This window comes from Muscardinus avellanarius (assembly GCF_963383645.1).
Source record: "Muscardinus avellanarius genome assembly, chromosome: 8".
Lineage (NCBI taxonomy): Eukaryota > Metazoa > Chordata > Mammalia > Rodentia > Gliridae > Muscardinus > Muscardinus avellanarius.
The window spans coordinates 6,605,784-6,747,716 of record NC_137794.1 but is presented as its reverse complement, the minus strand read 5'-3'; the positions used below and the strand labels follow the sequence as shown (position 1 = coordinate 6,747,716).

General features: G+C 42.2%; 2 protein-coding genes across 2 annotated transcripts; both read right to left on the bottom strand.

Moving 5' to 3' along the window:
- Nucleotides 1-11,372: 11,372 nt before the first annotated feature.
- LOC308266519 (putative adhesion G protein-coupled receptor F2P) lies at nt 11,373-33,233 on the bottom strand (the record flags this gene model as incomplete). Its single annotated transcript, XM_080700768.1, has 8 exons — nt 33,159-33,233; nt 30,507-30,549; nt 29,653-29,804; nt 26,927-27,160; nt 24,299-25,660; nt 19,293-19,334; nt 15,911-15,970; nt 11,373-11,420 (listed from the first exon to the last, which is right to left on the bottom strand). Exons 1-8 carry the CDS (start codon nt 33,228-33,230, stop codon nt 11,373-11,375), a joined length of 2,013 nt encoding a protein of 670 aa, XP_080556894.1. The 5' UTR covers nt 33,231-33,233.
- A 35,892-nt stretch (nt 33,234-69,125) lies between these two features.
- On the bottom strand, nt 69,126-139,601 carry CD2AP (CD2 associated protein; the record flags this gene model as incomplete). The annotated part of the gene is made up of 18 exons (XM_080700053.1): nt 69,126-69,167; nt 74,293-74,356; nt 77,728-77,909; nt 79,657-79,758; nt 80,400-80,512; nt 87,687-87,832; nt 88,756-88,918; nt 91,945-92,007; nt 93,833-93,869; nt 95,808-95,912; nt 98,855-98,949; nt 99,328-99,406; nt 101,663-101,850; nt 104,735-104,855; nt 108,607-108,707; nt 115,984-116,137; nt 132,082-132,242; nt 139,505-139,601. 18 exons carry the CDS (start codon nt 139,599-139,601, stop codon nt 69,126-69,128), a joined length of 2,013 nt encoding a protein of 670 aa, XP_080556179.1.
- Nucleotides 139,602-141,933: the final 2,332 nt, after the last annotated feature.

The following is a 141,933-nucleotide window of genomic DNA, read 5'->3' as shown; positions in this document are numbered from 1 at the left end:
GGTACACGCTTGTAATCTCAGCGTTTAGGGGGCTCAGACAGGATCGCAGTTCGCGGATAGCCTCAGCTACTACTTAGTGAGGCCCTTTGCAACTCGGTGAGACCCTGTTTCAAGAGAAAAATATTAAAAAATAATAGAGCTGGGGGTATAGCTCTGAGGTAGAATGCCCCTGGCTTCCATCCCCAGTACCGAAAAAAAAGTTAAAAAATATAAAAAGCAAGCTTGAGAACAACCCAGGGAGAGAAGGACAAATTCAGAAATGGAAAATAAAATTCAGTAGAGGAAACAAGAGGCCAAAGTGCTCCTGCCTGAAGTTATCTGTGGGAATGAGGTCGTGTTTCAGCGTCTGCAAATCAGCTCCCTCTAGGTCCTAGACCCTGTCACCCGGTACAGGCAGCTGCACATCTTGTTCCCAAAATATCTGCAAGATATTTATTTCATCAGTACAGGCAACTGAGCCACCTAGAAGCTTCTCAGGACATGTAAAAGTAATCAAAACGTGGCACAGATTCCTCCTCCCTACGCCCACAACCCGCCTCTCTGTGCCTCCTTATGAAAGAAAGTGTGAATTACCTGCCTCCTTCCACCTTTGCTTCTGACATGATAATAAACTGCAGTACGAGGCTGCTGAGTGAGCCCGGCTGCTGCTCTAATCTAGAGATTATAAAAAGAGAGCGAAAGAAAATAACATGCACTGGCCTTCGAGTCTTAGAGGAAAATGCAGCTGGTTGCAATAGTTCCAGAGGGAATGTCCCTAAGGAACTACCTTCCTGACCAATTTACGGTAATCGACAACTCCGACCCTACGGCCTAAGCTCTAATCAGCACCGGTCAACAGAGCACGCGTATCTTTTTTCTCAGCCGCAGAGCTTGAGAGGAATCAGGCCCCCTCCCGGGAAATGGACAGAAAAGGTCAGATTGTCACTAATCAGAAATCAAACACCTGCCATGCCTCTGTTCTAAGCACCCATTGGAATGTCAGGTGCAGAATAAATGCTCAGCAGTCGTTGAACAAGTAACTGAATGAGTGGATGGTTCCTGCGAGAGCAGATGGGTGCATGAAGGTCCCTGCCTGGCATTTAAGGATTTTGTTTTGAAATCATGAGGAAAGTTTTTCTATCTTCGAGGGACAAGTGGCCACGCCTACCGAGGGACAATTGTACACCCCTCGTTATCCATGAAGGGTTCATGTCCACATCCTCTGTAGGTACCAAAGCCAACCCAGACTCAGTCCTTTACATAAAATGGGTGAAGTATTCGCATATAACCTTTGCACAACCACCCCTACATTTCAGATCATCTCTAGATTACTTATAATAGCTAATGCCATAGAAACACTCTGTTAATAGTTTTTCTACTGTACGGTTTAGGAAGCAATGACAAGGAGAAGTCTGTATGTGCCCAGTACAGATACACTGTCATTTTTTCTGAATGTTTCTGATCTAAGACTGATTGAATCCATGGACGTGGAACCCACAGATACAGAAGGCTGAAACTTTGAAACTCGAAATAATTTCTGGAGCCTGGAGATTCAGGCAGAGATGCTCCTTAATACCGGAGCTACTGTGTACTTCCTCTTTGGTGTACTACCTGGGTCTCCCATGTAAAACAGGAATATGAAGCCCCTTCTAGATCAAATAATAAAGCCCTGAGCCAGGCCTGGTGGCGCATGCCTAAAATCCCAGTAATGGGGAGGCTGAGACAGGAAGATCACAGGTTGGAGGCCAGCCTCAGAAACGTAGTGAGATTCTGTTTTGAAATAAAAAATTAAAAGAGCTGGCAGAGTAGAGTGGAGGTAGAATGTCCCTTGGGTCAATCCCCAGTACCAAAAAAATTAAATTAAATTAAAAAGCCAGACATGCTAAGGCAAAGGGGAGGAAGGAGGGAAGGAAGGAAGGAAAGAAGGAAGGAAAGAAGGGAGGGAGGGAAGAGGAGAGGAGAGAGGGAGAGAAGGAGGGAGGGGAACAAAGAGACGGAGGTGGGAAGAATTCCATACTAGGGCCATCAGTATCCATGTCTGCTGTGGGCATAAGAGGTGATGGGTCCACACACGTGTCTCTTCCCAAGCCATCTGCACAAGTCAGAACTCATAAAACACCGTTCCCCTGGACAGACCCAGAAGATCAGAAAACCATCTCCGATTTCTCCCATCTTTCTTGTACTTAGAGCTAGTTTCTAAATGAGCTGGAATTCAGAACTACCTTACATTTATTCTGCCTGGGTCCGGGGCTGATTTCTGAAATGCGCCCGGAGAAGTGGAGGTGACTCACACAGGCTGAGGGACTCCCCACAAGCCTGAACACGCCAGCAGGCTGTTCAGGGCTGGCAGCAGGACTCCCAAAGAAAACAAGAAAGGCTCAGCTCAGGAGCTGTAAAGGCCGTCAGCTAGAAGGAGCAGGGCGGTGCAAGCTCTCAGACTTCCTATGCAAATACCCTACCGTGAGTGGATTGGAAATATCTGGAAAGCAGTGAGCCCGTTCTCAAAGCGTCCCTCCGCTGACCTGCACCCCAGGTGAGAAGGACATCCGTGCTCACTGGTTTGTTAACCTCTCAGAAGGCAGCTCCACCTCCTACTCCTGCGTCCAGTCCCACTGTCTGATGGGAATGACCAGTTCAGAAAGGTTAACTGGAGGGCGAGGAATTTAATAGTTAGGTGACCCACATTTTGGCTGGGCGTGCACACGTGTGTGTGGAGGGGTGTGTGAGTGTGTGTTTGTGTGGTGGTGGTGGTGGTGGTGTTCCCGTAAGCCCAGTGCAGTAATCATACATTTCCCTTACTATAGTACTGTAATCAGCACTCTGGTTATAGCATCAGACAGCTAAGTGTGTTGTTTACGTGTTTAAGACCCAGTATTTCCTGAACTCAGTAATCAAATCCATTCCTTAACTTTTTAATGGTTCTCCCTTACCTGAGATGAAGTGCTTCCCTTTAAGAGAAAGTCATAAAGATCTATTAAAATCAGGAGCTCCTTTTCCTTGGTTATTTTAAATGGCTTCCAGCCAAGCTCTGTAGCTCGGTATCTTTTCAGAGATTTGAAGCTGGATCCAAATTCTAATAGTTCTCAGCCGGGCGCGGTGGCGCATGCTTGTAATCCCCGCGCTTGGGAGGCGGAGACAGGAGGATCGCACAGGTTCGAAGCCAGCCACTTTGGCTTAGGAGACCCTGTTTCCAAATAAAAAAAATATATATATATATATATGTATATAAAATAGGTCTGGTAGCATAGCCCGGAGGTAGAAGGGTTTCCAGGAACCCCAGTACCACCCAAAAAAAAAAAAAAATTCTAATAAGTCTCAATAATCACAAAATGGATACTTTGATAATTTTAAAGAAATTGATAAACCGCACAATTGCTCTCCTCCCAGAAAAAAAAGCTCCTAAAATGATGGGGGGCAGGCTCTCGGGATGCAACTTCAGGAGGCCCCACCACTATCCTCAGAGGCTAAGAAACCCAAAACTTCAAACAGTAAGTTATGGACACCCAAAATGAGGTGAGATGACTTTGAAAAAGGTGTCAACAGAAGTGGAAGAAATTTAAAGACAGCTTTGTCAGACTCATGAAAAAAAGAAACTACTAACAGAATTTTCTTTTTCTTTTTTGGTGGCACTGGGGGTGAAACCCAGAGGCTTTCTACCTCCGGGCTATACTCCCAGACCTATTTTACATTTTATTTTGAAACAGGGTCTCACTAAGTTGCTGAGGCTGGCTTTGAACCTGTGCGATCCTCCTGTCTCAGTCTGCCAAGTGCGGGGATTACAAGCGTGCGCCACCACGCCCGGCTGGAATTTTTTTTTTTTTTTTTAAGAAAACATTTAGTTTTGCATTCAGTCTAAAGAAAGGGGGTTGAAGCCAGGTGTGGTGGTGCACACTTGTAATCCCGGTACTTGGAGAGCTGAGACAGGAAGATCGCAAGTTCTCTGCCACTCTCCACTACCTAATGAGACCCTGCAACTTAGTGAGCCCATTTCAAAATAAAGAATAAACAATGGGGTTGTGGATGCAGATTCAATCCTACAGTACCACAAAAGAAGAGGAAGGAGGAGGAGGAAGAGGAGGAGGAGGAGGAGGAGGAGGAGGAGGAAGAGGAGGGAGGGGGAGGAGGAGGGGGAGGAGGAGGAGAAGGAGGAGGAGGGAGGGGAGGAGGAGGAGAAGAAGGAGGAGGAGGGGGAGGAGAAGGAGAAGGAGGAGAAGGAGAAGGAGGAGGAGGAGGAGAAGAAGAAGAAGAAGAAGAAGAAGAAGAAGAAGAAGAAGAAGAGGAGGAGGAGGAGGAGGAGGAGGAGGAGGAGGAGGAGGAGGAGGAGGAGGAGGAGGAAGAGGAAGAGGAAGAAGAAGAGGGGTTGAAACTTAACAATATAATAAATATAATACACGGCAGTGAATTTGCCTGTCTGACAGGGTTCTGCATTCCCACTCCTAGGAGTGGTCAATTAGGGACTGACAGACACGGACTCCTTGAAAGAAAACAAATATATGCGAGACTTAGGAAGCATGCCAGCTTTGAGCTAGCCGGTTTCTAAATAGTGTTAGGGAGGGATCCTGCAGGACCAAGCATTCCAGAAAGCAACATCGTAAATCACACATTTTCCTACCCTGAACCATGGTGCAAGAACAATCCTTTCTTCCGTGGGAAAGAGCTGCCGGTGAGGGCTGTGTACTCACGGCATCCAGGAAGCAGATCTAGCAGCTCAGAGGTGGAGCGTCACCCAGTAGGCACAGAGTTCCCCAGCATCCTGCCCAGCATCATGGGCGCCCGGGTCGGCTCCCCCGCATCCCCCTCTGGTGACCGTGACCCATCTTCACCATCTTTGAAAGAGAGGTCCAGGAGGCCCCAGAGATCCAAGCCGCCTGTTGTGAGAAGCCAACCTGACGACTGTCAAGCTGCCCACAGCTTGGCGGCTTGTGTAAGTCTGTGATTCACTCCTGGATGGTCCGTCAAGCACGCCTAAGAGAAATTACAGGTTCCTCTTGTCTGAAGCAGACCCATTTAAGTGAGTCACTTGTTTGTGTTTCGCCTTTATCTCAGAGGCTCGCGGCGGCGTTGCATCTACCGCACCGGGGCGCTGAGACCGAGGGTGATATAACGCAAGGTGGTACCACAGTCGCCGAGGATTTTAAAAGGCGGCTGCTGTGTTTGGATTTTACTGACTCTGAACTTGCAGGAAACTGGCTGCGAAACTCATCAGTCAACTGCCATCCAACTTGGCACCAGAGAAATTCCTGCTTTATTTTTTTAATGACTGGGCCACGGCATCCTTCTTGAGCTCTGCGCGGCTAAGGGTAATTCAGACCCAGAAAGGCCTAGTCTGCACTGGTTTCCCATTCAGTGATGCGAGGGCAGCCACTTTGAAGTGTTCTGCTCACCACCAGACGGTCTTACACATTCTAGTTCTGGTGTCTTGTATTCACAAGCCAGTCTTTTCTCCAGAGATCTATTGCCAGCCTCCACTGAAATATTACCAGGGAAGAGAGTCGACAATAAGGGGAGATGAGTGAGAGGCGGTGTTGTTACACATCTTACAGCAAAGAAAGTCGAGGAGACAATGATTATGGAAATGGGTCAGTTTTTATTTAGGCCACTGGTTAAGTACTAGGTCATTTGAGATTTGGAAAAGCCGGTATCAAGTGGTTGTGTAATTAAAAGACTTTATTGACATATTTCCAGAACATATTCTATATACAAGCACCCAGTTCTGCACTATAAGCATGCAAAAATAACCGAATAAGTAAAAAAGAAAAATGAGTAACACTGTTCCTAAAGGTTTACAGTCTTGTCTAGGAAAAAAAATATATATATGTGTGTGTGTGTGTGTGTGTGTGTGTGTGTGTGTGTGTGTATGCACACAAAAAGTCTGAAAGTAAACAGTGTAACACAATATATACAGACTATAAATAATATATGAAATTAGGTGGGGAAAGTTCTATTTTTTTGGTAGGACCAATCAGGGAAGACTTCTCAGAGAAGGTAGAGAGTGAAACTAGGCTTGGCCACTGTGTGTAGGGTGGAGTCCCAGGTTGTATACTCTCTTTCCCAGACAGGGAACCAGGTATCATGCCCAGGGTAACATTGAGTAAGAGGCGCGTTCAATGAAAAACTCAGCAGATTTTTCTGGCTGATACCTCTAATGTTGAACAAACCAAAACAAATGTTTGACTCTCTCATTTAGAAGTCAACAAACTAGTTCCCAGGAAGGGGTCTACATCCCAACTCATGCAGAGGGCCACGGCTATGCGTTTGCTTGTGGTGTGTGTGTGTGTGTGTGTGTGTGTGTGTGTGCGCGCGCGTCCACAGGGAATCCAATAAAAAAACAACTGACTCTTTAATGAGTGATTATTACTAACCAAGTACTATGCAAAACACTTTATCCACACTTATTCATTTAATCTCTCCAGTAATCCTATGAGGTAGGCGCTATTATCCTCAATTTATAGAAGAGAAAAAAGCTGTGTGAGGAATTTGAATGACTTTTCCAAAGATGGTCCTGCATGTCGGGCTCTACCCACGAGCCTGTCTTCCACAGTTAGCACCGATTACTCCCTGAGTCACCTGAAAAAGGAGCAGGACTCTGTCTATCAAGGGTGGTCGGGAGACAGCCTAACCCGTGCAGTCCCTTGACATCTTTCAAGGTGATACCAAGTGGGTTTAGGGCCACAGGAGACAGGGTCCAGCTCCTTCCAGGGATTCCCAAACAATTCCGGGGTTTCTGTGTTAGCATCCCTGGGCCTTCCTTGGTTGAATATACGCACTAGCTGGATGCTTCCCACCACCCTATCTCAGAGAGTGGACACAGCGAGCCGAGAGTGACTTTAGTTCAAGACGCGACTGTTGGGTGCGCCATTCAAACAAAAGTCCAATCCCTTCCTCGCTCCCTGCATTCTCATCTGTAAAATGAGACGGTCAGACTAAGTCTTTTCTACGGTACGCCAGATTTATCTCCTAACTCTTTAGGTTCATGAGAATACGTCTTCGCTTTCATAGACTGACTCTAGGTGAGTGAGCTTTCTTTAGGCCTAAATCTATGCAATGTAGAAAACTGGGACTGTGTCTAACCCATGTCTCTCTTGACTGGAAAATGGCAAATTAAAGCCCCGTTCAGTCTTCATTTGAGAAGGATACTACTGCTGTCTCCACATAAGCAGTGCCACTTGAAAGATGACTTCCGGTTGGCAAGTTTGTTCTACCTTCTAATTGATCTATTATGCCTTTACCTTCCCAGACTTCTCCACTTAAAGGAAGATGGCTTGAAGTAGAGACGAAAAGAAAGAGAATACCTACTCATCCACAAAGTGGGCCTCTTTCCCACGGTGATGTTAACATCAACAATGCTGGCTTCTGTGGGACATGGCGGTATCACGGTACTTGGGAGGCTGAGATGGGAGGATTGCAAGTTTGAGACCAGCCTCTGCAACTTAGAAAGACCCTGTTTCAAAATTTAAAAAAAATAAAGAAAGAGGGCTGGGGGTGCAGCTCAGTGGTAGAGGGCCCCTGGGTTCCATCCCTAATACTGTAGTAATCATAAAAATAATAATAATAATTCTGGCTTCTTGGTAGGACCACTGGGTCTGTCCCTTGCCCTTTGTTCTGCTCCCATAGTTTTCCACGGCAGCAGCTGTCTGTGTGCTTGGGGCTTCTGTCCACAGTGTTCTCTACAGGTGACACCTGGTTTGAATGCTGAATTTGTTTATATACAAGATTAAGAAAATGAGTAGCTCTGTCCTCGAAACATGATATTTCCCCTTTCTCACCCCAGGCAGCAAAGCATATAGTACTGATAACAGAACGCATGAACGGAAAGCTCCTAGTGGCTACAGGGTCTTGGAAAGAGAGTCAAGAACTACAAGCAGGCAGACTTGGGTGTCTACCTCTGGCTCAATCCTTGATTCGCTGGGACACAACTCCAGGCTTCTGTCTCCTTAAGTTGAAATATACCACTTTTTGTTTTTCCTGGTTCAAAAATTCTGATTTTTCCACTTGGCTCAGGGACAAAGAAGTTGTATCTAAGCCCAAGCCAGGCTGACCACCCAATCAATTTAACTTTGAAAGAGTAGTATAGGCCGGCAGTTGCATTTCTTTTATAAACAGAACCGACGATGACCTACTTAGAGTCGCCCGACTGCTCAGCAAGCCACGGAATCCAGCGGGGTGGCATCCCAGGCCACTCGTGCCAAGAGAAGCCGGAGCTCTTCTAGCAGAAAGATGGAGCCTCTGAGAAGCCTGCGGTCCTGCCGGGGCCCACTCTGTCCCTCTGTACCCTTGCAGGAGCTCAGTGTGGCACAGGTGCTTATATATTTACAGCTGATGGGCAAGAAATGTTTAGCAGCACAGAAGAGCTTAGACAGCAGACAGCGGGCCACTGTCTTCCCGCACGCCTCTCCCGCTCCATGGGCTCACAGCCTGAGGTTTCCTTCACACCCCCGCTGGCAGGAGGACGGGAATAAGCGTATCTCTTCTTTGGGCTCTGCCAATCTTGGAATGAATGACCTCGTCACAAACAGAAAAGCAGCGTTTTAATATTCAAGTAGCAAAATACACAGGGTTCACAACACCTACATTTAAGCTCACTTTTTTTAAAGGTTTGTTTGTTTGTTTGTTCGTGATACTGAGGATTGAACCCAGGAGTATTCTACCTGTGAACTACACCCCCAGCCCCCTTCCTTTATTATAATTTTGAAACAGGTTCTCACTACGTTGAGAAGGGTCTCAATAAGTTGTTGAGGCTGGCTGCAAACCTGTGATCCCTTTATATCAGCCTCCCAAGTACTAGGATTACAGGCCTGCACCACCATGCCTTCCAACAGCTCACTCTTTTTCTTTTTCTTTCTTTCTTTCTCTCTTTCTTTCTTTCTTTCTTTTTTTTTTTTAACTGGGGGTGGAACCCAGGGGCATTCTACCTCTGAGATACACCCTCAGCCCTATTTTTTATTATTTATTTTGAAACAAGGTCTCCCTGAGTTGCAAAGGTCCTCACTAAGTAGCCGAGGCTGTCCTCACACTGCAATCCTCCTGTCTCAGCCTCCCAAATGCTGGGATAACAAGCGTGCGCCACCACGCTCAGCTTCACTCTTTCTTGAATGTTAAGCCTCTTTGGGCAGAGCCTCCTGGGCAGATGGAGAGTCCCTTCACTTTAAAACACTCCAGGATCCAGGGATCAGGCTCGTTCTATTTACTGCTCAAAAACGAGTTACAAACAGCCTCGCTCTCGGCTGGACCCCTTCCTCATAAGGGTAACTCTGACCCGTTTCTCTGTACAAGACCCGGGGCCGCCACGGACAGCCAAGATGGCTGCTGGACCCTGGCACCTGGGGCTCTCTCTGCCTCTGTCTCTGCTTCCGGCTCTGTTTCTGTCGCATCACTCTGTGAGTCTCCAGCCACGTGTACGTCATCCCTTCTGCCTCGCTCTGCCTGGCTCTGAGGCCCCTGTGCCCCACTCAGAATCCCCTGTTCTCTGTAAGTCTTCCGGTGAGTGTGGGCATCAGTCTCCATCTGTCTCCACCTCTTCTCAAGACGTCTTGTGGGATTGGAAGCCGTGTGCCTGCGCGTGTCCATGAGTCTAGGTCACTCTCTTCCCACCCCCGAGCCACCCCTCCCTCTGACTCTGTGTCTTTGACTTTTTTTGCCCCCATGGCTCCTGTCTCAAACTCTGCTTCTCTTTTTCTCTGTCCGTCTCTCAGACTTCTCCAAAATGTCCACATTACTACCCCAGATCTCTCATAAATAGTGTTTATCCTAATTTCTTGATCTTAAAAATAGAGAAAAGAGCCGGGCGTCATGGCGCACGCTTGTAATCCCAGCATTTGGGAGGCTGAAACCGGAGGATCGCGGTTCGGGGACAGCCTCAGTTACTTAGTGAGGCCCTCTGCAACTCAGTGAGACCCTGTTTCAAAATAAAGAATAAAAAATAGGGCAGGAGGTGTAGCTCAGAGGTTGAATGCCCCTGGGTTCCATCCCCAGACCCAAAAGAGAGAGAGAGAGAGAGAGAGAGAGAGAGAGAGAGAGAGGAAGAAGAAGAAGAAGAAGAAGAAGAAGAAGAAGAAGAAGAAGAAGAAGAAGCAGCAGCAGCAGCAGCCAGGTATGGTGGTGCATGCTTGTAATCTCAGTCCTTGGGAGGCTGAGACTGGAGGACTGGAGGATTCGGGTTTGCCGCCGGCCAGCCTCAGCTACTTAGTGAGACCCTGTTTCAAATAAAGAATAAAAAATCGAGCTAGGGACATAGCTTGGAGGTAGCATGCCCTTGGGTTCAATCCCTAGCACCACAAACACACCAAAAAAAAAAAAAAATAGAGAAAAGAGGGGAAATTTGGGGATGGTGCTAACATAATATAAGATATTCCTGGGAATGGAAAAGTGAAGAAGAGACGGAGGAGAGGTAGGAGTTAAGAAGAACAGACACCTCTGCTCAGTCCTCTTAGAAACACCTGAGCTATTTTACAAGCCTTCTCAGACATGCCTGATGGTTTATCAGGGACCAAAAAATTTCAGTAGCCCAGAATTAGAAATATGAACACATTCCTAATGTACTGATGTTTAGTGGTGCACTCTCATGGTCCCAGTACTTGAGGAGGCTGAGACAGGAGAATTGCAAGTTTGAGTACAGTCTCTGCAACTTATCAAGGCCCTCAGCAACTTAGCAAGACCCTGTTTCAAAGTTTTAAAAAAGGCAGGTGTGGTGGCTTATGCTTGTAATCTCAGTAGTTGGGAGGCTGAGACAGGAGGATCACAGGTCCAAGGACAGCCTCAGCACGTAGTGAGACTCTCATCAACCTAGCAAGACCCTGTTTCAAAATAACAATAAAATAGGGCTGGGAGTGTAGCTTGAAGGTAGAATGCCCCTGTGTTCCACCTCCAGTATCACAAAAGAAATAGTAAATTAATTACTTAATTTTTTAAAAAATTCAAAAAAGGTTGTGTGTACACCAGAAGTATATTGCCCCTGGGTTAAAAAAAATTATGAGCACATCTCTAACCACAGTAACCTGAGAATAAATTGTATAAGAAAAGCTTTTCAATCAAGAAAAATATTTCTATCCAGGCGTGGTGGCACACGCTTGTAATCCCTGTGCTTGGGAGGCAGAGACAGGAGGATCCCGCAGGTTCGAAGCCAGCCACACTGGCTTCAGAGACCCTGTTTCCAAATAAAAATATAAAAATAGGTCTGGGAGTGAAGCCTGGAGATAGAAGGGTTTCCAGGAACCCCAGTATCACCAAAAAAGAAAAAAGAAAGAAAGAAAAGAAAAATATTTCTAGTTATAATTAATCCAGTTATCATTTTAATTTAGTTTAAATTTTTTAAAGAAATGTCACGCAGATGACGCTCACTTGGAGACCCTCCTGCTTGGCACTCACCTCTCCAGTTAGGGTGGCAGCTGGGTCCATTAGCTTGGCCCTTTGGTGGGATGAGAAGAGAATTCAGAAGAAAGGTTCTGTTGAAGACAAAGTACAATTGCGCTCGCCATTAGGAATCTGACGGCAATGATCGCGACAGCTCGCATGGGGAATTGTGACCCACCGCAATTTATTGTATCCTTCAACTTCCTCCCTCTCTTCTCTATCAGAACTGCTCACGATGCAGGTGCCGGCTGGGAGGAGAGGTCTCCCCCATACGTTGCAAACTGAATCCTGACTATATTGGCAGTGTCAGACAAGGGCTCAGAGAGTGGGCCTGGAGCCTTCTCCCACAAGAGACCCTGGGAAACACAGAAAGTAATGGGGCAGGAGAGACAGACCGACAGACAAAGATGGCTCCCAGACCCAAACAGCTCCTTCTCAACTGGTCAGCTAAAGTCCTCAACATTAAAGCCATCCCCTTCTGAGTCACGAGTACCCAAAAGGTACCTTTGGGGCATATTTGAGGTGTGCGTTGCCTAAGAGGTAATATATTAATGCACCGGTACATTTATTAGCACCTTAAAACAGAGTGTTCACACAGAGGAGCACGTGTGTTGTTCTGGACCTGGGGAGCCAGGACTGACTATCCAGGGAAGCACAGTGAAGAGTGGGTTAAATCTGGACCACAGACGATCACTGCCTAAGGATTCTACAGAGCGGGAGAGAGGACAGATGATGCCAACTTCCATCCCCAGAGCAGAGGAGCTAAAGCCAAAGGAGAGAGGGTTTTGAGAGTTAAGGATGAACGCACCCAGTACTGAAGCCCGGCTGTACATTACAATCACTGTGAAGCTGAAAAGAAATGCCTAGGCCTATCCCCAAGAGGGTCTGAGTGAACGTCTCTTGAATGCGACCTGGACCATGGTTTGTTTTGTTTTGTTTTGTTTTGTTTTGTTTTGTGGTGCTGAGGATTGAACCCAGGGGCATTCTACCTCTGAGCTCTACCCTCTCACCCAAATTTTTTGTTGTTTTTTGTTTTGAAGTAAGGGCTCTTTAGGTTGCTGGGAGTTTCGCTACCTTTGACAAGAGTCCTTGAACCTGCAATGCTCCCGTTTCCGCCTCCCAAGTGCTGGGATTGCAGGCGTGCTCCACATCCCCCAGCTGACCATGGTATTTTTTAAAAAGTGCTCCCCAAGTGTTTCTCATGTGTAGCCAGCACTGAAAACCACAAACACAATGGACAACTGATAATAAATACTGAGCATCATTCTGACTTATTCAACTAGAAACAAAGATAAGTGGGCAAAATGACGTAGCGTCTGTAGCACTGAAGGGCAGAATTTGCCTATGGTGGCCTGAATGGGTCAATCCTGAAAAGATACCCGAAAAGGAAACGTGGCCAGGTGCGGTGGCACATGCCTGGAATCCCAGTCCTGGGGAGGCTGAGACAAGAGGATTGCGCATTCAAGGCTAATGTAACTGAGCAAGATCCTGTTTCAAAATAAAATATTAAAAATAGAGTTGGAGATAGAGGTTCAAGGTAGAATGCCCCTACATTCATCCCCATTGCCTCAAAAAATATATATGAACAGTGATACACCAGAAGGGATGGTGACACTGTTCTAAGAGCATCATGGCCAAGAACACCAGCAGCAGGAGAGTGTTTAAATCAGGTGCAGTGTTTGGAAGCAGTATTTTCAATGCGAGGAATCTTCCACACGGCTCTAGTGAAGGCATCTTATTGTGACTGGACATTAGATTCACTTAGGGAGTTTGCCAAGCTCCCCAAACCCACGCCAGTGCAGACCCATCAATTTAGGGGTGGGACTCAAGAGACACCACTGTTGGATGCTTCTCGGGTGAATCTCGTGTATATCTGAGGATGAGAACTACTGCTTCAGGTCACCTCTAAGGTCTGGTCTTAGTAAATCTGCTAAGGTCTGGTCTTAGTAATTCTAGCGTTTTTTTTTAAGCTGGATAAAACATAACTAGGGGAGTCAGAAATCTCTCAGATAAGGAGACCAAGGATTAACAACAGGATCAACACTTAGGTAAGAGGTTATTTAAGTCAAGTATGCTGGTAGGAGGCCATATTTATAATGCTGGGATTCTCGCAGGTGGCTTTAGATGAAGGTATTTCATCTGTTCATGTACAGCCACATCACCTGGGGAAATACCAAACTCCAAACCCAAGGCACAGTGCAGACCCATTGAAATAGGATCCCCAGAGGTGCGAGCCAGGTGACACCAATCATTGCTAGAGTCTAGTCTCAGTAAATCTGGCCGCTATTGTTGTTCAAGATAGAAGAGAAGCTGGGTGTGGTGGGCACGCTTGTAATCCCTGCATTCAGGAGGCTGAGACAGGAGGATCGCGGTTTACGGACAGCCTCAGCTACTTAGTGAGGCCCTCTGCAACTCAGTGAGACCCTGTTTGAAAATAAAGGATAAAAATAGGGCTGGGAGTGTAGCTCAGAGGTAGAATCCCCCTGGGTTCCATCCCCAGTATTGCAAAAAAAAAAAAAAAAATAGAAGGGATATAGAGAAGTGGGAAATCTCCCAGGTATGAAGACCAAAGATTAATAACAGGATCAACAGTTAGGTAGGGGTAAGGGAATAGAAAAGAAAAAAAGAAAGAAAAGAAGAGAGGGAATAGCAAAGTCAAAAGAATGGAAAGACAAGAAGAGGGAGGGGCGATCCTGCTCCCCAGGGTCTCAGGTGTCCAGTCCTGGAGGGATCCACACACACACAGGCAGACCCGCAGCACCAGCCACAAGTGACAGGCAGAGTGTATGCTCTCAAATACTAGCCTGGAAAACTCTTCTATCTATCTATCTATCTATCTATCTATCTATCTATCTATCTATATCTATCATCTATCTATCATCTATCTATCTATCTATCTATCTATCTATCTATCTATCTATCTATCTATCTATCTATCTATATTTTGGTACTGGGCCAAAACTCAGGCAAATTCTACCTCCAGTCTATACACCTAGCCCTATACACCTCAATTCCCTACTGGGAATTGAACCCAAGGGCATTCTACTTCCAAGATACAACCCCCCCCCCGCCCTACTTTTTTATTCTTTATTTTAAAACAGGGTCTCACTAAATTGTGAGGGCCTTGCTAGGTTGCTGAGGCTGGCCGTGAACCTGCGATCCTCCTGCCTCAGCCTCCCTAGTACTGGGATGATAGGTGGGCGGCACCACCGCGCCTGGCTTCGCCTCTTCTCTGGATGCCAGGTATGTTTCTTAAATTAACCCTGAGTCCCGTTTGCTGCCATTTAAAAATTGCCAGTTTTAGCCGGGCGTGGTAGCGCACGCTTGTAATCCCCGCGCTTGGGAGGCGGAGAAAGGAGGATCGCACTGGTTCCGAGCCAGCCTCGCTGGCTTAAGAGACCCTGTTTCAAAAAAAAAAAAAAAATAGGTCTGAGTGTAGCCCGGAGGTAGAAGGGCTTCCAGGAACCCCAGTACCACCAAAAAAAAAAAAAAAAAAAAGTATCTTTCCAAAGGGGTTGAATTCAGAGAAATACAGCAACATATGCATACCTATGTTCATAGCAGCACAATTTGTAATAGCCAAAATATGGAACCAACCCAGATCACCATCAACAGATGAATGGATAGCAAAACTGTGGGAAATACACACAATGGAATTCTATTCAGCCATAAAGAAGAACAAAATTATATCATTTGCAAGAAGATGGAAAGCCCTGGAGAGCATCATGTTAAGTGAGATCAGCCAAGCACAGAAGGAGAAGATACACATGTTTCCTCTAATATGCCCAAACTAGAAAACACAAAGGATACCAGTAGGACCCCAGATAGTAGAGGGGAAATACTAGCTAAGTTTTAATGGAAAGATAGGAGAGGAGAAAGGCCGATCTGGATTAATGAGGGTCTACACCTGAACATGTGTAAAATTATGAATAAGACATGGTTAACCTGGACAACCATTGGTGGGGGGGGGGGAAGGGGGCGGGGGAAAGAGGGCACCAAATATAGTATAAATGTATACTACTTATGTTCAATAAAAAATTGTTTAAAAAATTGCCAGTTTTTCCCTCATTCCGAACAACCTGGCATGACAATAAATGATTTCTAAGCTCTAAAAGGTATGTTAATGGGCACGTCACTGTTCAGCCCGCTACGTAATAATGAAACTTCTCTTCCACGGCCCTGAACTGGCCCCAGCCTTCTGAACCCCAGTGACCACGGCAACAGGTCCTTCTTGATCAGGGAGTTCTCTGTCCGGTCGGAATGGTCTCCCTGCAGTGTTCTTACTTTGGCTCTGTCGCCGCTGTCTGGGGTGGTAGAGAACGAGAGGGCTTGGGGACCTCAGGCCTCTCAGCGGTCATTTTTGCTTATCACCTGCTCCCCTAAACCTCCAGTATTTGCCCTCTGGTCACCGGCCTCCACCTGCATTTAAGCTACTTTTATTTCTTTGTATGTGGTCCTCAGGCTCCCGGAAGAAAGAGCTCAAATGGGCACTCGCTTGAGAAAAAATGCACCCCGAGGATTAACATGCTCGCGATCACTGCCGCTAAATCGTGTGACATGAAGGGGCCTGCGAGCGCTTTACCTCTGATATTCTGGAGATCCACTTCACAGAGTTCACGCGATCCTTTAAGGCTTCTCTTATCTGGATATTGAACAAAAAAAAGGGGGGTTAAGAACTCCAGGGTTATAAGACGCTCACACGTCTATGAGTACCGTGTGAACATCTGGGGACACGTGCTCACTGTTTTTCACTGGTCCTAAAAGTGTAGACTACGACTAGATACCACATTTTGTCAATTAGCCCTCTAGGGTCCTGTGACACTCTTGAGTACTTGCCCTTTACCTTTACACACATCTCTCTCTCTCTCTCTCTCTCTCCCTCCCTCTCTCTCTCTCTCTCTCTCTCTCTCTCTCTCTCTCTCTCTCTCTCCCTCTCTCTCTCTCTGTCTCTCTTGTGATACTGGGGATGAAACCCAGGGGCCTTCTGCCTCTGAGCTCCACCTCCAGACAGACTTCATATTTTGTTTGGGAACAGGGTCTAAGATGCTGAGAGCCTCACTAAGCCGCTGAGACTAGCTTTTAACTTGTGATCCTCCTGTCTCAGCCTCCCAAGTACTGGGATTACAAGTACGTGCCACCACACTGACTACCCTTCACATTTCAGTTTTAAATGGAAGAGGTTTTGACCTCCATGGCAGGTTCCATCTGGTTCTTCCCACATCTTGAGACACCTAACTAGCACTGCTACTCTAAGTAGTCCTGCCCCTGCTGCTTTGGCTACAAATGCTAATCATGGCATTAAGATGACCAAAACAACCCAGATGGTGGCGCACCCTTGTCATCCCAGCATCCATTCGAAAGACTGAGACCGGAGGGTCACAGTTCACAGACAGCCTCAGCTACTTAGCGAGGCCATTCACAACTCAGTGAGAGCCTGTTTCAAAACATAAAAAGACTAGCCGGGCGTGGTGGCGCACGCTTGTAATCCCCGCGCTTGGGAGGCGGAGACAGGAGGATCGCGCAGGTTCGAAGCCAGCCGCGCTGGCTTAAGAGACCCTGTTTCCAAATAAAAATCTAAAATAGGTCTGCGAGTGTAGCCCGGAGGTAGAAGGGCTTCCAGAAACCCCAGTACCACCAATAAATAAATAAATAAATAAATAAATAAATAAATAAATAAACAAACAAACAAACTAAAAATTAGGGCTGGGGGTGTGTAGTTCAGAGGTACAGTGCCCTTGGGTTCTATCCCCAGTACTGCAAAAAAAAAAAAAAAAAGATGACCAAAACACAGCCCTGGGGTATGAACTTTGATGTCTGATGCCTCGCAAGTTTTCCATGTGTTTTCACCTGTAAAATTAATTTTTTTTTCTTTACCATAAGCTAGTGAAGAAGGTAGGGAAGGCATCGTTGTCTCTGCACTCTGTGTGAGGAATCTGGGACTCATGAGTGTTAAGGAACTCACAACAGCACACAGCCAACACAGATGGTCCTGAATTGGTGATGGGTTGCACCCCAATAAGACTGTTATAAGTTGGTACCATCACAAGTCGAAGTTGCATTTAATTCACCCAGCCTACTGAACATCGTCACCTAGCAACACGGTGAAGCATGGGTTGTTCGCCATGGTGATCGCATGGCCAAATGGGATGGCCAACCATGGCTCACTGCCACTGCCCAGCCTGGTGAGAGAGCATCCTCCTGCATGGCGCTAGCCCAAGAAAAGAGCAAAATACAAAACAAAGTTTCTGTTGAATGCATATCACTTTTCATCACCATAAAGTGGAAAGTCGGTAAGTCAGAACTTTGTCATGATGGGGACCATCAATGCATAGGAATATTAACACTAATACTCTCCACCTCTGAGCAGTTTTTACTAGGTTGATGTGGAGTTTCTTTTTCACAAACCTTTGATATCAACTCAACAGTGGAATAGCCTCCATAGTTTAAGAAAACACACAACTCTTCAATGAAGATTTGTTCCATATCTGTTTTTGTTGCTTTATCTAAACTGCTATTGTCCTATTTTTTTTAATGGCTTCATTGAGCTGGGCAGGGTAGTGCACAATTGTAATCCCAGTACTTGGGAGGCTAAGACAGGAGGATCACAGGTTCCTGGCCAAACTCTGAAATTTAGTGAGATCCTGTTTCAAAATAAAGAATTTTGAAAGATAGGGCTGGGAGCTATAGCTCAGAGGTAGAATGCCCGAGGTTCAATCCCTGGGACCACACACACACACACACACACACACACACACACACACATACACACACACTCATACACACACATAATTTAATTGACAGAGGGTGTTTGCATCTATATCTAAAAAGGTTATTTGCTAGCCGGGCATGGTGGCACATGCTTGTAATCCCAGCATTTGGGAGGCTGAGACTGGAGGATCGCAGTTCACAGACAGCCTCAGCTACTTAGTGAGACCTTCTGCAACTCAGTGAGACCTAGTTTCAAAATAAAGAATAAAAAATAGGGCAGGGGGTATAGCTTGGAGGTCGAATGCCCCTGGGTTCCATCCCCAGACCCGCAAAAAAAAAAAAGGTTTATTTGCTTTGCTTTGTTTACTCTAAGAGATAGTGTAGCACAAATAATTGAGCTGACTCTTAATAAATGGTCTTTACAAGTAAACATTTCAGGGTTGAGGAGAAAAACAAGAAGAACAAGGGCAATCTCAGAAGCCTGAGGAAACACTTGATGTTTTGTTCATTTGTTTAATTTTCACCATTTACAACCTATCAATATCTGTCAGTACTTGAAGAATTCCCTTCCTTAAGCTCACTGCTGTTCAAGGTAGAAGTCAGAAACTGACTCCTTCAACCAATCTCACAGCTAAGATGCACCTCAAGATCTGGGCTCAGCCAATCAGGACCAAGGATGCGGAACAGCAGGGGCCAGTGGGCCCAGCAGGCAAGCTTGGAGTTGATCCCCCATGTAGTGGTAGCAGGAATTCTAGCCTAAGCATCGCTGCCTACAGTTGGCCTGTTGAGCTGGGGCATCTGCACCCAGTCAGACTGCTCCACAGTTCCTCTGCTGTGTGTGGATTGAAAGCCATTACTGAAATACAGCCTCTAAGCCAAGGAGAGCTCCTTCCAAAGATGGTACTGTGAGAAGCAGCAAATCCCTTTTCTGCCTCAATGAAGCATAGTGGGTTTCTGTACAGATCTTGAGCAAGCTACTGAATTGCTCTGAGTCTGTTTCCTCATCTGTAAAATTGAAATGGTAACACCCAAGATGGCTTTAAGGATAAGAGTTCAGGAGCATAAAATTCTTAACCCCAAAAGAGCTTGAAAGGTGGGAGATATTCCTTTCATCAAAACAAATAATGATGTTCTGTTCAAGTGTCTGAATAAATAATTGAGGTGAAAGATTCTAGATAAGTGGTCTTTACAAGTGAGCGTATCAGGACCAAGTGCTGGTAACACAGAAAAACACAAGAAGAATTTATATATGGTACCTTAGGATCCAGGATTGTTCCAAACACCAGGATGAAAAAACCCTGTAAAGATGGAGAAGGGAAGAAGAGCCATTTATAAAATAATGGTGATGGTAACAACAACAAACATCAGTATTCATCTTGCAGTTGCTATTTTGATCAAAGAAAATATTTTTATTCAGTGTTTTCAATTCCTATTTTAAGATTACAACTCCTAGGTCCACTAATTTGACAAGTATGAACTGAATGTCTTCCATGGACCACCTACAGTTCCAGACACTTGGGATTCCTCAGTGACCCGAACAAGTTCCCTGCTTCATACAGGAATACTTTAGAGACTTCTTGTAAGGTGAGCAAAATAAAAGTGTTTTGCCTTTAACAGGAGCTGTTCCCCTCATCAGAATATAATGACTCAAGAAAGTGCCAGAGGATTTCTTTGCTGCACAGAAGCTTTTTGATCTAATTTCTAGGTCTTCTATCTTGAGCTGACTCTTGTGTAAAGTGAGAGGTTGGGTTTAATTCCATTCTTCTATGAATGGATAACCAAGAAGGAAGGAGACTTGATCATGAAAAGAGTTAAAATAGTGTTATATACATATATGAAATTATTAATACTAATATCAATAGCATGTACAGGGAAGAGGAAGAAGCGTGTGAGACCAGGAGAGAAATACTCCAAATGGTATGTGCATGTATGCTTCCATTACTCTAAACCTCATCATGATATACAACTATAATGCACCAATAAAAATATATTTTTAAAAAAGAGTCAGAGGAGAGGTTAGGTAAGAGACAGCCCGCTTGCATCCTGAACAAGAACTCATGAAAGAAAACTTTGACAACAAAGAACAAAAGTAGTTACGCTCAGCTTCCCGTGACATCCTCAAACTCCTGCTCCCATCCACAGTGAAAAACATTATAAAACTTACAAAGAAAAAAATCAAGTATATGCACTCTCAGAAAAATGAATAGTCCATAAGATAGATTGAGTTTCGATAAGCTCTTCTGTCTTGTACCATCCATACAAAGCAAGAGCCCGTAGCCCCTCACTGAAGCAAGGTAGCAGTGTTGGGAGCCTGGAGTGAGGCCTTGGAGATTACATATGGCTCTCTCCTCCCTTTGCTCGCTCTCTCTGCTCCTGGCCTCTACAGCGTGAGCAGAGCCTAGCACTCCCCCTCCCTTTGCTTCCACTGTCATGCCTGAGCTCTGCAGACCTGGCCTGATATGAGCTGAACCTCTAAGTCTCCAAAAACTGTGAGCAAACAAATTTCCTTTCCTCTAAGTTGTGTGGTCAGTCATTTTGTGTTATGCCAGTGAGGATGTCGACTGAGAAAGACCCCATAAAACCAAAAGTAGACCTTTTTTTTTGCAGCTATAGTCCATTTGAGTTTCTTACTTCTTTTTCCACATACATTGGCATAAGGCCACCCTGCAGGAAGGAAGGACAGGGAGTAGTCCCATTTGACAAATAAGGAAAAAGAAACTCAGAGTTTCAACCTTCTAAATGTGATAGTGACATTCATTAGACAAAATTTTTCTTGAAAAGTTCAATTATTATGGTCACGGATTAAAAGTGGAAGTAAGATATTGACTTACTTAGACATCCTTGTTAAGTTACTCCAGTTTTGTCAGTGAATATGATCACACCCATACCTGTTAAGGCTCATGGGTTTAACACAGCTGGCACCAAAAGTATGCTGCAGCCAGTTGTTCATCAGTGAGAACACCCACCCTACAGTTACCACATCTGGTTAAAGTTCATCTGCTCTTTAGAGGAATATTTCTCTATTGAATATTTATAGCTCTATAGATGCAGGGTGAATAATAAAGTTAAATAAAGAGAAAACCTTCTCTCCTATGATTTTAAATTCCTTTGGGTTGGCCTATTTATACTGGCGTTCATAACATTTAGCATAATGATTTGCACAAATTAAATACTCAATAAATGTGGCATATCTGAATTTGAGTGTGTGTTTGATAACTTTATTATCCACCCTGCATCTGTACAGCCATAAATATTCAATAGAGAAATATTCCATTAACATGGCTTTTCATTTGTTTATGCCACTTTCAGGAAAATAACGTAAAATATCATTCATAAGATTTGGATAGAAAATTAGTCATAAGGATTACGATCTGATGGAGAAGAGATGAGAGCATATACATACAAAGAATTCATTAGTAACATCTTCTTTGCATTTCTTTTAATAGAACACATTGGGTTCTCCCAGGTTTTGGTATATGTGCTTTTCTTTCTCTCCTACCAAAACAGGTATAAGTGGTCCCCAAACCTCACCCAGACCAGAATTGCCCTCAGTAACTAAATACAGGAGAGGATGCCAACCAGATGTTACAGTAGACAGCCAGGACAGCTGCTGACTGCATCATAGTAACTTCATAGAGAAAGGATGGTTGAGCATTGAACAGTAGAGATAGTGCCATGGGGCTAGGACCAGGCAATCTTTAGAAGGGCCTTTGTACATCTTTTGGGCCTCCCGGACATTTCAGAACCTCTCTTTCCCTGCCCCATCAACCTTGGCTAACCCTCCTCTCTTCTCACCCTGCTGCTCTGCTTCTCTGGCTGCTTCCTGTCCAGGTGACCGCCTCCACCGCCGTGCAGCCGAGACTGTCCATCCTCTGCTCCCTTGCTGGGTAGCCACGGGACTCCCTGACCCACTGATACATTGCTAAGTAGCAACACCCGACTCCTGGTCTGTAGCATCGGCCCACCTCTACCTGCAATGATCAAAGCCAGCAATGCTGGATTTCATTCTTCTAACGTGGAGTTAGAAGACATGGACAGCAGCGCACCGCTATTCAGTGTTCCCACCATACAAGTGCAGTAGACCTCAGAGCAGAGTAAAGGTAGACAGGCAATTAGGAAGTGATTTGTTTTGAAGATGTACAATCTTTGTTCTTAGTTTATTTCACTGTGACTATAGCATTTAATTTTTACTGATGACTGTGTTTACGAGGAGCTCACAAACTTCCGGAAAATATAGCAGTCATCTCCCATGAACCAGTACAAGCCAGCTCCGGCCCAGCACTGCCCTCTGCCTGCCAGAGGGCCTGCCCCTCACCCACACCCACTCATAGCTCCCCAGTGCCTCTGCAGCACGGGCTTCTCAGTGAGCCCAACCTGCTCCTTCCCAGGAGGCCGGGCACTGACTGAACGGCTCACACAGGGCTGGGTGCATGTGTGCCCCTTGGATAGAATGGCCCTGGGTTCAATCCCCAGTAACACACACACACACACACACACACCCTGGGTAGAATAATATCCCTGGGTTCAATCCCCAGTAACACACACACACACACACACACACACACACACACACACACACACACACGTGTATATATAGCCCCTGGATAGCATGCCCCTGGGTTCAATCCCCAGTACCACACAAAAAAAAATTAGTTTCCAGCAGAGATGCAGAAAGCAAGGCACCCATTTTCTCCCCAAGGCATCAAAGTCTTTATTGTAAAATGAAAAAAAAATTTATTTAATGTTTGAGAGGGAAAAATGGGTAGATATGTGGCTTAAAATCTCTTGTTAATTAGGTAAAAGTTGTTTGAGAAAGTCCTATGGGCTACTGTACACATTCAGAAAGGAAGAAATATTTTAGAAGTGTTTAGAAAAAATAAAAGCTTTCTTTTCAATTAGTTGCTCTGACATACTTAATATTCAGTATAAAAACTTTGGCTCTTTGATACACCATAACAGAAGAAAATATAGGAAAACAGAATTTTAATAAAGAAAAAATATTAAATATGAAATAATATGAAGGTAATAAAGAAACATACTTATATTTAGTAATCTGGTAAAATTGTGCATTTTTAAATGAGAAAGCTGAATAATAATTTACTATGCTATGTAAAATATATATGTAAAAATATATTTGTAGAAATTTGGAAAGGATACACATGAAATTGTAAACATTGTTGAATTTATGTGAGAGAAGGGAGAAGGGGATCTATATTTAATTCCACTTTGTGCCATGTGCTTTATTAGAATAAGGTGGTTTCCAATGGCAACTAAAAATTCTAAGTGGCAGAAAATATAGCAAATGTGAATATTTAATTACTCCAGTCATAAACCTAAGTTTTGGGGGAGCTGCAACTTGGCTTATTAGGGAGATGTCTATGTTTGATCATTTTAGTACCTGAAGCTTCTATTCAGCATTCTATTTCATTTTCCAAACACCTCTGTAAAGTAGAAATTATAACCATTTTTGGTATGAAGAAAATATGGTTAAAAACCTAAGAAAAGAGCCGGGCGTGGTGGCGCACGCTTGTAATCCCTGTGCTTGGGAGGCAGAGACAGGAGGATCGTGCAGGTTCGAAGCCAGCCGTGCTGGCTTGAGACCCTGTTTCCAAATAAAAAATATAAAATAGGTCTGGGAGTGTAGCCTGGAGGTAGAAGGGCTTCCAGGAACCCCAGTACCACACAAAAAAAAAAAAAGTTAAGAAAATATTCCAAGATCATGTTACCCATTATTAGTTAATGAGAAATTCTGAGTTCAAACCTAGGCCTCTCTGGAGCCAGAGGTTTATTTGTTTATTCAATATGCTATTCCATTATCTTTTTTTATGTGGGGAGAAATATTGAGGAATTGAACCTAGAGGCATTCTACCTCTGAGCTACACTTCCAGCCTTTTTTTTTTTTTTTTTTTTTTTTAGGTACTGGGGATGGAATTCCGGGGCATTCTACCTCAGAGCTATACCCACAGCCCTATTTTTTTTTAATTCTTTATTTTTTTAAAACAGGATCTCACTGAATTGCAAAGGGCCTCACTATGAAGCTGAGGCTGCCCGCGAACTGTGATCCTCCTGCCTCAGTCTCCCCAAATGCTGGGATTAAAAGCACGTGCCGCCATGCCCTGCTTTTATTTTTTATTCTGAAACAGAATCTCACTGAGTTGCAGAGGGGCTGGCTAAATGGCTGAGGCTGGTCATTGTCTTTTACATGATCTGATACCACAAACTCCTGATCGCCCTGGGCTGTCTGTGGACCATCTGGGCTTACCTGGAATGCGTTTAGCAGGGAGAAGATAATGTGGATGACCAGGGAGCCGCCACTGACGACCGTGGCTATTCCAAACCCCCAGGTCAGTCCCAGCAGTGGAGTGAGGATGGCGACATTCTTGCTGATTCTCACAATGGCTCTCACCTCGTGGAACATGGAACTGCTGATGGCGGCTCTCTGGGTCTTAATAATCACCAGCATCACTGTGATCAGATTTATTACCACGATGGCCAGAGCCGGGACCACAAAGGCCAGGAGGGCCTTGGTCATGTTCCAGTTGAGCCAGCAGGCACCCGGCCGCAGGTAACCTCTGTCGGGCTCAGTGGCCGCAACTGTAATAACAGCAATGACCAAAGGGCACCCATAGCCCACTGAGAAGAGACAGGCCACCAGGACTGACTTGGCCAGGGTATGGAAGACAATCAGGATCCCATAGAGGATGAGGAGCGCCTTGGCGAGCATCCAGAAAAACACAGAGAGGTAAAAGAAATGAACGAAAAAGGTTGCGGCCACACACCCACCGTGGCGTGTCGGCGGGCCGCTGAGGAAGGAAGCCACGATGAACCACACATCAGCCATCAGTAAGGTGGCCGCGATGTTCGCAATGCACAGGTGCCGTAAGTAGGAGATCTCTGTCTTCGTCACTTGACTCCAGACCAGGGCCTCAATGGACAAACAAAGGATCAGGCTGAAAATCGAAATGCCCAGGCCAATGTATGTGATGTAAACCAGAACCGGGCTCTTCAAGGTGTAGGGTGACATAAGAATTGAGAACGAGGTAAACAGCTTGCTTGGCCGACATTTGCAAACAGCTTGCTGGGTATTTTCTTGAATCTTTTCACAGGCCTGCTGGTCCCATCTGCTCTCCAGGGGATGCCAGCCAACACACTGGGTCTGCCTCTCCTCTGACTTACTGATCTTTTCGAAAATCAGTGAGATTCGTTCAAGTTCCTTGGGCAAGATGACGGACAGAACAAGCCCATTCACGGTGACATTCTCCAAAAGACTGGCTTCCAAGATGGCCCCAAGGGTTGGAAATGCAATGCTGATGAGCCGAGAAGGAGCTGACATCTTCTGAAGTTCATCTGGACTGATCAACACCCTCCCTGTGACTTCTTTGCTGGTGTCATTAACTCTCATTGAAAATGTGAAATTCTTCCCAGCGTTGTCTCCAGATAGGATGGTAGCCATGGTGTGAATAAAGGTGTCTGCTATGTCAATGGGATGTGTGTTTACAAAAAGCTTCCTCGCAAAGGAATTGACCGAGTGCAGCAGGACACAGCTGCTGTTTCTGTCGGGAATGAAGGTCCAGTTTGAAATGCTTTCGCTGTTAAGAATGTGGTTGGCCATGGTGCTGTAACTCTGCCAAGAAAGAGGTAGCATTAGTACTGAGCCACTCTCTGGAATGGCCAATACACTCCAGATTCACTTTTACAAAGTGTGGTTCTCCAGCCAGCAGCGTGGGGATCCCCTGACAACCTCTTAGAGATCTAGACTCTCGAGACTCACCCCAGACTTAATAAGTCAGAATTGACACCTTAGTGAGCTCCCCAGGAGTGCTGCACGCACAGTGACGTGTGAGATAGAGGATGAGGAGATGGGAGGAGAGTCTCCCCCCGTGCCCTCCCTGCATTCTTGCAGTGCCTTTGCCTTTTTGTGAGACAGGCAGCTGGGCAGCTTTTGGATGCTCATTTCCTTCTTCGGTTCCACTTCACACCTGACCCAAACCATCCTTGTTTACCCCTCCAGCATACCTACCCATCACATACAGAACCTTCTAAAATCCCAGCCGGATTGCAGGAAGCTCTACAGGAGGATGCTAAGTGGAAAACTGACCCTAGAGGCTGAATCTACTGTTTACCATCCTCTGCTTCAAACATCAAAAACAAAAGAAATGGACCTAGTTCCATTTCTACAAAGGGTAGGTATGGCCTGCTTTGATTTGTTTTGTTTGGAGGGGAAAGGTTGGCATTTAATTCTTCTCCATCTTAACCAACTTGCTCTAAGTCATAAAGAAAAGTAAGAGAAAGCGCTGTATCTCTCTCTCTATCTCTATCTCTATCTCTATCTCTATCTCTATCTCTATCTCTCTCCAGGACCTAGAACAATTCTTAGAGGTTTTCAGTAGCCACAATACATGCTGGGAAAACACACTCCAGTTTCTACTTCAGTACCAAGTTGGTAGTCTCTACAATATTTGTTTTATTTGTAGCATTCTCTACAATATTTGATTTAATGTGTCTGGATTTTTTCCTTTCATTTATTTTTTTCTTCATTAAAGATTGAATACTAGCGCCGGGCGTGGTGGTTCACGCTTGTAATCCCCGCACTTGAGAGGCGGAGACAGGAGGATCGCACAGGTTCGAAGACAGACTTGCTGGCTTAAGAAACCCTGTTTCCAAATAAAAATATGAAAAATAGGTGTCTAGGAGCATAGCCCAGAGATAGAAGGGTTTCCAGAAACCCCAGTACCACCAAAAAAAAAAAATTGAATACTGCTATAGACATTGAAAATATTGAGGAAAAAGACAAAGTTCCCATTCCCCAAGAAGCCCACAGAATTCTCCAACTCATCTGAACTCCTTTCCCATGGAGACAATGCCCTCCCAAATATTCAAGGCCACTCACCTGCATCTTTGCCTCATCAACACCTGTCAACAGAGCTGTTGATATGTTGTGTAAGAGCTGCACAATGACCGCGATGTTTCCTGGTATCCGGGGAGACTGCTGAATGTTTCTAATTACACAAGACAGATCTTTTGGACACTTTTGCATCAACATATCCGCTATGGTCTCAGACTTTCTATCAAATGCATGTATTTTTATATCTTCTCCAAATGTTTGAATAGTATACGGATTCTCCTAAGACATGGGCACAACAAAGGAATTTTTTATTATGTCATGTTTCTGTTAAATGTAAGAGCACTTTTACTAAAACTTAGGACGGCCTATGATATACAATTGCCTATTAGATAATAATTTTCCATTTCCAAACTCACATCTGCACTTGGAATAACTCGACTAACCCGAGTATACAAACCAAAAAATAAAAGTTTAACTGCCTATCTCTGAGCTGCTATCCCACCCCCAATGGCAAACCCTCTCCTTAACATTCCCCTTTAGACACCTTGTGTGTCTACAGAGAGAGCGAGAAAGAGAGAGAGAGAGAGAGGAGAGAGAAAGAGAAGAGAGAGAGAGAGAGACTGAATGTGTATCTTGTTTGTGGGTAAAGGGTTTGTAGGAATTTCTAGTGTAGTTTAAATTTATTTTTATTATTCTCAAGAGGCAAATCACGAGACACAGAAAACAGATATACTGAAAACAGAGATTCTGAAATAGACCTGGATGCAAGAACCAGGACACCAAGCTAGAAAAATGACTATAAACAGTGACAGATGATATCTCCCATAGACTCAGAGTATCAGCCCCACGTTTTAGAGTAGAAGTAGTAAATTATGAGCCCTGGGCGGCTGCCTGTTTTCTGTAAATAACATTTTACTGGATCTTCTTAGCTGGCTTATTTACTTCAATACTGTCTATAGCTGCTTTCGCCCTACATGAGAGAGTTGAGTAGTCGTAACAGAAACCATGGCCTGAAAGATTTACTGTGGAGCCCTTTTCAAAAAAAAGCTTGCTGATCCTTGTTTAAAAGGACCCCTTTCTGGTCTTCCTTCAAGTTGCCATTTCCATGAAAACTAGTCCATGAGCCTTGAAGAGATGTCTACACAGAGGCACCACTCGTGTTTCTAAACACAGGAGAAGCCCCATATTTAGGAATTGCATGGGCTGGGATGGATGATGCCGCTCGCCCCTGAGTCGGCCACCTGAGGAGGTGGCAGACGGACCCCTATTTTCAGAGTTATTGAGGCACAGCTCTAGCTAAGCACTGTCCTGGAGATATTGGCTGCAACCTGGGAAGGGAGGCAGGCAGAATGTATTTTATTTAGCAGTTTGTAAGCTTGAGTTAAAACACATAAATACTAAGGCGTAAAGTATGTGGGTCTCATGTCTATCTATCTTTGCTCAAGATCCTCAGATGTCAGAACTGGGCAGCTTCTTGGAGACTGTTCAGGGACTTCAGATATAATGCCCGCTCAATGCTCTCTAGAGACATGCACGAAGACAGAAGGTGGGGCTGTTCCTAAGACAAAAGAAATGCCGAAGAAAAGGGACCTTATGAAAAGTAGGATAGAAACCAGTACAGTAGTGAAAGGGACGGGGGGAGAGTGGAAATGAGAGGTAAGGAGAGGGAAAGAGGCTACGTAATGTTCTGTGTGTATGTGAATGTATCTCTGGGAATCTATCGTGTACAACTACAGTGCACCAATTTATAAAAGGACAAGGCTAAAACTAAGAAAGAAGGTGGAGCACAGCACACGCCTGTAATGTCAGTCCTTGGGAGGCTGAAACAAGAGGGTCGTAAGTTCAGAGTCAGCCCTCTCAGCCTACTGAGAACCCATTTCATAACAAAGAAGAAAAAGGACTGGGGGTGCTGCTCGCTGGCAGAATACTCCTTAGGTTCAATTTGCAGTATAATAAATAAATAGATATATAAAGATAAAAAAGAAATGCCAAAGCAGAGACTCTTGAAGGAATCAGGAGCTGAACTTCAGAAAAATAAAGTTCCTACCAAAAAGAAAGAGGAGAGAAGAAGAAGAAGAAGAAGAAGAAGAAGAAGAAGAAGAAGAAGAAGAAGAAGAAGAAGAAGAAGAGGAAGAGGAGGAGGAGGAGGAGAAAGAGGAGGAGGAGGAGGAAGAGGAGGAGGAGGAGGAGGAGGAGGAGGAGGAGGAGGAGGAGGAATAGCACTTGATCTCATTTTGTTTATTAGAATTTCATTAGTAAAAGAAGCCTGGCATCGTGGTACATTTCTGTAATTTCAGTATTTAGGAGACTGAGACAGGGTTGATGGTAGGTTCAAATCCAGCCTCAGCAACTTAGCAAGGCTCTCAGCAACCTAGTGAGATCCTGTTTCAAAACAAAACAAAATGAAAAAAAAAGACTAGAGTTGTAGCTCGAAGGTAAAATGCCCTGTGTACCACAAATCAATAATAATAATAATAATAATAATAATAATAATAATAATAATAAATTAGAAAACTATGTAATCTCTATCCTAAATGATCAAATTCCTTCATGTCATGTAAGGGTAGAAGAGACTAAAGTACAAACTTTCAGATGCTCAGAGTTAAGAGAGTAAGTAGAGAGGTGTTTATGTGGTCACAAAGGAGCAACCTGCTGCCGCCCTCCGTCTGCCCTCCCTCATATTTAAGGCAACCTGCATTGCTAATTTTAGGCTCCCCTTTTCCTCATAGAACCCACATGAGAGTCCACATTAGGAGAGACGAGGATGGTACCTCAAAGATGTTGAAGGCATTAAGAGTCCGGCAGGTGTCGGTGACTTTGTGCCATTTCTGTTTCCTGCATGCAAACCCCATGCTTCCTTCTGTGCCAGGAGGGCACGGATGACTGCAGCGGGCATTTTCTACACAGACACCATTGCACACACCTGGCAAAACAGAAGGTGTCCAGATCGAATGGAAAGGTCTCAGCTCTGGGCTGCAAGGGGCCAGTGACCGAGGCACCCCTGCAGCAAAGGCAAAGAAATCCTGGCCTTTCCTTTGCAAAGTGGCAGGAGATGGAAATAGATCAGTGGTCATCATAAATTTCAGCAACAAAATCCTATTGCTCCTGAATCTTATCCTGAACTCCGATCTATAAAATAGATAAAAAATGGAACTGGCTCAAGTTAAAGTGAGAAGGGGAGCCTGTGGGTCTATGCAGTGGATCTCTTTGTATCCACAGCAAGCCCAAGCCCTGAGGACCCAGAGGACCCAGGCCTTAGGACCCAGGAGCTCTCAGATAAGCTTCTTTGGATTTTACCCCCCTCCCCCATGTTCCCAAAGAAGCCCTCCAGCTCTGGAACTTTACATGTGAGTTCTCACAGATCTCTCTAGCCACTGCCTTGGTTTGAGTTAGCTCCATGCAAAAGATCTAAGGTAAAAACGTGTCAGGCCAGGATAGAGCAGAGGATGCTGGAAAGAAAGAGAACAGAGCTAGGGCCAAAGGCACAATTTAATATAAAGGAAAAAACCAGAGTCCAGATGTGAGCTGTCAAGGCGTCCCAACTGCAAGCCACGAGACAGAGACAGAGATCGCTCCTGTTACAACATTGGAATCCAACCTTCGGTGGGCTTAGGAGCTGATGTACCATGTGGCCTGGCAGACACTTTCACCTTGTTCTTGCTGGCAGCCTGGAAAAAGAAACCCAAATTCCTGTCAAAATGAGTTGCTGATATGCCAACCCAGTGGTTCTCTTTAGTCACAGATGAACAACCACGCCTGGCCCAGCCGTCATGATGGCGCGGCCACAGACGCTGAGCCAGGAGGTATGGCTCAGGACCTTTTTCTCCCACGGCGACTAGCGGGAGCCCTCCTCTTTCTCCAGCAAGAACAGCCTGCATCTGTCAGGAAATGTTACAAGCAGAGGTGGCTTTGCTGGGAAGTTCATGGACGCTTCCTTTGCTCCTGTGGACCCCTTTGCATCCTGGGAACAGGCACACATACCACATCCTTGATAGCACCAAGGGGGATGGCGTTTTTATAGTCAAGAGAAGAAAACCTTATTCCAGAAGAAGAGTCACAGTTCTCCTGCTTCACCAGGATGCTAAAATAGTATTCCTTAGAGTTCTGGAAGACTTTATAGATCCCCCAGTCAAATCCCCTTATTTTACAGAGAAGAAAATTGGGGCTCTGGTAGAGGAGGTGACATGTAAAGAGTTCCTCTCACAGCTAGAGCAGAACTTGGATCTTCTAATTCCTACAATACTGCTCTTTCCAAAAACCCAACCCATATCCGTGTGCAGCAGGCAAGAGACACGTGGCCAGAAGCATAGGTTTCTCGAGATGCTCAAAGCCCATCAGGTGGTGGTGGTTGTTGTTGTTGTTGTTGTTGTTGTTGTTTGGTATTGGAGATAGAACCCAAGTATTCTATCTCTGAGCTATACCCCCAGCCCTTTTGATTTTAATTTTGAAATACAGTCTCACTAGTTTGCGAAGGGTCTCACTAAGTTGCTGAGGCTGGCCTTGAATCTGCGATCGTCCTCTCTCTCTCAGCCTCCCACGGACGAGGATGACCAACATGTACCACTGCACCTGGCTCCAAAACCCGCCTGTGATAGGGCACGGTCTTCAGCACACCGTGCTCAGTGCATTCGGAAGTCAACAGCTCTAGACAATACGTAGTCCATTAAACAAACCCCAGGGCGGTCACGTTACATTACTCAGGCACATGGGCAGAAGGTCGTGGCGCGCTGTTTACAAGTTCTGAAGAATCTCCCCTAAGTGAAGGACTGGAATCACTTGCCCCCGCTAATTTTCCAAAGCGGGTCCCATGTGACTCTTCTCTGATCACTCTGTGTCCTTGCAAACCCGCAACCTGTTCAACCTGCCGAGCTGCCCGGGTGTGTGGCGGGAGACGAGAGAGCGCAGCCGGCTGCATGATGAAAGGCCCTCGGGAAGGCGATTCCCCCAGATCAAGAAAGACAAAGCCGGCCTCCCCTGCTCCACATTCTGTCTCATAAAAAATCGTAAATTGAAAAATGGAATTAAGGGGGAAATAGTGCAGAGAGACGCGACGTTGGAATACCTCCAGCAAAAAGTCTTCCAAAAAGCTTCTGACTTCTCCCCAAACCAGGTACTAGTTCAGTGTTGGGGGAAGGGGAGTTGTGGAGAAGGTTCCCAATCAAAGGGAAACTAATCAGAAAGTACCACAAATATTACTTGGAAAGATCTTCCAAAATCTCCCCACGCCCCTAAGGAGGCCCTTGATGAAAAGAAACGCGTTGAAATGGAAACAGGGGAAGTTGAGAGTCTGGAGACAGGTGTTCTCGCCCTGGCCCTTCAGCTGGGCAGGTGCGTACCCCGGCTGAATCACATTCTGCAACACTGGCCTCGTTTCCATCCTTAAAACACAGGGGTGCAGCGTCCCCAGCCAGTCTCAGAGCTGCTCTCCAGATCTTGTGATCCAGTACTCTTCCCAAGATGCTCAAAATGCTACCCACCCCTCAGCTCTATTTTAGCTTTTATTTTAAAACAGGATCTCACTAAGTTACCGCAGAGTGACCTCAAACCTTCGATCCTCCTGCCTCAGCCTCCCAAGTATTGGGATTACCCACATTTTATTTTAATTTATTATTTTACTGGAACTTTAGACATGTACCACCAGGCTGGGCTCCCATACATTATTTTAAATAAATAACTAATAGGTAAGTTAAAAATAGTATGAGGGGAAAGTATTCCACAAAACCTAAAACGGTCCGTTCCTGCAAACTCTACACAATTAGACTTTGCTTAAGCCTTGACTGTCTGGGCAGCTCTTGGCTCCTTCTAACCGCTCCTCCTACTCTGTATTTCTCGAGGGAGAGACGCCATTGCCACTTTGACTGGGATGATGGGTTACTGTGCCAAAACTGTATGGGGGTCCTGCCCACTCAATGCCGTTCGTAACTCCCAGTCACCCGGCAACTCTCACCACCCCGACATCTACAAGTCTCCCTTCCCCAGGAACTAGCACCGCCCTGGTTATGAGCAACAGTGGGCTTCACTGAGGACCATCGTTTCAGCCTCAATGCTGAAACAAGGAAAAATTTTTAAGGTCAATTTAAGCCTCACTTTAGAGCAAATTTTGGTAGGAAAAGTATGTGTAGCTAGCGACTAAACTGGATATTTGTTAACTGGAGTTGCAACTTCCTCTGGCTGGACCTCCTCTTCACCACCACCTCCTTCCACTGGGGTAACTGGATTGTCTCATCCGCTCTCCCCACCGGATCCTCCCCTGCCCCTTCCCCTCCCCTCTCCTTACCTGGCAGAGTGTCCTGCAAGACTCTGTGGGCAAGAGCAGCAGCAGACAGCACAGGAGCAGCACGCGAGTCATCGTCTTCCACGCAGATGACTTTCTCGCTAACAAATAAACAAAAAGGCCAAACGTCCCCAGTCTGCAGTGCCCACAGGTCGTGCCTCTGCGGACCATCGGCGGCCTAGGACCCGGCTCTGCCTCCAGCGCTGTCTACACAGCACTCTCTGCTCCAGGGCTGGAGTCCCTGTGGTCTCCCATCCTCTCTGCCAGGAGCCCGCAGGTGTGCGCACCAGCCCACACTGGGAGGCACAGGCGATGGTGAGCCATCCCTCACCCTACCTCACCATCCCTCACCCTACGCTGCTGGTTTGCATATCGCACCTAACAAGGGAATCCCTCCAAACAAAGCTCCTGCTCCCAGGACTTCACCTCTCCTCCCAGGGTATCAGAAACACCGGTCTGTGTTCAGGCAGCAGGAATGGCGGGAATGCACTTCGCTCTCTGGGTGAGGCAGGGCTGAGAAATGTGTAGGTGGCTGCTGCCGGAGGTGAGCTGGGTTCCTGTGGGTCAGCTCAGAGATCTGTCTTTTGAAAGACTGGACACGCCAGGCTTGTCCTCTTATACCTCCCGCCCAACTCTGGAACTGTATTTTCATAAGTAGGTAGCGATTTCTTCAAAACCGGTCTGCTGTTGTTAAGCCTACTAGGAAGGATGTTAAAACTTCACTCAGTGAAGGAAAAGGAAAGAGAGAAGAGAGGGAGAAGGGAGAGAAGAGAGGGAGGAGGGAGAGAAAAGAGGGAGGAGGGAGAGAAGAGAGGGAGGAAGGAGGGAAGGTCGGGGGAAGACCTGACTATTGCTATCAGGGTTTGTGCTCTACGTATTCATTAAGTTAATAATGTCGATATAAAATTCTAAAACTTTTCATCCTGAGCAAGGTCATCTTGGAAAGATATTTGATATCTTCTCCTCTAGATGAAAGGATCAAGAAGACCTGGTTGTCATCACAAAGTCTACAAGCTGTCAAAATAGTTGATAAAGCCGGGCGTGGTGGCGCACGCTTGTAATCCCCGTGCTTGGGAGGCAGAGACAGGAGGATCGCGCAGGTTCAAAGCCAGCCTCTCTGGCTTAAGTGACCCTGTTTCCAAATAAAAACATAATAATAGGTCTGGGAGTGTAGCCTGGAGGTATAAGGGTTCCATCCCTGGTACCACCAAGAAAAAAAAAATAGTTGATATTTGTTACTTGACCATTTCTTAACCAAAAGGAAACCTTTAGCTCAATGATGCGTAATTCTATAGCAAACATTTTATTGTCGTTATTTTATTTAATTATTTATTTAATTTATTTGTGGTACTAGGGATGGAACCCAGGGGCATTGTACCTCCAAGCTACACCTCCAGCCCTATTTTTTATTCTTTATTTTGAAAGAGGGTCTCACTGAGTTGCAAAGGCCCTCACTAAGCAGGCAAGGCTGGCCAAGAACCACGATTCTCTGATGTCAGCCTCCCAAATGCTGGGGTTACAAGCATGCACCACCACGCCCGGCCTTTATGTCATTATTTTAAAGACTAGGCAGAACTGATTTTTTTCAGTCATGTTTCCAGCTCTGAAAAATTAGTCTTGTTGAAGTTCCACTGCAATCCAATGATTGTTTAAAACATTTCGTGTTGCTTGTTTCGGCCTGGTTAATATCGCTTCTGCAAATCTATGGTTCTTGATCAAAGTATTGTTTCTCACGTTTAAACATATTTAGTAGCAACACAGATGGACACACAATTTCAAGTAAAACAGCTGCCGTTTTTCCATTCTTTATTCCAACCTAAGTCCCCCAAAGAGTTGTAAATCTCAACCCAAAAACCATCAAAGCGACCTATCACAAGTGCAATTACCACTGAGGGTAAAATCATCGGCACTAAAAGAAATGAGAGCCATTGATGAATTTGTGGATATAATTCTCATAAAAGCTGAGAATAAGTCTGTGCTATTTCTAATTTACTTTTAATGTTTCTCATCAGAAAGAATGTTTTATTCTCTTTACTAAAATCCATTTTGCAAATATTTTTAAAAATTATATGAAACAGTGAACTTCATAGAGACACTACCACATGGTCCAGAAACTCAAGGAGATTGTTTTTTAAAAGAAGTCAAATGAGCTACTGAATTCTACAAATCAAGATGAAAATCATCTTGGTTGCTTAAAATTTAGTGTTGTCGTATTGAAAATTTTTCATTATACTATTGTTTTACTTTACATTTTAAATATAGTAAAGTTTAATTTTATCAAAATATCCTTTGATTATGATTAAAGTCACATTTATTGTGTGTGTGTGTGGGGGGGGGGGTTACTGGTGATGAACCCAAAAGCATTCTACCTTCAAGCTACACTCCCAGCCCCATTTTATTTCTTACTTGGAGACAGAGTCTTGCTGGGTTAACAAGAGCCTCACTACTTGCTGAGGCTGTCCTTGAACCTGTGACCCTCCTGTCTCAGCCTCCCAAGTACTGTGATTACAGGAACGGGCCACCATGCCTGGCCAAAATCACATCTCCATGTACAAAACAAGCCATTGTGTTTACATGGGAATGACCTTCACTGGGCTGTGCGGTGTGACCTTTGTGAGAGCCCTGCTGCTACTCAAGGGCTCAAAACTTCTTAACATCATCCTACTATCAAGTCGACCTACTGAGAGAACTAGCCCAAACTTTGAATATTCTTTTCCCTGTTTGCGGCAACCATGCGACATAAGTTTTTAATTCCTTTTTACCTTATTTTTAAGTGTGTGTGTGTGTGTGTGTGTGTGTGTGTGTGTGTAGAAGGAGATGGAAATGAAGCCACTGCTGGTCCTGATGGCACAGACTGGTAATCCCAATACTTGGGAGGCTGAAACAGGGGAAATGCAGGTTCAAGGCCAATGTCAGCAATTTAGTGAGACATGCTTTCACATTTTTAAAAAACACCACGAGGGCCGGAGATGGAGCTCAGAGGCAGGCTACCCCTGGGTTCAATCCTGAGTACCAAAGAAGAAACAGAACAAGACACACAGGTATAGATAATTTCATAATCATCCCATCTAGACTACATGTTCCTGTTATCTACTGCTGGATTCCCAAGCCTTAAGAAAGTACTTAAGCTAATTTTCATGTTTATTTGACAACCAAAAATGGAGCCTCCTCCCCATTCTCAAGCAATGTACTAGCATCGAGAAATTAAACACCAATGGCTTCTTCCCCTTGGCCTCCTCCAGGAAGCCTCGGTGTAATGGGGTGTCTGATGCCTAAGGGGCTGGGACCCTGGATGGGCCTCGCTCCTTAGAGAGCACCGGAGGTGGTCAGAGCTGGTATAATCAACACGACAGAAAGTATTTCAAATTTCCGGATTCCACAAACGACTCTCATCTCGTTGGCAATCTAATTATAAAAGATATCTTCCTATCTACATCAAAATCCTCCATCCCGAAGCCATCCAGTTGACCAGCAGCAGGCACAGCTCACGGGTGTAAAAAGGCGCAGAAAGAAAATGTGCGAGCCACATGCTGTGATGTGTTTTGGTGCACAGCTCCTTCAGAAACAAGCATTTGGTAATTGGAAAATACATATGTGCACACGCACGCACGCACACACACACACACACACACACACACACACACACGCACGCAAGAGATGAGCAGCTTTATAGGGTGATCTTTGGGGGAGATTTATAACCTGAGCTCTTCCACCTTGATTAATGAAAAAGTAAGCATCGGAAAAGCATGTGCAAATCGTAGAGCTCAAACGAGTAAACAAAACTCCAGACAGAATTTTATTGTCCAACCAGGGATATTCCTATCACCAGCTTTGTCAGCGGACAGTCTGTGGCTAGTACTTGCATAATTAGGTTTTGTAATGAATCGCTGAGGTTTCTAATGAGATTCCAAAAACGACTCTCAAAGTTCCCAGGCAGACTGTGGGCACAGGCTTCGTGATCTCAGGGTGGACGATTCTAGCGCGTGGGTCATTAAGCCACCAAGGTCAGTCACCCTTAGTCAGTCCGTGGCCACGGCATCCCTCCTGCCTGAATGCAGCCATTACGGAGGGGCAGAGAAGAACAGCTGTCTATTTACTCTGCATCAGGGACCATCCACACTAGCTCTTTCAAGGCCTTCAAATAACTCTGTGCTACTGAGATGACTTCTATAATTTTCCAATGTGAAGAAATTACAAGCTGCCTGATCTCCAATTACTAGCCAGCATATGGAGGCTTAAAGCCGGGTCACGTATTTATTTATTTATTTTTTAGAATGTCATGTGGTTTTTCTAAAATAAGAAAGAGCTGAGCTTTGTGTAGATTTAATTCTTTCAGAGCATTCCACAGATAACTTTCATCCTGATAGTATAATGATTGTATAAGGAAGATAGAGGAGGTAAGATTTCTCTCTCTTCTATCAGAGGGGAACTTGTGGCTCAGATATTAAGTGGCTTTCCTGAGGTCACATCCTAAGTTATTGGAAGGTTCTTTTGGGACACCTGATCCAGGACTGAGATTGTTCCTTGGTCTATACAGGGAAATGGTGCCAGGACTTTCCTTGGGTACCAAATTTAGGGATTCTCAAATGTCTGATAAAACATGGCATAGTATTTGTATATAACCCATGTCACATTCTCTCTTATACCTTAAATCATTTCTAGATTACTTATAATAATTATTTATTTTGGTGGTATTGGGGTTCCTTCTACCTCCGGGCTACACTCCCAGACCTATTTTTTTTTTTTTTTTTTTTTTTGAAACAGGGTCTCTTAAACCAGCGGGGCTGGCTCCGAACCAGCGCGCTCCTCCTGTCTCCGCCTCCCAAGCGCGGGGATTACAAGCGTGCACCACCACGCCCGGCTACTTATAATAATACGGTATAAATACTATGTGAATAGCTGTTACTTACGGAACAATTATAAAAAAAATGTCTATACATGCAACATATATATATTGATCCTTAGTTGAATGTACAGATATGGAACTCATGAACACGGATGGCTGACTGTATGTTATTCCGATTGTGTCTCCTTTCTGTCCTCATTGGAAATGGAAAGTGTTGATTATCGTCCCCAGCAAAACCTTGAATGCCGGTACTTTTATCATCTCAGGTAACTACCGGCAGGGATTTCCTAGAGGCTGCATCTCCAAAGGCAGAAAGTAGAAGCCTAGACTCAGGTCAATCGGGCAAATGCGTGGAGGCAAAAGGATGGCTCTTCACGCCCAAACCACGCCCACCTGCTCATATGCTTGGACCAGCCTTCGGTTTTCTCCATAAGCCCGGTTCGCTGAGCTTTAAGTCGTTTTTATTGATTCCTCTGAGCCTGGGCCAGTTTTTCTACACCAGTTCTGAGTCAGATATTTTCCTCTTTATGTATGCGGTGCTGAAAGGCGAGGGAGGACTCCCTCCTGAAATGCAAACATGCAAGACAGAGCATGTGCAGACGCCCCAGTGCCTGCCGGGCGCGCCCCGAAAATCATGCAGCCCGTGAGTCACCGCAAAACCCAAGAGAACTGCATCTGACAGTCAGATGCTGCCCAGATAGAGACGACAAAAATAAACAAGATGTGGAAGGGAGCTCTAAACGACTCGTGAATGCAAACTTAGAGCAACACTTGCGGTGCTTCTGGACTCTCGGAGAAATGACTTGAGCAGAAAACAGCCTTATGTTTGAGTGTGCTGGTGCCCATATATCTACAAGTGTGTAAACAGGTGATATGCCAAAGGACAATAAAGCAGATATAAATTATATCAAGTCTCTACAAAGGAATATTATGTAAGCATTAGAAACAAATGTATTAAGAGCTTTAAAAAGGCATTAAGATGGCATAGCAGAAGCCAGGCGTGGTGGCCGCGCTTGTAATCCCAGCATTCGGGAGGCTGAGACCGGAGGATCGCGGTTTACGGCCAGCCTCAGCTACTTAGTGAGGCCCCTGGCAACTCGGTGAGACCCTGTTTCAAAATAAAGAATAAAAAATAGGACTGAGGGTGTTGCTCAGATGTAGGATGCCCCTGGGTTCCATCCTCAGTACTGAAAAAAAGAAGATGAGATAGCAGTATAAGTGTGTGTGTGTGTGTGTGTGTGTGTGTGTGTGTGTGTGTGTGTGTGTTTTACTGGGTATGGAACCCAGAAACATTCTACCTCCGACTACACCCCCAGCCTGATTTTATTCTTTCATTTTGAAACAAGGCCTCACTAAGTTGCTAAGGCTGGCCACCAACCTTCGGTCCTCCTTCCTCAGCCTCCCAAGTACTGGCACTGGAAGCATGCGCCACCACACTTGACTTATAAATTTTTGATATTACTAGGAAAACAGTCAAGGAGCTTCTCGACGCCTATTCAGAGGGAAACACTGCTAGGCTTTTGCATACATCTAGAAATGAATCCGAATATATCTAGCCCCTAACAAAATACCGAAAGCCAGCAATTTCTTTCTAATTGCAATCCAATCAGTAAAGTGGCCAGCCTTAACGGTGCAATTTGAAAAAAGGAAAAAAACTAAAAACTCTGAAATGACGTAGGATGCAACTGGCAGAGCGCAGCTCCTAAAGTTCCTTCTTTTTCTCCCCCTGCTCCCTTAGCCAATCCACGGAGCAGAAAGAATCTTCAGAAATGTCGCCACTGCCCAGAAGTCGAGAGGGGAGCAAAATGTGGCAGTCTTTTTATTTATCCTCATCTGAATCTGCTGTAACAGAACGCCACAGACCAGGCACTTTACAAAGAAAAGAAGCTTCTCTGAGTCCGGGTTCTGGGATGGGGAGTCAGTAATCCCGGCGCTGCTTCTGGAGAGGCCGTGGGCCGCGACATGATAAAGCGGGGCCAGGGCCATGTGCACGTATGCCGACTTCACTGTGAATTCCAGCATGCTGTGAGACTGTAAGGCACCGGTAAATATATAAAAATAATAACAGGTGGAAGAATGTGCGAACCCAAGAGAGACAGAACAATCAGACTGAACTCTCCTTTTATCTGGAGCCCATTTCCACTAGAACCAACGCTCCCCCTGCGTTAATGGCCTTAATCCTGAAGGCAGAGCCCTCCTCACCTAAGCACCTCCTAAAATCCTCCCCTTGACACTGTTTCAAGGGCCATCAGACAAGCTCACCACACTCTGGAGGAGGGAGGTACCACACCATGCCATCATCCACACTGAAGATCTTAGAACTGGATGTTGGGGAGAGAGAGAGAGAAAAGGCTGCCTCCCTCTGGTGGAAGCAGAGATGGCGAGGCTTCACCCAGAAGAAGAAACAATCCCGAGCCTGATGACATCTGCCATTGGGGTGGACAAGCCACAGAAATGGAGGAAATTCTGGCACCACGCCTCTAACAGAATCTCAGTATCAGAGAGCCCAGCCCAGGCGAGCGGGTTGCTCTCCATATCTTTCTGCCCTTCATCAGTTGTTCTCTGTCCTTCTCCATCCTACTCTTTGCCCCCAAGAAACAGACCTCTGTAGACTGTTGCCTTTGACACCAGGGTTCTTCCAATGGGAGTCTCTGGCAGAGAGTGGGAAGACAGGGCATCCGTGGTCCTCATCCCCCCATAGACAGAATCCTCCAAATGAATACTTTTCTCTGGCTATAATCCCTATTAGGAATTTTCTCTTTCTTTTCCTTTTTTTCTCTTCTTTTTTTAATTGTACTGAGGATTGACCCAGGAGTGTTCTTTCACCCCCCAGCCCTTTTCTTATATTTATTATTTTTAAAACAGGGTCTTAGCCGGGTGTGGTGGCGCACGCTTCTAATCCCCGCGCTTGGGAGGCTGAGACAGGAGGATCGCACAGGTTCGAAGCCAGCCTCAGCTACTTAGTGAGGCCCTCGGCAACTTAGTGAGAGACCCTGTTTCCAAATGAAATACAAAATAGGTCTGGGAGTATAGCCTGGAGGTAGAAAGCCTCTGGGTTCCACCCCCAGTACCACCAATAAATAAATAAATAAATAAATAAATAAATAAATAAATAAATAAATAAATAAATAAATAAAACAGGGTCTTGCTAAGTTGCTAAAGTTGGCCTTAAACCTGCAGTCCTCCTGTCTCAGCCTCTCAAATGCTGGGATTCCTGGTGTGCGCCGCCACTCTCCGGCTGGGCATTCTCTCCTGCATGGCTCACCTGTCTCCAATAATTTCACCCCTTTGCCTTTTCAAAGCACGAAGCATGGCTTCCCACTCCTCTTGGCTGCCTGCCGCCTCCCTTCTTGGGTCTATTATTTCTACTTTATAAAGAATCTCTTCCTTAAATTCTCTCCAAATTATTCTCTTTTGTGACACTACATTAAGAACTTTATTTTATTATTTTATTATTTCATTATATGTGTGTGCTTTTATTGGTGCATTATAGTCTTACATCTCAATGTAAATCATGTTGACCATGACATACACACACGCCCTGGGTGCCCCTCCATTTCCCTCCCTCCAATACACAGTGTCCAGACTGACGTTCGTGTATATGCACATGTAAACACATAGTCTATGGTAGTATTTCTATTAACGAACCGAAGTTTTCCTGCACGCCGACCCTTCTATCTCCTCCCTGGCTCCCCTGAGGTTTCTCCCCATCATCTGGAGTCTCTCTTGTATCCCAATTACTTCCTTCCTGCACAAAAGCAAACATAAGACCCTTCGCTCTCTTCGCAGGTAACTGGGTTAGCTGGAAGCTTGACTTATCCATGAGGGTCCAGGTGCCTCGAAGCTCCGCTGCCCGCCGACTCCCTAGAAAGCAGAGATGTGAGCAGAGCCCGAACCATCCAGAACGCAAATCATATCCTGGTAAAAGTGGATTCGTGTCAGAAATGGAGAGGGGAGACTCAGAAAGTCACCTGCAGCCTATGATCAGAGGAATCTAATCGTGAGCGAGATAAGAGGAGCTGCCTCCCAGCAATCCCAACATACTGTAAGCACCGCAAAGAAAAACACAAGGGAGCAGTTTATAAAAGGCAGCCAAAACACACACACACACACACACACACACACACACACACACACACACGCCGAAGGAAATTCTTCAGGATCATTTTAAGGTGCAGAACAAGGTACCATGAACATTTTTTTAATTGCACATGAGTTCAAAGAGGACTTGAGAACTTGATGCAAAGGGACACTAATGTAAAGTGTGGACAGAAAGGAAAGATTTGAGATAATTCAAGAGATATCCTGATAAAAGGAGACACAAATAAAAGGTAACAGAGATAGTAAACAGGCAAAGACTACCCAAAGCAAAAAATAAATTTAAAAAACGGTAGTCCCTGGAATACACAGAAAGCAAAGCTACCTTCTCTGGGGGGAAAACATTGCATTCAAGTGTAAGAGTATTTGACCACCAAGCGACACCACTGACCCTTTATTTGGGGTGGGGGTCACTGGAGGTGGGACCCAGTCACCCTCTACAACTGAGCTGCACCCTCAGCTTCTTTGTTATTGTTATTATTGTTAAAACAGGGTCTCACTAAGTTGCAGAGGCCAAACTTGAACTTGTAATCCTCCTGTCTCAGCCTCCCAATTACGGGGATTACAGGCATGCACCACCACACCCTGCTTTTTTTTTCTTTTTCTTTTTCTTTTTAGTAGAGTCTAGCTAAGTTGCTGAGACTGGCTGCAGACCTGCAATCCTGCTGCCTCAGCCCAAGTGGACTGGGATTACAGGTGTGCACCACCTTGCCTGGCTTCAGTAGACTTTGTTTTACCTATTGAGCTGCTGTCAGAGCTGTTGGGTGCGGGGTGGCATAACGCTTCAGGCGTCTAAAAAAGCACCCCGGTACCTTCTTGTGCACATGAATGAAAGCTGAGAAGTAAACAAGCCCAATGTAAAAATACACCATCTACAAAATACAAAATACACCAACCCCAAAACATACCCTTACGCATAGTTATAAGGGCACGGTCATAAGAATATACACAGCGTATAGAAGTTTATAAAAGTATCAGGTTTGAATATTTACATTCTATAAATCCGCATAACCAGGCTCATGGGTATTAATTCTATTTACTCTTTCAACAAATGAGAATAGTGAATGCCCCTGGGTTCAATCCCAAGCATCAAGAGATAGATAGATAGATAGATAGTGTTAGATCCGAGAGACGCCCTTACCCCGACAACAGAGAACTCACCAGAAGGTGTAAATCACAGGCAGGGTTTATTGCTGGCATGCCAGGGTCAAATCTCCTTAACCAGCACACGGGTCAGTCCTCAGAGAAGAGACCTCGACCACATTTCAAGCTCTACATTTATAGTCGCAGAAGGGGTATTCACGTGGGGTTCACATCTATTCAAGAAAGCTTGGGACAGGATGTCAGGATGTTATCTCCCTTGTGCCTGGTGCGAGCCCAGCCTGGAGGCTTCACTGTAGATAAGGGAGTGACACAGGCAGGCTTTCAGTTGACTTCAAGGAGAAATAATTCTCTACTTTTAAACTTAAAAGAAACAACTCTTTTAACATTTCCTAATAACAAAACAGGTATGGAATAAGCAAGCAGTTCTACAGAAGCAGGAGCTTGTAGTTTCCTCTAACTTAATTGTATCTCTTAATATCCCAACATCTTAATTTTATAAGGAGAGGGATACAGGTTTTAGATGAATTAACTAGTAACAACAGCTGTGTGTGAGTGAAGCCAAAGGACTAGTCTCAAAAACAACTTTTTGTTTTACACTTAATAGCAAAGAACTCCACTGCTCATCACTTCTCAAGCTGTTTATCATGCCAGTAAGTTTCCTGAGAGATGTCTATGCGGGGAAGGACCTTCAGCGAGAGGACCTTGAAGGCCACTTGGCAAGACTCAGAGCTCACTGATTAGAGGAAGCGGTGGCCTCCCAGCCTGGCATTCCAAGCTGCTTCTCAGGAGCCAGAGTTGCTTTGTTAACCCTTTAAGCAGAAGCCTGCATCTCAGTACTCTCACAATGTATGATTACAATTCACCAATTAAAAGGGGAAGGGGCTGGTTCTCACAGACAGCACTCTTGCAATAGATAGATAGATAGATAGATAGATAGATAGATAAATAGATGGATGATAGGTAGGTAGGTAGGTAGATAGAGGATATTAAAATAAAAACCGTGTGTGTGTGTGTGTGTGTGTGTGTGTGTGTGTGTGTTACTGGTAATTGAACCCAGTACATTCTATCTACCTCCAATCTACACCCCAGCCCTTTTTTATTTTATTTTTGAAACAGTCTACGTTCCTGCACACGGATCTCCAGCCTGTGATCCTCCTTTCTCAACCTCCCACACACTGGGACTACAAGAGAGCGCCATTGTGCCCAGTTCAAAGCGAAAAGCTTTAAGTAGCATGTCTCCTCTTATCACATGGAAAGAGAAAGAATAAAAATGTGGACCTAGCCGGGCGTGGTGGCGCACGCTTGTAATCTCAGCTTTCGGGAGGCTGAGACCGGAGGATCGCAGTTCCCGGACAGCCTCAGCTACTTAGTGAGGCCCTCTGCAACTCAGTGAGACCCGGTGTCAAAATAAAGAATAAAAAATAGGACTAGGGGTATAGCTTGGAGGTAGAATGCCCCAGACCCGCAAAAAAAAAAAAAAAAAAAAAGTGTGGACCTCTCAGCTGGATGGATTAACAGGTGTACTAAAGCACATACACTCACCCAGCCTGTGACTCTTCTCATACAGATCTCGAGTTGGAGTTTCGGGTTCTTTATGCACCTCTGCTCCATCTTACTTCATGGTCGCTTCTTTCTTTCTCTTTTTCTCTCCTTCTACATAGATACAGAAATAGAGATAGAGGCAGGCATGCACACATCACTCATTTAGCCCTTTCCAGGTTCCCTCCCCGTTCCCTCCTTCTCATGTTCGGCCTGGGTTAAAGTAAATCTTTTAAAACCAGGCAGAGTGGTGCACACTCCTAGTCCCAGTACTTGGGAGGCTGAGACAGAAGGATCACAGGTTCATGGCTGACCTAAGCTACTTAGTGAGGCCTTCCACAACTTAGTGACAACTGTTTCAAAATAAAGAATAAAAAGTAGGACTGGGGTGTAGCTTGGAGACAGAATGCCCCTGGGTTCAATCTCCAGTACCACCAAAAAAAAAAGTAAGTTTATTTTTATTAACTCAGAATTTCCTTCTTCTTTTCCTCCTCCTTTTTCCCCTGGAATGATGTTCTGGAAAAACTATCAAAAGATGAGCTTCCATCACACCAGCTTCTGGCCTGACAGAGCCATGCTGGTCTTGGGATCAGCGGCCAGCCCTGTTCTGTCCACGCCGAAACATCAGGACCCTTCTCCACTCTGGTGGCCAGGTGCACACAGGTCTCACTGACACTCTCTTCTCAGTGGCCAAAGACTCTGTGGATCAGGTGAGTCTCTGCCACCTCTCAGGGACTAAGGAAAGATCTCCTCCCTCATCTTCTGTTCTCCTCCTGGTTCTTCCTGCTCTGCTTTTTCAGGAATCACAAAGCTTTTTAATCTCCCAGAATCCTCGATACAGGAAGCCCAGCTCTCTTTTCAGAACCAGCTCAAAGCATGTCACCAGTTTGTTATTTTGCATCAAGATTCTGCATCTCATATTTTCCTTCACTCAGCTAATCACAGAGGCCTGCTGGTGGCCACCATGCTCAGCCTGCGAGCCCTGGCTCTGGTCATGAATGGAGACCTGTATCTAGACCATCACTTGCAACTAGCAGTCTGAGTCTGTACATCTGCCTGGCTGCCTGGCTGTCTCATTGCTGTGAGAGATTGAATCAACTAAGAGGTATCTTCTTTAAACTTTTTTTTTTCAAGTTCTGAGCGTCCTATGTCAATGGATTTTTTGAAGTGTTTTTACGTCAGATTATCAAAAAAGAAATGGCGAGGTACCCAGAACACAGTTCCCACCCAGGTGTTTTGTATACACACTTGGCTCAGAAGGAAATGGTGGGTGAATATTGGAAAATAAAAAGAGGGGGATTTGGGGCAAGGGGGAAGAGTTTCCCTATAATGTGGGAAAAGGGACAGGAAGGAACTTTTGTTCCCGTGGGCTATATGGACTCCCTGGTCATCCGCTCATCTACCACCCAAGGCCCCTCGAGGCCAGAGCATCCCTTGGGTGCCTGAGCAGGCAGGAAGCACTGAACTCTGAACTCCAAGGCTTTAGGGCTCAACAGAGAAGGTCCCTGTGCACAGTGTGCACAGACTGATGGCCCCACCGTCTCCCAGCTGCGGTGACAATTTGAGACTTTCAAGATTCTTACTTAGCAAAGGGACAGTTCCTCCAGAACCAAGGCGCAGATGGAATTTCCTGAAAAATCCCTGAGGGAAGAAGGGAAAGTGGGAAGGACTCCGAAGTGTCTGAGAAAATCATCAGAAAAGGAGATCTTTTAAATGTAAACCTGCTGCAGCTGGAAGTTATGCCAAACAGAATATTTTCTTGCATTGGTTAGTGGACATTATTTGATGCACAGCTACTTGCAATGACTGATACAAATAGAGTTTTGTTTTTTGTTATCAAATATATTTAATTCATATTTTGTTCTACAAAACTTTCAAACTAACAAATGCTAATTCCCATCATGCCATTCTTTTAGGACAAAAATATAATGTGAAAAAATAGCTACAATGATAAGAAATGGCTCTGGCTCATCAATAGCCATTTTGCCTTTATGTTGCAGGAAGACACTTGATGATGATGATTATTATTATAATTATTATTATTATTATATTGTTTCCATCAGTATTAACATTGCTATGACCCCAAATACCTGACCACACAATTTAGAGGAAGGAAGATTTATTTTTATTGGTGCGTTGTAATTATACACTGATAGAGTTCAGAGCAATATAGACGTACGTGCACACATCACTGGGTGAGCTTCCCCCTAGCTCCACCCCACGCCCTCCCCTTCCCTGTGCACTGTATTGAGAATGGCATTGATAATATTGTCTATGTCCATTGTGTCCACTGAAATGTTTCTTTTATCATATGTTCCTCCCTCCACCCACCTCACTCCCATTCACTCTACTAGGGGTTCTCCAGGGAAGATTTGTTTGCTCGCAGTTCTAGAGGTTTCAAGGGTTCAGTCCATGTCAGGCCAGGTTATGTCAGCCGAGCTCAGGAAGGAGAGAGGGGGGGGGCTCTGCTCTCACATCATGGAGGCCAGAAGCAAGAGAGAGCAAGCAAGGGGATGCCAGGACACAAGCACAGCCCCAGAGCCACAGCCCCAGAGCCACAGCCCCAGTGAGCCACGTCCTCCAGACACGCCCACCTGCCCAGGTTACCACCCAATAAACCCATTACAGTGGCTTCATCCACTGATGAGCTTACAGCCTTGGTGATTTAATTATATCAACTCTGAACATCAACACATGAGCTCTTCCAGGGGACATTCTAGATCTGAGACCTAACAATTATTATCATTATTGTTACTCATTGCTTGCCCAGGGCCCCTCACCTCATCAATGCTTGTCTGGAAGTGGTCCACCCTCTGTTCACCGTGTGTGCCGCCATCTGAACCCTGTGCCCGGCCAAAACCGATGACATCAGGCAATGATGACCTCACCCAGCTAGGTCGGCCAGTCCTCACCCAGGGATTTATTTATTGTTTTTATTTTATTTTATTGTGGTACTGAGAATGGAACCCAGGGGCATTCTACCTCTAAGCTACACTCCCAACCCTATTCTTTTTATACTTGATTTTGAAACAGGGTCTTACTTGGTTGCAAAGGGCCTCACTAAATAGCTGAGGCTGTCCGTGAACCACCATCCTCCTGTCTCAGCCTCCCAAATGCTGGGATGACAAGCGTGCTCCATAACTCAGGGATTTTAAACTGCACAAGAAGAATGGGATGGGGCTTCCTCTCTTCACCGAGAGAAGTTGAAAAAGCCAATAGCTCATGGCCAATAATTCCCAGCTGTGACTGGACATGAGGATTCTCAGAGGAGCTTTGTCTGGGTCTTGCTCCAGGCCCATTGCATCAGAATTTCTGAGAGTAAGGCTTAGGCGCCAAAACTTTTTATTTTGAAAGCTTTCACTATTAAAACATTGAAAAGACCAAAGTACAGTGAACACCCATATACCTCCTCACCTAGACTGTACCAATTGCTAACATTTTCAGAGAAGGCTGGACTTTGAAAACGCCCCAGGTGGTAGTAATATACAAAACTGAGAAAAGCGATGGGGATGTTCTTAATATTAATAACAAGCCAACTGCAGAGAAAAGGACAGAGAGAAATGAAATAGATGCACAAGGAGAAAGGAAGGAAGGAAGGAAGGAAGGAAGGAAGGAAGGAAGGAAGGAAAGAAAGAAGGAAGGAATACTGGCAGGGAAGGGGGGTCAGGAGCCTGCCTTTCAGGCCTTGGACTCTATGATCACCTTTTGGGTTTAAGCTATTGTGACTTAGGAGTTTGTTCATTTCAGTCAAAAAATTCTGAATAATATGCAGACACAGCAAGGTTCTATAACCTCATCTTAAGTAAAAATAAAATTATGAGTTTGACTGTCGACTTATGGTTTTGTTTTGTTGATACTAAGAATTGAACCCAGGAGCATTCTAACCTCTGAACTATTATGCCCACAGCCCTTTTTAAATTTTGTTGTGAAATAGGGTCTTTCTGGGTTGCTAAGGGTCTCACTAAATTGCTGAGGCTGGCTTCGAACCTGTGATCCTCCTAAGTCAGCCTCCCGAGTACTGAGATTACAGGTGTGCACCACCACACCCAGCTTATTTATGATTATTTAATGAATATTATGTTAAGAGAATTATAAAAATGATAACAAACCCAGAGAGCCATGACTTCCCAAGATAATGGAACTAGTAGACGGTCTTCGACACTGTAGACTCTCAGGATTGGCCCCTGTGTGCTAAGATAGACTATTTTCCACAGGCAGGAAAAAAAACCTGACTCATAAGAGACAGTACCAAGTGGGGAGCGGAAGGTGGCAGTGGCCACACAGTGTCAGTATGTGTGTATGGGGAGATATTTTATCATTGATATAGTTTAGAATTGCCAGAACACATTGATGATAAAAAACAGATTGCTCTTTAACCGGTTCTGTTATTCTTTTTAGACATATTTAGAAATACTGCTCTCCATAGGCACAGCACCACTACTGCCTGGACCCAAGGAAATTGCTTTCACCCACACTCTTATACCCTCCCCACATATCCAACTTTACAAGAAGACCAACCAGTCACCAGACTTTGATCTCGTTATGTTTGAATCCCGGTTTTTGTTTACAAATTTTCATTCATCCTGCCAAAACATATGATGCTCTAACCATATGTGCAAATATTGTTGGAAAGGGACTTGCACCCACTTGATCTTAGGATACAATTCGTACGTAAGACATGAATTGCAAGGCTGTAGTCTCCTACGGCTAAACACTCACTGAAAAGCAGACTCAAACTCCGAGCTACCAGTGAGTCAACTTTTCCAAACAATAGAAATACGACTGAATTTTCAAAGAGGGAAAAAAATAACACAAAATAAATTCAAGACTTTCCACTTTCTCAGGAAACAGGGGAAAAAACAGATTTTGTCAAAATTCAACGGATGAAGAAAGTTCGGCAGCAAATTCAAAATTCACGCTCAACAAATACTAAGCAAGCAGCCGTTAGGAAAAGAAAACAAGGGTCAATTACAATGTATTTTGAGGAACAGTATGAAAAGGATTGAAATGAAGGTGTTTGGGACCCCTCGCCTACACTGCAAAGACAGGCACAGCCTTCTAAACAAGAGAAATTGCCTCAAAGTTCACATGCTCCGAGGAAAGGGCTTCCAAGGACCAAGAGATCTCAGGGCAGAGATGATAAAATTGCAGGGTTTTTTTTTTTCCTTCAGTCTTGAGGATGGAACCAACCCAGGGGCATTCTACCTCCAAGATAAACCTCCAGCCCTATTTTTTTTTAATCTTTATTTTGAAACAGGGTCTCACTGAGTTGCAGCGGGCCTAAGTAGCTGAGGCTGTCTGCAAACTGCGATCCTCTTGTCTCAGCCTCCCACATGCTGGGATTGCAAGCGTGCGCCACCACACCCCGGCTAATGTAGGATTTTTTGAAGAGGTGCAAAAATAGTCCTCAGTTTCGAGGAGGTTTGAGATTGGTGAAATCTTACTAATGAATCAAAATTGTGGGTAAAACACTACGAGGTCCGATGAGGAAAAATGATAAGAACGACTCATTAACCTCTCTTTTGTCCTTACCTATTTGAAGATTATTAAGAAGAAGCAGTCACTTGGAGATTCCCCTTTCCTGAGGTCTGAAACTGGGATGGGATCAGAGGAGCACAAAAGAGTGAATGCAAACAAGAATAGTTCTACACCAAACTAGCGCTCTTAATGGCTTATATAAAGATTCCTCCTTAATGCTTATCCTACGGGCTATTAATTAAGCCCTGAATTATCAAAGACTTACAAATATGCAATCTTAATTGGCTGCTCGTTTCTGAAATTTCTGTCCAAAGAAGTCACTGGAAGGAGAAGAAAGACACTGAACTACTGACTGCAGCTGGCCTCCGGCAAAGTCACAAGGCACGGGTGAAGTCGCCACACTCCTTGGCAGCTGGAGAAACGAGCAATGGTGGCCTTCTCTTGTCATATCTCTCTTCAGATCAGCAGGCCGGGCTCCCCTGCATCTGATAGTCAATTTAGCTCCAAGTGGCAGCTCTCTAGGTGAGAAAGCTGGGCTGGGCCCTGCCTTCCCTGACGGGACAGTCCTGCCTGGGAGGGGCACCATGCTAGAGAGCAGATGACTCACGCGCTGGGTGACACACAGAGACTCTCACAAAAGGCAAAGGCTTCCATCTTCGGCAAGGGATGTGGGGCTGTGATGCTTGGCCCTACCTGTTCCATCTTTTATGCGTCTGCCTGAGCCCAACAATGATGCCTGTGCTTAGGGCCTTGTATCTGGCTGGCTGGCTTTCTAGTTATCTATTTCTTCCTGGTTGTCTCTATGTCCAGGCACATGCAGCGTTTCTAACCTCCTTATGGTTGCATTGAGGCCATACAAATAGTTTTAGAGTAGTGACAAGCAATTCAAAATAGTAGCTCCGTCATCAGCCTGGTCCCTGGGTGGCTGTGATAAGCAGAGGCCTCTAGTCACCCTCTATGGGCATTAGAAAAAGCTACTTTTTATTGTTTATGGACACAGATATTTGGGGACTCTTTTTTACCTCAGCATACCCTAGCCTATACTGACTGATAGAAGGACAAAGGTTCCTACAAAGTGGCATAGCTTTTTAAAACTTCAAAAGACACAAAAACCTCTTCCATTTTTGTTTTTAATATTCATGGACTTTTTAGCTTCCTCAATCTGGTGTTTTGAAAACTACATTTATGTTTATCTAGACTGTGGCTTTTTTTTTTTTCCCAGTACTGTAGATGGAACCCAGGGGCATTCTACCTCTGAGCTACACATGCAACCCTTTTTTATTATTATTCTTTATTTGGAAACAGGGTCTCACTGATTTGCAAATGGCCTCACTAAGTAGCTGAGGCTGGCCACAAACCACAATCCTCCTGTTTCAGCCTCCCAAATGCTGGGATTATAAGCATGCACCACCACACCTATATATGTATATTATATATATTTACAAAATGACCCGTAACCTCCTAGAGCAGGCTAGTAGAAAAAAAAGACACATAAATATGAAAAAAATATGCCGCTGTCTTGTCTGCTGAGGACTGAAACAGCCATTCCAAACAGGGAGGGGCAGTCAGCAGCTGGTCAGGAGCCCCTACCTGGGCAGAACCAGCCTGAATGGACACATCCGGTTTGTACTGGTGAGCAATTTGGACAGCCGGAAAGACTGAAACCTGTCCATCACTTTTTGGTTCCGCACACTTTTACTAAGCATTTACTAAAGCCAAGAATGCAAAAGACAGAAGTGTTCTTGGAGATGGCCCAAAGCCAGCCCCAACATTGCACAGATGAGAAAACCAGCTCAGCTATTGTCGCTAGGGTTGGGACCCTTGATTTTCAAAGCAGGTACTGGCCTTAACCTGGTAACAGGGCTCCAAATCCAGCTCCAGCCCCATGACCGGCCATGTCTGACTCACACACCCTACGCAGGAAGTGCCCCGCCAAGACTTCTCTTACTACTTTGAGACCCCAAACCTTTGAGCATGCTGTGGCCTATGCCACCGACACCCTTCCCACCTCTGTCCCTACCCTGGCTTCAACCCAACTCTCTCTCTCCAGGGAGCCTGGTCCCAATCCCGGGGTGGAGCGGCCGCCCCTTCTTTTGCATACACGTACCTTATCGCTGATTTCGCCATGCTGGAATCCGACTTCTCCCCTTTGAGATCATCTGCCAGGACTGCCACCTGCTCTGGCCTGCTGGCCTCGCCCGGCCACACTGGCTGGTTTGCTTCCTTCCTTCCACTGGCCTTTATTGCAGCCCCAGGCGCTCCGCCCAGCTCTGCCGCCCACAGCCTCACACCTGGCTGACTCAGTCCTCCCTCCAGTGTCTCCGGCCAGCCTGGCTTTCAGTGTCCCGCCACCCGGCCCAGGTTCTGCCTTGCACCACCGCGGACCTGGCACGCAAGGCTGGCACCACCTGATTGTTTAGGTTTCGGCTCAGCTGTCATCTCTCCAGAGAAGCTGTATTCGATGTGGCTGTCATTCTTCAGGGACCTGAAACCCTACTGCTTTCTTTCCTGCCAATACCCAGGTTTGACGATTTATGATCTCCAGTACCCTCCACGGTACTGGAGATTGAACCCGGGGTGCTCTACCAGTGAGCCACAACCCCAGATCTTTCTATTTGTCATTTTGAGACAGGGTCTCACTAAGTTGTTCAGGTCACCCTGGAACTCATGATCCTCCTGCCTCAGCCTCTTGAGTAGCTGGGATTACAGGCATGGGCCACTGTGGCCAGTTGATTCTTTTGTTGTTTGTTTTTTCTTCTTTTGTGGTCCTGGAAATTAAACCCAAGGGTGAGCCAGGCATGATGGCCCGCGCTTGTAATCCCAGTACTTGGGAGGCTGAGACAGGAGGATTGAAGGTTTGTGGCCAGCCTCAGCTATTTCATGAGGCCTTCTGCAACTTAGTGAGACCCTACTTCAAAATAAGAATAAGAAATAGGAGCCGGGCGTGGTGGCACATGCTTGTAATCCCAGCATTTTGGAGGCTGAGACAGGAGGATCACAGTTTGCAGACAGCTTCAGCTACTTAGTGAGGAGGCCCTTTGTAACTCAGTGAGACCCTGTTTCAAAATAAAGAATAAAAAACAGGGCTGGGAGTGTAGCATAGAGGTAGAATGCCCTAGGTTCCAACTCCAATACTGCAAAGAAGAAGAAGGAGAAGGAGGAGGAGAAGGAGAAGGAGAAGGAGAAGGAGAAGGAGAAGGAGAAGGAGAAGGAGAAGGAGGAGAAGGAGAAGGAGGATAAAGATGAAGATGAGGAGGAGGAAGAGAAGGAGGAAGAGGAGGAGAAGGAGAAGGAGGAGGAGGAAGAAGAAGAAGAAGAAGAAGAAGAAGAAGAAGAAGAAGAAGAAGAAGGAGGAGGAGGAGGAGGAGGAGGAGGAGGAGGAGGAGGAGGGAGGAGGAGGGGGGAGGAGGAGGAGGAAGAAGGAGGAGGAAGAAGGAGGAGGAGGAGGAGGAGGAAGAAGGAGGAGGAGGAGGAGAAGGGGGAGGAGAATGAAGATAAGGAGAAGGAGAACAAGAAGAAGAAGAGGAGGAGGAAATAGAGCTGGGGATGTAGCTCAGAAGTAGAATGCCCCCGGTTTAAATCCCTAGTACCACAAAAACAAACAAACAAATAAAGAAACCCAGGTGTGCCGTATCTCTTAGCTTCACCCCCCAGCCCTATTTGATTTTTTATTTTTAAAACAAAGTTTCACTAAGTTTCCACATGCTGCTGGCCTTGAACCTGTGATTCTTCTGTCTCTGCCTCCCAAGTAGTGGGATTCCAGACGCATGGCACTTCACCCAGTTCCAGTCAACTCTGGATTACTTCTACTCAATTATGGCAATCTAGCTCCTTTCTGCTGGTCACTGAACTAGATAAAGGCAAGTGGCCATTTCTGTGCAGTCCACTGATAAAAAGAGGAGGTTCGGGGTAGGATCTTTTTCCAAAAGAAAAAAATGAGAACATTACACCAGAGGGGAGAAAAATGCGGTTCCCATTCCTCTACGCTTCCTTCCCTCTTTAGAAACTGGGCAATAAACCGCACGTGGTGGTGCACACTTGTAATCCCAGTACTTGGGAGGCTGAGACAGGAGGATCTGGGTTCGCTGACAGTCTCAGCTACTTAGTGAGGCCTTCCGCAACTTAGTGAGACCCTGTTTCAAAATAAAAAATGAAAGAAAGAAAGAAAGAAAGAAAGAAAGAAAGAAAGAAAGAAAGAAAGGAAGGAAGAAAGAAGGGAAAGAAAGAGATTGTAATTCTGTAGCTAAGCCAGCCCCAACCCCTCACCAACACACACGCACGCACGCACGCACGCACGCACGCACGCACGCACGCACGCATGGAGCCTCCTTTGGCCATTTTGTCTCATGGGTCTCCGCGATCCCTGCCTGCCAGTCCCAGAATCCTAAATTACTCCACTCTGATTCCTGCAACTCATTTATCCACTTCTTTTTTTTTTTTTTTTTTTTTTTTCAGGTTCGGGGATGAAACCCAGGAGCATTCAACCTCCAAGCTACACCCCCTGTCCTATTTTTTATCTTTTATTCTAAAACAGGGTCTCACTAACTTGCAGAGGGCCTCACTAAGTAGCTGAGACTGTCTGCAAACTGCAATCCTCTGCTCTCAGCCTCCGGAATGCTGGGATTACAAACATGCGCCACCACGCCCGGCTTATCCACATATTTATTTATATAAGGACTGCCTTTTACCCCAGGCTCCCAGGAACACAAGAGTTGAACACACAGTAAACATTTGGGATGAATTGAAGGCCATAATTAACTAGACCAGCCATCCCTGAATGAGCATGGCCTTGAATTCCATCAGTCTTCTGTTCCTCTTCTGTCTTTCAAATAGGGGAGGAGACTGATTGGAGAAATAAGATTTCTGGGAGCTTCTTGGATGTACCAAGGGTAGGAGGAATGAAAGTATTGCCTGATTCAGGATTCTTTTTTTTTTCCCCTTTTCTCAGTACTGAGTATGGAACCCAGGGCCATTCTACCTCTGAGCTATACCCCCAGCCCTATATTTTTTTATTCTCTATTTTGAAACTGGATCTCACTGAGTTGCAGAGGGCCTCACTAAGTAGCCAAGGCTGGACGCAAACTGTGATCCTCCTGTCTCAGCCTCCCAAATTCTGGGATTACAACTGTGCACCACCACGCCCGGCTTTTCAGGATTCTTAAAACAAACAAACAAAAAAAAATAGAAATCTTGACATTTAGCCCTATATTCAAAATTGTAAGGCAATATGTTGTGACATAGTCAATTCATTTGCTATGATAGAGCTTTTATTTCATACGCAAGAGCAGCATTTCACTCCTAATATATCAACGTCCCCAAAGACCAGACAAAGTGAAGTCTACTAGACCTACAGGAAGGGGGAAGTCCACCAGGACATCCTTAGAAAGTTCTAGAAAGGGAAGTCAAGAGGGAAGCTATGGAGTTTTCAGGCCTTGAAAACTGGGGAACCAGCTGGGATTGAGCAGAGTCTATGCTATAATGGCGTGGACAGGTGGACACAACACAGTGCAGGTCTGCCACAATCTCCATGAGCAAGACGATACTGTAGGTAATAAACTATGTTATTTGGTTCAAAGTTTTATCTTCCAGAAGCAAATATTTTTGGGAGAGCAGGTACCTATGCTATTTTATTTATGTATTTATTTATGCATTCATTTATTTTTTGTGGTACTGGGGTTCCTGGAAGCCCTTCTACCTCCGGGCTATACTCCCAGACCTACTTTTTATATTTTTATTTGGAAACAGGGTCTCTTAAGCCAGCGCGGCTGATTTCAAACCTGCGCGATCCTCCTGTCTCCACCTCCCAAGCGCGGGGATTACAAGTGTGCGCCACAACGCCCGGCTTACCTACGCTAGTTTTGCCTGCTTTGAGTATTATTTCCCACTGGGACAGGAAAGGTTGACCAGCCTCAGTATCATTGAACACAAAGACAGGAAAGTATATGAGTTTAAATTTGCAGGCATCAGACAAACATTTTGCTGAAGTTGTTCTAAAACTCGCCTTCACAATTTTATATTGATATCCCCTCTCCTCTGCCCAGGACCAGCCTTCCTCCACCCCATGGTTTAGCTAGTCAATAACCTCAGGTCCCAGCTTAGCCACTGAATAGGATTTCAAAGCTTAAATCGGATCCGTTGGGGATCTCATTATTTTTTTTTTTCTTCGACTGTTATTTTCTACCACGAAATCAGCCACCTGGCTAACTTTCAGAGCCTGGTTGCCGGGTTGGACTGTGATGGTGAATTGCAGACTCCTCGGGGTGAAGATTTTCTTTTCCAGTGTCTGCAGCAGTCCTCCTCAAGCCTCCCCCTCGCTTTCTTTGAGAGGACTGGTCTTTTCAGCTGATCTGTGTTTTTCATATTTACTGGCAACTCCAATTTCATTTGGCTTCCAGCTCCCTTGCCAACACCTTTATGTTGCTTTGACGGGGTCGATCTACTTCTTACTCTAATTTTTCATGCTGGGGATGGAACCCAGGGACATTCTACCCTTGAGCAACACCACCCCCCCACTCACACACACATCCTATTTATTTATTTATGTATTTATTTATTTTTACAGGTCTGGGGATGGAACCCAGGAGCATTTGACCTCTTGAGCTACACCCCCTGCCCTATTTTTTATTCTTTATTTTGAAACAGGGTCTCACTGAGTTGCAAAGGGCCTCACTAAGTAGCTGAGGCTGTCTGCGAACCGTGATCCTCCGGTCTCAGCCTCCCGAATGCTGGGATGACAAGCGTGCGCCACCACGCCCGACTATCCTTTTTATTCTTAATTTGGAGACAGGCGCTCACTAAGTTGCCGAGGCTGGCTTTGAACCTGCGCTCTTCCTGTCTCGGCCTCCCCAGTACTGGGATTGCCGGTGCACACCACCACACCCTGCTTGTGCTGTGCTTCTTGAGGCCCCGCGCATTGTGGGCAAAGGCTTCTGGTCCACTCGCATCCTCTCCTTCCAGGAGGTGGGACATCGGCAGACACCGTGGACCTATTAAATGTGGAAATCCTCCCCTAGGGTTAAACAACAGCTGCACCCCAAAGGGGAACTGACGACAACTATTTTTATCACCCACATTGATGGCCAAAACCAAAAAGGGTCACACCAGAAAGGAACTCATTGTTCGCATAGAACTTTGAGGTTAGAATTGCTCTTAAAATCAAGACTCCTAATCTTTCAATTGAAGAAGCAGACCCAAAGATGTGAAGGAAACCACACAAGTTCCCTAAGACGGTGACACTTGTGGAGGTGAGAGCCCGGGTCTCAGGTCCTCTCTCCCAACTCAAGAGTGAAAAAAATCCAGTAGAAAATAAAAATACCGAAAGGCGACCCTTCTCCTTTGTGTTGTCTGTGGAGCCTTTTTTTTTTTAACAACAACAAAAAAAAGTTTTATAAGAAAGAAGGGAGCCGGGCATGGTGGCGCATGCTTGTAATACCATCATCTGGGAGGCTGAGACAGGAGGCTTACAGTTCATGGCCAGCCTCAGCTACTTAGTGAGGCGCTCTGCAACCCAGTGAGACCCTGTTTCAAAATAAAGAATAAGAAATAGGGCTGGGGGTATAGCTCGGAGGTAGAATGACCCTGGGTTCCATCCCCAGTATTGGGAAAAAAAAAAAAGAAGAAGAAGAAGGGGCCAGGAAGAGTGGCTTACACCTGTCATCCCAGTTCCCGTGAGGCTGAGACAAGAGGATTGCAGTTTTGGGGCCAGCCTCAGCAACTTTAGCAAGCCTCTGTTTCAAAAGTAAATAAACAAATAAATAAGTAAGTAAATGGGCTGGGAGTGTAGCTCAAGGGTAGATTGTTCCTGGGTTCCATCTCTAGTTCAAAAAAGAAAAAGAGGTTTTCCTATTAAAATTACATAGTGGCACTGAGATCCTTACAAGGTCCTATGAAGATACTGATTAATGGGCCTTAGAGGTACATAAAACTATTAAACTGAACACAAAAGTGTGCCTATAGATTGGATCTTTCTAGAGCAAAACACACAGCTATGGTATATTCTCAAGTATGAAAACCCACTGTGCCAGAACCTGGTTTTCTAAAAGATAAGTTTATGTCTACTCCATCTCTCGTCTCTCTAAGTGGGGAGATGGCAGACAATGCTACAGTACAGATTTTATTTTCCCCTCCCTCTTTTCTTGTTTAGGGATTGAACACAGGGGCATTGTACCCCTGAGCTATACCCCTAGCCTTTTGGGGGTCTTGCTACATTGCCGAGGCTGGCCTCAAACCTGCAATCCTCCTGTCTCAGCCTTCCAAGTCCTGGGGTATTGTACCTCCTAGCTACACCCTCAGCCCTATTATTTAGTCTTTTTGTTTGTTTTTGTATTTCTGAAACAGGGCCTCACCAAGTAGCTGAGGCTGTCCGTGGACCACAATCCTCCTGTCTCAGCCTCCCAAATGCTGGGATTACAAGCGTGCGCCATCACACCTGGCTTTTATACAGATATGTACGTATGCAGTTAACTAAAAAGAATGAACATTATTTTATTTCTTTCTCCATTTCTTGCCTTCCCCCCAGCCCCCAGAACACTGCCAATAATGTCCTTGAGTCTAAGGAAATAAACGGTCAGTCGCTTTACCTCTGAGGACTTTTCTGTGCCCTGTTATTTTTTGTTCTACGCCACAACCTCCCTCATAGTATAAGTGATCATCGCTTGTCGTGTGTTCAAAATGCTAAGCTCTGAGCCAAGCCTGGCTGGGGCGTGGGGAAGGTCGTGCCTTGCCCCGACAGGAACTGCCTGGACTGGCTGTCATTTCATTTGTTAGTAGGAAGAGCTGAGCCTTCGTCTGGCCCCGCCCTCCTACCCAGCATGCTCGTCTAAAGTCCCTCAGTTGATCATGTCCTTTCTGGACTAACACCATTCTCTATTTCTGTGACCCTGTAGTCAGGTCATCACCACATCAAATCCCCTTTTGGAGAGAAAAGTTATTTCCTATTTAGCATGAAGATGGATTAGTTTTTCCCAGCATGGTCCTCTCTCCCGAGACTGCTCCGGATGGTTTTAGATTCTGTGTGATTTCTGTGAGGCCCTGGGAGAGAGGTCCGAAGTGGGCACACAGGAGATGCCCTACCAGGAGCTCTGCGGCGTCCTCGGCACAGGTTTACTATTTTGTGAGCTTGCTGCATAAGTAATCATGGAAGTGTAAGTCACCCACGGGTGCAAGTGGGGCTCACCGTGGGACAAGAGGACACAGGAGCTTTTTCTAGAGAATCGAGAGTAAGGATGTGGCCCGAGGACCCAGGGCCCTCCAGGGCAAGCTGGGGCTACAGGAGCCTTGGTAGCACCGACGCCCAGCAGGAGCCATGGCAGACGGGAGCCAGATGATTGCTCTTCTCAGAACTCAGGGTCTCCCTTCTCTGTCCCCGAGTACGTAAGAGGGAAGAGTTTTAAATTCTGTGAGAAAAAAAAAATTTAACATCTCTGCAGATAATGGAAATGACAAAATCGGAAGTCATTTGCCAACCGCCTCAGCCACCCACTTTTGGGGCAGTTTTCAAAGCCAGGTTGGTCCTGTGCCGAAGGACTCAACTCTCTTGCTTTATAGCGTGGGGCTGTACCGTGTGGCGCTTTTCTGGAGGAAATGTTCCAGTTAGGGAAGGGAGGTGCTTGTGTCTCGGTTCCGGGTTATTTCAACGGGTTGGAGCCCACCATGATTTGATTCGCAGGTACAAAAAAGAAGCTGAGCTTTGACCGCCACCTAGTGGCCATCGAATGTCCTTACAGAAGCCAAGTAAGGGGTGTGTGTGTGGGGGGGGGGGGTGTATGCGTTTTGTGGTACTGGGGGTGGAACCCAGGGGCTTTTCTACCTCCGGGCTACACTCCTAGACCCATTTTATAATTTATTTGGAAACAGGGTCTCACTAAGCTGCTGAGAGCCTCACTAAGTAGCTGAGGTTGCCTTCGAACCTGTGTGATCCTCCTGTCTCAGCCTTCCAAGCGCGGGGATTACAAGCGTGCCCCACCTCGCCCGGCTATGTGTGTGTGTGTGTGTGTGTGTGTGTGTGTGTTTGAATGGGGATTGGACAACACTAAGTAGGGTGTGTGTGTGTGTGTGTGTGTGTGTGTGTGTGTGTGTGTGTTGGACTACACCCCAGCCCGAGTTTGCTTTTTATTTTCAAAGAGGGTCTCACTGAGTTGCTGAGGCTGGCCACAAACCTGCCATCCTGTCTCAGCTTCCCAAGTACTGGGATTCCAGTAGGCGTGCACCTCCACACTAGACTAGGATTTTCATTTTTTCTGTGTTGGTTGAGAAGCTCTGAAACTCATGTCCACTCACAGAGGTGTACACTGAGAAACGAGGGCATTCTCATGCCACACGACAAACACTCTGGGATCTCTACAACTATTTAGTCTGTCTTGCCAATGGGGAGGGGCGATGCTCAGAGATTCTATAAAGGGTTGTGGAAAATGCAAGAAGAGCTAGAAGGAATCCTGGCCCCTATTTAGTTCTCTTTACTGGTCGTTATCTATGTAGAGAGGCAATAATGAGCCAGGCACTAGAGCAGAGCACAGCTTCCAGACCAGGCTCCTGGCCAGGCTAGCACCACCCTTCATGCTCGGGGGCCGTGGCCAACTGGCTTAATCTTCCCGAGCCTGTTTCCTTATCCGTGAAGGGTAATAGTAATGTGTGGTGGTGCTCACTTGTGATCCCGGCATTCGGGAGGCTGAGTCTGGAAGATCACAGTTCGCAGCCAGCCTCAGCTACTTAGTGAGGCCCTTTGCAACTTAGTGAGACCCTGTTTCAAAATGAAGGATAAAAAATAGGGCAAGGATAAAAAATAGCATGAAGGTCCAATGCCCCTGGGATCCAGCCCCACCACCACCACCACCACCACAACAACAACAATAATACTGTCATGTAGGATTAAGTGATGGAATAATTAGGAAAGTAATGATTGAAATAATCATTGAAACATGGTAAACACAATATCAGAGTTAGCTGTATATAGATAGCTGAGCATGGTGGCGCACGCTTCTAATCCCAGGACTTGGGAGGCTGAGATAGGAAGATCGTAGGTTCACAGCCAGCCTCAGTAACTCTGTGAGGCCTTCTGTAACATAGTAAGATCCTGTTTATTTTATTTATTTATTAATTTATTATTTTGCACTACTGGGGATGAAACCCAGGGGCATTGTACCTCTGAGCTATACCCTCAGTCCTATGTTTTGGTATTTTTATTTTTGAAACAGGGTCTCACTGAGTTGCAAAGCACCTTGCTAAGTAGCTGAGGCTGGTGGCACACACTTGTAATCCAAGACCCTATTTTAAAACAAAAAATAAAATAGGACTAGGGGGTGTAGCTCAGAGGTGGAATGTCCCTGAGTTCAATCCACAGTACTACACACACACACACACACACACACACACACACACACACACAGACATGATGCTCATTTTTATAGATAAATACAAATCTTAGAGTAATGACTAAGGCCCAGTTTAACACATTCAATTAAACACATTTTAAGAGCCTAATTCAGAGTCCCTGGAAGCATAGCTACTCGACAGCAATTGGCTCGACAGCAGCTAGGCTTGAGGAGACGTTTCAACTTGAATAGCTGAACATCTGAAGGCAGGAGAGAGTAGACACTTACAGATTCATCTACTAAACATGTATTCATCGTCTACTGTACACTAGGCACCCCACGAGGTTAGCTTAGGTCGGCGGTTCTTGATAATGTGGTTCCCAAGGTCAAAACGACATTCCCAATTCCAAGACGTTAAGATGGAGCTGGTGGCTGGATGCACCTAGGAGGGATGGTACTCTCCCACCAGCGGCAGCGACGCGCATGCGCACTGTCCTGCCTGCTGCCCCGTTAAGGATTGCCTTGGTTTGGCCCGCTTGACTCAGCACGAGAGCTTTTCTCCCATAATTCCATGCATAAAGATTTCTTTTTTTGGCTGTGTGTGTGTGTGTGTGTGTGTGTGTGTGTGTGTTTGCAGGTCTGGGGATGGAACCCAGGGGCATTTTACTTCCGAGCCACACCCCCTGCCCTATTTTTTATTCTTTATTTTGAAACCGGGTCTCACTGAGTTGCAGAGGGCCTCACTAAGTAGCTGAGGCTGTCCGCGAACCGCGATCCTCCTGTCTCAGCCTCCCGAATGCTGGGATTACAAGTGTGCGCCACCACGCCCGGCTATACATAAAGATTTCTAAGCACTTGGTTGATACCAGGTCTTTACAAGTAAATTAGATATTAAGATTATGCTAGATTAATAAGAATTGGGAAGTTTTCCATCTTTTCCTATAGCTTTGGATACTTTAAAGATAGTTAAAACACATTTATGATCCTATCTGGCCTAGCTGCAGAAACCTCTCTTCAATGGCAAAGCTTTAAATACATTTCCTACGTATTTGTGGTATTCATTAAAATTTCCCGTTTTTACAGGATCAGTGTGCAATCTTTAACCTTAAAGTTTCATTACTTAACTATGTCTTACAAATATTGTCGCCTCTTCCTCCTGGGACATATGGATTTTAAACAAGATTCTTTTCAGGACAATTGGATTTTTTTGTTACACATTTGAATACACATCTATATTTTTATTTATTTATTTATTATTTATTTATTTTTTTTGGGTGGTACTGGGGGTGGAACCCAGAGGCTTCTACCTCCGGGCTATACTCCCAGACCTTTATTTTATATTCTATTTGGAAACAGGGTCTCACTAAGTTGCTGAGAGCCTCACTAAGTAGCTGAGGCTGACTTTGAGCCCGTGCGATCCTCCTGTCTCAGCCTCCCAAGCGCGGGGACAGGCTGAATACACATCTATAAAGACACTGTTATCTCCAATTACTTGCCTACTGGAGTCAGTTATTTGCTCAATACCACAGGAATGAGCAAGAGGTAGAGAATTATAAGTTCAATTTATGTCAAACACTCTCATTAAATCGACTGTTTCCCCAAGAGCATGTCTCCCTGCCTGGGTCCTCAGCCTTCAAATGACTAGGGCTTAGAGTTAACATGGTTTCTTCCAGTTTCATATTTCCAGACCATCTCACAGTAGGATTGAGACAAAGATGTTTAGATCAGTCTTTTAAAGAAATCTGCATGTGGTGGGGCATGGTGGTGCGAGCTTATAATCACTGTAATTGGTGGGCAAAGGCAGGAAGATCACACATTCAAGAACAGCCCCAGCAACTCAGGGAGACTCAGCAACTCAGTGAAACCCTGTTTCAAAATAAAAAATTAGCCGGGCATGCTGGTGCACGCTTGTAATCCCAGCATTCGGGAGGCTGAGACCAGAGGATCGCGGTTTGCCGCCAGCCTCAGCTACTTAGTGAGGCCCTCTGCAACTCAGTGAGACCCAGTTTCAAATTAAAGAATAAAAAATTAGGGCGGGGGGTATAGCTTGGAGGTCAAATGCTCCCGGGTTCCATCCCCAGACCCGCAAGAAAGAAAGAAAGAAAGAAAGAAAGAAAGAAAGAAAGAAAGAAAGAAAGAAAGAAAGAAAGAAAGAAAGAAAGAGGGAGGAAGGAAGAAAAATTAAATAGGACTGGGGGATGTACTCAGAAATAGAATGTCCGTGGGTTCAGTCCCTGATATCAAAAATTAAAAAATTTAAAGCAGGGTGTGGTGGTGCACACTTATAATTCAAGTACTCTCCAAAACTTAGTAAAACCTTGTTTCAAAATAGGGATGAAGGTGCAGCTCAGAGGTAGAATGCCCCTGGGTCCCATCTCCAGCGAATAAATTAATAAATATGCATGCAGCAAAAGTCTGCGGAGGCTTATGCCAGCTGTCTTATATTCAGGCTGTTTCAAATCTCAAAGCACATAGGTGGTGTTATAAATTATAGCTGTTGCTTTATTCCTTTTTAATGTGTTTAGTCTATCAAATCTATTTTGTTTACTGCAGTAGGTTCAAGGGAGAGGCTAAGACAACCAACGTGTCATTACTATTGTATAAAACTGTATTTGCGTTCTGTCCATTAATGTCTAGGAATATTTCTAAAAACACACCATGCCACGAAATGTCAACTAGGAAGTCCTTTGTTAAAGGGCTGTCACTGAAGCTGAGCATGGTGGCACACGCCTGCAATCCTAGCACTTTGGAGGCCAAGAGAGGATATTGCAGGCTTCTGACCAGCCTCAGCAACTTGGTGAGGTCTCAGCAACCCAGTGAGACCCTGTTTCAAAACAAAAAATAAAATAGGGCTGGGGTGTAGCTGAGAGGCAGAATGACCCTAGGTTCAATCCCTAGTACCCTCCTCCCTCCCCGTCCCCACACAAAGGATTGCTACTCGGTGTATTTAAAAGATTCTACTTTTTAATATTCCCATCCACACAATTTTAAAGAAACTGCAATACAGGTACAAAAACTTGGGACACAAATAGGAAATTCCATCCGACAGTTGCAGAATGACAGCCCATCACTGTGATAGAAAAAATGACTAGTACCATACAAAGAGACACCCATTTCTCTATTTTCCTTATGTGAAGCATGCAGTTACAGTACTTATTAGTGGTGAAATAAAAGCAAAATAATGGTTGGGATTTGAGGGAAAATATTAGCACCCAGACCCTACTCTCTTGAATCTTAATTGGAAATTAATAGATCCCTTTTGAGTTAAACTATAGTCTTTTTATTTCTTAGACTGGGGCTAAATCTGAAGATTTTTCAGACAAAACCACCCACAAAGGTTTAATCGCTGACATCCGTTCAGACACTAAAATTCTACTGTCCAAAAGCTTCTCAGCGTGTGTTAAACTTACCTGCAAGGATTATTGTTTTGTCCAGTTTCTTATACAAACGAGTAAAAACCAATAAAAAATATTTCAACCAAATTTTTTTTTAATTTAAACGATGGCATTCATCTTCCATCTTGCGTCATAGTGTCATCCGATTCATTCTCTACGTCCCAGATCTTCTCACAAGCACATTTCTGGGAAACCTAGAGCCATGTGTATTGCCCATTTCTCGCAACGGTATGTAGTGTGTGTGTGTGTGTGTGTGTGTGTGTGTGTGTGTGTGTGTGTGTGTGTGTGATGGGGGTTGGACCCAGGGCCCTTACGCATCACCTCGAGCCATGTGTATTGCCCATTTTTCGCAACGATATAGAGTGTGTGTGTGTGAGAGAGAGAGTGATGGGGGTTGGACCCAGGGCCCTTCCTCACGCATCACCTCCTCTGCCCCTAGCTGTCCTCTTGATCCGACCTTTTCTGTGTGGCAGGGATACTTCAGTTTTGAATTAGAAATCCAACAGGCTTCTGGACAAACTTGTGCTTCAGGGACCGAGCAATGGTAACTGAGGCCCCAGGGTGACTACACTCGGCTCCAAAATCCTTCTGAATTCTGTTGCATCTTTCAAGTCAGCTTTTTCGAGATGACAGGAAACACACCTGTGGGCAGCGCTCACGCTGAGTGGCTTGCTTTCTCTTTCCAACTTTTAACGTCTGTCTTTGACTCAGCAACTCGGCTTGGGCTTGGGCGAGCAGCTCTGGATGGTTCCGGAGGTGGAACCCCCAGGGCGGAGCAGCCACCCTTCAACAGAACACAGAGTGGGGCTCCCCCCCAGTAGGGGGCGCCACAGTTAGGCGCAAAGCCAGTGGTGGGACTGCACCTCCCTGTCTCTCCATCATACCCAGCTTATTTACACGACTTCCACCAACACTGTAAAATGCCTTTAAAAAGACAAATAGCAACTTCCGTTGCTTTTGGCCACGTCTATGACAAGCATGCTATAATAAGTCACTTCAAATTCTCCCCGTAATTCCTCTGTGAGGTGGAAACTGTCTCAGTATCAGATGAAATCACTTCTGAAAGCTTGAGTGAAACATCAAGTCTAGAACTTTTAATGCTTTCGTCTTACTATTATTTTCTTTAGAAAAGTCAAATTATAAATTTTCATCATACTCTAAAATAAGCATATGCCGAAGTTAATTTATAAAACCAAGAAAGACTGACACAATTGGCAATACGATTCTTTTTTATTAATTTTTCTTTTGGAGGGAGAAGCATGTTTGTTTGTTTTGAACAGCACCTGTAAACAAGTCAGTGAGTATATTATCTTGAGACCCTCATATATATGTATACATGTACATATACATATACGCATTGTAACATAAGCCACATACATTATATATGGGCTTTCATTTGGAATGTTAAATTACCATAACAGCAACTGCATTACATAATAGTTTTTGAAGGCAAGTCAGGCTAAAACAAGAATAAAATTTTATAGCTAAAAATATTCATAGCAGCAACTTTGAAAAGATGATTTTATTAAGTCATTGCACTTGGTCATTTTATTGCTACAGAAAAACAAGGCCAGTAAATTATAACACTTCTCATTTCTGATTCTGATTGTCTCATTCTGTTTGTATATCTCAAGTTCAAATGCAAGCATAAAATGCTTATGAAAAATCAACAGAGCATTTAGATCTTTTCTGTGATCACAGTAAGGAGCATGAAAAAGAGAATCTTCTGTAACAAGGCCCATTCTCTCCGCATCTCCAAACTTGTCTGTAAAATTCTGTAGAGGTAACAGCTTTATAGTAAGACAGAAGCTTGGTGGTCAAAACAAAGAACAGTAACATTGAACTACAATTAGAAAATTAGTAATGTTTCAAAACATAACAAATCTCAACAATACCTTCACTAATTAATTTGGCAACCCCAGATTTCATGCTGCTCTCCTTAACTGGGGATTTTTAAATTATTATTCATGTATAGGGGAAAAAACAACATTTTACCCTCGAGTAAAAACTATTATTATTATATTATCATTCTGTAATATAAACTTTAGGAATAGTAATTAATAAGTTCTCATATGAAGAGCATATACTGGTCAACTGCTACATAAAGGAACCATTTTTCCCTTTAATTTCGAGCTTGCCTGGTTTTCTTTACTAGTTATCTATCAAAGGCAAAAGAGTAGACACGGAAGCTTGCGTGGCTTTTCTGTTCCGCCTGGGGGCAGGCACGGGAGCGTGTGCTTGAGTGCTCCCTGCATCTGGATTTACATACTGAAGAAAACTCAAGACGTCGGGAGCCAGAAGCGGCCTGAAGTCTGCCAGGAGCACACTGCTTCTTACTAGGAAAACTCCGCAGATCTCCCGGGGAAGAGGTAGGAGGATGATACATAGGGTACAATGTTCTGATTTTTACCTAAGGACTGTCATGAAAAGATCTAGCAGAAGGGAAATCATTCATTTCACTAAAAAATCATTTAAAAGCAAAACAAGAAGGAACAATTTTGTTCAATAGTGACCTCGTTACAGTGGCCCAAAGACACTGAGCTAAAATGTACACAAAGCACAATTAGCTTTTCCCCAAAGTACAAAAGTTGTGAATTAAACATTAATGGTGTGTTGGTATTTCTATTATTTTCTATTTTGGTTCTCTTTTATCTGAAAAAATGACAAAATTTCATTTACACAAGATTTCTGTACTTTAAAATTAAAATGTGAAGAAAAATCTTGAAACAGAATGTATTAGAACATAAACCAAAAAAATGGAAGCATGATAACGGGTACTTGAAATCTGACACTTGTTTTCTATAGTAAAGCTTAACACATAATACGTTTTTTGCAAACGAAAAAAATTTCCATTTTTAAAAATTTTAAATACTTGCGTGTTTTTAGACTTATTACCTATGGAAATATTTTAAAATATTCAACTGCTCACAAGTGACTAAGGAAATTGCTAATTCACCCATTCTCTGAAACGTATTTCTAGTATGGTCAACCCTATTTGGTTTAAATAAGCTGTGACGCTATATTTCATGATGCACTGACACTCTTTCCACGCGTTTACCTGAGTAACAGCCCAGCGTCTCCCTAGGAGTCTGCGTGCGTGCAGGTAAGGTGGGCACTGGGAGACCCGAGCACTTGCACAATGACACCTCAGCCAAGACAAGCCTCCCTCGAGGCCCTGGGGAGATGTAGCTGTGTCCCTGACTGTGCCACTCGAAAAGAGGGGGAGGGCACGAAGAGCCAAAGCACAGGCCAACGGGACGAGCAATGTCTGAGATGGAAAATGAGCAGAAAAGCACAGCAACATGGCTGGTGCTGACAGTCCATATGTGCTGTAGTTTCTAGGCACAAGGAAAGAGTTACACTGATATTTTTATATTCCTTTGGCCTAATGAATTTAAAATAAAGCTCATATTTTCCCAAGTATGCTTAACAATCCATTTTAACTAAATTCCTTTATGAATCCTATAGTGCAAGCAATATAAAACACTCTAAAAGTTGACAGTTTTTATTATTTCATTGGTTATTACTATATGCATGGGTGAATAATCTGATTTATAACTAGGAAACTCCTATTTTATCACCCAAAACATGACAGCACTGCAGACAAACAGGCACAACAGTGTAATCCTGGGTAAGAAGTGAAAAGTAAAAATGTGTGTGTGTGTGTGTGTGTGTGTGTGTGTGTGTGTGTGTGTAACGTCAACACACACACAGATACATACACATACCGCACAAAGTTTATATCCCTTCTGCATTATGGGGAAAGTAATGACCATAGTTACTATAAAGCTAATGTATCCCTCTCAAATAGTTTATCTTACAGATTACTTGTGAAGGTATCACCATATTTATAGTATAGATCTCTTTAAAAATAATACAAGTTTCAATTTAAAAAAAACTATTGTGAACTTTCTTTCCTTTTTATACAGATTCAGTAGTATTTTCAAGCAAACAAACAAAAAATGTTTGCAATCCCAGCACAGTATGAAATAAGGCCTCTTTTCTTTTCATATTGGCAAAACAAAATATACATATATATGTAAAAAATTCACCCTCCCCCTAACGTTTTAATAGATGCTACAGTGCATACACTCGCAATTCTTGCTCACAACGCCAGCACTTGCTGTCTGTAACTCGTCAGTGGAAGTTCATAGTGCTGCTTCCGAGCCCCTGGAACGCAGTCGAGAGCTGGTCCACGCCCTCACGAAGAAACGACGGCTTTTTTCAGTTTCTCTATTTCCACCTAAAATACAGCAGATGAAACATCCTTAACTGGGAGAGTCTCGTTAGTGTTATGTCATTAACGTGATTATACACGTGAGCCTCAAGTTTTGACTTCCAGATCCAAACCCCAATTTCGTAGAGTGTAATAAGTATTGCGGAGTAAAATCTGAATAGAAGAAAATGCCGCAACCCAAGTTTCCAAATGGCAACTAACAGTAAGAAGGAGACTGTGGTGCTTTCAGCCAGAACAATGTAAAGTAATGTGGCCATCTGGAAGACCGCTAAGAAAACAAGGGCAGAAACGCGCGTGTCTACAGTTACACCAGGGCAGAAACGCGCGTGTCTACAGTTACACCAGGGCAGAAACACGTGTGTCTACAGTTACACCAGGGCAGAAACGCGCGTGTCTACACTTACACCAGGGCAGAAACGCGCGTGTCTACACTTACACCAGGGCAGAAACGCGCGTGTCTACACTTACACCAGGGCAGAAATGCGCGTGTCTACACTTACACCAGGGCAGAAACGCGCGTGTCTACACTTACACCAAAGCAGAAACGCGTGTGTCTACACTTACACCTGGGCAGGAACATGCATGTCTACAGTTACACCAGGGCAGAAACGCGCGTGTCTACAGTTACACGGGGCAGAAACGCGCACGTGTCTACAGTTATACAAGGGCAGGAACACACGTGTCTACAGTTACACCAGGGCAGAAACGCGTGTGTCTACAGTTACACCAGAGCAGAAACGCGTGCGTGTCTACAGTTAAACAAGGACAGAAACGCGCGCATGTCTACAGTTAAACAAAGGCAGAAACGCGCGTGTCTACAGTTACACGGGGCAGAAACGCGCGCGTGTGTACAGTTAAACAAGGGCAGAAACGCACGTGTGTCTACAGTTACACAAGGGCAGGTCAGATGCAGGAGACAAAGGGTGAGTTTTAGCTTTGTTTTTCATTAACCATCTATGTGACATTGGTAAATCACTTTTCACTTTGTTTAAAACTTTTCATCTGTAACAGGATGTATTCAATTAAGTTACTGTTAAAGCCTAAGAAATACCTAGATTTAGTCAATGTGTTAGAAGTTCTTCTACCTTTAGAAGGCCTCCTCCACGTAACAGAAATTCTTAACTGAAGGATCTTTTAAAAGGACATTTCCACAATAAGTACACAGAGCGATTAACCCGCACATGTTATAAACAACTAAGTTGAGGCTTGAAAGACACTGAGCAGTGCTCCCGATTTTCTGCATCAGTAGCTGGCACAGAATTTGTCTTTCCAGAGCCTCGGTCTGTAAAGCCCACAGCCTCGCACGAGCTTTCCTCCTGCTGACCGCCGGCTTTCTCCTGGTGGTATCACTCTCGGCCAAAAACGCACCAGAGAGTAGCCTCCTTCAGCCTTAGAGACAGGTCACTATCGAGGGAGAAGGCCCTAGCCACAGTCACAATCTCCTAAGGGGGGCTAGCATCCAGTAATGGCTTATTAACATGGGATGTTTCCTGATAATATTCCTTTATTCACCTAATTACTACCTAAATGTTTTAGCAGCACTGGATTAGAACAAGCCTTAATCTTCAGACAGGATTAAGGTAAAATACCTTCAAATCATCCTGATGTACAAATACAGTCTTTTTTGTAAAGATACATAAATGAAACATCCCAACATTAATATGGAAGAATGCACAGAAAACAAGTAGAAATAAAACTAATAGAGAAGAGAGAGTGGGAAGAAAAATCCTGAAGGCAAAGTCAGTAACACTTCTTATGAAATGTGATGATCTTTTTGGTGGTACTGGGGATTGAACCCAGGGACATTCTACCTCTGCGCTACCTCCCCAGTCCTATTTTATTTTGAGATAAAAGCTCACTAAATTACTGCTCTGGCCTTGAACATGTGATCCTCTTGTCACAGCCTCCCAAACACTGGGATTACAGGTGTGCATCACCACACCATGCTTACAAGCTGAATTCTGACATGAATGTAGTTATCAGGCAAATACTTATCTTGCTACTTTCTCTTGTAGTGTTTATGCGCACAGTCTTTTTTAAAATCACTCCCCAATATAATTGAGTATTATATAATGCTAACATTAAAATATTTCAAAATACTACTTTTAATTTTTGAGTAAGCATCAGTTCTCCTTTAACTATATGATTCTAAAATAAGTATACTTTGAAAAATACAGGGGTTAGGGAGGACTGAGGAGAGAATAGTTCAATGACCCCCTGGGGATATACGAAGGCATTACCCAATTTCACTAGCACGCACGGTAGAAGGGTGTGGGCGGCACACCAAGACAGGTGCGAGTATTTGTATCACACTGAGCCTCACTCGATGTATAATTAAAATTAGCAATAAAAAAAGTTTAAAAATAAAAAAGCACAGAATAAAAAACATAGAAGTCAACAGAAGACTAACATATGTTGGGAAAATGAGAGTCTTCAAAAAAGAAATCAACTCGTGTCATGATTTTTATGTCAAATTATATCATGTACACAAACTTAAACTACAATTCCTCTTATCTCATTTTCATGTATGAATATAAGCATGTATGTATAAAAAAAATTTTTAATTTCTCAATTTCTACTAAGTTACATAAGGGGAATTTATAGTATATTTTAAACATGTATTCACCAATTCAACAATAATTTACCAAATATCTGATATGTATCTAACTCTGTGTCAGGAGTTGTGGGCAAAAATGAAACAGACTTGGACCTCACTCCAAAAAGTCTTTTAACAGTCAGGAGAGGGACAAGATAAATACGGAACAGTGATGAGGTAGACAATTATTATTTATTCATTTCTTAAAAAACTAGAGGACATGTGAATTTGGAAGAAAGTTAAAACTGTGTGTGTGTGTGTGTGTGTGTGTGTGTGTGTGTGCGCGCGCACGTGCATGCGTGGTACTGGGGATGGAACCCAGGGGCGTTTTACCTCTGAACTCCACCCCCAGCCCGATTTTTTGTTCTTTATTTTGAAGCAGGGTTTCACGGAGTTGCAGAGGCCTCGCTAAGCAGCTGAGGCTGGCTGTGAACCCGGATCCTCCGGTCTCAGTTGCTGGGGTTACAACAGGCGCCACCGCGCCCGTCCTGTGACTGCCACCAAGTTAACCATAGTGAGCCCCTGAACTGCTCCTCAGACATCTCCAGAACGCGCATCAGACTAGGAGGCAAAAGCCAATGCGGGCAAGTGGAAGACTTCAGCTGTATCAACTGTCCATGCACAGCGGAGGATCAGCTGACGAGAAAAGAAAGGCAAACGAGGACTAGCACAATAGGAGACTCCACACACCTCGTTGGAAAGTCTGGACTTTATTCAGCAAGTAGCAGAAAGCTCTTCAAAGTACCTGAGCGAGGAGAGATTAATCTGAGATAATGAAAGGAACTTAAAGCAAGCTACACGGAAGATAACATCAGAATGAAACAGAAACAGTGTGAATGGAGAGATCAAAGTTAGGAGGCAGAGCTAGTAAGACTGAAAACGAACAGAATTCAAGACCAGAAGTACCCTGCCTCTGTCACCAGAAGCATCAATAAAACATAAAGTATAAAAACAAAAACAAAACAGGAGAGGAAGACAAACACAGCTGGGGCACGGCAGGGTCCCCGTGGAACGTCCAAGGAGCCTCACAAAAGCTGGGCAAACGAGAACTTGATTTGCTGGTGCAAAGGATGTAAAAGGTGAATGCAGGAGAAAAGGGCGAAGAAAAATGTGAAATAAAAAGGTAAGGCAGAGACAGAAGGATATAGTCAGGGTGATAAGAGTCAACGCTTGCGATACTGCAGAAACTGAGGAAGAGAGCTGAGGTTTGGCATCAGTAAATCCAACAACCTAAAAGGCAAGAAGCCGAAGACGGGACTGCCCACGAAAGGCAGGGACTACCCACGTAGGCTTGTTGGGGAGTGAGAAGAGGAGTTGTTTTTGTTTTGTAGAGAATGAAGACCAATGAAAAGAGAAAACAACTCCAGGAGATTAAAAAGGCAGCTGGGCCTGAAAGAGTGCTTTGGCTTTGGTATTTTCATACAAAGAAACAAAGGTATCAAAAAAGAAGCTGTCATAGATGAGAGTAAAAATGGAGTTCTTATCCTTTACAGAGTATCTTCACGTACACCATCACAGTAAGGAAAACTGTAAGTTAAGTGACTCGCTCGGTCGTCGACCACCGATCAAGTTCATACAGTATGACAACGCCTAGCAGTGAAGATTCTAGAATCTGGCTACTTCATTAAAAACTTCAGTTCTGCTGCTGGCTTCTTAACCCATCCTAAACCCTAGTTTTCTTATAATTGGACCATAATCCTTATAGGTTGCTAAGTATTATCTAATGAGACAGAAAAAAACTCAGCCTTGAATAATAACATAGCTAAAAACTAAAAGTAAGTCGTGCCTGTTGGAATAGGAGCTTGAGTTCTGTGACCACACAGAACTCTCTCCTGTTCTGCAATGCTGACCACCAGCAGCCAGAAAGCCAGCGTGGTGGTGCGCGTGTGGAATCCCAGGACCTGGGAGGCGGAGACGGGGGCGGTGCACGTTCAAGGACAGCCTCAGAAACCTCGCGAAGCCCTTAAGCAACTTAAGTTGAGACCCTGTCTCAAAATAAAAAGCTCTGGGCTTGTAGCTTGGAGGTAGAGTGTCCCTGGGTTCGATCCCAGTATCAGAAAAACAAATAAAAAGAGAATAGGTAGGATAAAGAGGCAGGATAAAGGTAATGAAACGCCCTAGCAGGAAACAAGAACCTCCGAAAAAGGCACAACGTCACTTTCTCTGACATCTGTAGAAAACAAATGAAGAAAAAAATGAGTTAAAAGGAAAAGCTGAGGAAGGGAAAGGAATCAAGGAATGCTGCCGGTCCTCGGCAGAGAAAAAGCAAAAGCCTGCCCCTGGCGGGAAGGGAAAGGGGGAGAGGGGTGTCAGGAACCATTTAACTACAGACAAAACTGGACTTAGGAGGCAAGAATAGTATTTTAAGCAGGGCTCACACACCGCCTAAGAGACATAGTGTTCAAAAAGTGTTTTGCATGAATAAATGTGACAAGACAGTAAACGAGAGCTGCAGGAAACGCCCTGAGAACGCAGCCTGCCGCAGAAGCAGCGCACACTGCGGAGAACACACAGCGGGCCTGAGAGACCACTCACCTCCAGGCTGCATCTCATGGCCTTCTCTTCTTCCAAGTCTTTTCGCAGTTTTTCCAGTTCTCTCCTAAAAACAAAATATTTGCTGCTTTTAAGTCTTTGAATTAAACAACCTAAATAGATTAAACAACTAATGTCCACAGGATCCCTTTTGTTGAATGTACATGAAGAAAACTTTCCAAAATGAATAGCCATGTTCACGGAGAAAAGTTTCATATTTCTATTTTGAATAATTCAACAAACAGTAAAAAATTCAGTGAAACCATGGCAAAATTAAGTGAATTCAGAATAGCTCATCATAACAAGAGAAATACTGTATGACCCTTAAAATCAATTATCTACATTCACCTGCCATACACTTAGCAGACTGGGCACTTCAGAGCCCAAACAATTTGACAAAATGAATTACAAGTTACAATGTAAGGCAAATTGCAATTTACTTGTTAGGATAACCTGGACTTCATTATTTAAATATTACATTAAAATATAAAAGCTAAAGCCGGGCATGGTGGTGCACGCTTGTAATCCCCGCACTTGGGAGGCGGAGACAGGAGGATCATGCAGGTTGGAAGCCAGCCACACTGGCTTGAGAGACCCTGTTTCCAAATAAAAATATTAAATAGGTCTGGGAGTGAAGCCCGGAGGTAGAAGGGCTTCCAGGAACCACAGTACCACCAAAAAAAAAATATATATATATATATATATATATACATACATATATATATATGTATGTATGTATATATATATATAAGCTAAAAATCAAAACCTCCAGTAATTCCTCGTAATTCATACTTTTAATTTTTCAGTTTTCGTTCAATATAATCATTCTAAAATATACTCTATATCGTGTCTTTTCAAAAAATTTTCAAATCTACACATATTTACAACTACTGTTTGGTATACAAATATCTAGGTTTTTTGTTTGGTTGATTTTTCAGGGGCAGAAAAAGGAAGGAATTTCCTTAACACCAGCAATGTCAATATATAAAATTTCTAAAGCAAAATAAGTATGTACATTTCAGCCTTTTGTCATACATTAGAAAATGTCTCTTCAAGTACTGGAGAGAAACCGCCTGGGTGGAAGCACACGACTATGACCCCAGCTACTCAGCAGGCTTGAGCAGCAGGACTCCAAGCTCGAGGCCAGCCTCAGTAAGAACAAACAGAGGGCTGAGGATGTGACTCATGGGAGAGCACTTACCTAATATGTATGGCCTTGGTTTCAATCTCCAGCACCACACACACACAAAAGTATTTTAAAAGTTTAAGAAAGTGTCAAAAACTCAATTATTTATATAATTTAATTTTTAAAACTAATTTCTAGACTATATGTGGTGGCACATACCTATAATCCCAGTACTTGAGAGACTGAGACAGGAGGATCACAGACCCTCTGTAAACTAAATAAGACCCTGTTTCAAAATAAAAGAATGAAAATAAAGTTGCGTGTACAGCTCAGAGGGAGAACACCTCTGGGTTCAATCCTCAATAACACACACACACACACACACACACACACACACAAGCTTGGCCAAGGTTGGCCGTGAACAGCGATCCTCCTCTCAGCCTCCCAGATACTGGAATTACAAGTGTGCACCAGCACGCACAGCTTATCGTGTTTTTAAATATAAGTAAATCAGAAATGTATCCTATAGTAATTTAATAGTACAAGCAATTTTTATATGTAATTACTACTTCACTGAAAATAGCACAATTGGTATGGAGTATAAAAGTACTATCGAGTTTAAAACAAAATCTACTAATCAGGAAGATTCTCACTGACACATGTACGTGTAGGGTCCAACAACTGCGGGGTAATGAATTTACAACCTCTATGTATATACTGCAAAATGTATGAAAAAAAGATAAAGTGAGGGATTCAAGAAAGACTTATCATGTACCAAATGATAAACTACATATGACATACATTATACAGGTAACAGATACAGTACATGTAACCTATATAACTTATGTAGTTATCCAAAATACTTTTTCCCTTTTGTAGTACTGGGGATTGAGCCCGGGGCATTCTACCTCAGAGCTACACTCTTAGCTCTATTTTTTATTATTTCTTTTTAAAACAGGGTCTCAGTAAGCTGGCGAGGGCCTCACTTAGTGCCTGAGGAGGCACTAAGATGCCTCCTCAGAGGAGGACCCGAGATCCTCCTCTCTCAGCCTCCCAAGTACTGGGATTACAAGCATGCGCCACCTTGCCCAGCATGAGCCACCTTGCCCAGCTAAGAAACATTTTTTTAAAAAGCACTCTTCAAACTACAAATAGATCATGTTATTAATCTCAATTTTTTAAAATAAGTACTCTTAGGCCAACTGAGAATTAAAGGAGAAATAGTTAAAAGCAGGCTCAGGGTAACATGGCTTCTAGCCATGAAATTTTACACACATTCTAAGAAATCCTTTCATAGAAGAGATGATGCACGGGGGGTGAGCCCCCTCAACCTCCGCTCAACTAGATTAGCTCTCTTTCATCCTTTACCTACGAAGCCCTGCAGTATTGTGCTTAAAATAGCAATTTTTAAAACTCAAATACTAAGTTTTAGAAAAGATCTCTAAACCCATAGAGAATATGAGGTTTGAGTTTTAGCTCTGTCATTTAAAAACTGTGCGATAAATTAATAGCGTTTCCTCTCTAAACCTTTAGTTGTCATTAGCTGGAAGGCTGAGACAAGAGGATTGCAGGTTCCGGGACAGCCTCAGCAGGTAGTGAGACTGAGAGCAATCTGATGAAACTGTTTCAAAATAAAAATAAAATAGGGCTGCGGGTAGAGCTTGATATAAAAATTAAGTCAGAGGACTATAGCAGGATGTCCCATTGTCTATCAAAAACTTTCAAGTAAAGAAAAGAGCCTATCCAGGCACATTCATTTTTATAAATGTCCATTTTAATCCTAGCAGAAACAGTGATCCAAAGTCCTCTGAGAAGTCTGACTGTATGTAGAGATACATACCAGATATGGTTTTCTTAATATTTTCAAGACTAATTAATACCTGTGACTGACCAGAAGACTTACAGTCTAGGTACAGAAGCATGGGTACGTATGTATCTTTACTGTAACTGATACTACAACAAGTTTTCCAACTCGAGTTTTTTTTTTGCCAAAAGCACTGTTAATGAACCCAGGGGCATTCGAACCTCCGAGCTACATCCCTTGCCCAATTTTTTATTCTTTACTCTGTAACTGGGTCTGAGTTGTGGAGGGCCCCACTAAGTGGCTGAGGCTGTCCGCGAACCGTAATCCTCTGCTCTCAGCCTCCCGAATGCTGGGATTACAAATGTGCGCCACCACGCCCGACTTGAACATTTTCTGAAAACCTATTTGCTCATACCCGAGACTTGGCATTACTGGATCCAGTTTGCAAGAATTCTGCACATGACGTTCCGTTAAGTGGCACTCACGGAGGAAAGCAAAGGCGACTCACCCGTGATCCTTTCTCAGTGCGTCTACGGCACACAGCAGCTCCATCACCTGAGCTCTGAGCTCATCCAGGGAAGGTTTCTTCCCGTCATCTGTTTCCACTTTAGCTTTCATTTCTAATGGAGTTAGGAAAGCTGCTGCATTCGCTTTAGAAGTACTTGAAGTTGTCGAAAGGTACATGGATTGCTGAAAATAAAAGATTTTTCTCATTTTATTTATATTTACATTTAAGTTCAAAAAATTGTATTGCAAAAAGACTGAGTATAATAATCTGAAAACTAAAAATTAAAAATATTAGAAAATTTAAAACTTTCTGAACAGCAACTTAAGGCCACACGGGGAAAATCACACAACCAACTTCATATAATGGGTTGTAGTCAAAATATAGGTATATGAAAAATTACAAAATATAGAATTACCTTCTGGCTTTGTGTATATGAAGTATATATGAAACAAATAAATTCTGTGTTTAGTCTTGGGTCCCATTCCCAAGACATGTTCCCAAGACACATACATATATATGTATGTTTCCAAAATACACGTGTGTGTGTGTGTGTGTGCACGCGTGCGTGCATATTCCAAAATGCAAAAAATCTAAACCCTGAGGCACTTCTGGACCTAGGCATTGTGGATAATAGATACTCAACATATACTTCAAGACAATGGTAAATTCGGAAATTCAAGAAGCAATTTGATGTTCACAACTGAAGAAAACCAACCATCAAGAATTCATTTACAATTACCAGTGGTCTTATGAAAAATGCCAATGGTTTCCTATTTTTTAAAGGAAAACAAAGCCCACCAGATTTGTCTGATGGATGGGCTGCCGGTGGAACACCTGGAAGCACAATTATCAGCATTATCAACGGTGTCATTTTTATTTTCCACGTTACATAGTTTAAAACATCCCAACAGCCTCGCTCAGAAGTAAATATCAACAATTTAAATGCACAGAAGAGGCATTAAAGTGAGCGCAAAGCTGGAATCCTTTCAGGACCACAGCAAAGCAACAGGAGTCACTTAGTAAAATGTGGAGAATCAGATTAAGTACATTTGATCAATTAAAGATGTAACCAAATGTCCTGGAATGTAACTGAGGAATAATTTAAGAGGATACATGGCCTTAAATATCTGTCAGTTGTTGTAAAACATATCTTTAAAATTATCACAAGTTTGTACGGAGTGCTTAATTTGGTGCCGAGACCAAGTTAGGTAACAAATAATGACTTCTGATCTATGTGTTATCTCTCATAAATGTTTTATTACAAGTGGACTAATTAATTTCAGAGCATACGTTTAATAAGAAAATGAAACGTATATATGTATTTGCCTTAAAAATATGAAATATAAAGCCGAGCATGGTGGTGCACACTTGTAATCCCAATGCTTGGGAGGCTGAGACAGGAGGCCTCAGCTACTTAGTGAGGCTCCCAGCAACTTAGTGAGACTCTTTTCCAAATAAAACAGAAAATAGGCCTGGGAGTGTAGACCAGAGGTAGAGAGCCTCTGGGGTTCCATCTCCAATACCACACATACAAAAAAAAAAAAAAAAAAAAAAAAAAAGTAACACATGGCTCATTTGAAATAACATAAAAAAGATCTGAAGAGAACACAGGTTTAACAGCTCAATTTCTCAGCAGGAGCCAGGGGTGGTGGCATAGGCCTGTAATCCCAGCACTTGGGAGGCTAAAAAAAGAGGATCACAGATTTGAGACCAGCAACTCAGCAAGACCCTGTTTCAACATAAAAAATAAGAAGGGCTGGGGGTATAGTTCAGACACAGAATGTCCCTGGATTCAATTCCCAGTACCCCCAAAAGAAAAAAAATCCTCAACACAGATTCTTTCATTTTTCAGTAGAAAAAATAATTTCCTTAAAGTGTAACTTAAAGAATCCTCGAGGCTATACACTATTTGAGCACAAAGCATCTCACCTTTGGGGAGTAGCAGGTATCCTTTTTAAACTCAGATGGCTTTAGGTTGGCACTATCTTCTTCTTTTGGTAATTTCAAAGTTTTTTCCGGGCTTTGAGTTGGCTAAATGATTTTTGTTTAGAAATCAAGAGACCAAATAGGTCAAAGAAGGGACTATAGTAAGCATTTGGATAATAAAGCAAATTCCTTTACCACTTAGTTTACAGCTGGCACTGATATTCTATTCTGATATAGTGCTCTTGATATTCTATTACTCTTAACAGGATGGTACGGAACTTCAAAACCAGCTTGCCTCACGCCAAGAAAAATCAGAAGCACCACAGTACTTAAAGAACGAATATATTATTAAAATACAACCCATGTTATAGGTAATGAGAAGAAAGCATAAGAGCTTACATGCTTAGATAACAGGACAAATATTACAAAATAATTAATATTCCAGGAGGAAAAAAGTTTTCATTTCCCCCCTAAAGTAAGTATCTACCTGTTTAATTCTCATTGCTACTGGGTGGGAAGACTAAACAGGCTCCCTGTCCCTCTGACGCAGTGCTCCGTGGTTATGACCTCAACTCCTTTATTCTAACTCTTCAGCCCACTATTCCCAGACTCTAGTAAAACATTTTCCTTCCCCTGAATTTTCTTAAATGCCAGCATTGGCCACTTGACTAGAAGAGCAGTCTCCATAAGTTTAGAACACGGTGCATCTGCTCGCGCCCCTGCTCTGCAGCAGCGAATGTACTCACAGACTGTCCCCCGTTGAAGCGGCCAGGCAGCCTCCTTCCAGGCATCTTCGGTCTATTTGCAGTGAGATGGAGCAAGTTTTCTGAGGAAGCTATGTCATCAAAATTTACAAGGTCTAAAAAATAAAAAATAAAAACACTAAAAAAAAAATTACAAGGTCTACAAAATAAAAACAAACAGTATCCACTAAGAGACAATATTTAAAAGGTAAAAAGTAATGTTTCTGGTTTTTAACAAACTATAAATTAAAAAGAGTAACACTACTTTGAAAGGCAAATAAATTGACCTGTGCTTTTCATATGCATTTGGAAAACAACACTTGCCCTTAAAAAAATCAGTCTTAATATATCCTAAAGTATAGATTTTATTAATAATGTAAAGATTATTTTCAATAGACTTACACCTCAACAAAAAGTTCTTATTGAAAGATAAATCTCTATCATAAATTATATTAGCATTAAAAACTGTCATCTTTTCTTGCTTATAAAAAATGTAATGTATTTAACTCCTAATTAAATACAACACTAGGAAATTTACAAGTTTGTGTTAAGCTTCAGGTAGTGGACTGATATCATATTTTTAGGTTCAACTATCCCCAGCACACTGTTGCTGGCTCTCACTGCACAGTGAAAGCAGGACTGAATGTGCTTCATATGCACGCATGACATATGTGTGTGTGCGGGGGGGTGTTCAGTTGGGACTCAAACCAGAGTTCACTGCATCTCTGCTTAGCCACCGCCATCCTTAGAAATCATAAGACAGCCATAAATCCAAGGCAAATCAAATACCAAGGGGAAATGCTAAAATGATCACCAATTTACTTCCCAAAAGCTGGATGACCTCTGGCCAATAATTTGGGTTTAAGGAGAAATCTAGGTAACATACCGCTGAAACAAGGGTATGTAATACCTGGCCTTTTCCTATATGATCCAGAACATCTTAATAAAAGCGCTTCTTTAACCCTCAAGCCGAGACATGCAAATATATAAGAACCCTCCCTTAATCATTGTCAATATAACCTTCTTTGAGCCCAGATTCCAAACTAGTAACCACAGCCAAAATGTGCTGCCTGGCAGCAGGCATCTTTGTTCTAACCTTCGAGGCCTAGATTTATTCTTCACGTTGCCTTGTATGGATGGCTATAACACCATCTCCGTCAGATACGTAGATGTCCCAACACTGTGATTTTTATTTCTTAAAAGAGACCTAAAGATGCTTGTCATTACCTCCCTCAAAGTTTACTAATCAAATTCCATTTTCAAAATAACAAAAAATTTTCTTTTAAGGAATGGAAGACACAAATATAAGGCAGAAAAAGAGGCATCGAGTTTTGTAAATACGCATTTTATAACTGAAAGCACTGGTTGATGACTTCATTATTTTCCACAGATTACTTTCTGTGTTGTTTCGGATCAAGTCATCAAGCTAATACAACAAAACAGACACCCTAACATGGTCTGTTCAAATTTTTATCTTTTGAGACTTATAATTGTAAACTATAACAAATGATAGTAATAAATGTCTTCAATAGAAAATGCATTATATAATCTAAGGGGTTGAATTTGATTACATATTAATTGCCTATAATCATTCTATGTGTAAGTATATTCGGGGAGGAGTATTCTACTACTGAGCTACATGCAGTCTTTTTTGAAACATCACACTAAACACTAAACTACTGACGCAGGGCTCACACTTGTACTCCTCTGACTTCAGCCTCCAAAGTAGATAGTATTACAGGTGACACCACCAAGCCCAACGGTCTATTGTAAATATCTTAAAGATTACAATCAGTACTTTAAAAGATATGTTACTTATGTTAAAATTTGAAAGGTTAAAGATTGCTTTTTGCCCTAAAAATGTACACTGACAACCTAAAAAAAAACTTTGAAAAGTAAAAACCAATATTTTTGGCCTGTAGAGATTATTTTCAAATGCATATTTAAGCAACTTGTAGAAAGAAAAAGAAACAAAAAAACATGGAGGAAACTAAGAGAAATGAAACTGAAAGGGTAAATAAAATGTAGATTTACAAAATGCACCATGCTTGTGTAAAATGCCTTCCGTAAGTCCAGGTCAGGGCTACAACACCAAGACAACTTCACCATTCTAAAACTCTCAGGTTCTCCATTAAAGTACTGGGTTAGTAAAGAAGAACAGTGCACATTTTGGCCTTGAGATTTAGCTAAGTGCTTTTAACTTTACCTGGCCGATAACAACATCAGCCCGCACGCGCATCACAAAGAGCAGGGCGCTGGAGTTCGAGCACATCCCTGTTCTGCCAGCCAGAGCCACTGGCGCTTTCGCACAGTGCTAGGGAAAATGTAAGTTTTCTAGAAGACAAGCCAAATATTCAATTTGGGGAGAAAATAACTTCACTGTATGGTTGGTAATGTTTCCAAAAACTCTTATAATTAAAAGAGTACTTTCAAGTATTATCAGATTTTTCCAAAAAGAACCTCATTTTATTTTGAAATGGAAAACCAAAAGGGTTAGAATAGACAGACAAACATGTAGACTTCCAGTAAAATTACAAAGGAGAGTCAGTGTGCACCACCTATTTATACTGAATAGACTGTTGATTTCTTTTATAAATTATTATCTTACCAAAATGGAGAAGGGAAGGATAAATTCCTGACACGTAAGAAGGGAAACATGGCAAATGGGCTAGGGAACAAAATCTGGAAAGAAAAGTCAAGGATGGAATGTCTAGAACAAAGACCGAACCAGAAACCATTCTACAAAGCGGGAGAAAAGAACAGCTGTGAGTGAAGACGAGCATTCAACACTGAGCATACAGCCACTGCGGGCGGTCTAAAGTACCTAAGAGAGGCAGCAGAGTTCAGACTCATTCCTTCCTTCGTCTTTCAAAAGGAAAATTGAAGATTAGTATTAATTTCAGTATACATTAATCTAGAACAAAGCTGTTTTATTACTCACTGAACAACCCAAGACAGTGTGCCAAAATTAAGAGGCCAGAGCAATCCGTCCCTATACTGACATCTCATAAAGCAGTGTGACTAAAGTGTACGGCCTGTAAGTTCTCGCCTTTGGTGTATGACAGTGTTACAGGAAAGGAGGGGACTTGCTCCAATGACATCATATGTCACGTAGTATTTTGGAATATCTCCCTATAAAAATTCAATATAAGCTTCAAAATATGTCATTATATAAAAATTCACTCTCCATAATATGTGATACTCTCCATAATATGATCAAGGAAAGTATTATCAGAAAATGATTTTTTAAAAGCTTAGATAGAAGCTCACTCCTTATAGTATCTGCTACTCATTAAAATGCATTTTTTAAATCCCACCGTAAATTCTGGAAAATAAATAAATATTGGAAAAGTAATTCAAACAAAAATAGATCAATTATAAAATAAAACTGAAAGGGAGAATATTTTCTTATTCAACAGTGAGTGTTTTGGTACCAAATAATATGTTTTCTAAAATTTCCTTTTACTCCTAGAAGCAGTTATCACAGAAAACCAACCAGAAGATAAACATTACACTGTAAGGCATTACATCAGCTGAGCTTTCTCAGTGCAATGCATGCTATATTAGTACTACATTTTCTATCTAGTATCTTAAAAACTAATTTGAAAATAATTTTACTTATTAGAAAATTTAATATTTTAGAAACATATGGACCATATGAATTTTAAAGATAATAAGTAATGGCAGAGATTTCCTGAAGCTAATTTTAACAAAGAAATTTAAAAAAGAACAAAAGTAAAACATGGTTCCTACTAGTTCTGCAATTTGTAGTATTATATTATATTACATATGAGAATATATATGGGGAAACTTAAGTTATTTTGTGTCACTGAGAAGAAAATTAAACTTCATTGAATAATTCTAGAAGATACTTTCTTACATATAAAAAGTCAGAATCTATATTTACATTTATTATTATATACACACAAATGTTTATACATAGCTTTCTAAATAGAGAAATTTATGTGAGAATAAAGTCAGACACTTATACCCTTTATCAATACTTAAAGCAAAATCAGAATGTGATTTAACAATAGAAAAAGGCGGGAAAAGCAAGTAACATTTACAACACCTTCCAAGCCTGCTCTCTAGTGAGTGGACGGTTCAATTGCTCAGGGAGAAAACAGACTGGAGTAACTGTACATAACCAGTCAGCCACAAAAAACATCTTTTTAACAGCAAAGTCAGAGTACTTTCTCTATACTGCTTCATCTAAAATTATTACTTTACCTAATAAACACTCAGTAAAGGGTTGTCGCACATTTTTGTGAAAATTTGGACCAGCTTATACATTATTTTTAAAATATGTAACTTCAAACCAAAAATACAAAATAAGTATGAGCCTAAATCCAATTTTGAGCCAAAATACTTTCTTGCAAGAACAGATAGAACACCTCTCAGTGTGAGGATCAAAAATGCTCAAAATGGGTTTTTTTTGAGCATCCACATGATGCTGCAGGTGAGAAACTTCACACCTGACCTTACGTAACAGGTCAGACCCCAAACAACAGGTGCAGGAACAGTACTGTCTAAAATCACCTGGAGGCCATGTGTACACAGAGTGTATGAAACACAAATCAACTTCCTGTTTCGTCTTGGCTGTCATCCTCAAAAGATCTCATTATGTACACGCAAGCATTCAAATTTTTTAAAAAGCTGAAATCTGAGACATTCTGGTTCGAAGCATTTTGGAGAAGGGAAACTCAATCTGTATAGGAACATTCGACCTTCTCAGGGGAAAAGGGACGCGAGGACACCCTCAGAATTGCTTCTGGAACATAAGCCACCCGCTGCTGGCAACTGCGTCTTTTGCCTGAGCACACTACTGGTGACTACAACTACCGAGGCTGTAACACCGCTCAGTCAATATCTGCTACTTACATGAAGAAAATTTCCAAAATTTATAATTTTGGAACTTCACAGGTAAAGTGAAGTTGGCCTGATAAGTGGAAAAATAAGAATAGCTGCTTGGAAATTAGTGATAATTCTCAGCATTTATGGAGTATTTCCTTACTTTTATAGAAAAAAAATTAAACCAGAAGTGTTCAAACTCTGTTCAATAAAGCCTGTTTAATACAAACAGCAAATCACACTATGCATATAAGGCAAAAATGGACTATAAGAGCTAAACGCTAGAATTCTCCAAACACCAACAGTCGGAAATCATAATGTGTATTATTTCTACTAGAAATGCAGCACAACAAACAAAACCTGTTGGTGGATGTATATATAAAGTTTTGAAAAAAGTGAAATTTACTTGAACTTAAAAAAAAATCCCACTACCTTGAAACAAATTAAATGTTTAAGAATGATACAAAGTGACAAATATAATTCCCAAAGGAACTGCATCAAAATTTAAGAATTTTATGATCAAGACTATAAAAATTGTGGAAATTCAAAAATTAATGCCAGTAGATCTTTTTTATTTTCAGAATTAAAATTGTGCAAATAATCTGTTTTCCTCTATTATTTTTGAAAAGATACTTCTGACTTTTTTTTTTTTTTTTTTTTGCGGGTCTGGGGATGGAACCCGGGGGCATTTGACCTCCGAGCTACACCCCTGCCCTATGTTTTATTCTTTTTTTTGAAACCGGGTCTCACTGACTTGCAGAGGGCCTCACTAAGTAGCTGAGGCTGTCCGCGAACTGCGATCCTCCTGTCTCAGCCTCCCAAATGCTGGGATTACAAGCGTGCGCCACCACGCCCGGCTTCTGACTATATTTTAAATAAAGCAGGAAAACATATAAACTCTTATTATTTTTAACTTATAAATTTTAAGGTTTTTTTCCTTTTAACTTACTTAAATAGTAAATAAGGTCAATTTTCACCATATAAGACACACTGGGCAAGTTTCAGTGACTGTCTCTAAACGAAAATCAACATCTCAATTCTCAGAAACTAGTGTAGATCATGGTGTGGGCATCTAGAGCAGGATCAAAAATAAGACAATTTGTAAATAGATAATTTAAATGTGCGTGTGTGCGTGTGCGTGTGCGTGTGCGTGTGCGTGTGTGTGTGTGTGTGTGTGTGTGTGTATGTGAGGGGGGGGGACAGGCCTTGAAGTTTAAATATAAATATATAATGTTAACACTAAAGCTAAAAATATATTAAGATAAGACTTTTTTAAAAAATCACAGAGCACTGTTTATACAAAAGAAAATCTTTAAATGGTTTTCTTGATTTATGTGATTGAGCAGTTGTTACTGTTTTTAGCTTAAATGTTAAATAGGGGAAAAGATCATCTTTTTTCTAGAGTAAGAGATAAAATAAAAACATGAAAAAATGCTTTGAAAAATATAAAAAACTAAAAACAAATGTAAGCATTAAACAAAACAATAACCATTACCACAAAGTAACAACTGGAAAATTCCTTTTTTTGGCAGTACTTGGAATAGAATCCAGGGTCAGGGGAATTCTACCTTCAAGCAACACTCCCAGCTCTAATTTTTTTTTTATTTCTTTCTTTCTTTATTTTGCAGTACTGGGGATGGAACCTACGGGCATTCTACCATTGAGCTACACTCCCAGCACTATTTTTTTATTCTTTATTGTGAAACAGGGTCTCAATGAGTTGCAGAGGGCCTGGGCCTCACTAAGTAGCTGAGGCTGTCCTCGAATCGTGATCTTCCTGTCTCAGTCTCCCAAATGCTGGGATGACAAGCGTGCGCCACCACGCTCGACTTTTGGAAAATGCTTTTAACAGAATACTTTTTTCAAGACATCTATTTCAACTTATTCATTTTTATAACTAATAGGGTATTTAAAAAACAGAAATATGTATGGATTAAAGAAAGATAATTACTGGGCTAAAAATTCAGTCAGAAAGCTTAAGAAACAATGTTTATTAGCAAACAAAGTGAAGCCTAACAATATAAATCATAAAAACCATGGTTTCCTGTATCAGAAACAAAAGTATTTCCAGGTTAAGAGGAAATATTTTTAAAGTCTTATTAAATATGAACTAGTCTGTGTCGTCATCTTTTTTAAAGCTGAAATGTGTTCCTAACGATGTAGGCAGGATGGTCACTCCACTCTAAAGGAATAAGAGATGCATCAACTTCTAACATCCACTTCGGTCCTCTGATCACTAGGAAAATACGTCAGTTTCTGTCTTCTGATTCTCAAGAAACCGCTGACCTGTGAGAACCATTCATCTTCTCTGTAGTTTGTTTTTCTCCTTTGGCTACTGAATTTTACACAGACCCCAACCAATTTGCACTGGATCTACTCACACACACACCTCCGGGCCTCTGCCCCTTTCATGCGCTGCCTCTGCCGACGCTGACTTACCTGCTTCCTTCGTCGAGCTCCTTACTACGAAGGAGTCGAGGTCTACTGATTTGGGCCTAAGCGGCAACGGTTCAGAATCTAGCTTTGGCTTTGATACTGGCTCATTTTCAAATTTTGATGAAATGGTAGAAACTTCTCCATTAATCCTGAAATGAGAACAACAAACATGCAAAAATTACTTCAATCAAAAACACTTGTTAAAAAATTTAATTTAAGATGGGTGTGATGGCGCAGGCTTGTAATCCCAGCATTGGGGAGGCTGAGATGGGAGGATGGCGGTTGGCGGACAGCCTCAGCTACTTAGTGAGGCCCTGTGCAACCTAGTGAGACCTTGTCTCTAAATAAGAAATAAAAAAATAGGGCTGGGGGTGTCGCTTGGAGCTGAATGCCCCTGGGTTACATCCCTAATACCACAAAAAAAATTATCGTAATAATTTAATGACACCAAGAATTATATAAGTGTAGCCTGGTGAGACCCCGTTTCCAAATAATAAATAAAATCAATCTGGGATTGTAGTTCGGAGGTAGAATGTCTCTGGGTTCAATTCCCAGTACCACACAAAAAAAGAATTATATAAATATAATATTGTTTTCTGGTCTATAAAACTGTTTTAATAAATATAAACCTCTATTCTAAGGGTGATCATAATAAAAATGAGAAATGTAAAAACAATCTGTACTCACTCTGTGTGGGGCTGGGGGGTGCTAAGGATTGAACTCAGGGACATTCTACGACCGAGCTACACCTCAAACTTTTAATGTTTTGTTTTGAAAAAGTGTCTCACGGGGTTGCCAAGTATCACTATGTTGCTGAGGCTGTCCTCCAACCTGCAAGCCTCCTGCCTCAGCCTCCCAAGTACCAGGATTACAGGCCTGTGCCACAACGCCATGCCATATTCACCTTTTGTGAATGTAAGATTAACATTTAAAAGAATTGTTAAGTCTTTAAAAGAAAAAAGAAAAAACAAATACTTTTTCTAATTACTCTTGAGATTTAGAAAAGCAATCGGGCCATTCAGGTCAGAGGTAGGTAAATCAATAAGTTAATCTAAAATTAGATAAAACTTACCTGGCTCCAGGAGGTGGTGGAGGAACTGGTTTTTCAGGTCGCTTTGGGTAGACTACTGCAGATCGTAATAAATTATTGGCTTTGGTGGGTGGAGTAGGCTTCTTGGGTGGGACCTGTGGAGCTGCTGGTTTAGAAGGTTTCTGTTCCAGCAGTGATTTTTCATCTGATAATTTAAAAATATTTAACAAGTACTTTACAATCAAATTCATTTAGATTTATCTATTTATTAATGGTACTGTCAGGCTGCAAAAGTGTGGGTAACTTTTATTTCTATATCTGTTGTATGTGTACATTGTTTTACTTGCTTTGAATTTATACTTTAATATGCCTTATGTAGGTTAAAAAAAAAACTCCACTAACTTCAGTGGGAAAAAGAAACCACTAATGACCTTCTAATTAATAAATAATATCTGATTTTATTACGTCCACAACTGCCTTTGCTTTTAGGGGTGGTATTATCCCTCAAATATGGCCACGTATAATTTTATCATAAGCAAATAACTATCTACATTGAAATCCAGATCCTTTTCTGAAATTGAAAGATAAGAAAGCAAAAACAAGCAGGAACTCCAGTTCCACACAGATATTCTAATCTTAAAATAACTGTGATGGCAAAGACAAAGCAATCCAATGTTAAGAGACACGGCTAACATTAAGAGACAATGTTAAGAGGCTGGGCTGGTAAGCCTCTCAAGAGAATCAGCCTTCCAGTTACAAGTCTCACTCCTGTACTAGAAATTGTATTAACACCATTTCAATTAATAATCCAATGAAATAATTATTTCTTTTTTCATACATCATAATTGGGTAAAACACTTGTGTGGACATACATGCACACATCTCCCACTTAGCCCCCCACTCCCTCCCGTCCCTCCTCCCCGTGCTTGGCTTAGTGGTGACGTCGATATGTTTAAGTACATCGTGTGCTCTAGAGAGTTTCCTTCTTCCCCCTCCCATCCCCTCATTTAGGTTGTCTTGTTTGCTCCTCTATAGGATTTTCTTTTTCAAGTAGAGTTCCTCCTATGACCCATGAAATAATTATTTCTATTTGACAAAAAAAGTATATTCTAAAACTATTCAAGTTTTTGTATGTATATAACCTGATCTAGTACAGATAACCATTATAGATCTTTCTGCACAAGACAATTTACTATACCTTAGAATACCTAAGGTTATATGACAAATGCATGTCCTAAGATTAAATTAGCGTGATTAATTCCATGTTCCAGTAGGAGCTAATTTTTATTCCTTCCAGAAAATCAGTGTGTGTGTGTGTGTGTGTGTGTGTGTGTGTGTGTGTGTAAGAGAACTGAACCCAGAAGCATTCTACCTCTGAGCTACAACCCTAGCCCCTCTTTATTTCAAAATAGTCTCACCAAGTTACCACACACTAGCCTTGAATATGGGATCCTCCTGTCTCAGCACCTCAGGTACTGGGCTTACAGGCATGTGCCACCACATTCAAGCCTTCTATGGAAGTTTTAAACTTTATTTCAACTATAACAACACTGTAAATGTGTCAGTGTTTTGTTTTTTTGATGGTATGAACTTAAGGGCATTCTACCTCCAAAGTATATCTCCAGCCCTTTTTATTTACTTCTTTCTTGTATGTTTGTTTTTTGCAGTCCTGGGGACTGAACCCAGGGACATCCTACCTCCAAGGTACGTCCTCAGCCAGATTTTTTATTCTTTCTTTTTAAAACGGTCTCACTTGGCAGCACAATTCATAATAGCCAAAATATGGAACCAACCCAGGTCTCCACCAACAGATGAATGGATTGCGAAACTTTGGGAAATACACACAATGGAATTCTATTCAGCCATGAAGAAGAACAAAATCATATCATTTGCAAGAAGATGGAAAGCCCTGGAGAACATTATGTTAAGTGAGACCAGCCAAGCACAGAAGGAGAAGGTACATATGTTTCCTCTAATATGCCCAAACTAGGAAACACAGAGGATACCAGTGGGACTCCAGATAATGGAGGGGAAATACCAGCAAAGCTTGAATGGAAAGACAGGAGAGGAGGAAGGCTGATCTTGATTAATGAGGGTCTACATCTGAACATGCGTAAAATTACGAATATGACATGGTTAACCTGGACAGCCATTGGTGGGAGGGGGGGCGGGGGGAGAGGGCACCAAATATAGTTTCAATGTATACCATTTATGTTCAATAAAAAATTTGTTTAAAAAAAATGGTCTCACCATGTTTCAGAGGGCCTCACTAAGTAGCTGAGGCTGGTCTCAAACTGTGCTCCTCCTGCCTCAACCTCCCAAGGACTGGAATTAAAAGTGTGCACCAAGACGCCAGCTCTTTCCTTTTGAAGCAAGGTCTTGCTAGGCTGCTGAGTCTTGCTATGCTACTCTCCTGCTGAGGCTGTCCCTCACACCTGCAACCCCGTGTCAACCTTGCAACTACCAGGGTTACAGGCATGTGCCATCATGCTTGGCTGAACTATCAGTTATTTAATGCTCTACATTACTTGAAATAATCATGATTAAATACTGCATGCTACTAAAATAATGCTTTATTTTTCTTTGTTTGTTATGGCACTAGGGAATTGAACTCAGGGGCGCTCTGCCATGAAGCTCTACCCTTAGCCCTTTATTATTTTGAAATGGGCTATCACTAAGTTACCGTGTGCCAGACTCACACCTGCGACCCACCTGTATCAAGCTCCCAAGTACTGGGATTAGAGGTGTGCAGTACCACCACACACAAGTACAAATTGTGTATCACATACACACAATTCACACACACACACACACACACACACACACACACACACACACACACACACACACACACGGGGAACTGAATACAGAAGCATTCTACCTCCAAGCTACACTCCAGGCTCTCTGGTTTTCTGTGTTGTTGAGACTGGTTTTGAACCTGCACGCCTCCTGTCTCAGCCTCCCAAGTACCAGTATTATAGGTGTGCAACACCATGCCCAGAAGGTTTAATTTTTTTAATGAATATAAATTGCATCAGTATAATTAAAAGTTTACATTCTTACTAATCCTTCCAGAAAACTCCAAGCATTATAATATGCATCCAAGCACTTCTTAAATGTTAGTGTAAATGACCCACTGTGAAGAGACATATTTCTTTAAAATAACACGAAAAGAAAGATATGAGGGTTTTGTTTGCTTGTTTCAGGGAAAAAAATGAACCTTAGACTCACCTTTTTCTTCAGGCTTCACGGGAAAAGGCTTCTTCTCTGCAGCTAACAGGTCGGGCTTCGGAGCTGGAGGGTGAGCGGAAACCGAAGTGAATCCTTACAGCAAAGATACCTGCGCCACTAGAGCAGCAAGCGAGCACGGCTGCAGGACAGCAACGGGCGGGCTGAGCTCGGCGTCCGCCGCGGCCGCTCTCAGCCTAAGCAGCAGCTCTCAGCAGGCCACGGGCCGGAGTTCAAGCCGCTCAGCAACTAGCAAGGCTGTTTCCAAACAAACATTTTAAAACAGGGCTTAGGCTAAAGCTGGGAGGTAGAATGCCTCCAGGTTCAACCCCTAGTACCCCCAAAAAAGGAAAAAGAGAGAGAGAGGGAGAGAGAGGGAGAGGAGCTCCTACCTCCTGCCACACCACAATCCCAAACTTTATAGGACGGGGAAAATGGTCTACTTTTTTGTCCAATATTTGAGTAAGAGGCACTTTTAAACTGGTTTCTGTGACTGAAAAACTGAGGTTTTAATTTTATTTCACTGTAAAAGCTCATGTGGCTAGCAATTACTACATTAAACTACACGGCTTCATTGGCCTCTCCGATATCATCTCCCACACAAATTACTTTTAACTTATGCTTTCCTCGCTCTAGAATTAAGTCAGCAAACATAGAGCTAAAATCAAGAAGAAGAAAAGGCTTGGGTTACTTAAAACAAAACAAATCTTTCAAGGAAAAAAAGGTTTACTACACTTATAAAAATAAGGTATTTGGAAATAGCCAAATTCTAAAACTAATTCTTCAAGACTCATGTAGTGCACCATTATTTTTCAGTCGTTAAAATAAAACTAAGAATACCATCTGCCTTGCTTAAACCTACGTATCACCCTGACAGAAGAGACAGAAGAGCACACATTTGAGTTACTAAAGGGAGTCTTAACATTTGAGTTATTAAGGGGAGTCTTATTTTGAAAGGCAGAGGCTCTGTTTAGAAGCTGGAGGGAGAAGTCTGTGTGCTGCCTAAGGGCCACCAGTGAGCACCCAGAAGAACGCTCGACCCCCAGATCGGAAGCCAATGACATACCTGTGGAGAAAGTCACAGAAAAGAGAGGAGAGTGCAAAGCTTGGTCGTGTCAATACAGGACAAGGTTTAAAGAAAAGAGCTAAAAGACTGGTGGGTGTGTTTGTTTGTTGCGGAGCTAGGGGTTGAACGTAGGGGCATTCTACCTCCGAGCTAAACCCCCAGCCCTATTTTATTCTTTTATTTGAAACAGACTCTCAGTGAATTCCAAAGGACTAAGTAGCTGAGGCTGGCCTCAAACCTGTGATCCTCCTGTCTCAGCCTCCCAAGTACTGGGAAACAAGTATGTGCCACTACGCCCAGCTAACTGGTGGTTTTTGATGCTCAATAAAGTATGGGATGTCTTTTGTGCTTGGATATGTCCCATTAATATTTATTTTCGTATAGTTTTGATTTAGCATACTTATAAATGCAATTATATACTTTTGGCTCCACTTTAGTTCATTTTCAAAGATATATATTTAGAAACATTTTGTATTAAAAAAAAATTTTGTTCAAAATAAATAAATGAAAAAATAAGAGTAACTAACTGACCAGGCCAATGTTACATTTTCTAAAAGAGATTTAAAGTCTATCAATTTTATTAAATCAATACTTCATATAACTAAAGTAACTAAATTATCAAAATCCCTATTTTTACTTTAAAATCAATGACACACAATAATGCAAACAGTTAATTTTTTATAATTCTAAATAATTTTATATACAATAGTCCTGTTTTGCCAATAAAAATTAGTGGCATTAGTGGCATACATTAAACTTATTGTTACCATAATAGAATTTAAAAATATAAAAAATGGCAAACTAAATAATGCGTTTTTTACGTACCTGGACCCTTAGCAGGAGGTGGTGGTTTCTTTGGTTTCTGTTAAAATAACAGAGGTAAAAAACAGTTTGCTACTTATTAAATATTTAGTTTATATAAATTTTGATCATTAATAATCTAAATTGCATGAACAACTCTCATATCAACCTTGTCAGAAATTATAAAATGCTAAGATCTTAACAAAAGGTTATTAAAAAGTTTATTCCAGCCGGGCGTGGTGGCGCACGCTTGTCATCCCCGCGCTTGGGAGGCGGAGACAGGAGGATCGCGCAGATTCGAAGCCAGCCGTGCTGGCTTAAGAGACCCTGTTTCCAAATAAAATATAAAACAGGTCTGGAAGTGTAGCTCGGAGGTAGAAGGACCCTGAGTTCCACCCCTCATACCACTGGGGGGAAAAAAAGTTTTTTCCATTAGAACAGCATCCTTAATCAGAATTCAGTTAAATATTTTCAAAAATCTTCAGTGAACTGAATAAAGCAAAAATCTTCTAAAGAATCATGAGAGAAAAAACTCTATTTTATATTTCCTAGTGTAAGATTCCAAAGCACTACTTACCAGTATTTCACAGCTCAGGGTGCAAGGATGGAGTGGGTGGCAAGAAAAGGGAAGAGAGAAATAAAAAGGGAAAAAGGGAGGAGAGAGGGCGAGAGGAGGAGAGAATGGAGGGAAAGAGGAAGGAAGGAGAGAGGGAGGGAGAGAGTGAGCAGGGGAGGGGGGAGGGGGAGGGCTGGAGCAAGGGCAGGCGGGCAACAGTGAACAGAGGACCTTGCTTTCACTCCTGATTCTTCAGCTTTCTCAAAAGGAAAGTTAAAGACAAGGCCTGCCTTTCCTCCATAAGCAGTCACTCATTTTTAAGACTTAATGACTTCAAAAGACCAGAGAAACAAGCCAGGCTTGGTGGTGCAAGCCTGTAATCCCAGTTGGAAGGCTGAGACAGGACGATCAAGGTTTGAAAATGGCCTCAGCAAGTAGAACCTAGCAAGACAGGTGCAAAATTAAAAAAAGAAAGAAAGAAAATAGGGCTGGGGGTGTGGCTCAGAGGTAGACTCCCCATGGGTTCAATCTCCATTACCACAAAAAACTAAGAACCGATATGCAAAGGTATACAAATATGAAAATAAAAATGAGTTCATTAAGTTAAAAACGAAGTATACTGAAGGCTCAATCAATTCTAATGCAGTCTACCTACCACAAGAAAGGCCTGAGGCAGCCCAGGTCTCCACAGAGCGCCGTCAACAATCTGCTTCCTCAATGGAAGCCTGCAAAGTGAGTTCTGCACTGGCTGAGGCCCAACATGGTGGCGCCCTGCTGTGTCCCCTTCTGTCTTTCCCTCTGTTGTATCAGCTCAGCTAGGACCCATCAATGAGGAAAGGGGATCAAGAAACAGCAAGGCCAAAGGTCACTGACCAATGCCCCGGCCTCACTTTATTCTGAGAATTGATGCTGAAATCTTAGGTCCCAGGAGCAAGTAAACCCTGCTTCGCAGTACCTTTACATAGAGATTCTCAACATCATTCAATAAAAACTGCTTCCTTCTGTCAGATACGGCGGCATAGCTTATGATGGCCACAGCCAATCAGGAGCTAGGAAGGCTGAGTTCCTGAGAGCAGCCTACATAGCACAGTAAGACCCCTGACTCAAAGAGAGAGAGAGAAAAAAAAAACTTTCTTCCAGGAAAGTTACTCATTTATCCAGATAGTATACACTGTCTTTTTCTTTTTTTTTCTAAATAATAAGTAAAAAAAAGTCCAAGGTTAATCTTTAGTACATATAGTCAAAGGAGGAGGCAGGAATAAAGCACAGAACTGAAATATTACATTCGTTTTACTATGAATAACTTTTGCCTAAATACCTAATTTTATAAAACTTACAGAAGTTATTCAATACCACACAAAAAGACACAAAAAAAATTCTGTTTCTGAGAAGAGAGGGGCAAAATGTTAAAGTGTTACTGTTCATTGAGAAATAAATGCTTACTGGAAAGTCCTTGTCCAGTTCACTTATCTGAACGGCAAAATTGTCTGGAAACACTCCTTCTTTACCATTGAGCTCACCCTTCCACCAACCAGCTTCTCCAGTCTCCTAAAAAGCATGAAAAGAATAATTAAAATAGGAGTTACCTTTATATAAAGAAAGGTTTACAATAAAATAGAAAAACAATGAATTTCATTACCTTTATTTAAAAAATCTAAATAGATCATAAAGTCCTTCAAAAGAAAATATTCTCCACATACTACTGTTAGCAATAGTTAGAAAAACTGGGCTTAAATTTTTAAAATAACTCAAGTTTAAAATTTAAATCTAGCCGGGCGTGGTGGTGCACGCTTGTAATCCCCGCGCTTGGGAGGCGGAGACAGGAGGATCGCGCAGGTTCGAAGCCAGCCTGGCTGGTTTAAGAGACCCTGTTTCCAAATAAAAATATAAAATAGGTCTGGGAGTGTAGCCCGGAGGTAGAAGGGCTTCCAGGAACCCCAGTACCACCAAAAAAAAAAAAAAAAAATTAAAATTAAAGCTACAAGGTTGAAGAGGAGAAAGACAAAAGTGAGGAAGAACTGGTAAAGAGGGACCAGAAAAGAGTGCAAATTCCCAAACTCTTTAATATCCTCCTTAACACTGCATAGAGTAGTAATTAACTGTATGAATATTAAAATGGCTCACATTTACGAAATTCCAGCCAAATGAAATTTCAGCTGCTTGATCACATAACTACACAAGATCACAGCTCTATTAAATCTGCTTCACTACAGTATCTTTTACTGTCTATTTTCATCTCATGCTATATACTTTATGTGTACAAATAACTTCTTAAATTATATACACCACCTGGAAAAAGAGTCAACTTAAAACAATAAGAGAAGCCAGGCATGCTGGTGCACGCTTGTAATCCTAGTACTTGGGAAGCGGAGATGAGAGGATCGCAGGTTCAAGAACAGCCTCAGCAATTTAATAAGGCTCTTGGCAACATAGTCGAGACCCTGTGGATGGAGCTCAGAGGAATAATGCCCAGTACCTCAAAATAATAAATTAAATAAATTAAGGCAATAAGAAAAAACTAAAAAACTATTCTTCAAGGTTATAGCAAAAACAAATCCTTCATAATTCTCATAAGCAGTTATTACAGCATTCTGCCCACACCCAAATACCATGGAATTTTCCTTTATTTTGCCTTTGAATTCATTTCAAGTAATAAAATTATTTCATTCTTTGACAAAACTATCTCATTTTCCATGGATGAAGGATTCCATGACTATTTATATATTGATAAACATTTAGTTGGCTCTCTTAGTTTTCTATTAGAAACAACGCTCCAAACAATACATGAGAGAAAAAATGAAAAGAGGTGAGGCGAACGTAGTTAGGGCCGGGCACGGTGGCGCACACTTGGAATCCCAGCGCTTGGGAGGCTGAGACAGGAGGGTGGCAGGTTCTCAGCCAGCCTCAGCTACCGAGTGAGGCCCTCCACACCTTAGTGAGATGTTTCAAAATAGAGAATAAAAAATAGAGCTGGAGGGGATAGCCCAGGTAGAATGTCCCTGGGTTCAATCCCCAGTACAAAAAAATAAAAATAAAAAAATCCTGGGAAACTAAAGTTTATGAAGAAAAAAAAAAATGTTAACTAATTTCTAATATGTCAACTTTGACAAAATTAGTTCATAGTTTTTAAATATTTAAATAATCAAAGCCAGCTGAGGGGTTAGGCCAGTGTCGGGGCCAGTGAGGCCAGAACCGGGGCCTCCCATGAGGCAAGGCTGCTGCTTGAGCCAGCGAGGTCTGATCAGTCCACCGGGTAGCCAGGCCACAACTGGGGCCGTCAAGAGTGAGATCGGTATTTGCAACGCGGCATGCACAGAGATTAATTGCAGAAAATTAAAACCAGATGCTTCCCCTAATCAGCAATAACTAGAAGGAAAGGGGCAACAGGAAATGGTCGAACTATAGAAAGGGCCCTATAGTGAAGCAATTAAGGTGACCAATCAGAGGGTATGGAATAGGGGAGGATGGAGCCTCCTTAAAAAGCAGGAGGTACATAAACACATGTATCAAAGTTAATCACCAAACAATCATGGGATCGAGGGAGGGGGAGGGAATGGGATGGGGGCTGGATGAGGGCTAATTGGATGATGTGTGCTTGTATATCCTCTCAAGTCTTATATTCCAATGTGATGTATGATTACAATGCACCAATAAAAATAAATTAAATAAAAATAAATAAATAAATAAATAAATGTTTAAATAACGTATTTTTTGGTACCAGGGATTGAACCTAGAAGCATTCCACCTCCAAGCTATATCCCCAGCCCTTTAATGTTTTTGTTTTGTAACAGGGTAAGTTGCTGAATCTTGCTAAACTGCTGAGACAGCCCTGTCTCAGCCACTCAGTACTGAGATCACAGGTGTGCACCACAACGCCCAGCTTAAAAAAGAATGACTTTCTGCCAGCTTAAAAAAGAATAACTTTCTGAACACTCATTAAGTGCCAGGTTCTAAGGACCAGAAACAAATCAGACCAAGTCTTATTAGAATATAGTCTCCTCTGGAGCTTTTATTCTAGAGGCAGTGTAAGAATGATGAAAGATATTTCTTTTTTGTTTTGGTTTTCTTGGGAAAGACACAATAGTTTTAATATGTACCTCCAACATGACATAGAAATCAGCCTATGGAAGAGAGGAAGGCTATTATCGACATCAAATTTTACTTTGGTTCTGGTATTTAATTAAGAAATGAAAACAAGGTCAATTCCTCCGTTCTACCTCCCTCCCTTCCTCCCTTTCTTCTTCTTCTTGCTGGAGATCAAACCCAGGGGCATTCTACCTCCAGCTAAACTCCTAGGTGCTTTCATTGATGTCTTCAACAGGGCTTCCTCAGCTCGTTGAGAGTCTTTGAACCTGCACTCCTCTTGTCCTAAGACTCTGAAGCACTGGAACTACAGGAGTGAGCCGCAATGGCTGGCCACCCGTGTCTTAAGATTGGTATGAAAGGTATTTCTATGAGTAAGTTAAATGGCTCGCTGAAAAGAACCTTACCTTACTTATCAAGTGGATTATCTCCCCCTCTTTAAAACTAAGTTCATCTTCATTAGTACCTTCGTAGGCAAACAACGTTCTACAATACTCCTTAGCTGAAATTTAAAAAAAAAGTAAGCTGTGGCTCATATAAATTGATTCAGCAAATATGCCTCCATTTTATAATAAAGTAAAATAAAGAAGCTATTAAAGATACGTAGTAATTGGTCTTTCAATTTTCAAGTTTAAAGCTTCTAACCTGCATGTTAAGAAACAATTCTGTTAAATTTACTGGGTGTCTGCTAGAAACAAAGCACAGCTCTAACTGCAAGAAGACTACATCGACGAATACAGCCTGCACTTCACTCTGTGCGGCTTACATATGGTAGGATGTAATATTCTCTTAAGTAGTACAATGTCAGCAAGTGCCTTCAACAAGCCTAGTGATATGTTTGAGTACGTCTTTATTATGAAGGTTTTATTTTAAAACTTACCTTTAATTTTAACTTCTGTATCTGTTTTTGTTATCTCCACATTCTGAGTTTTGGATCCTATTGACTGTGTGATTAAGGACTAGAATAGAAAAGGCAGCTAGCTTAAAGTTTGAAGAAAGACAGTGTTGTTAAACAAAGATCCATTTACAGTTATCCAGCTCTCCCTAATGGTATTTCTAACGAGGTTAGCAAAGTAACGAAAAACTCGGCAACAAAAAGATAAAGATCTCAAAATTCCCTAAGTGATAGTTCATAACTGCTAAATTTTAAAACTCCTTAAAAATAACCATCTTTAGGCTCATAATATATTATTTAATTTTAGAAGTTCTAAAATTAAAATAAAAGCACTTTACATATAATTAATCTTTAGAATTTCTGTACAAATTAGACATTATAATTTGTCCCTTTTATAGATTAGGAAGCAGTTAAATAATCTCTCCACAACTGCAAACATTCAGTGTTGGAGTCCAGATCTGAACCTAGAACGTCTAAATCTTGAAAGTGGATTCTTACTAGCACTAAACTTGAAATGACATAGGAACGGATTTAAAAAAATGAACTTCTACTTCATTATTATCCAAATAAAAATATTTAGATAACGTTATAATATTTATGTAGTCTACACATTTTCCATGGTAACAGGTGAGGTTAAGCCCTTTACTACCTTGCACAAATGTTTCCTCGAGTTTTCTCCCTAGAAATAACAGTTCATTTGACCTTGAATTTCATGTTAGATATCTGAACACATGCTAACTTAGCTACCACTGTATTTTCTACTTATCTTCCAAGATACTTTAATTTCTCCCAAGTCTAACCACCATTATCTTCTAATCTGGTGTCACCTACAAAAATGGCAAGTGCACTGCCCACTTTATCAATAGGGTACCTGTGAGTAGTCAACATTAGTAATGGCGACTGAAAGATTACTAATACAGTAATTATTCACATGAAGTTATCAATGTAATCATAAGCTCTTAGAGCTGGAAGGGACCCCAGACCACCTAATGTGATCTGCATTGCAAGAAACTGCTTCTCCAATGGCTGTAGAACACCATTTTAAACACTAGGAATTTCAATTTATTAGATCCCATAATCTTACAATTTCAGAGCTAAAAGGAGGCAAGGAAGCAGGAGTTCTCTTTCCTGAACCCAACTCACTACTACATAGAAAATTATGCAGCAAACCCAGAAAGGGGAAAAAAAGAAAGGTTGAAACCAACCACTTTGGAAGAAAACTACAGAATATATTTTACTAAACAAAATACAGCCTTATAAATGAAATGTAGCTAAATCAAATAGGTACTAAAATATTTTAAACTTAACAGTTAAGAGTTAGCGCTATTGTCTCCCAAAACAAAAACATAAGCCAGGCATGGTGGTGCACGCTTGTAATCCCCGCGCTTGGGAGGCGGAGACAGGAGGATCGCACGGGTTCGAAGCCAGCCTCAGCTACTTAGTGAGGCTCTCAGCAACTTAGTGAGACCCTGTTTCCAAATAAAATATTAAAAAGGTCTGGGAGTACAGCCCGGAGGTAGAAAGCCTCCGGGTTCCAACCCCAGTACCACCAAAAAAAAAAAAAAAAAAAAAACCTAAGGGGTTATTTTAAAGCCTTTTAGTAGATCTTATAAATTATGGTTTGTCCACTTTGCTTAATTTGTAAATGCCAGTAAAATACTAACAAAAAATAAAACTTTCCACCCAGGGAATATAAGTACTTTAATCAATGTTGCAAACCCAGAGTAAAGTTAAAGCAGTACCTAAATAATTTAGTACCTCAATGTGAGTTCATTTTAAAATAGTCCATCTTAGGTCTGTTAAAAGAAATTAGCCAAATTTAAAGAAAAATAACAAAATTCAGTTTATTTATTTTTATTTTTATTTTTTTGGTGGTACTGGGGATAGAACCCAGAGGCTTTCTACCTCCAGCCCATACTCCCAGACCTATTTTTTCTATTTGGAAACGGTCTCACTAAGTAGCTGAGGCTGGCTTTGAACCTGTGGGATCCTCCTGTCTCAACCTCCCAAGTGCTGGGATTACAAGCATGCGTCACCACGCCCAGTGTAAAATTCAGTTTAAAAGGAACAGAAAAGAAAAAACTTTCCCTTTTGTATTTACACTGTGATAACTAAAATACTAAAGCTTTCACTAAGAAAACTTAATGTTAAATTTACCAAAAATAAATTTAGACAAAAACCTCTCACAGTCTTCTCATTTATAACTGAATTACTAGCAGTCTCAAAACAGAAATATAACAGACTTGCAAACTGACTTCTACTTTTAGAAAATGTTTAATGAGCAAATAGGAGCAAATCTACATGAATTAATCATGACTACCTTTTCTGCTTTCTTCTCTTCTGTCTCACTGCTGGACGTTCTTGTTCTAAGTTTCACAGAGCCTTCTTTAAAAATATCTCCAAACCCAATCCCTCGGATTTTCTTTGGCTGAGTCACAGATCCAGCTGCAGCTTCACTCCCGCTCCCAGGAGATGGTAGAGGTGAGGTGGGCCCTGTCGAAGTTTGTTCTGGAAAAACAACTGGTCTTTGAAACATGACACCTATAATGCAGGGGACATCTGTACATCTACTTCCACAATGCCTACATTCTATACTTCAGAATTTAAAAATGGCAATAAGAACAACAGAATAAATTATTTGAGTACTGAAATACGGTAACAAAACTAACACCTTCAAAAGGTAAGATTTCACATGAAAAACTGAAAAGTTCTGTATACCACCAAACACTATTCATTCATTGAGCGTGCATGCGTGTGTGTGTGTGTGTGTGTGTGTGTGTGTGTGAGAGAGAGGGGGGGGGTAGAGATATAGTATCAGGTAGACATATAATAAGCAAATAAATATAAAGAATAGTAGAAAACGCTTCAAAAAGGAATAAAAGAGTGGGGTAGGGACTTTCTGTTGTTTTATACAAAGCTGTGAGAAAAAGGCTCACTGATAAGGGGATTTGTGAAAAAATCCTAAATAAAAAAGGAAGCCATCATTATATTTCAAAGATATAGTCAAGTGGGGAATGGTGGCGCACGCTTGTAATCCCAGCATCGGGAGGCTGAGACCAGAGGATCCCAGTTCAAGGACAGCCTCAGCTACTTAGTGAGGTCCTCCGCAACTTAGTGAGACCTTGTTTCAAAATAAAGAATAAAAAATAGAGCAGGGGTGTAGCTCAGAGGTTGAATGCCCCTGGGCTCCATCCCCAGTACCACAAAAAAAAAAAAAAAAAAAAAGAATATTCCATAAGAGCAGAGCATGGTGGCGCACACTTAGAACCCCAGTTCTCGGGAGGCTGAGATGGGAGGATCACATGAGTTTGAAGCCAGCCTTAGCTACTTAGTGAGGATCTCAGTACCTTAGTGAGACATGGTTTCCAAATAAAAAATATAAAATATGTCTGGGAGTGTAGCCTGGAGGTAGAAGGCCCCTGGGTTCATCCTAGTACTACAAAAAAAAAATAAAAAAATAAAAATAAAGAACATTCCATAAGGAAGTAACATAAAATAGACTATTGTAAATATCTTGCTTTTACTGAGAATAAATACTAATAATTTACCTTTAGATTTCATATGGAAACCACTAAGTAGCAGAATAGATCATAAATTTGCCACATTCCTATAGAAAACACAATAGTGACTTTCAATTGCATTCTAGAGTTTTTCAATAAAGCCTAAGGACATGGAAATGAATGACCAGTGAGCAGTAATCTTGTTCGCCTGTGACTCACAGTCAGTATATCTTAACAAGAACAGGTAGAGCCTTCTCAAACCAAAAACCTTATGCTATTTCTTTCAGAAAATAAGTAGAACGAGAAAGAGAACAGAGAAGGAAGAGGAACAGAAGAACCCTACCAAATCTGAAGAAGTGTGAGGAGAAACTGTAAAGTAAATGCTGCAGGTATTACTCCAATATAGAAAGTAACAATAACACTTTATAATGCCACAGTCTACTATAACTTTTGTGACAATTACTAGAAAAATAATTATTCCGTTGACTGAAAAGACTATCAAAACACCAATTATAAACAAAGACTTTGCTAGGATGAAGGAATAGTAGACATCAATTCTGAGTTTTTTATGTTCAAGATCAATTCCTAAAACTTAACACACTGAATGTGTGTTTTTATCACTAAAATTCTAAGTAGTCACTCCTTTTAAAGTACTCACTTCCTAGCATTTATATCAGTATGTAGAAATTCTCTGTCCAAAAACTAGAGGGGAAAAAAGAATTACAGAGTGCTCCAACCACTGACTTCTCACCATAATCACAAAGCTCCGCATTTAGAACGTACCATTATCGTACACGGGTCAAGCAAAAGGTTAAGTACACTTCTAACATACAGTTCTGCAAGAAAAGGTTACTAAAATTCACAGGCCAAAAAAATGCTCGGCGTGCTTATAATTTTAAGGATTCAGTTTATAGAGCATCGAGAGCACTTACTATGAGCTTTAGTTTATAGCAAAGTTCAACGTAAAAAATAAATATCAGAAGATCTGATACTCAGGTACCAGAAGAAATACTAATGTGCATCGGAAGCAACTCCCAGAAAATGACCTGTTGAGTGTTAAGTAGACCACTAATGTTTTTGCGTGTAATACTGGAGGGACTGAACCCAGGGGGCCTTCTACCTCCAAGCTACACACCCCAGCCTTATTTTTTATTCTATACTTTAAAACAGGGTCTCACTAAGTCGCGGAGGACCGCACTAAGTAGCTGAGACGGGCTGCAAACCTGCGATCCTCCGCGTCTCAGACTCTAATGACAGAAATGACAACATAATTAAATGGCATTTGGCTACACAAAAAAACAAAATACATTGTAGATATGTAAAAATAAAAGTAATACTTCTAATTTATAAAATTTCTCAAGTATTAAATAGGCCATTTACAAACTCATCAATTTAAAAGTGTACATAAGTAAATCTTAAGTAGGGCAATATATCATAAGTAGCATTTTTAGTCAGTGTACCAGTATTACCCAGGCTTGAAGCAGAAAACAGAAAATTTTTAAATTATTTGACTAGATTTTTAGTTCACCTTTATTTATCCTCATTATAATTCTTTTTAAACTGGGAGTTGTGGCACAGGCCTATAAATCCATTACCGGGAGGCTGAGGCAGGAGGATTACAGATTTGAAGCCAGCCTCAACAACTTATTGAAGCTCTCAGCAACTTAGCCAGACCCTGTTTCCAACTAAAAAATAAAACAGGGGTGGGAGTGTAGCTCAGTGGTAAAATGCCCTGGGTTCAAACCCACACACCACAGTAAAAAATGGTTTTTAAATAAATTACCTGAAGCTGATTCAAAGTTAAAAATAACACAGTTTGAAAAACTATAAAATAAACACTAAGGCATATATAGTTTATTTAAATTTACTCATTAAAAAAAAAAAGGGTCTACCTGAATCCTCCTGGACGTCATGAGTTTCACCATCTTCTGTTACCTCAAGTTCTTTTACAAAATTTGAGGGAAACAGTCCCGACTTGTTGTTCAGGGTGCCACTCCACCAGCCTTCTTCCACCTGAAAAAATTCACAACTCAAAAATAATAGAATTTTCTTTTAAGTGAAAACCTTCATAGGAAGGAACTCTCCCCTACAGGTGTACTGCTGCCCTGTGCTTACACAGCACGCTGGGACTCATTACACACTCCTACGTGAGCATACTGCTGGGAGACTCCCTCCCTCCCCGCGAGCTCCCCTCCCCACATGCTAGCGAGACTGGCGTGAGAGCTCACAGGCTGACTTGACAGTACCTGAACTGTTCCAGGAGGAAAATGTCTCAAGTCTTTCACTAAGGTTTCCTAAGGGACAGTTCTATCGCAACGACCACTGAGCACAAAGTTCATAAAGCAAAATAAGCCCTTTGAGACCAAAAAGCACTCTGTGGGAAATACTTTTATGTGGATTAAATCTCAATGGATTAATCATACACAGGATCACTCATATAGAGTCTTACAATATTTAGAATGAGAACTTGTAATCAATCGCAATCTGTGAAGTCAACATTTCATGAAGTATCAGATCGTCACAGTATGTAAAAGGCAAACACCCAGCTCTCTTTGGAAGTTATTCTTTTTATTTTAAACATTATTGAGCCTTGGTTTGTCCTTTAATACATACATTATCTGAAATATTTATAATTTTTTTATTTAGAAAAATTTTGATAACTAAGAATTTTTTAATTTCTTTAAATGGTACAAAAACTTACTAATCTTTTACTTGAACAAGTGATTTTTACCTGAAGTATGAAAAACAATTACTTCATTTTAGAACTCTTTCCTCTAAACATAAATATCCTCATGACTCAAACTCTTTAGAAAAATATTTAAGCCAGGCATGGTAGTGCACGCTTGTAATCCCAGTACTTGGGAGGCTGAAACAGGAGGACTGCAGATTCACAGCTACTTAGTGAGGCCCTCCGCAACCTAGTGAGACCCTGCTTCCAAATAAAAAATAAAAAATAGGGCTGGGGGTGTAGCTCAGAGGTAGAATGCCCCTGGGTTCCATCCCCAGTACTGCATAAATAAATGAATAAGTGAATAAATAAATAAATAAATAAATAAATAAATAAATAAATGATTCATTCATGGAAGGTAAAACTGAAATATAAAATGACTAGAATGGAAGCTGTTTGAGGGAATACAGTGAAGCAGGAACCAGGAGTAATAGCTCAGTTTCAGAAAACTTACAGAAAAACCAACGGACTGAGAGCTATTCAAACCAGATGTAATGGGGTTAAGTAGACTACACTGCAATAGACACAACAGAGAGACAAGGATCAGCAGACTATTAGGGTCCTCTAATTAAGAAATCCTCGGAAGGCAGAGTAACAGAGTGTTACAGAACATTCACCCAAAACCGGACTGCAAAGATCCGAATTTAGGCTCCACTGCATGCAAAGCACATGAAGTCGACTGAGGCCAGGAATCTCCCAGACCGCAAGCAGTAAGATCTCTCCTGTCCTTCCACCTGATGGGCTTCTGTAACTGGCCGATAACCAACAGAATGTAGTGGAAGTGACATCACTTTCCCAGGCATTTCACCCACCTACAGAAATGCTTGCAAGGAGAGCTGTGAATTTGCCATGTGAAACAAATTAAGTAACCCTTATCCAAAATGTTTGGGAGCAGGGATCCTTCAGATTTCATGGCTTTTCAGATTTTAGAATATTTGTGCTGACTTTACTGACTGATTATCCCTAATCTGAAAGTCCAAACTGTTTCAAACTCTAAAACTTTAAATGTCATGTACCATTACTTAAAAGGTTTTAGACACGGGCACATTCATATTTCAGATTTTCAGACTAGGGGTGCTCAATCTGCAATCTGACTACCCTGAGGTCACTATACTGTAAAAAAAATGCCAAGCCACATGAACAGATTACAAAATGACCCTCCACTGGAAAGACTTTGGGTCATGCAGGCATTAGGCATGTGAGTAAAAGAGCTTCTCTGCGATTCTGCTAGCCCCCAGCTTTGAGCCTTTCCGGACTTAGCCTTCAATATCAAGGAACACAGACCAACCCTGCCTGTTCTGACCTATCTCAATGCTTGGCCTACAAAACCCAAAAAAATAAATAACAGTTGTTCTTTGACACTACATTTGGGGTCGTTTGGCTACACAGCAACAGTAACTAGAACAGCCAATAATTTATCTTGTGATTTGTTCTCTTCATATGTAAAATGGGTAAGAAGGTCTATCCTTTCAAGGTTTTTTATTTGTTTGTTTGATTGTTTGTTTGTTTGTGGTACTGGGGATTGAACCCAAGAGCATTCTGCCTCCAAGCTAATCCCCCAGCCCTATGTTTTATTCTTTATTTTGAAACAGGGTCTAAGTTACAAGAGCCTCACTAAGTGGCTGAGGCTGGCTGAAAACCCGCAGTCCTCCTGTCTCAGCCTCCCAAACGCTGGGATGACAAGCGTGCGCCTCCACGCCCAGCTGCCTTCAGGTTATTTAGAAGTTTTAAGAAAATAATAAATGGTAATCACTTAGCCCAGTACTTCTCACATAATATAGGCTAAATAAATGTTAATTATTATTGTTGCCGCCAACCGGAAATAAAGTAGACCTGTCTTTTTTATTAACACTGGGAGCTAATATAAACAACAGTGATAAATCACACTGAGGATCGCTGAGAGACACAAGATCAATCCCTGCCACAATATATGATTTTTAAAAAAAGACAGCTTTTTCACAACAAATAGCGTTGGGAAAACTGATTACCCATTTGTAGAAAAATGAAATTAAACGTGACCTCTCACCCTACACAAGAGTCAACTCAAGATGGAGCACAGTCCTGGAAATTAAACCGGCGGCTTTGCAATGACTAGATGAGGGCACAGGAACCGTGATCTAACATAGAGGCGCCCGCAGTAAGACCCCAAAGCACAAGAGATTAAAATGAGAATGAGTGGGACAGCATTAAGTTAAAAAGCTTCTGTGTTACAAAGGAAACATCAAGAACCGTAAGAGGAGCCAACCAAAGGGAGAAGAGCTTTGCAAGCTATTTTTTCTGATAGAAGACGGGTATTCAGAATACATAAAAGGACTTTTAAAAACAAATAATAAATAACCCAATCAAAAACTGGGCAAGTGATCTAAATGGACACTTCAGAGACAGAAATATACATGACCAGGAAATAACTTTAACAAATGTTTTAACATCTTTAGCAATCAGAGAGATGCAAATCAAAACTAATGAGATGTTACCTAACCTCAATTAGAACGACCATCAACAAAACTACAAACAATGATAACACTAATGAGGATGTGGGGAGGGGGCTCTTTATACACTGCTGGTGGGACCACAGCCACTGTGGTCATCAATGTGGAGGCTCTTCAGGAGACTGCAGATCACACTACCATGTGACCCAGTTAGACCACTCCTGGGCACCCTCCCAGCGGGGCTGAAGCCAGGATATTATAATGTCACATGCATGTCTATGTTTATGGCAGGAAAATTCACAATAGCCAGTTTTTTTCCTGCAGTACTAATGATTGAACTCAGGGGCATTCTATCTCCAAGCTGTACCCTCAGCACTAATTTTTTTTTTTAATTTGGAAACGGGGTCTTCTCTAGGTTGATGAGATTCGGACTACTTGCTGAGGCTGGCCTCAAACCTGCAGTCATCCTGTCTTAGCCTCCCAAGTAGTGGGATTGTGGTTGTGCACCCACATGCTTGACTCCCAAAATAGTATTCTTACAAAGCATTCTTCTAAAACTCCGTCAATTTAAACAATTGCTGACTCATCACAAACAGGTCATCCTCACCTCTTCGTTGAAGTCAATAATATCACCCACTTTCAGCTCCAGCTCATCCTCATTTTGTGGAATGTACTCAAAAAGAACTTTACACTGACGCTTCTTAGTCTCTAAGGAAAGAAAAAATGAAAAACCAAGGTAAGAATGATCATACTTTAAGAGTCTTCAAGTACACATTCCAGTTGTGATCACGAGACTGGCTTGGCTGAGTGGGACAGAACGTAGCATCATTCCAAGAAGCTCAGCACAGTCGGTCCTTCTTGGCTTCTTACCTCTGCCCCATACATTTTTTTAGGTATGTACTCATCCCCAAATAAACTAAACTACAAATAAGATACAGGGTCTCCAATAGCATCCATGTATATATCTGATCCCACTAATTACACAGAAGCAAAATATCTACTACCAATTTTAAGGCCACAAAAACAAACACTAAAAGACATTTTGACCAGGCCAGTGATTGTCAGACTACTTCCTGATGAAAATCTAGGAAAAATATAGATAAAATAAAAAATAATGTGATACTTTAAGGGAAAATATAACTTTTTAGCTTCTTAAACAACTTATTTTCTGACAAAAATGAAGCACTCAGGTGAAGATAAAAACAGTATTAGCTGTGTGTGGTGGCACACACTTGTAATCCCAGCATTCAGGAGGCTGAGAAAGGAGGATAGCAGCAGTTCATGGCCAGCCTCACCTACTTAGTGAGGCCCTTTGCAACTCAGTGAAACCCTGTTTCAAAATAAAGAATAAAAAATGGGGCTGGGAGTGTAGCTCAGAAGTAGAATGTCCCTGGGTTCCATCCCCAGTACCACCAAAAAAAAATTCAAATATTGGTACCCTAACCCTCAATGTGTATTTAGTGGCAGGGATTTTTAGGAATTAATTAATTTAAAATGAGGCTATGAGGATGGGACCATAATCAGACATGGCATATCCTAGTCCTTCTAAAATTTAAATGTACTGTTTCTTTTGCCAAGAACACTTTAATTTTACCCATAAACCTCTGCCTTGCCTTCAATTCACCTCAGTTCTCAGTTTAGAAAACAACTCCCAAATAGCTTTATGAACTAAGCACTCTTCTTTTGTGCTTCTACGGCATCGTGTACTTTGCCCTACTGGATTCTTCAACCTGCTTGTTACTCATAATGCGCCATATTCCTCTCATTCTACCAGTGACTTCTTTCTTGTAAGTATCCCCTTCCACTCAATAGACTAAAGAATAATGGGCATTTCTTCTAACTGTCCTCTCCCCAGCACCTAATAATGTTGCTATTACAAAATACCAGAGACAGCGTAATTTTAAGTTCTGAAGGTGGAGAAGTTCAAGATCAAGACACCGACAAGTTCCCCGTCTGGGAAGGCCCTCCTGCTAGAGGCTCAGCCTGTCAGAGAGAGGAGGAGCAACAAAGTACCTGCACGTCCCCTCCAGTCCTCCCAAGGCACTAAGCCTTCATGAGCGCGAGTCAAAAAGGCAAGGCCCAGCCTTAATAGCACCCGAGTGGGGATTCAACGTCAGCCTGGATTTTGGAGGGGACTAGCATTCAATCCATAGCGGTATCTATTAAATATTTTTAGTGAACTAATGAATGAGCCTTTGGGTCTAACCATATGGGATCAATGCCAACTAATATCAGACCAAAAGAGTCTACATTCCATCGACAGTCTACCACCAATGCTAACAAGATTCTTTGATTTTTGATTGGTGCATTCTAGCCATGCATTTTAATGGAGTACACGACGGGAGAGGCGCACACGCACGCATCACCCAGTCAGCCCTCCCCTCCTCCTCGTGTCTGGCTTAGTGACTGACTGACACGTTCGTGAACGAGCATCATGTACATTAGGGAGTCTCCCTATCCCCTCCTCGCACTTAGGTATCCTTATTTGCTCATTTATGGTTTCTACTTCTTAGTCTACTGTTTCTCCAATGACCCTTTTCTCCCTAGCTTTCACATATTAGGAAAAGCATCTGATTTCTTATTTTTTGTGACTGACCAATCTCACTTAGCATTCTTCTTAATAATTTAAATGCACATCTAAAAAAAGTGACATACTTGAATACCTAATGAGATAGACAAATACTCGGTACAAACTACAAATATTCCAAAATTAACAGAGGAGACAAGTTTGAAATGGAACAACTGTGAGAGGCTGAAGCAGGGCTGCAAGGCCAACCTAGACAACTTAGAGACCTGCCTCAAGTTACAAAAGCGCTCAGTGGCAGTGCTTGTCGCACACTGTATAAATCATTCGGTTCAATTCACAGAGAAGGGGAGGGCAGGAAAATAACACTACCATACAATCAAAGAGAATAAAGTAACATATAGGAAAGGGAGGCAAATGTGGCATACATTCAGGATTGAGGAAAATTTCACCAAAAACCAGGGCTTAGATAGGCATGGTGACCCTCACTAATCCCAGCACTTGGGAGGCCGAGGCAGGAGGATGGCAGAGTCGCATTTAGTGAGGATCAGCACCTACGCCCTTCACGACCAACTGAGGCCCCAAATTAAAACAACACAGGTCTGGGCTGTAGTTCAGAGGAAAATGCCCCTGGTTCAATCCAAGCAGAGGTGGCAACAAAAGAGAATTCTAAGAAGTAACCGAGATGGGCAGAATTTCACTACTTCAAATCATGACCATAAACAGTTCCAAATAAACCTTCTGTTAAATATAAATACGTGTGCGCTACAACAGAAATATAACTCTATTCTAGCTAGGCGTGGTGATGCACGCTTGTAATACCAATACTTGGGAGGCTGAGATGGGAGGATCCGGGTTCATAGCCAGCCTCAGCTACTTAGTGAGGCCCTCTGAAACTTAGTGAGACCTTGTTTCAAAATAAAGAATAAAAAATAGGGCTGGAGGTACAGCTCCGAGGTAGACTGCCCCTGGGTTCAACTTCCAATACCACACACACAAAAAAACAAACAAAGTGCTTTAACATAGCTCAAGCAGTCTGTTCATACTGAATCACTATACACTATGTATATACAACTGTATTTTATGTATGTAAATTGTAGTATAAAATTCTAATAAATTTCTAAATAGTGCAAAACAATAATTGGAAACAGTATCAAGCACATAGTTATTTAAATGTTAATACTGTTAATGAAATAATTATTATTACCATTCCTATTTTATATTAACACTGAATCGTGATCCACGTCTACCATATTTGGCAGACTTTACTGCCTACAACAAAACCGTTTCTCATGGTCACATACTCACAGACATGAAGGCATTCAGCACATAAGAGTCCAAATAGTTCCAAGAACTTTTTTTTGCGGTACCAGAGATGGTAGAATACCTGGGGCATTCTACCTCTGAGCTATACTCCCAGTCCTACTTTCCATTCTTTATTTTGAAACGGGGTCTCACTGAGTTGCAGAGGGCCTCACTAAGCAGCCGAGGCTGTCCACGAACCGTGATCCTCCTGTCTCAGCCTCCCAGATGCTGGGATTACAAACGTATGCCACCACAAAACCAAACTGTGAATTTCACAATTAAGGACGGTTATCTTCCTTACTCTTTCTCTAGGAAAGCAGAATATTCTTGATTTTCATATGTAGGGCAGCAAGAATAGTTACGTATCTCACATCTAAATAGCATATCGAAATATCAAGATCAAAGACACCTCTTCATTTATGAGACTATTTCTCATTATATATTATTATATTTAATTCTCCACCAAATGAAGAGCATGCCACACACTCAGAAGCTGTGAGGTTACATGCTAAAACTTCAGAGACCGTACCAAAAGGATTTTTTTTGGAGGGGGGTTACAGGGGATTGAACCCAGGGGCATTATACCTCTGAGCTACACCCCAAGCCCTATTTTATTTTTTATTTTAAAATAGGGTCCCACCAAGTTGTGGAGGGCCTCACTAAGTAACCGGGTCTGGCCTCAAACTTGCGATCTCCGGTCTTAGCCTCCCAAGTACTGGGTTCCAAGTGTGCACCAGCACACCCAGCTCCAAAAGGATTTCTGATTCACACTTGTGCTCCATTTAGCTCTGGAAGATTATCTTCAGGTCTTACTACAGCATTTACATTCATTCATCAAAGTTCTCTGGTTTTATTTTTTGTCAATTTCTCTTTCCAGGAAGCAAAGAAAACCATCAAGAAACACAGTATTCAGGCATTTGTTTTATGGTTTAATCATTAAAAATTCTTTCACATCTTTAGAAATAAAAATTTTGTTCCACTTAAGCCAGTTAAATCAAACTTTCAAGCTGCTCAAGATACTAGGTGTTTATTGCTGAGATACATTACTTGATTTAGACACTTAAAATCTTAGAAAATATTTAAAATAATTATCAGCACCATAAAGAGAAACCTCGTGTTATCATGTCTGCAACATACTTTCAAGTGACTGAATAAAGTGTATGTATATAAAGATAATAAAAAGTATATGTATATATGTAGGTATGCTTTATATATACATATCTAAAAATATGTACATATATAAAGATATATGCAAAAACACATATTATCTATATACACATATGGGTATATGCACATACATACATCTACACATATATAAAATATATATACATATATAAAGATATATGCACATTCACATATATTATCTCTATACACATATGGGTATATGCATTTATGTATTCAAAGAATAAATCTTTATATTTTATTATTTTGTACACATATGTAGGCATATATGTGTGTATATACAAATATAATAAAAAAGTACAAAGCCGGGCATGGTGGTGCACACCTGTAATTCCAGTACTTGAGAGGCTGAGACATGATTGAGGATCGCGGCCAGCCTCAGCTACTCAGTGAGCCCCTGCTTCAAAATAAAGAATAATAAATAGGACCAGGGGCATAGCTCGGAGGTAGAATGTCCCTGGGCTCAACCCTCGATATCTTAAAAAAATAAACAAAAATAAGAAGTATATGTATATAAAGATAAAGCCCAGGTTCAACCCCCAGTACTACAAAAAGAAAAGATAAAGCCAATGTGACGAGATGTTATCAGCAATTTAGATGAAGGGTATACCATGTCCACTGCACAATCATTCATTCAACTTCCCTGTACATTTAAAATTTTTCACAGCAAGTTAGAACACCCGTCCCCTCGATTGAGAGGCTACACCTGGGAAGGAGCCACCTGACTGAATCTTTTCTCCATGGAAATCAGAACGTGTCACTGTCAAAAGCAGGGCCTGAACTAACGTGCCCGTGTTTCAAAAGGGAGGCTGCAGAGATGCCAGTCAGGCCGTAACGGAGGTGTTCAGCACTCCCGCCGCGGCTGTCTCAGCACTCACTCCCGACCAGAGGGCACGCTCTGCTACCACACGACGCTGCGGAATGAAGCAGCATACGGCTGACAGCCTGTCCCGGGGATCTTCCGCACATCATCCCCTTCCGCAGACTACAAGTAATCTAGCAGTATCAAACTCAATGTATCTTTGTACTCAAAATAATTAACTAGATAAAAATCACTTCCTCTTTAGCATGAGTTTCCATTAATAAAGAAAGCTAGCAATGTCGTCTTCTCACACACAGGCCCAGCGTAGATTCCATTTAGGCATAAGAAAGCTTCAGAATAGCCTTGATTTTCAAAGGTACAGCATCAACAGTTATCTATTTCGCATCTAAAAAGCACGTCTAAATACTAGGATCAAGATGGCTCTTCATTTATAACATCAATTTCTTTCAAATACACGATGAAATATCTAAATTAGATTCACTATACATGTAATACAAAAATACAGAAACACAAAGAGGCATAAACAACCTGCATCCTGATGTAACATTAGCTGACACCAGAGGGCCAACTTAATCTCTGCTGCACATGCACTTAAAAAGAAATTAGGAAAAATCCTTAGGGAAAAACGCCTAAGCTGCCTGGCATCAAAACTACGTAAGATTTTTCCTTCTCACAAGAAAAGAATTATAATGCCTAGTATTAAAAAAAGGTAAATTTTAGTGTGCCCATTCCTACTTAGGAGATAAAACTAGTAAGTATTCATAACCTTGAAACATTTTTCTAGCCTCTATTAAAGAAACATCTTTTTTTAGCTCCATAGAACAACAACAAAAAAAACTTATAAACAAAGTTGTAAACAGATTTTATTATGGACGGAGGTCATAAAAAACTTCCACGGACCTAAAAATCTCCAGGAGCACAAACATTCCATATGTATCATCAGAACTACTGAAAAGTCCATCTTCAGCCTCTGATAATATCTAAGTGTTTTTTGAACTACGTTTCTTGGGAAGCAAAAGATAGACAGACAGACAGACACACACACACACACACACACACACACACAAACACACACACACACACAATTTAACTGGTTTGTGTTGGTGTTAAAATATGCTTCATTTTTATCAAAATCGGATTTAATTTTATGAAAATAATCAAAAGTTGATATCCAGAAAACTGAGGTTTCCCCCAAACTTGAAAGTACCACAGAAAGTAAGTGATCAAGATAGAAGGTGACTATATGAAATTAATTAATTGCCTTACATTTACAATTTGGAAAATGTAAATTAACCAAAAATCCTTACTGTCAGTCCAGCATGGTGGCACATGCTTGTAATCCCAGTATTCAGGAGGCTGTGACAGGAAGGATTGCAGGTTTGAGGTTAGCCTCAACTACTTAGTGAGACCCTCACAACTTAGTGAGACCCTATTTCAAAATAGAGAATAAAAAATAAATAAACTAGGGCTGGGGATGTAGCTCAGAGGTAGAATGCCCCTGGGTTTAATCCCAGTACCGCAAAAAGAAAGAAAAAAATCCTATTGTCAACCACTTGGTACCACAAGGAATTTACAAACCGCAATTTCAAAGATATTAATCTATGGTCAATGTGGTTAAATATTTTTTAACTATTTATTAAATCAAATTTACCAATCTGTCATGAGCCTTCAGGTTTTTATATGTTAAAACACTTGCTAGCTATTCCCATAAAGATTGTGTGCTTCTTTGTAGATGCTGAATGCTTCATACATTTTTTAATAACAGGTCTGTCCAAAACTGCATGTTCTGGGAGGGGGAGAGACTGGCTTTGAGCCCAGGAGCATTCTACTCCATACTATACACCTAGCCCATATTTTTATTTGAAATAGGGCCTTGCCTCTACATTGTGATCCTCCTGTCTCAGCCAACAAAGCCTCATGTTTTAATTTATAATTCCCACAGCTGACTGTTATTCATTATGATAGATCATACATGTTACTGACTACACATGACTAAAAGTAAACATTAACTGCACAGGTCAGTAACAAATGAGAGTAAGTCAGCCATTACTAGAGCCGGCTGCAGAAGGTTGAACTCTTTTTACTGAATTTATAAACAATTATAGGCTATATTTTGATATAATTAAACAGGAAAGAAGCTATTTACATACTCTTTTTAATGTTTTTCGCTTGCGGCTGTGGCTGGATCCCCCCCGCTGGAAGTCCGTAGGTACTGATCCTTTGTACGAGGCTTGCTACATTTCCATGCCTTTCTCGTCTGATAGGCAAACTATCATCCTTGGATTCTGTCTCTCGTTTAATTTCCTATAAAAGAGAAAATCCATATAAAAAAGCATATAAAGGCATATAAAGTTATTTTACTTAAAATTGTCAAATGAAAAACACCAAAACATAACTGTAGTGATTACATGATATATCTAGCTTTCAACCTCTTGCTCTGTTCAAATATATGTGAAAAATACAACTCATTTTAGTGATCATAATTCATTTAAGTCTTAACAGAACTAAAGATGGACGTAAAGGATGGAGACTGAGGCTCCACCCACCCTCACACTTACATACGAAGACGTTCTCACAGATATAAACAAACCGTTAAGACAAACAAATTCTACATAGGGGGAGCAAACTGTCTCTATAAAGAAGCAGACACCAAATATTTTATGATATGTAGGGTATATGATCCAAGTTGGATCAATTCTATATGTGTAATATAAGTGCCATTATATGCATAAATAAATAGAAATGTTCCGGTAGAACTTCATTTATAGACAAATTTAATTTTCATGTAATTTGTACATGTCATATAAAATTTATTTCCAGGTGTGGTGGCACACACTTTTAATATAGTATTTGGGAGGCTGAGACAGGAGGAGCACAGGTTCATGGCCAGTTTTAGCTACTTAATGATACTCTCTGCAACTTAGTGAGACTTCTACCTCCAAGCTACACCTCAGCCCAACTTTTTTATTCTTTATTTTGAAACAGGGTCTCACTAAGTTGCAAACGGACTCACTAAGTAGGGGAGGCTGTCCATGAACCCAGATCCTGCTGTCTCAGCCTCCCAAGTACCGGGATTACAAGTGTGTACCACCACACCTAGAAAATTCAGTGTCTTAAAGACATCAATTTTCCCCTAAATTGACAGAACTGAACTATGCAAAGCAATCCCAGTTAATACATCAAAAATTTGGAATAACAATTTAATCAGCTGGTTCTAAAATTCTATATATAAAAAAGCCAACAGCAGCTAAAATACTTCAAGGAAATTAAAGTGTAGAAACTTCTTCTTAACCAAGATAAAAAAAGAAGCTGATACAACAAAATAGTGTGGTATGGGCATAAAACAGATAAGCTGATACATGAAACAAAGAGAAGTGCATAACAGCCACACTTATTCTAGGAGAAAGAGTGGGGAAGACAGCACTGTGAGGGACACGGTGCTTGGAAACTGATGTTCCATATTAAAGCGATAGGGAACGAAACCAGATCCCCATCTCACACACTGGCATGAAAACTAAGTCTCTGCTCAAAGTAACCACAACATTATTTTTCAAAAAGAACACTAACCAGAGGATTTTTCACATATATAACTTACAAAGAATTTGTATTCCAGCTACTTAAAATTATTCTGATATTGTACTCCTGGATAAATAATCTTATAGAGTAGGAACTCTTAGTGTGTTTCAAAAGTAAGAAGAGTATTTGCTTGTTTTAACATAATCAAGTCACCAGTAAAAACCAGTCGGCTTGCTAAACACATGCTTGCAATGCCAGCAGCTTGGAGGACGAGGCATGAAAACCACAGGTTGGAAGTCAGCCTAGGCAACACGCAAGACCCTGCCTTAAATTAAAAAAAAAAAAAAAAATTGGCAATAGGGGGCTGGGAATACAGCCAAGTGGTTGCTATCAAGCACAAGGTCCTAGGTTCAATCCCCCGTACCACCAAAAAAAAAGTATGCTGGCTGGGGCTATAACTCCATGTACAGTACACGCTTTGTATCTGCAAGGCCCTTGGTTCCAACCCCAGCACTAAAAAGAAACACGTAACCAAAATATAAATAGCAAGAGAAAGAAACAGACCAGGTTTTCTATCACCCTGAGTGAGAATGCAATTTCCATCAGACCCCACTGAGGGAAAATTTGATTAGGAGATTAAAGTTTGGAAAACTATGTTTTATTTTACCAAAAGAATTTAAGCTGCCGGGCATGGTGGCAACACCTATAAGGCCAGTACTTGGGAGGAACAGATAGGTGGGTCCAAGGTTCAAGGGCAGCCCCAGCAACTTAATGAGGCCCTGGGCAACTGAGCCAGGGCCTGTGTCTAAAAAAAAAAATAAAATAAGATAGGGCTGGGGATCTAGCACAGAGATAGAATGACCCTGGGTTCAATCCCAAGCACCACAAAAAAAAAAAAAAAAAAAGATTTAAACTGGTACTATAGTTAAAAGGAAGGAGACAATAAATACACACACCTCTCACCTCATTTCCTATTATACATGAGAAGAACAATGGAATTTGAAATATTTATGACAGTAAAATAGATACTAACAATTACCTGGGTAATCCTCCATCTTATCTGCCTACTCTCTTATTGGGGCAAGATGCCTTAAATTATACAAAAGAATCTATACTAAAAGACTACAGATTTACAGATATATATGCATAAAAATGTAACTTGACACAGCCTGTAGTTCTTTTAGCCTTATACTTTATAATAGAATGCTTAAGATTACAGAAATACCAGAGAGTACAGAAGTACTTGATTCAAAATTATATTCTGAAAAAGATCCGATACGGTAGACATTTTTCAAATATAGTGATCAAGAACTTGCTAGTTTTTTAAATGTAATGCAAACTACTTTATTTCAGGTGGTGGCGCACGCTTGTAATCCCCGAGCTTGGGAGGCGGAGACAGGAGGATCACACAGGTTCGAAGCCAGCCTTGCTAGCTTAACAGACCCTGTTTCCAAATAAAAAAGTATAAAAAATAGGTCTGGGAGTGTAGCCCAGAGGGAGAAGGGCTTCCAGGAACCCCAGTACTGCCAAAAAAAAAAAAAAAAAAAAAAATCAACATGCCAAGTATAGTGGCATATGCTTTTATTTGGGAGGCTGAGACAGGAGGATCACAGACTTGCGGCCAGCCTCAACTTAGCTGCCCTTCACAACTTAGTGAGATCCTGTTTCAAAAATTTAACGAAGGGTAAAGTAGGGCTAGGGGTGTGGCTCAGAGGTAGAATACCCCTGAATTCCATCCCCAGAGGGAAGGAGAAAAGGGAGGGAAAGGGGGAGAAATAAAGACTTCTCCAGGTGTTTATGTCTCCTACAAGTTAGCCAATCGTTGCTCCTAGGACAATTTTGATTATTTTTTCCACTGATCTTTTATTTTTTTTGAGTTTACACATTTTTTTTATTTTTATGTGGGTCATACTGAGAACGGCACGCATCAGACTGTGCTTGGTGCCCTCTCCTCCCCCACTTTGCCTCCCCCCAACGGGTGTCCAGGCTGATTTTGATTTCACACTGTTCAGAGCTGTTTGTGATGCTTGAAGGCAATGGATGTCACTTCCTAAACAGAAGAGTTCTTAATTTTAAAAAAAGCATGTAAAAAATCATAAAAATTACTAAAGTACATAAAATATTTCATATCTCTTCATTTTGATAGTTAATATACTTAAGAAAAATGCTTTGATTTGCTATTAATAATACATTACAGCTGGGCGTGGCGATAAGTACCTGTAATCCCAGCTACTCAGAAGGTGGAGGCAAGAGGGTTATGAGTTCAAGGCAAGCCTATGAAGTTTAGCAAGACCCTGACCCAGAATAAAAGGAAAAGGGCTAGGGTGGAGCTCCGTGGTTGAGTGCTTGCCTAGCACATACAAGGCCTGAGTTCAATTCCCAGGACCATCTCTCTCAGAAATGACATATCAACACGTGTAAAAGCCCAAGTTTTCCGACGGCACTATTTTCCAAACTAAAAGAAAAAGTTAGAACCTCAACATCACCAAAGAGTATTTCCCTTGGATTCTCCTCATAAGCTACATACACTTAAGACAACAAATAAAGTTGGTGCAGTGGCGGAACACTCCTGTAACCACAACTACACAGAGGGCTGAGGCAAGAGGCTCCCAAGTCCCAGGTCAGCCTGCGCAATTTAGTAAGACCTTGGTTCAAAACAAAACAGGAGAGGCTGGAGATGTTTAGGAGTAGTACAGCACCCTGGGGTTCAATCTCCAGTACTGTAAAAAATAAAGATAAAATCACAACTCTGACAGTGCGAGTGCTGTGCAGTGCAGATCAAGCACTTATCATCCAAAGCCTGTCCCTCTAGGAATGTAACTACTGTGAATAAGTGCAACCGAACACGGGTTCAGGAGACAGATGACCCCGTTGTCAAGGGCAGTCTTGGTTTTATTCCACTCACTAACTAAACGATCGTGGACGTTTGTGTTATCTTTAACAAAATAAGCCAAGTGAAAACCATATCCATCGCACATGACCTAGAACCGCTTTAGGAGCCTTCTATGTTCTCTGAGTCACAACCATTTCCACAAGTACTGGACGCAATAAATCTTCTGAGGACAAAAGACAAAATGGGGAGAGGAAAATTAATAACATAGCCGACGCTGAAGAGGAAGCTTGGGTTTACAGACTTCCAAATATGGAATGTCAACTAAGATGTCATATGCACCACGTGACCTCAAGACTGAGGCAAATGATAATACGGGCAGGTTTACACTGGGTCCACCACCTCCTCTTCTGAGACACTCCCCAGGCCCCAGCACCACTGGATGCATACACACGGCACTCTCCCCATGCCACTCTGCTCCCCAGTTCCACACACAGAGCCTCCAGGCTCCTCCTTGGCCCCCATCCACAACAATTACTGACTGAGTACCCACAAAGGGCTAGCACGGCTGCCAGTGCCTCATCCTTCCTCTGTCCTTTATTGCCTCTTCCCTAGCACCAGACATAAAAGAAAGATGTCTTAATATAGAAGTATTTATTTTCTACCAACTTCATTTCTTTCCTAGACTCTAAAAACTACTCTAGGAGATTCAGTTAAAAAAAAAAAAAAGTGTCCTCCCTCAGAGAACCACCATGTATAGACAAAGCAAATGCTGGGAAACTGGGTCTTACTCTCCAGATGAGAGAAGCCTCCTGCTCTGCATCAATATAAGAATGGCCAGAGAAAATACAACATGAGCCGGGCGTGGTGGCGCACGCTTGTAATCCCAGCACTTGGGAGGCTGAGGCCGGAGGAGCCCAAGTTCACAGCCAGCCTCAGTAACTTAGCCAAGCCCTCCACAACTTACTGAGACCCTGTTTCCAAATAAGAAATAAAATAGGTCTGGGTGTATAGCCTAGAGGTAGAAGGTCCCTGGGTTCTACCCACATATATATATATAGTGGATCATTTCCACACTGATGAGACTGGACTGCACTGATGGGCAGGAGGCGACATTAGGAGGATGAGAAGGGTAAAGTAAGAAGCTTGGGAAGGACATGACAAGTCGTCATCTATTATGGTGATCAAAGGTATTTAACTGCACTAACTAAAAAGATAATCAACAAAAGTCACAAATCACTCCCTCATATTTTAATATGCCCAGTAACAAAGTGGTAATCTGATCACAGCCAATACCTTATCACCATTTCAAAACGAAAACCAATTCGCTTGTATGTAACAGAATCAAATGTCAAAAAGATGAGACAATATTTTTCTTTTCATTTCTCAAATAAAAGGGATGGTTAGCTAATCACCAAATTCCTGGGCACAGTAATAGTTCTACTTAAGCTAATAAAAATCAAAGAATATATTTTTAATTGAACATTCTGGATTTTCAGAAATGCTGTATGATTCAGTACTTACTTCACAGAGCATAATTAGAAGACACAAAAATGACATTACAGAGGAATAAGGAAAATTATAAAAAATAAGTATTTATTTGTTACACACCGTTTCAGCTTTGAGTTAACATACAGCCCATATTTTTTAAATTAGCACAGAAATGATTGGCTCAGGCTTCTAACTTAGTGAAATAGTCTACCCCCTTCCTAAAGGTCTTATTTTATTGTAGGTTTTGGGGGGCATGTATGTAATAATATATAAGGAATGATCCAGAAGAATTACCTCAAGTCATTTGATTTCCCTTTTAATCATCAAATTAAATTGGATATTCACCAAAAAAAAAACTTAAGTCCAAAGTAAATGCACAACAGAAAAATTTTTTCTTAATGTGAAATGAATAGTATCTTCTGATAGGTAAATCAAAATTTCAGCAAGAAAGACAATGGCTGACATAATAAAGGACTATTTTAGAAGTTTCTAAACTTATCTATCCAAACTCGCTTTTCACTATCCTTAACTGTCTCCCCGCTTTGGACAAAAGGGCTCCCTATGTAAACGCCCCCCTCCCCATTTGAAAAAGGGAAAAGAGGGAGAGAAAACTATATGAACGCACTGTCAGTGGCGGCCTACCCTTGCATTTCTATCCCACGGATGTGACTGGGAGCCAGGGTTATGGTGGGAACACTAGGGAGCTCTTGGTCACATTCCTTCACATGGCGTGACTGAGACAGATTGAAAATACTCCATTATTTTCCAGGGGACACATTTTTCATACTAATTTTTCAAACGATATTTGCATTTGCAGCCCCAGATGAGGGGTTTTAATAAGAACTACAGAGGATGAGGGCCAGTGTGTCTATGCCTCCTTCTGACAGAAAAGCTATCGTCCTGCATAGAACATGCTCTTCAAAGCTGCAAGTCTTGGGGTTACAGCTGGCAATGATCTCCTTAGGTTAAGTGACAAGCAGCCATTCATGCTGGTCCAAGAAGCCAGCGCAGCAGGGATCCTGAGGCCCAGCTTCTGATACTTAAGCTTTCCTGACAGTACCTGGTTTAAAGTATTCCACAATTGTAACCACTTCGAAATGCCTTAGCAGAAACGAAAACTCCTTAAGGAGAAAACTTGAAATTTAATTTTCCAGATTAAATCCCAGGCAAGCCAGGAATGGTAGCACACACTTGTAATCCCAGTACTTGGGAGTTGAGACAGGAAGACTGCAGGTTCACAGCCAGCCTCAGCTACTTAGTGGGGCCCTCTAAAACATAGTTGAGACCCCGTTTCAAAATAAAGAACAAAAACAGGGCTAGGGGTATAGCTCGAAGGTAGAATGCCCCTGGGTTTAATCCACAAGACCACAAAACAAACAAACAAATCCCAGGCAAACATTAACACATACACCCAGGCAAACATTAACACATACACCCACACATAAACAGCGATATATACATATGTATGTATGTATATGTTGAATTTATATTTATGGTATGAAAAAATAGCATGTGTATGTAAAAAGGATAACAGAGTACAAATAGTTTAAAAGATTTTTCTATAGAAGTCTTTAAACCAGGTGCCTCCCAGTACGTGGAAGGCTGAGATAGGAGGAATGCCAGCTCAAGGCCAGCCTCAGCAACTTAAGATTCCAAAAAGAAAAAAAAAATGGTTTAAAAAAGGGCTAGAGGTTGTAGCTTAGCGGTAGAAAGCCTGTGGCTTCAATCCAGTAACAAAAGAAAACAGTCTTTAAGCAATCTAACAGTTTTCCAAGGAGGAAGAGGCGCTTGGAGGAGGGTTATAAGGAAGAATGCACTTTCACGATAGATAATTCTCTACTTGAATTTTGTTCAAGATCTATTACTGGTGAGATTTCTGTTTTTTAATAAAAGAAAGTGCTATAAGTCAGATTCTTAAAGGGAATTTAGAATGTCCCTGGGTTCAATCCCCAGTGCTACAAAAAATAAGTAAAATTGTTTAGCTGATACATAAAAACATAAAAATTGAAGATGTTAATAAAGTAACATATAATGGTTCAGTATACACACAAACTGTGTTAAGTTTAAATAAGTTAAACATATCCATCTCCTAAAACATAGAGCATTTCTTTATGTTGATAACTTCCAAAACTGTGCTGGCTTTTTGAATGTCCAGTGCAGCATTATTTATCCAGGGTCGCACTACTTCATACAGCACACCAGCACTTCCTCTCCTATTCTGTGACCATCGCCCCCTCCCTCCTCTCTCCAGCCTGTAGCAACTGAGTCTACTCTGGACTCCTATGGAACCAGTCTGTTTAGATTCCACATATAAGTGACACGTGCAGTACTTGTCTTCTGTGTCTGGCTTATTTGGCTTATTTCACTTTACATACTGAGCTGTAGTTCCACACATATTGCTGCAAATGACAAGTCATTCTTTCTTGTGGCTGCATAGTATTCCACCATGCACACGCACTTCATTTTAGCTGTTTCCTTTCCTCGGCTACTTCTTGAATAACGCTGCCATAAACACAGAAATGCAGGCTTTTCTTAGACTTTCTGATTTCACTTGGATATGTAGCAAGTGGTGGGATTTTAGTCACACATTCTACTTTTAGTTTCCTGAGGGACTTCCACACTGTTTCCCATAATGGCTGTACTAATGTGCACTCTGACAACAGTGCATTCAAACCAGCACCTGTCACCTTGGCGCCTTGGTAACAGCCGCTCTTGCTGGGGAGAGGGGACACCGCACTGTGCCTGTGCTGAATCTCCCTATCAGTGACTCTCAGCACTTTTCACAGACCTACTATCTATCTCTTCTTCCAAGAAGGTCTATTTAGATCTACTGCCATTTTTTTAAATCGGGTGATTGATATTATCTCTCTATACAACATTTTCTGTTCTAGCCTTTCAGGATCTTCCTCTCAAATGAGAAAAATAAAGCATCCATTTTATGGATTAAAGATAAAGATTCCATGGAATGCGTTCGTGTGCGTGGTGCAGTGTCACTAGTATTTCCAATTCTACTGTCACTCTGGACACATCACAAGATCCTATTTTCTCGCCCCTGTTAATGAGACGCATGACCACATCATCACTTTGGCCAATGAAATGCAAATAACAGTACCATTTACCACTTCCAAAACCGGAGTGTGACTGTCCGTGCTCTCCTAGCAGCTGGTGAGACGTCCACAGACAGGGGCGCGGGGGCTGTGCTCCTCCACGTGACACAGCCCAGGCCCCAGCCGCCCCACGGCACGTCTGCGTGATAGCATGCTCTCACTCTGCTCTGTCACCACTGAGGTTACGGCGTCAGTACCACATGTGATCTACCTCACTTACACAGAGAGCCTTCTGATTTCCTTAACAGGTATAAAAGAACCTGGTCTTCCGAGGTTTCTTTCCAGGGATGGAGCAGTAGAACACAATTCTAATTCCATTTTACATGCGACGTCAAGCAGAAAGGACCGTGTGGTGTAAGTCCTACCTCGTTTTGTAACTACCTTTGATTCCGTTTTTGTTTTCACATATTTCCATACCATCTTTAATTTTTGAAATGCTGTTGTCATGTGCCTTCTTCTGAATTTCTTCAGTTTAGTTTTATAGAAAAATTTGCTTCCATTAAAGTGCAATGTGAGAAAGCAACTGACTTTTCCTATCGCAGGATGAACCGCAAAGGGTCAAAAGCACTTCCAATGTTGTAATTCTATCACCCTTGAACTGTGCTGATGCGACTGAGAAATTGCCCTGGCTGAGGTTCCCATCACTTTGTCCTCAGATCTTCAAAAATCACCAGGTACTACAAAATCATCACATTTCTCTAATAAGCAGCACATGTCATTCAGTCCATTTCTCATCTAAAAACTGAGTCGGGCATGGTGGTGCTCACACCTGTGATCCCAGTAGTGTGGAGGCTGAGCCCGGAGGACTGCCGAGTTTGACAGCAACATCAGCAAATTAGGGAGATACTCGGCAACTTAGTGAAACCCTATTTCAAAATAAAAATAGGGCTCAGGGTATAGCTCAGAGGCAAAATGCCCCTGGATTCAATCCCCCGTAACATACAATACACACAAAGAAAATGGCCCCAACATTTGCTCATCATAAAACTACTACCAAGTCCTTGCTGCACCAATAGCAGCATAAATTTGGGTAAAGGTAACACACTAAATCTCTAGAACTTTGGAACATCACCAATAAAAAGGAAAATAAATAACAACAATCAGAACTCAGAAGATGAGCAATAGTTTATATCACCTAAGTACTCAGGTACTTAGGCGTGTGCCTGTACTCCCAGTACTCAGGTACTTAGGCGTGTGCCTGTACTCCCAGTACTCAGCAGTCTGAGACAGGAGGACCAGAGGCTCCAGGTAGCCTCGGTGAGCTGTGACTCAGCAACCCAGGATGATCCTGTTTCCAAAACAAAAATAAGAAGGGCCGAGGGTGGAGATCAAAGTAGAATGCTGAGCCGAGCATGGTGGCACAGGCTTGTAACCCCGGTACTGGGAGGCTAAGACAGGAGGATCTGGGTTCGCAGCCAGCCTCAGCTACTTGAGAGGCCCTGTTTCAAAAAAAGGATTTGAAAAAATACATCTAGGGATGTAGCTCGGAAGTAGATTGCCCCAGGATTCAATCCCTGGTACCACAAAAAAAAAAAAAAAAAAAAAAAAAAAAGTAGTAGAATGCCTTTCAATCCCCAGTACAAATAATCAAGTGGAAAAGTTGGCTTATGAACATGCAGACAAATGTGGGAGTGAGCACCAAGATTGAAGAGCCTTTCCTGTTCTTTATGAAATTTTAACTCTACAATCATGGTGTGTGTGTGTGTGTGTGTGTGTGTGTGTGTGTGTGTGTGTTAGGGGGACTGTATCACAGAAGTGTTCTACTCTCAGCTACATCCCCAGCTCTATTTGATTTCTTCTTTTTTTTTTTGAAACAGGGCTCCCTAAGTTTCTGAGGGCCTGAGCTGCGGAGGCTCGCTGTGACCCTGTAATCCCCGCATCTCAGACCTCTCAAGTCCTGGGATTGCCTCCACACATAACTACGATCTTTATCACAACTACCCTTACCTAGAAAATAACGAACACACTTTCCCACTGTCATGACATCATTCATCTACGAGTCACTTTAACTCATGTTATAAAACCTATTCCAAGCCAGGTGCAGTGGCTTACACCTGTGATCCCAGTATTTGGGAGGCTGAGATGGGAGGACTGCAGGTTCAACACCAGCCTCAGCAACTCAGAGAGACCTCAAGCAACCTAGGGAGACCCTCTTTCAAAACCAAAAATAGAAAGGACTGGGGCTATAGCACAGTGGTAGAATGCCTCTGGGTTCAACTCCCAGTATCAACATACACACACACACACACCAAAAAAAAAAAAAAAACCTACTACAGCAGAAGCAACACTGTTATCCATGTTAAAATCTCATGTTAAATATATACTAAAATAATTGTAATTTAAGACAATAATAGCATATATGCCTAAATCACACAAAATACTATTTGTGCAGGTGAATGGAACAAAATCACAGACTGAAAGAATACAAAATACAACTTCAGAACACAGAGAGAAGGAAATACACAGGAAGATAAATTACAAGGGCATTTGCAAGAACTCGACTTTATTTGTAATATTCTCCTATGACAAGGTAACGCCCAAGCAAAGCTGATAAAGTTATAATATTCTATGTATTAAGTTCACGGGTCCTTGTTCTGTTTATTGTAAAAACTTTTAAAACTAGAAGAAAATCTAACATTGCAAAAGGGCACTGAAATAGACATGCCTGTCACAAAACAAATAATAGTGTCTAAAATTTCCACAATAGGCCACGAAAAATAATTTGGCTTTTCAATCAATTTTCCAAGCCCAACTTCACTAAGACTGCCCTTAGCACAGCTATCCAAAATAATAAGGCCATAGTCAGGCTTGGTGGTGCTTCAGACACTGAGACAGGAGGATCACAGATTTGAGAACAGCCCGAGCAAGTACTGAGGCACTCATCAACCTAGTGAGACCCTGTTACCAAATAAATGTTTTAAAAAACAGGGCTGGGGGTGTGGCTCAAGAGGTAGAATGCCCCTGGGTTCAATCCCCAGTACCACAGTAAGTAAACAAATAAATAGATAGATAAATAAATAATCCTGGGTATTGAATCCAGGGGGCATTCTACCTCCGAGCTACAACCCCACTCCTTTTATCTTATTTTGAAACAGGGTCTTGCTAGGTGATGGGGAATCTCACTACTTGCTGAGGCTGCTCTCATACCGGCGATGCTGCCATCTCAACCTCCCGAGTACGGGGATCACAGGTGCGCCTCCGTGCCCTGCTGAGACGTGAATTGTTTTGTGAAAGCTTCATTCTATATATACACTGACAAAGTGACACAGGCACCATAACATGCAGGTGATCACAAAGGCTTGACGTGGGCAGTAAATTATAAAAGCTTTCTCCTGGACTTCTTTCGTTGATGTTGTTGTTGTGCTGAGGGCCTCACACATCATGGAGAAATATGAGCCATGCCACAGCCCTTCCTCTCCATCTCACATTCACATGTGAAGTGACAAAGCCAGCTACTGCACTGATTTGTGGACTGGCCACTGCTAGTCACAGATGGCCAATGTTCCTAGTGGATTTGGTCATTCTGTCTCCTTAGTCTCCTCAGATCAATGTCAATTCCTCAGTCTTTCCTCGATGATCATGACCTCTGGCACTGACCAGAACACTGGTCAGGTTTGTTTTAGCGCCGTCCAACATGGATTTGGATGAAGTGTTTCTCTTGCACACACTGCAATTAGGGGCTTCGGGAAGAATTCCGCAGAGGTGAAGTGGAAATACGATATGAACATAAATTACCACTGCAACATTAACCTTGATCAGTTAGTAGAGATACTATCTGCTGAATTTCTCTATTTTTAGGTCTAGCCTACACCACAGAGAAGGTTCTGGAAACAGCAAGAATGTATGGGAACTGAAATAATGTATAAATAATCTCTGGAATTCTGAGAGATTTATCTCTTCCCTGTTTATCCAACCATATATTTACATAGTATGAACTCATGTATAATTGTGTTCTATTTGAGGTAATAATCAAATACTACATTGGGTTCTTGCTCTGGACATTAGGAACTCTTTCAGAATGAACCCAGCAGCATCCCCCTCCAATTACACCCCTCCTTTTTCACTTTTTATCTTGAAACAGGGTCCACTAAGTGCTGAGACCTACCTCACCGGAACCTGTGGTCCCCCTTTCTTAGTCTCCCCAGTCCTGGGATCACAGGCTTGTAATCCACACGACGGCCATTTGCTTTCGGGCTTTTTTTAAGCATTTATGTCTATCACTGTAAGATGACCCAGGCTCATGTTGCATCTTCCTTACCCCTATGCTAGCATCAGCCATTTCCCCAAGAAGCCATGCTTCCTTATGAGAAGGTGGTGTTTAGAAATCACGGGCTGAGCCAGGCATGGTGCACACGCCTGAACTCTCAACACTTGGGAGGCTGAGACAGGAGGAGCACAGGCCTGAGACGAGTACACAGTAACTTAGTAAGATCCTGTTGCAAACTAAAAATAAAATAGGGCCGGCAGTGTAGTTCACAGGTACAACAACCCTAAGTCCAACCCCTAGCACACCCCATGTCAAAATCTGAGCACTAAATATTCATGTCTACTGGACTGCCACTTTTTCTTGGCTTTCTCAGAGGTAGGTTCTGAGGAGCATAAGCTGTATAATAACCTACATGTAACCATTCCTGTAGCCACCTGTAAACTTTTCAAAGTAACCAGTTTCTATGATGTCTCAGAGGCCAATCTAATGCCCTGGGTTAATTTTTAAGCCCAAGTTATGCTTCCCTCTATTACCCAGCACGTTCATCAACGACAACCTCTACTAGTATGCATGTTTTCAAATTCAAGTTCTAGTATTAGTTATACTGCAAAGGAAAGTAAAATCTGAAAACAGAGTCCCACGACAGTCATCCCACTCCCGGCTGCACACATTAGCACACAATCAAGAGGACCACATACATGCTTCCTACTTAACTTTTAACCTACCACATACATGCTTCCTACTTAACTTTTAACCTACTTTTTTAAGTAGAGTTCTATTACTGCAATATTTTTTTTTCTGGAAAGCTACTTTCCTTCAAATGAAAAAATAAAAAGGAAGAGAGGCCAAGGTCATGGCTGAATACAGCCAATGTAAAATATTAAAACAGACTGTGGTTTGCCTGGTATCACACTGTCAGCAAACAGCAAAGCTGGAACTTAAATCTCATTATCCTAACTTTAATTTCCATGGCATCTGCATTATACTTCATGACAGGCTAGAAAGAAAGTCGATTTGTAAAGCAAAAAGAACAAAAACAAAAGTGACCTTCCCACATAAATTCATCCCCTACCACAGTTTTTCTCGTCTGCTTCAAGAGATAAAATGTAGTTAAGGTACGGTAACTTCGCTCTATCTGAAATCAATTAGTGAAATAAAGTATGTGTTGACACTTGGAAGTAAAACCACAACTAAACTGCAAACTATTCAGCAAACAAAAATTAACCAAGTATACAAGCTCACTTCTGGTACCCAAACTGGCAAAGACACACACTGGCCTTGCCAGAACTCACCATCATCTCATGAAGTTACATGTAAGAAAAGTATTACACAGAAAACAAGACAAGTATAAGACACATGTACACACAGCTACTCTTTTTAAATTTTTCTACTGAGAATCTTGTTAGGTGATAATAGATTTTAAGAGTCTTAGAGACTGCTTTCTGGCAGAGGTGATTACAATATTTACTAAAAAAGAAACTGCATAATTGTTACTTTGCCAGAAAACTGCTCCAATGCTGAAACTTAAAGTGTGATCTAATGCCTTCTGAACAGGGTTAGAAAAGCAGCAAAATACTGTGAGGCAACTCTCCCAGACTTCAGTTTAGAGCCTGTCTCATTAGCTGTCCAACAGTGGGCAAAACATTTAACTTCAGTCTAAATATTACCATAACAAAAGTGGAGCTATTGTCGGGCGTGGTGGCGCATGCTTGTCATCCCTGCGCTTGGGAGGCGGAGAAAGGAGAATCGCACAGGTTCGAAGCCAGCCGCGCTGGCTTAAGAGACCCTGCTTCCAAATGAAAACAAATATATAAAAAATAGGTCTAGGAGTATAGCCCGGAGGTAGAAGAGTTTCCAGGAACCCCAGTACCACCACCAAAAAAAAAAAAAAAAAAAAAATGGAGGTATCACCTGCCCTACTTACTTTACAAATCTATTACAGGCAATTAAGAGAATGTGCACAGAAAAGTTACTTTATAAATTATAGAGTACCACCAAATACAAGCTATTATCCTTAAAAGATAGGAAGTGTTGCTGGACATGGTGCATACCTGGCATCTCAGCCACTTGGAAGGCTGTGGTAACTTCACAAGTTCTAGGTCAGCCTGGGCAACTTAGCAAAATCTTATCTCAAGATTTTAAAAAAAAAGAGAGCTGAGTATGTAACTCAGTGGTCTAGCACCCTGGATCCAACCCCCAGTATCAGAAATTTTAAAAGAAAAATTATAAAGATAGGTAGTATACAGGCACAGTGGCACATGCCTGTAATCCCAACAGTTGGGAGGCTGAGACAAGAGCATTGCAGGTTTAAGGCCAATCTCAGCAACTTAGCAAGACCCTATTTCAAAATAAAAAAATGAAAGGGTGTAGCTTAAGAAGCAGAACGTCCCTGGGTCAGCCTCCAGTAACACACACACACACGCACGCACGCACGCACAGAACTGGTAGTGTAATGGTTTAGATCTGAACTGTTCCTCCAAAGCTCACATACGAAGACCTCCCCAGTGCAGCAGAGTTCACAGGTGGACCTGTGCTAAGTGACCGGGTCGTAGGAGCTCTGATCTCATCAATGGATGGATGCAGTGAAGAATTCACAGCTACTGGAGCCACTAGAGGTGGTCGTGAGGCGGAGCTGGAGGGGCAGCGCATGTGACCCCGACTTCCCCTCAGCCTCCCCACTTCTCACCACCAGGGGCTGATGGGATCTGCTCCACCCCGTGCTCCTCGCCATGATGCCCTGCCTCCCACAGACTTAAACGCACCGGAGCACCGGACTGAACCTGAGACCCTGAGCCAAAATCCTTCCCTCCTTTAAAGTTGATTTTCTTAGGTATTTTGTCACAACAACAGAAAGGAAACTGACACAGGTGGACAGGCAGATACACACATGTACGTGTACACTAGCATAGGCAGGTGTACACAATATTATTATCTAGCAGAACATAAAACAACAATGAAATCCATTAGAAGTACTCAGACTTCGTTTTCTTAAATTCCATAGTAAAATATTATCTAAAATATTTTCACCGCATATGTTTTTAACATTTAAACATAAAATTCCATGAAGCATCAGTTAGGTTTAACAGAAAGCACTCACCTTAACAAAATTGTCAGGGAAGACTCCTCTCCTCCCGCTCAGCTCTCCTTCCAGCCACCCTTCCTCCTGCAGCTTCCTCACATTCCTGATGACTTCCCCGACTCGAATGGTCAACTCGTCGTCATGCACAGCGTCATAGTCATACTCCACAATGTAGTCAACTAAAGGAGGAGAGAAAGCAAATGCTCAGAAACGTCCAGCTCCCAAAATCTCATAAACCATATTAATAGGCATAAACTATACGCTCTGGTTAGCAGAAGCACTACTATAAAGACATCACCAGGGCTTGTCTCAGACAGGTGATTGGCAAACACCTGTAATCCCAGTACTTGGTTTTTTTGTTTGTTTTGTTTTGTTTTTTTGATACTGAGAGTGGAACCCAGGGGCTTTTCTACCTCCAGGCTATACTCCCCAGACTATATATATATATATATGTATATTTTTTTTTTTGAAACAGGGTCTCACTAAGTTGCTGAAAGCCTAAGTAGCTGAGGTTGGCTTCGAACCTGTGCGATCCTCCTGTCTCAGCCTCCCAAGCGCGGGGATTACAAGCGTGCGCCACCACGCCCAGCTCATAGTGCAGCCTTTAAGTGGGAATCTCAAAAGAAATAAAATAAAATGCATAGTTTATTCACCAAATGTTCTTAAAAACTGGGCATGGTGGCACACACCTGGAGTGTCAGTATTTGGGAAGCTGAGACAGGAGGATGGCAGGTTCATTATCAGCTCAGCAACCTAGTGAGACCTCATTTCAGAACCAAAAATTAAAAAGCACTGGGGGTCTAGCTCAGAGGTAGAATTCCCCTGGGTTCAAACCCCAGAATTAAAAAAAAAAAAAAAACCCTCTTCTTACAGATGCACAGCCTTTGTGGCAGACACTCTGAAGTGGTCCCCATGAGCACCACCTCCACCCCACCCCATATTCACATCCTGTGTAGTTCCCTTTCCTTGAGTGAGAATGTGACCTGAGAGGAGCTCCTCTCCAACAGATGTGACAAAGATGTGCGTGGTTAGGTGAGATCAACACCCATCTTGCCAGAGACCCCTCCTTGCTGCTCTGAAGACACAAGCTGCAGTGTTTTAAGCGGGCCTATGGAGAGGGCCTTAAGGAAGCACGGGAAGGGTTCCAGCCAGGCCAAGAACCCAGAAGGTACTGAAGGACACCCACAAACAGTGAGAAGGTCACCCCCAGGAGAGCCCAGCCCTGGTTGCACCTACACTGCAGCCTTTCAAAGGCCAGCGAACCTCGCCAGGCCCTGCAACTACAGAAACTGTAAGATGTATATTGCTTGAAGCTTCTAAATGTGTGTCCATATTGCTACCGATCAAAAGAAAATGAAAACGCCCTAAAATGAAGACTACTTAAAGTATCTGTTCTGCATTCATTCATGCGTATGTGGAACTGGGGACTGAACCCAGAATTCTACCTCCAAACTACAACCCCAGCCCTTTTCACTTTTTATTTTGAAGCAGGGTCTAAGTTGCAGAGAGTCTTACTACCTTGCTGAAACTGTCCTCAAACCTGTGATGTCCTGTCTCAACTTCGCAAGTACTGGGATTACAGGCATGCGCTGCCTACCTGGCTTGTTTTGCATTCTTTATGTATAGGATTCTTTAGGATTCTGGATTAAAGAGCATCATATATTCCTATCATAATACTGTATACAGCACTTTTTTTGGCAGTACTGGGGATGGAACCCAGGGGCATTCTACCTGTGAGCTACACCCTCAGCCCTATTTTTTATTCTTTACTTTGAAACAGGGTCTCACTGAGTTGCAAAGGGCCTCACGAAGCAGCTGAGGCTGGTCACGAACCCAGATCCTCCTGTCTCAGCCTCCCAAGGACTGGGATTACAAGCATTCACCACCACACCCGACTAGAGCATATTTTTTTAAAAGCAGATTCTTCTACTCAAAATGTCAGACTAGCCATAATTCCATTCATATTTTCTTCCTCCTACCAGAAAAGTAATAAAAAATATGTGTACACACACACACACACGCATACACACAAACTACAACCAAAAACCAAAGATAAGGAAGTATGGACAGACACTGTAGAGCAGACCAACAGCCGTCCCTGCATCACCTGCCCCTTTCCTTCCTTTCTTACAAATCCTTAATTTTATTTAGATATTCTCAAGACCTGTACAACACAAAAAAAGGAATGTCCTCCTGCAAATTCCGGATGCTCTATAATATGTGATGGCTTGCTGGGCGTGGTGGCGCACGCTTATAATCCCAGCATTCGGGAGGCTGAAACTGGAGGATCACAGTTCGCGGACAGCCTCAGCTACTTAGTGAGACCCTGTTTCAAAATAAAGAATAAAAAATAGGGCAGGGGGTGTAGCTCGGAGATCAAATGCCCCTGGGTTCCATCCCCAGAGCCGCAAAAAAAAAAAAAAAAAAAAAAAAGTGATGCCTAAAAGTCTGTTTGAGAAAAGAAAAATGGCATATATGAATGATTTAAGGTAAACGAAAGATGAAAATTTGGGCTGGATTCATCAAGCTGTTTACCCCAGATCTGTAATTTGTTACATGAACTAGGTTTTCCCTAAGTAAATTTCACACAATCTTTCTATTTACAGCTGACAACACCCCAGTAAGGTAAGGGAGCCAGGAACAAATTTTAACAAATTTCGGAAAGTAGATGTATAACCGATATAACCCAAAAGAAGCCCTACTGCTCTGCAGAACCCCGGAAAGCCCAGGAAGTGTGAGTGGGCTCACGGAGATGCGGAGCTGGAAGGACAGTTCATCTCTACGTGAAAGAGCTGATACCTATTTAGCAACAACTACAGCCCTGTAAATAAAAGGCTAAGAAGACAAGCATTTTACCATGAGGCAAAATACAAAAAAGTAAACATAGCAGAGTTTAAGGAAATTTGCATAGCTATAAAACTATGGATAAATGCAGGCTTCAGAACAACGACGACTGAGAAATTTATAGGCTGCCCACAGCATCGAGCACTTTCTGACCTGCTAATTCCAAAATAAGTCCAACCGCATACACAGAGCTCTTAGTAAGCTTCTCATTCATTCATTGTTTATTCTCAAATATGAGCAGACAATCGCCTGCCTTGAAAGACCATGATAAAACTAAAGATCTACTCCTCCAACGGAAGTCAGAGCCCAAGTGGACGAAGAGGGTGTGGCCTACAGCAGGCAGCGCAGCAGAGATGGGAGACTGATTCCACCCAGGGAGAAAGAGCAAGGAAGTAAATGCGCTAGGGACAATGGGAGCCAAGTTTCTCAAAGTCAGAGAAGGGAGGTACAAACAGAAAAGGAAAAGGCTAGTTTCAATTCTGTGATACTAAATCAAGGAGAAACGTTAGCTAAATTTGCTTTTCAATATCTAGACACTAAAGTAAACAAAAACACAAGTGTCTATATACATGTGTGCATACATCCACACACACACCCTAGCTCTGTCCACTGAATGGACCTAAAAATCAGTCCACTTCAGATCAAACCTAATGCCGAGATCTTATACATACCACTTCCTACAAAAAAAGAATAAGGACTCAGGGTAAATGGCAATCCCAGGACTAGACAAGAAAAGTACAAGATTAGCCGGGTGCGGTGGCGCACGCTTGTAATCCCTGCGCTTGGGAGGCGGAGACAGGAGGATCGCACAGATTTGAAGCCAGCCTTGCTGGCTTAAGAGACCCTGTTTCCAAATAAAAATATAAAATAGGTCTGGGAGTATAGCCCGGAGGTAGAAGGGTTCCATCCCCAGTACCACAAAAAAAAAAGAAAAGAAAAGAAAAGTACAAGATAAGCCTGGAACATTGTGTCATGCCAGAAAGCAAGGAAGTTCTCTAAGAAACAAAGTTCTATCAAACAGAGAAGACCCACAGGTGCTCTACTACTAAGTTCTATTCAGCCCTTTTCTTCTTACTTTTTATTTTGCTGAGAGGGTAACTCTAAATTGTGCAGACTGGCGTGAACTTGCAATCTCCCTACCTCCGTTTCCCAAATAGGTGGGTTTTCAGGCACGCCACGTGCCACGCGCCACCAAACCCAGCTTTAATTTCTTAGGTTGTGTGGCTATATTATGAATATGTGGGAGAAGGCCCTGGTTTGTTGGAAATACACACTAAAGCATTCAGGTGAAAGATACAGAAAAAAATTCTGTATCCTATACATCTAACATTTCCACAACTTGGCAATTATTCCGTGTTTTGAAAATTCAGCACGGGATGGTGGCACATGCCTATAATTCTAAATAATTGGGAGGCAGACACAGGAGGAACACAGGAATGAGGTTAGCCTCAACAATTAGTAAGTTTCAAAAAAAATTTTTTTTTAAGTCTGGAGGGCAGAGCACCCAGTGGTAGAGAGCCTCTGAGTTCAATCCCCAGGATTCACACACACACAAAAAGAAATTCAAGACATATACAACAAATTTGTGTCTTCAAGTGTGATCTGTTAAAATGTATAAAATAACAATGCTAAGAAAAAGGAAATAAAATTTAAAAAGGTTTTGAATATCTGTCTTTCAAAATAATTTTTAAAGGAGACAAATCCGAGAATACTCCCTAAAAGTAAAAAAGAGAAATATGAAAGTAAAAATTCAGATGATCAATCCAACGTCTGAGTTCAAGATGGAGCCAAATCATGTGGAATTAATGAGACAATACAGGAAAAGAATCCAAAGCTAAACGAGACCCACTCATGCAGAAAGAGGTCTGTCAGAGTCCAGGACGACGACCAAGGAGCGATGTGAAGACTCGTGCAGGCTGAAGTTAATGAAAAAGGCCACAGAAAGCTGAGGATATAAAAGGCTCATTCACACAGACAGGGAATCCTGTTAGAAGACTTGTCATTAGCAACACCAATTTCCAGAAGAAGTCACTGAAGTATGGATGGAGAACCGACTCCCTACTCTGCCAATCAGTGGGCAAGCAGAGGACTTAACATTTTCATTCAGGTGGAAAAAAAAGAATTAACTTCCACCTGTGAAATTCTACAATATTTATTGTCTGGTAAAATAAAAACACAAAGAAACAAAGCAAGACATGAACTCCAAGACACAGTGGAGCCCATCCTGGAGAGTAAGATGTATGTCAAGGCAGCATCTGTGCAACACACCTAAGAAGAGCCCTCGAGGTCAAAGCAGAGAGCGAGCTCCGGGCTAAGCGGGGCCAGAGGATGGAGGTGCACTGAAGCCCTGTCCACTCCAGACACACAACGAAGGCACGTGGGAGAGAAGCACTGCGGAGGATCAGAAGGTCTAGAAAAGCAAAGACCGACACAGTACTGAAAATACCTCATTATCTGGAGTCCCTCTGGTATTCCTAGTACTCCCTAGTTCGCACATATTAGAGAGAACACGTGTCCCTTCTCAGCAAAGCTAGAAGGGAAGGAGAGGAGAGGAAGAAGGCTGAGGTTGATTAATGGAGGAGCTACATCCGAGTATGTGTAAAAGTATGACTGTAGCATGGTCAACCTGGACACTCACTGTTGGGGGAGGAAGGGAAAGCAGGGAGGGGGAAGGGCACCACGCACAGTCTGAATTTATGCCATTTTTAATATATTCCGCATAAAAAATAAATAAATAAATATAAACAATTTTAAAAAGACAAAGAAAATATCAAAGACTACACTTGGCTACAGGATAAAAAAAATCTACATGATCATAAAAATGTTGAAGCAAATTATTTTAACAATGACAATCACATTATTTCATTGCTAATCAAATGGACTAAACTGTCATAGAACAAAATATAAATATCAACATCTTTCAAAATGACCAGGAGAGCTGGTAAAGTGGAGAATGAAGGTGAGGATACCTTCATCATAAACAGTGCCCCACCCAGCTGGCAGAGTGGTGCACGCCTGTAGTCCTAGTACTTGGGAGGCTGAAACAGGAGTTGGTTGGAAGCCAGTGTGAGGTAACTTAGCAAAAACCTGTTCCAAAATTAAAAAAAAAAAAAATTTAAAAGGGCTGATAGTCTAGCTTGAGGTAGAATGCCCATGAGTTCAATCCCCAGTGCCACAAAATAAACAAACAGCACCAAGTCCACAAATCTGTGTTAGTTGCTGGAGAAATACACATACATTTCTTTATAAAATTTCTGAAAAGGAACTTAAACTCTGATGGGATAAAAGAAAAAGATGTAAACTTTTAAGTAAACTCAACCTTTACCTAACATATAAACAAGACAAAAATGCTGCCCTGCAGGCTCCGATCCTGGCCTCGCAGGCCCTGGCACCAGCCTCAGAGAAATGGGTACTAGGAGCTCTAGTGAAGAAGGGGCCCTAGAGAGGAGCAATTCAGGTGACCTACTGAGGGGATGGGAGGGGGAAGAGGGAAACTCTTTAGGGCACATGAGGTACCTAAACAATATCAAAGTCAATCACTAAATCGAGCATGGGATCGAGGGAGGGGGAGGGAATGGGACGGGGATTGGATAAAGGCTAAGTGGGTGAAGTGTGTTTGTATATCCTCACAAGTCTTGTATTCCATTGAGATGTTTAACTACAATGCGCCAATAAAAATACATTTAAAAAAACAAAAATGAGAGTCTCAAATCAAAATCAGCAGTAGAAATGTATTATTTAGAAATGAGCTGGGTGTGATGGTCCACACTTATTCCAGTACTCTGGAGGCTGAGACAGGAGAACCACAAGCTCTCAGCCAGCCTCAGCTACTGAGACCCTTTGCAACTTAATGAGACCACACTTCCAAATGAATTAATAAAAGCAGGCCTGGGGGTGTGGCTCAGAGATAGAATGCCCCTGTTCAATCCCTATTTCCACACACACAAAATACGAAATATGCAAGCCAAAAAACATAAAGATTTATATATTTCAAAGCAGTTTCCCTCTGGAAAATGAGAAAATAAGTAGAGAACAATGAATCACAGAAATACTGTGTTTCATTATGTCATTTAAACAGTTTTTAGATTTTTATATCATATATAAATAAATTGATTACATATATATTTATATATATTATATATACATTGATAAGACTTTTTCCAAAAGCAGTAAATAATATGTAGCTTTTCAGTATTATGGCCTAAGTGTTTTATAACATATTTTCATGTGTTATAACTAAGAGCTTCATTAAGCCAAATAAAATTTTATTTCCCTTAGAAAAAAACACCATACAGTAAATAAGGTTAAATTCTGACTTTTAAACAAATTCATAACTCGGTTTATAATTATGTTAAAACTAGATTTAAAATAGCTATAGTTAGTAATATACTTTTGTGAAAAATAAAAATGTGCATAAAAATGTCTGAAGAGCTATACTCAAAATGTTAATAGAGGTTAACATTCACCTAAGGAATTTGAGATACTGTTATTATCTTCTTTTATTTTATATGCAGTAAAGAATCAAGCTTACCCAAAGGAGAAGCCTGACTTTGCCCCTCTCCTAAGGGTCTCGAGGAAGCTGTTCCACTTTGCTCACCGGGACGAACCAGTCTAGCGCAGTGCTCTCCCTGCAACGTGAGCTGTGCTGGGCTTTGGGCTCCAGCACAGCTAAGACCAAAGGTCAGGCCAGCCATAGTCACTTTTCTTCTCTTTGCAAGAACCACAAGGGGGTAGTTCTGGACTCCCCATTGTGTGCAACTGGTGGGGTTCCTACACAGGTAATACCCACAAAAGTGTGGGAGCTTCTCAAAGACCGTGGATTCTTAATAGCCTTTTGCTCTCCTGCTACTCATACTCTGCCTCTAGCAATTCATCAGAGCTACCATGTGAAACTGGGCATGGTGGCCCATGCCTGTAATCCCTGTACTTGGAGAAAGGCTGAGAAAGGAGGATCACAGGTTTGAGGACAGCCTCAGCAAGCAGTGAGATTCTCAAAAACCTAGCAAGAACCTGTTTCCACATAAAAAATAAAATTGGCTAGGGATGTAGCTTGAAGGTAGAATCCTTTGGGTTCAATCCCCAGTACCATACACACACACACACACACACACACACACACACACACACACACACACACGCCAGGTGTGGTTGTGCATGCTTATAATCCCAGCATTTGGGAGGCTGAGACCAGAGGATCACGGTTCGCAGCCTCAGCTACTTAGGCCCTTTGCAACTCAGTGAGACCCTATTTCAAAATAAAGGCTAAAAAATAGGGCTGGGGGGTGTAACTTGGAGATAGAATGCATCTGGGTTCCATCCCCAGTACCACACACACACACACAAAAAAAAAAAAAAAAAAAAAAAAACTGTGTGTGTATGTGTGTGCACGCGCGGTGGACTGAGTTTTTGTCTTGAAAAAGGTATGCCCTAAGCCCTGGTACCTGTGAATGTAACATGATTTGGAATAGTCTTTACAGATACAATTAACAATATTTCAGTGCTAGTGGAGGCATAGTCTAGAAGGCTCTTAATTTTCTGCTGGCCATTTAAGAACTGATAAAATGTTTAAATACAATAAGTAATGTGGTCTCTAGCACCAAAAAATCATGGGGCAAGTAAGGTTATTGACACATAAAACAGAAAACAAAATCAGAAATTTTTATTTAAGCTTTAAACTACAGGGTTCTAGTTTTAAGTTTATTTGGATCTTATAAAATAAAAGGGAAAATAAGAATTTAAAATAATTTTGTGGACAAGGGTTTACCTTGAAAATTAAAATATAGCCTTCAGCCAGGCATGGTGACACATGTTTATATTCCCGGTACTTGGGAGGCTGAGACAAGAGGATCACCGATTTGGGGCCAGCGTCAGGTCAGGTATTTAGTGAGGCCCTCCACAATTTAGTGAGACCCTGTCTCAAATTAAAAAATAAAATAGGGCAGGGGATGTAGCTCAGAGTTAGAATAGCCCTGGGTTCAATTCCTAGGACCACAAACATATATATATATATATATATATATATATATATATATATATTTGACATTCATTCTAAAAATCTAACATTTATTTTTATCACTTGATGTAATTTTTTAAACTGCTTCATAAAATATGTTTGGTAATACTGCCTAACTAGTAGGTAAGAATGAGTAATACATCTTTTTTGTGTGTGTGGTACTGGGGATAAAACCCAGGGGCATTTGACCTCCAAGCTATACTCCCTGCCCTATTTTTTATTCTTTATTTTAAAACAGGGTCTCACTTAATTGCGTAGAGCCTCACTAAGTAGCTGAGGCTGTCCGCGAACCGCGATCCTCCAGCAGCAGCCCCCTGAATGCTGGGATGACAAGCGTGCGCCCCACGCCCGGCTGAGTGATTCTTCATCTAAATGGTGTACACACAAGCACAGACACACATCAGAACAGCAAGGCCACATACTAGTCAGAGCACAGCCTGCTACAGCAGAAGGAGATCTGAATTAAAGCCTAATGTAAAGCTGTGATTTTAGAACACATTTCTAAATAAACTCAAAGTTGTTTCTAACACAAAGAATGACACAGACCAGCACACACTGGAAAGACCAACTCAAAACGTTTTCTAAAGAGCATACTGTACTTTAACCAGGACTTGGATGAACTCACTTTTACAAGCACAGGAATTTCTATACTTACAATCCAAAAATTTTGGAACTTTATGAATAATCATGGTAGTCTAAATGGCACTCTGAGTCAGTTGAGATGTCAGGTAAATGTCTGGCCTCCTCAGTACAAGAGCACTATACGTCATTAAGAAGGAAAAGACAGTTTTAATACTTCAAACACAAGTATTTCAAAGGTATTGCCGCAAATGAGTTTGCTTCGTTTTCGTTGTAAAGACTCATTTCCAGAAGTAGAAGAAAAAGTAATGTTGACCACAGCTGCTACTTGACATTTATTCTCAAATGGACTCCAGCTGGTGCTGCCGGGAGGGGCAGAGCCTGAGGAGGGGGACCCAGTGGAACGGCAGGCCACGGAGGCACGCCCTCACAGG